The sequence below is a fragment of the Stegostoma tigrinum genome, chromosome 13 (genome assembly GCF_030684315.1).
Source record: "Stegostoma tigrinum isolate sSteTig4 chromosome 13, sSteTig4.hap1, whole genome shotgun sequence".
Lineage (NCBI taxonomy): Eukaryota > Metazoa > Chordata > Chondrichthyes > Orectolobiformes > Stegostomatidae > Stegostoma > Stegostoma tigrinum.
This window is the reverse complement of record NC_081366.1, coordinates 37,274,603-37,418,781: the sequence shown is the minus strand read 5'-3', so window position 1 is coordinate 37,418,781 and position 144,179 is coordinate 37,274,603. Positions and strand designations below refer to the sequence as shown.

The following is a 144,179-nucleotide window of genomic DNA, read 5'->3' as shown; positions in this document are numbered from 1 at the left end:
TATAAATATGCCCCTCTTCATCATAATTGAACTCCCTTAAGTTAAAAGCCAATACTTCATTATTAGTTTTTGCTACTACTCGTATCTGGACACTCACTTTTAACGATTTCTGTAAATGTAATCAACAATTTCTAAACCACGTTTATCAAAATGAAACACTACAAAAAATGTACTTCAAGAAAAGACAAAACTGAGATGTTACCAATATCACTGATCAAATTATATATAATGATTTTGTCATCTTACATTCCAAGCTTTTTATCTCAGGTACTTTTTGGTAGTGTTTCCATGAACAGCAATGCAACAATTTCACAAAGCACAGACTGAAACACATTTGGAAAGTACAGATAACTGTGGCGTAAACTGGTTTGGGTTTGATAAAAAAAAGGTGTTAAAAGATAAAATGACAATGAGAAATTTGTTATAATTAAAGATAAAATAGTGGGCAATGTTTGATTAGTATCTCAGAGGACTTCTAACCACCTGTAAGATTAAAGTAGTCCTGTATACTGAAGCAGTAACCTCTTCTGATATAACATTTAGGCTAAAGACGAAATTGTAAGTTGAACAAACCATATCCGTTCCTTTTGGTCTAGTCATTCAAACCACTAAAATTCTGAGTAGTTTATATGTTTGTGAATTGACATTTCTAAAGTAATTTTAAAATTGGTACCGTATCCCAGATCTTCCTGTTAAAGTAATGCTGAAGCTAGTGACACTTGCTATTATTCACACCTAAATATGATAGCAATTTCAGCTTAGATACAGATTCACAAATAAACTCCAGTATTCAAAGTTTGCTGCCCAAGTTGTGCCAGTCTGCAAAAATGACATCTCGCAATTAAAATGCATTGAATGGTATAAAATGTGAACTAAGCGTGCCATGAAAGAAAATGTCTTGCCCTCTCCTATCCCTGTGCCCTTTTAACAACATGATAGGGATAATGTACTGAAAGAAACCTCTTTTGCACTGAACATTACCTTTACTTTCTTTCAAGGTTTCACTATAGGAGATTTAAAAAATATTAAATTGGTTCATATACATAAGGGTGCAACCACCAATACAATTAAAAGGATTCTTTCAATTTGCAGGTTAGTCACTTAATAGCATCCTTCTGATTCTTGAGGAGCTTATAGGGGTATTTAGTTGTTGAAAGATTCTGAAAATTTGATTAAGTCAATAAGGAGAAATGGTGCTAATGGGAAAGGTACTGTTTGCGAGTAGAAGGCCTCTGAGCAACCAGAGAGGCTATAAATACAGGTCTCACTCTTCTGCATGCACCGAACAGAGACTTCATTTACCTCAGTCTAAGCTTCCATTGCAGCATTCAGACTTCTGTTGCACCTGAAGTTTACTCAATGGCCGGCAGACACAGTATCATGGTCGGTTTACAAATGTTATTGTGGAGTTGACCACCACTTCTTAAATGGGAGGAATGGAAGAAAGTTGGAGCCGTTACATAGTGACATCAGGCTTTCTGGAAGGCCTAAAAATGCAGTAAATATATCTGTGCTCCTGCCCATCAGCTATTTTCTGTACCGTGCCCTATCAAAATCATCATCTGTCTTCTCTGCAGCTGAACTTGTTTGAAACCTCACCCTTCAAGGACTTGGTATGGATACCATCCTTTCTCCCAAACCTGACTCTGGCCCATTTGGTGAATCACCACATGCAGACCCTGCATCTCAATGTCACTCTAAAGTGTGTGTAGTGCCAATATCTAAGTTGGTGGCTGTGAATAAAAGATCAAATGGCATTGTTTCTCCCGCTACACTGTCTCTCTTAACCTTCAGCATTAGCAAGCGCTGGTCTGTGGAACTGAAAGCGTATACACAGAAGGGGAGAGTTGGGGTGAGAAATGAAGTGGAAAGCAAGAAGACAAATACAAGGATCCCCATGTGTAGTAAATAGTTCAGGCAAGTGTATTACAAGAGATTCAGTTGTGCTTGGCTTTGACTTTTCCAGCTCAACCCGCTAAAAAAAGTCAGCAGTAAAAAGTTAAGACTCTCCATCTGAAGTAAGTAAGTTAACTACCAATCTAGTGGTGAAAATAGTGGGGAGTAGCGACTCAGGGATGATAAGGACCAGAAGTCACTTGAAAGAGTGAGTATGGATCCCACTAATAGCAACCACATTGTAGAATGGTATAAAAAGGGAGAAATATTGAAGGTTGTCAGCGAGGCACATTGTTGGGCCTTCCAGAAAGCATGATGTCACTGTGCAGCATCTGACTCTAACTTTCTTCCATTCCTTCCATTTAAGAATTGGACTTTTATCCAAATACAGGCTGAAAAATGAAATGGCCGAGGCAACCGATATGAAGAGCTCATAGAATGGTTTCAGGCCAATTGCGATGCAGTAGAAATCATTTAAGTGGCTATTTCAGAATATACTTAATGCATGCATTCCAACAAGAGAAAAAGATGCCAAGAAGAGACCCATTCTCTGTAGTAAACTAAAACAGTAAAAGATAATATTAATTTAAAGAACAATCATATAACTATACAAAAATGGGTTGTGGATCAGAAGATTGGGCAGAACGTTAAAAAGTGGCAAAGATTGACTAAAAGATTTATAGAAGAGAAATTACGATTTAAGAGGAAGCTAACTGGAAATATAAACAAAAGGCAATTAGAATTTCACTAATTATTTAAACAGGAAAAGAGTTAACAAAGCAAACAGTGGCCCTATCGAAATGAATCTGGGTAATTAATATTAGAAAATAAGGAGACAGTAGATGAATTGAACAGATATGTTGCATCAGCTTTTATTGTAGAGTATACAAGCAAAATCCCAAAAATAGCAGTAAATCAGGAAATGGAAGGGAGGGATGAACTCAAGAAAATTACAATCACCAGAGAAGTGATATTGAACGAATTATTGGAGCTGTAAACTTCCACATCCCTGGCTCCTAATTGATTTCATCTTCGGGTCTAAAACAAAATGGCTAGTGAGATGGTTGATGCATTGGTTTCAACTTTCCAAAATTCCTGAGAGTCAATTCCAAAGGGAAGTTTCCATTAAAATGGAAAATATCAAACGCAATTCCTTTATTTGAGAAAACAGGAACATAGAATGCAGGGAACTACAGACCAATTAGTTTAACATGAATTGCAGGGAAGTTGTTAGAAGTTATTAGTAAAGATATTATAATTGCGTTACTGACAAAAGTTCAAGGTAATCAGGCAGAGTTAACTTGAATTTATAAAAGAGAAATCATGTTTAATTAATTTATTGAAGATCTTTGAGGAAATAATGTGTGCAGATAAAGGGAAACTGACAGATGTATTCTACTTAGAATTCCAGGAGCAATTTGTTAATGTGCCAAATTAAAAGTTATTATGGAAAGTAAACATTCATGGCATAGGAATTAACATATTGCCATAAATGGAATATTACTAGCTAACAGTTTAGAGACAATACTCATAAATTGGATCAATTTCTATTTAACAAAATGCATTCAATGGTGTACCTAAGGGATCAGTGCTGGGGTCTTAATTTTTTACGATATATTTAAATGATTTGGAAGAAGATATAAAGGCATGGTTACTCAATTTGCTGATATTACAAAGATAGGTAGAAAATTTTGTTTGAGGAGGAAAGGAAGGGAAATTATAACATATTACAAGGACTAATTAGAGATAGTCAGAATGGCTTAGTGGGACTGTCCAGTGCATAACAGCTTGGTATGGCAACTGCTCTGCCCAGGACCGTAAGAAACTATAAAAGATGGCGTGCACAGCCCAGACCATCACGGAAGCCAATCTCCCATCCATGAACTCCGTTTACATAGCTCGCAGCTGCAAAAAGGCTGCCAACGTCATCAAAGACCCATCACACCGCAGTAATGATCTTTTACAACCTCTTCCATTAGGCAGAAGATACAGAAGCCTGAACACACACACCAGCTGGTTCAGAAACAGCTTCTTCGCAGCTGTTATTGGACTGTTGAATGGACTGTCTAGCCTCAAGGAATGCTGATCTTGCTAATACTGATCACGCTTAGTGCGCGCCCTGTGCAAAGTAACCTGTATGCCTCTGTCTAAGTCTTTTCACAAACTCTGACCTGTACATCCTTGCTTACTATGATCTGCCTGTACTGCTCGTAAAAAAAGGCTTTTCACTGTATTCAGACGCACATGCCAATAAATCAATCAACCAATCAATCGGTCAATCTGACAACCTCCTTTGTCAGGCAGAAGATACAGAAGCTTGAACATTCGCACCAAGAAGATCACGAACAGCTTCTCCCATGCTGATCTTGTTAATGTTGATCATGCTTCAGGCACCTCCTGTGTAGTGTAGCCTGTGAGGCTAACTCTGTTTTAGCATCCTATGATAAATATGCCTTTGCTTGCTATGACCTGCCTGTACCGCTTGCAAACAAAGCTTTTCACTGTATTTTGGTCCATATGACTACAATAAATCAAATCAAATCAAATCAAGTGTGTGTGGGAAATCGCCTCACAAATTTTGAAGACGTGACCAAGAGGATAGATGAAGGCAGAGCAGTAGGCATTGTCTACATTGACTTTAGCAAACTCTTCAACAAGGTTCTGCTTGGTTGACTGGTTAGTAAGATTAGAAAACATGGGATTCAATGAGAGATAGCTAATTGGATACCAAATTGGCTTGACAGTAGGAGGCAGAGGGTGATGGTAGAGGGTTGTTGTTTGGATTGGAGGCCTGTAACTGAAGTGTTCCACAAGTGTCACTGCTGGGTCTAGTGTTGTTTGTCATTTACATAAACGATTTGGATGATTATGTAGGAGACATGATTAGTAAGTTTGTGAATGACACCAAAATGGTGGTGTGGTGGACAGTGTAGAAGGTTATCTTGATGAAATTATGAGGTCTTGATCAGCAGGGCCAACGGGCCAAGGAGTGGCAGATGGAATTTCATTTAGATAAATGCAAGGTGTTGCATTTTGGTAAGGCAAAACAGGGCAACACTTAGACAGTTAATGGTGGGGCACTGGGAATTATTGTCAAACGGAGAATCAAAGGGTACAGGTACATAGTTCCTTGAAAGTGGTGTCACAGGTAGACAGGATGATGAAGGAGGCATTAGGCACACCTGTCTTCATTGATCAGAGCATTGAGTATAGGGGTTGGGATGTCATGTTGAGTCTATACAAGACATTGTTGAGGCCATTTTTGGATTACTGAGTTCAGATCTGGTCACCGTGCCATAGGAAGGATGTTATTAAACTTCAAAGGGTACAGAAAGATTTACAAGGATGTTACCAAGACTAGAGAGTTTGAATTGTAAAGGGAGGCTGGTTATGCTGGGACATTTTTCTCTGGAGGGTAGGAAGCTGAAGGGTCATCTTATAGAGGTTTATAAAATCATGAGGGGCATGGAGAGGGTGAATAGCCAAGATCTTGTCCCCAGGATAGGGGAGTCCAAAAATAGAGGGTATAGGTTTAAGGTGAGCGGGCAAAGATTTAAAAGGGACATGAGGGGCAACATTTTCACAAGAGGGTGATGTGTATATGGAATGAACTGTCAGAGGAAGTGATATAGGTGGGTACAATTACAACATTTAAAAGACGTTTGGACAGGCACATGTATAGGAAAGGTTTAGAGGGATATGAGTCAAATGCAAGCAAATAGAAATAGCTCAGTTTAGGAAACCTGGCTGGCATGGACGAGTTGGACCAAAGGGCCTGTTTCTGTGTTGTAGATTCTATGCCTGTAACACTATATACAAAGGTAGGATTAGTGAGTCAGCAAAAATCTGACAAATGGCACACAATGTGAAAAATGTGAAATTGTCCATTTCAGGAGGAAGAATACTAAATAAGAACATTTTCTAAACAATGAGGGATTGTACAGTTCTGAAACGCAGGGAGATTTTAGGGGTCCTAGTACATGAATTGCAAATATTAGTATGCAAGTTTAACAAGAAATTAGAAAAGCCAATATAATGTTATTGTCAATTCAGAGGCAAACTGAATAGAAAAGTGCAGAGATTATACAGGGCATTATTGAGATCACATCTGCATACAGTATTGGCCATCTTATTTAAGCAAGGCTGTAAATCCACTCAAAGCAACTCAGAGAATTTTACCAAATTAATTCCTGAGATGAGCATTCTGCCTTATGAGGAAAGGCTAGGCTTGAATCTGCTGGAGAAGTGTAAAATATGACTGAATCGAAACATGCAAGACCCTCAGGGCCCTTGATAGGGTGCATGTGCAAAAGATGCTTCTTCTTCTGGGAGAATCTAGAAGTAACATAAGGGTTTGCCAATTAAGACAGAAATTAGAAGAATTATTTTCTAACAGTCGTAGGTCTTTGGAATTTTTTTCCCGTAACCATGGTGGAAGCAGAGTTCCTGAATACTTTTAAGATAGATAGATTAATAATAATGTCATGAGGGGTAATCAGGAATATGGACTAACTAAATCGGCAATGATTGGCAGTGCAGGATTGAGGAACCAAATAGTCTACTCCTGCTCCTAACTTACATGCTTATATGGGTTGTGTGCATCACTTTGATGGGGATAGGGTGATCATGCATCACATGCTGGATTGCAACTGCTTTGTAATACAACCCCAAATAACTCTGGAAGAACATTGAGAGTTTCTGTGTTCTACCAAGCAACCTCCGTCATATTAAGTTGGAAGAAGGTATAGCTCAATTTTAAAAAATACAAAGCGTGGTTGGAATACTCAGAAACAATGCCTTCCCCCAACCCTACTCATGCCACTGGGTGGTGGGGTACAGGGCTTTGAAAATCTGCTGGCACCATGAACCATTTTGGAGTGTTCAAGAACAAGCACAAGTCAGACAGTCATAGTGGAGGACAGCATGGAAACAGAACATTCTGTCCAACTCGCCCATACTAACCAGATATCCAAAATCAACCTAGTCTCATTTGGCCCCCATTCCTGTAAACCCTTGCTATTCATGTACCCATCCAGATGTTTTTGAAATGTTGTAATTGTACCAGTTCCTACCACTTCCTCAGGCAGTGTTTGGAAGACAATTCAAACAGCTTCTCTAATATTCAGAACATTTCTGAAGAAGTCACTTTGGACTTGAATCATTAACTCTGTTTCTTAGTATCAATTCTTGCTTTGAAATTTGGCATTAATGTATCTGTTCAGACAAGTAAAAGGCGAAAAGCTTTAGGGATTACATGTATGTAAGAAGCCCTGACGGTCTTTTTTGAAACATACATTAAAACTGCACAACTAAACTTAGAGATTTTCAGAGACTTTTTTGAGGGCAGAGAATTATGCCACGGTTGCTGCAGTAGAGTAGTGTGCAAAAGCCCTGTCGATCAGGATGTTTGTGGTACCTGGCCAGTAAACATTTTTGTGGCGCTTGTTACGCAGAATTGTTTTCTCTATTTTCTCTAAAGCAGCCAACTACATACTTTTAGAACACTCTTTAAGTTTTACTTTTTAAAAATAATACCACCACTGTAAGTGCACTAGTAAAGTCACAGACGAACAATATTACGTGTCAAGCAAGCACCTTTATATCTAACAATAAGTCGCAGTTTCTGAATTCTAACAGTTGAGGAAGGTTGGATAGATTCCAATTTTATTCTAAAATACATTTGAGAAAGAGGAATGAAAACAAAATGGAAACATAGTTCTGAATAAATTTGTATTGCTTTACACATTACAGTAATGCATTTCATTTAAAATAGACAAGTTTTTTTATTTATCACCATTGAACTGATCTTAAAAAGGCTGTGCTGACATTAGCACAGGAACTGATACCAGAGATATTTTTCACACCTTTTTTTGCAGATGGCAACCAGAAAGGAAATGCTCAGACAGCAATTGCATGATCTGTTCCATGCTTTAAAATTAACAGTCTTGATATAATTATCTCAAATATTTTCCACTTGTCTATCTTTGATGAGTATAGTTTTTAATAGAAGGATTGTCACAAAAATATAAGGTATGTTGCTGTATTTCTGATTTCTATGAAAAGTCAAATTTTAACCCATAGAACCTTCCTTCATGTCTTATCACTACCTTTAAAGTTTTTACCCATACGTAGAACCAAACACTCATTTCACTCTCTTGTTGCCAAGATGTATGTCAATTCACCAGAAAAACCATACATTTCAGCATTGTCTGTGAAATAACCATACACATTCTTCTCTAGTTAAAAAGCACACATACTAATTTTAACGGATTCATACTTTGTTGTCAAAAAGGTTATAGCTAGACTAGTGCATTTATGTTTTGTTATGCTATGTTTTGTGCTTTCATTCTCATGAACGATGTGGATATTATGTTGAGGACGATAACTGTTGCCCTTCACTGGTTGCCCTTGAGAAGGTAGACTTTGAGTCATGGCTGATTCTTCTGTCCTGGATTTCAACCTTCTTGAGTGTTGTACACAGTGGATATTCCACAGATTTTTGATTTGAGCCTTGTAGATTTTATTGAGACTTTGAGCGATCAAGATGTGTTTTACAAAACAAACAGATGTGAAGTGAGAAAAAACCCCACAAGTAAGTAGGTAGGGTCTGAAGTGCACTGTTTAGCAGTGTAATGGAGGCAGGTTCGGCTGAAGTACCCAAGTGGACATTGGGTGGTTGTTTGGGTGTAACTGATGTGAAATGATATGGAAGAAAAAGCAGGAGCTTAACAGGAGATATTAATGTTCATTTGAATTTCTTGTGCAGACATAACAGGAAAAATGACCTCTTTCTGTATTATAACACTTCCCTGATTCTGTGATGTAAACTCCTCATCAGACTACCCAGACAATGTGTTGCTCTTGTGGTTGCATTGTTAATTTCGCTTTAGTGGTGAAGTAAAAAATATTGATTGAGTGTGCCTTGACAATGAAGGTCAGCTGAAAGTCAGGGTGAATGTAGTTGGGCATTTTCTTGGGGGGATAGTTTTCTCTAATATTTATATGGCATGTATGCTATCAATTTTTTTGTAAACTTCAGCCAAGACATGTCAGAGTAGGAGACAACGTTTTGAAAGCATTTGGGAAAGGGCAGAATGCATTTCAACTCATTTTGCTATGGCTGAAGGGAAGAGGAAGAAAATGTGAAAGACAACTGCCTGTTTCGATAACTGCTTCAGAAATCATTAATCCTTAATCATCTGCTAGAAACAGGGCAGAAATGTGCATGCAGAGAAAATACCCTTAATAATTCTTTATTGTTCTAAAACATGCCTTTTACACTTCTTTGCTACAATGCCAGGAGTAAATATCTGATGTAGAGTTCACGCATATTCACTAAATGATGCAGTTTCGAACGCTGGGAAACTCCCTTAAATACTTAGTCAATTTGCTGCGTCTCAGTAATCATGGTGCCTCCAGAACAGGACTATCATTCCTCGGAGTTAGTGGCTTTTGGCTCATGACCTCCAGACCCACAACTCTGGAAGCCTGCTTTAGTTGTACAGAGATTAGCCTTGTACAAACTAAAGATTATCTTTTAAGTAATTCATTCAGCATTTGTATCCAAAATATTTTGACAAAGGACTGAATGAGAGCCAAAGTTGTGCAAGGGATGACAAGGTATAATCGTGGAAACAAGCCATTTGTCCCATCAAATACACACTATCCCTCCCAAAAGCATCGCACCCAGACCCACTGCACCCATCTACCCACTGCACCCATCTACCTTATGCCAGTAATCTTGCATTTCCTGTAGTTAATCCACCTAGTCTGTAGATACCTGGGCACTGACGGCAATTTAGCATGGCCAATCCACCTAACCCACATTTCCTTGGAGTGTGGAAGGAAACCAGAACACCCAGAGTTAACCCATACAGACAGCTGCCCAAGGTATCTGGCTCAGGGAGGCAGCAGTGTTAACCACTGAGCCACCATGCCACCCTTGGAAATTTCATCCTGGACTAAATTTCTCACCAGAGGCCCTAATAGGTCTTTTATTTTTTGTGGTTCAGGATAAGTATGCCTGCAAAATGCTGGGATACGCAAAAGAATGATCTAAATGGGAAATAAATAAAACTTCTTTCAGCATGATTGGGTGAATGTTGCTGATAAACCCTCAGTTATTTTACAAAATTTACTGTGTCTTTCGGCTGATCATTAGGCCCACATCACCAACAGCATGGCAAAGTGCGAAATCTGAATTCTCCTTTCTCAGCACATGATGGAAATAATGCAGGCACCCGTCCTTTTGTATTGGTGATCCAATCTCTGAGAATTTGTGGAAAGCACAGTAGATGCAGTCAGATTGCCAAAATCCACTCCAACAATATCTCCAACAATAGGATGAGACTCCATGAACTCAAGGGCCATTGAACAATGTCTTGGCAACATCTACCACTTTCAATTTTCTTTATAGTAACGCAGTTCCCAACTTGTTCCCCACTGTAACCTTATTTTTTGTGCTTGGCACTACCTGTGACCCCAGAGGTAGCGAGGGAATCTGTTTCATTCACTGAGTTAAGAAGGAACCTACTGTTTTTCCTAACTTACTGCATCACTGGCTAGGTCAGCATTTCTTACCCAATGGGTAATTGAGAGTCAACAATACTACTGTTGGTCTGGAGTCACATGTAGAGCCAGACAAGGTAAGCGTGGCAGATTTCATTCCCTAGAGGACATTAATGGGCCAGATGGATTCTTCCTGATGATAAACATCAGTTCATGGCCATCATTACATGCTTAACCCCAGATTTTTAATTGAATTCAAATTCTATCATCTGCCATGGCACGATTCACACCTGAGTCCCCGTGATATTATCAGGTCTTCTGGATTAATAGTCTGACTGTAACACCTTGAGACCATTGCCATCCCATAATATCTTGATAGCCTCAAGATTTGGCTGCTGAGGTCATGTCCATTTTTTTTAGAAAGCTCTGCTAATTTAAATGCACCAGGTAACTTTTGGTGATTGTTCAGAGTTTCATCCATGGAGTTTGTGAACCTAATTTTTTGGCTCATGACATCCAGAACCACAACTTGGGAAGACCTGCTTTAAAATTGTCACTATGGCATCTTCATACTATTACTCTAATAAAAAAAACACTGATTTCTTGAAAAGGATCTTGAAAAATGCATTTTTAAGAAAATAATGTTGAGTATTCACAGAACACAAAACAGTACAGCACAGGAGCAGGCTGTTTGGCCCAGCATGTCTGTGCTGACTATGATGCCACTCTAAACAAATCCCATTTGCTTACACAAGGCCCATACACCTCCATTCCCTGCCTGTTCATGTGTCTGTCTAAATGCCTCTTAAATATTAATATCATCTCTGATTCTACCACCTCCCCTAGCAGTGTTTCCCAAGCACCCTACACTCTGTGTAAAATACTTTCCTTGCACATTACCTTTAAATGTTTCCCCTCTCACCTCAAACCTAATATTTGACATTTTCACCCTGGGAAAAAAGACTGAATATCCATCGTATCTATGGCTCTCATAATTTAATATATTTCTATCAGGCTGTCATTCAGCCTCTGACACTCTGGTGAAGACACTCCAAGTTTGTCCAACCTCTCCTTCTAGCTAATATACTCCAATTCAGGCAACATCCTGGTAAACCTTTTCTGCACCATCTCCAAAGCCTCCACAAACTTCCTGTCGTGCGGTGACCAGAACTGCACACTATACTCCAAATTGGCCTGATTAAAGTTGCAACATGACTTTCAACTTTTAAACTCAATACCCTGACTAATACGATATGCCTTCTTTATCACATTATCCATTTGCGTTGCTACTCTCAGGGAGCTAAGGGACTTGTATCTCAAGATCCCTCCGTATACCAATGTTCCTAAGGATCCTGCCATTTACTGTATACTTGCCTCTTGCATTTGCCTCCTGAACTTTATACAAGACAGAGGGAAGCCTCCCTGCAGTCACTCAATGCCTTACTGATATGCAGCAACGTGCCTTCCAGGTATCTGACGACAGGGACATCAGCATGGCCATAAGGGAAAGAACAGAGAGCAGGAACAGGAATCTGGGACTTCCATGATTTCATATAAATTGACCCCTTGGCCTCCCATAAAGCAGCTCACTACCTCCAAAAATTACCACCACTATCATTACCCTCAATTATTTCACAACATTCAAGGTCTCTCAAATTATTCTCAATATATACTATAAATCAAAAAATATATCAAGAAATTAAATGCTATGCCTCCAATTTACTACCAAAACCATTATCCCTGATTATTTCACAATATTTTGTGTTCAAAGCCATCTTATTATCAATCCTTGAAATTTCCTATGTATAATGATTTGACAAGTTAATTTTTTGGTAGTGAAGTAATTTTGTTTAAAATTTCTATGTTATGACAAAGTAGTTGGTTGTTACATTTACACCTCCCTTTTAATTGCAAGGAACAATTTAACCCTGTGCAACTGAGTCAGTTTGAATAAGTTAAAATCTCACTCACAATGGAATTTGGAACATTTTCCAATCATCAGTCTTGTGGTGTCTGCTAGTTAAGAAATGTTTTCCTATGACATAATAATCTTAGCCCATGTGGGTCACTTGATGTCACTATGACCCATAAGCAATATAAAAAGCCTTTCACTTCTTGCTTCTGCACATAAGAAGTATCTCAGACCAGAGGGGAAGTAAGAGTGACTTAAGTGAAAGATGGTCGGCAAAAACTCAGTCACTGTTTTGACAGTCATTGCTCTGTGTCTGGTATTTGCAGATGGTAAGATGTTTGTTGGAATATTTACCTGTTTGATATTTTTTATTTTAAAACTAACAATAAAAATGGTATTTTATGGATCACAAGGCTGATATATTTTAACATAACTGAGTTTGAATCACAAATTTGGAAATGAAACTTTAAGAATTCTTTCTTTTGTATTGCAGCTCTACCTCGCTTACCTAGACAGAGACGTTGCAGATGCATTAACCAAGCAGAACAACTGCAGTCGTCAATGAAAATCAGCAACATTAAAATTTTCTTTAAACAGGGTCTGTGTGAAAACATTGAGATCATGTAAGTCACCATTTTTCATATATGTCGTTATACTTGCTCAAGAAATTTTAAGATATCGAAGTTACATTTAATTAACTGTGGTTTAATTTTAACCAAGTGTCAACTTGCAAGATAATAGAAGGATTTGCTTGAACCCTGAATCAGAAGTTGGGAGGAAAATGATTGCTTTTATGAGAAAGTAAGTATGCACAAATTTTAACATTTATGAGTAATGTTGTAAACTGGACTGATTTATTCTGGTAGATTATCTACATGATTGAAGTCAATGCAATACAAGCACAACTGGTGACAGTGGCAAAATGATTGTGGGAGTTTTAAATGTGAGTTGTTACCTTCAAGTTTTCTATCTTTTTTATAATGATTGTAGGTTCAATTCACCTGAATCAGGCCTTTCACATAAACTTAAGCTGACTCCCACGAAGAAATATCTGATTTTGCTGAGTCTTAAGCTCAAAAACCCTAACAGACATCATTTAAACGCCTTTTCATTTGAAAATATATTGAGTTTGTGAATGAACGAACTGTGCACACCAGTGAATCCATTTCAAACTATTTTCAATGATTTCTAAATTGGTTTACTGATAAGAGGATGACTGAAAACTCTTTTCATAAATCCATGATAGAGCTGTGAGTGTCTCTGGAAATGATGGCCAACCTCTTGTTACCCTTGAGAACATAGTGATGAACCTCCTTCTTAAACAGTTGCAGCCTATATGGTATCTGTCTATGCACAATGATTTTACAAAGACAGTTCCAGGATTTTAACCCAATGGTAGTAAAGGCATATTGATTTAGTCCCAATTTAGGATGGATTCGACTTGGAGTGGCACATCCAGTTGGTGGTGTTTCCATACATCCTGCTGCCCTTGTTCTTCCGGGTGGTAGAGGTTAATGATTTGGAAGACTCTGTGAATGGAGGTTTAACACTAGTAAATGCATTTATTTTTGCTGATCAACTAATTTTAACAAAATTGTACTAGAAAATATCTCTGAAAAGTTAACAGTATTCAATCTTTGAAATTTTTCTCTTATTCAATAAACTAATCCAACAGATACTGATCAAAATATTTCTTCACAGGAAAGCGAACTACTGAATGATTGGCAAAGCAGAATAATGGAAAATCTTGTATTGCTGACCAGTTGCTCCAAGATTTCATCATCAATTGAAATGTTCATTCACTATTAGATTCTTGAAAAATCTTTTATTTATTATGTGCTTCACATTCTTATTTTTATGTTTTATAAATTGACCTGTCTGCAGCAGTAATCATGCCTGCTGACAACTCAGTAATAGTTAAGCAACTGAGAGTAAGACAAATTGGAGTGCTCTAAAGCTACATACATTTTTTATAAATTTGTTGCAGTTATCAACATTGCACTTTTATTCTTATAATTCTGCTGACACTGAGTTTGATACAAATAAGCTACTTTAGTTCGCTAGGCTCAACAAAATTATTTGTTAAATTTTATTCCTCTTATTAATCTACATTATTCAAGCTGTTCCTGTAGGTTCAGTGGCAAAAAGTTTTCAAGTTCTGAATGTTTTGCTTTTGTATGTCAACTTTATATGCATCGTTTCACTTTTAGAATCAATGTCATGTCATGTAAGAAAACACATTGTGTAACTTTTGGAATAATTATAGTATTTACATTGCATTAAATGGACCATTTATAACAGTAATTACTGGAAATGTGTTCTTGTATTTAATTCATAATCATAACATTTTGAAACCAATTTTTGTAAATGTGTTTTGTCAATTTAAGTTAAATTATATGAGATATACCTTTGTTTTTACTTTTAATCAGGCATATTGTGTATTATGAAAAAGAACAAAAAAAGGGGTGCCTGCTAGTTCGCACAAACCTGCAATACTGAGAATAGATTTGGGTCATTTACCTAAGGAAAGGTATACTGGCATTGGAAGCAATCCAGAAAAGATTTAATAGGTTAATCTGGAACAGGGAGGGATTTTCTTAAGAGGAGATTTTCAGTAGCTTGTGTTATACTCCTTGGAATTTAGAAGAATGAGAAGCAACCCTATTCATAGAATCACAGTGTGGAAGCAGGCCATTCAGCCCATCAGGTCCAGACCGGCCCTCCAAAGTGCATCCCACCCAGACCCACCCGCTACTCTATTCCTGTAATCCTGCATTTCCCATTGCTAATTCATCTAGCCTACACATCCCTGGACTCTATGGGAAATTTTGCATGGGCGATCCATCTAATCTGCAAATCTTTGGACTGTGCGAGGAAACCAGAGCACCTGGAGAAAACCCGCACAGTCATCCAAGGGTGGAATCGAACACAGGTCCTTGGCTCTGTAAGGCAGTAATTGAGCCATCATGCCATATTTGAATAATGAAGCAGACCCGTTGGCTGGAATGGACTACTCTGCTCCTTAGTTTTATGGTTTTACAACCTAACAGATGACTGGCAGAAAACCGTTTTTGGTAGATTTACCATTTATTGTCTATAAGTAGAAATCAACTCCAAGTCTACAGGTAAATTGCCAATGGGCAAATTAATAAAATAATCGATAAAATAACCTGCTAATAGAAAGACAGAATGAGAATTCAGCTGCGATAATTGTTACCAAATAATTTACAAAAGAGAGTCACCTCAGTTATGAAAAGGGAGAGTGTCATTTGTGTCCCATGTGGTCAATTGTTGCACTCTCACAACTATTCACAAACTGTGGGCATGAGCAAATAATTGAAACTAATCCAATGCATGAGATTAACCATAAGTAGAAATATCAATTTTAGACGTCACTTCCAGTGGTTTCAATACTGTTTAGTAGAAATCTCCGGTAATACTTATCAAAGGATACATCTCACCACTACATAAAAAAGTAGTCTCAGAGAAGAGTTCCTTGGGGTTGGGCAGATCGAGAAACGGTGATTACAGGAGATGGAGGTGATGGTTATGCTGAGGCTGAATGTCAGGTTTTTACTGTACGGTTTCTTTAAATCTTTACATTACATGGCCATCCCTTTTATAATCTCTCTTCCCTTACTCCATCAGAGAGCTTTCCTCTCACCTCCATTCACCCCTTTCCCCGGATGGAACTTACGTAAAACTTGTTTCTGTCAACTTTTTTGAGGTTACTGAAGAAAACTATTGACCTAAATCTTTAAGCAGATTTCAAATCATCAGACACAAAGGCCTTGTGTCAAGAGGTAAGGCACGTGGCCACATGACTGAGCAATTTTCAGGTCCTGCTCCAGAATTTTATAGGTTAAGAGGCTGTGGCAATCAGAGGATCAGTGGTCATTTGAAATGATGCCCACTGATGAGGCATGTTATAAAGATTTTGTTATTTTTAGCAGGCAGTAAATAAGATAACATTTTAATAAACTTTGCTGAAGGGGAAACTGCCCTGAAGACATCTTTTGGGATTTGGCCTTCCCTGTTCCTGGCCTTCTATCTTCTTTAAAAGTCTTTCCTTTCCTCCAAGCTGCTAATGGGAGATCAGTTCAATTTAACTGATGACCTCCTTATGTGCCAATTGATCTATAATCAGCAAAATGCAGATGGCACAGTAATATTACTGAGGGGCTACACACATGCAAATTATCTGTCCACTTCATTGATCATTGTTCTATTCCCTGGTGGTATGACATGGTAAGGAGTAATACATTTAGAAAAGCTGTGTACCTAATTAACTAAGACCTAATATGGTTCAAACCCTTAAATTTTTAGAATAGTGAGAATTTAGTTTACAGAGAACCAGGGTGGAAAATATTTAGTAGACTTTTTGTTAGTGGAATACTGCCTGTGTGGAGTTTATTAAGAAATTAGCTCAGGTGGCTGCCTAATTAACTAAAACTAAATCAGCTAAGGGTATTTACATATCTACTTTTCTTAGTTAAACAGTAACTAGAAGGTGAAAAGGTGGTTAGGGGGCATCAGGTGTCAACCCTGGGAGAGGCCAGTTGTCCCGGGTGCCTTTATTTGCAGTAAGTACGTTGAGCTGCAGCTCTTAAGCAGATCGCTTAGATCAAGTGGAGCAGTAGGTGGCCAAAAGGGTTATAGAAGGAGTTTCAGTGAGGCAGCCATACCCACGGCCGAGGCAGAGAGATGAGTGATGGACACAAGGAGCAAGCAGGCAGTCAGTGCAGGAACTCCCTGTGACTGTCCCCTTCTCAAACTGATTTTACGTACTGTTTGCAGGGACAGCCTATTAGGGGATAACAATAGCAATAGCAAGAACAGTGAACCACAACTGGCTGTGCTGTTCAGCAGGGCAGGTTGAAGTGCAGGCAAAGTAGTTGAGGATTCAATAGTTAGAGGTACAGATGGGCATTTCTGGGACCACAAAACAGACTCCAGGATAGTGTGCTGCCTCCCTAGTGCCAGGGTTAAGGATGTCTCTGAGCAGTTACAGAACTTTCTGAAGGGGGAGGGTGAACATCCGGAGGTCTTTGTGCACGTTGGCTCAAATGACATAGGTAGATAAAGGGATAGGAACCTGCAAAGAAGTATGGGTAAGTTAGGTAAGACTTTAAAAAGCAGGACCTGAAGGATTGTGATCTCCAGATTACTCCCAGTGCCACGTGCCAATTAGGACAGAAATAGAAAGATAGGCCAGATGAATGTGTGGCTGAGGAGCTGGTGTAGGGGGCAGGGTTTTCATTCTTGCATCATTGGGTTGTCTTCTGGGTTAGAGGTGAGCTGTACAAGAGAGATGAGTTGCACGAGGCCTGATTGGTAAGGCAGGTGAGCTCAGAGCATGGATTGGCTTTGGAGACAGAGCTATTATAGCCATAACAGAAATGTAGCTGAGAGAAGGACAGGATTGGCACATCCATGTTCCAGGATACAGAAGCTACAAGTGTGACAGAAGTACAAATAAGCAAGAAAGGGAAATTGCCCTTTTGAGAAGGGAGGACATAACAACAGTGCTTAGAGACGATAACCTGATGGCATCATTAAATCAGGCCATACGGTTGGAAGGGGATGGTAACTCTGTTGGGACTGTATTATTAACTCGAAGTAGTCAGAGGGTGCTAAAGGAGCAGATGTGTAGAGAGATTACAGATACCTGTCCGAGTGGTATTGGGTGGAGATTTTAATTTCCCCTGTATTGACCTGGTTGCCCAAAGTGTAAAAGACCTGGACGGTTGAAATTTGTCAAATGTGCCCGAGGAATTTTCCTAAATCAATATGTAGAGGGTCCTACTCGGGAGGATGCAGCACTGAATCTCCTCTTAGGAAATGAGGTTGGTAAAGTGACTGAAGTGTCAGTCGGAGAGCACTTTGGGTCCAGTGACCATAACACATTTAGCTTTAACATAGTTATGGAAAAAGATAGGGCAGGTCGACAGGTTAAGGTACTAAATGGGGGAAGGGTCTATTTTGGGGTCATTGGGCAGGATCTACCAGCGGTCGATTGAGTGAGCCTGTTTGTAGGGCAAGGAATGGCAGATGGGAGGCTTTTAAAAGTGTGATATCAAGAATCCAGGGACAGTATGTCCCTGTTATGGTGAAGGGCAAAGCTGGCAGGTTTAGGGATCCCTGGCTGACGAAAGATATTGAGGGTCTGGTCACGATAAAAGAAGAAGGTATATATTGGGTTTAACTATTGGGCTCAAGTGAATCCTAAGATAACTATAAGTGTAGGAGCACACTTAAGAGGTAAATCAGAAGAGCAAAACAAGGGTATGAGAAGGATCTGACAGAGAAGGTTAAAGATAATCCCAATAGGTTTTATAGCTGTATTAAGAGTCGAAGGGTGGCTAGGGAAAGAATAGGTCCCCTTGAGAATCTGGATACAGGCACAAGATGGCTGCTGGTGCAAGTTAGCACAACAAAATGGCTTCTAGCCTGGGAACTGTAAATTCTGCCAGAGCTGCTCTTTTAGCCTGGTAACTTTGAGTTCTGCTAGAGCTGCATAAATTACACAGTAATGATAAGATAATACAGTACTAACCTTTCTAGCTGACCTTCAGTTGCAAATGTTGTGACAAAAGGTAACCCAAGCATTTTGACATACGTTGTTTACCAGTTAATACTATTGGATTATGTAACTGTCAATGAAGCAATATCACGTATTGATTGGTAATTGTTTGAATACACAATGTGATCACGCCATGCACCCTGCTTTAACAAAAGTATAAAAATGTCTTTGTATTAACCTGTGGTGAGCAGCTCCTCCGAGAAACACGGAAGTGCTTAACTTCTGTGATTCTGGATGACCTGTACCCAGCTGCATGAAGAAATAAACAGTAAAGCCTTAAACAGCCAGAGTGCTCATTGACCGATCACGGAATCGAGAGACCCCGCTGGGGGTTGAGATTTTCACCCTTAAAGATCAGCATGGCTGTCTATGTGTGGAGCCACAGGAAACAGCGCAAGCTTTAAATGAGTATTTTTCCTCAATGTTTACTGAAGAGAGAATCATGGATGCTAAAGAAATAAGGGAAACAAGTAGGGATGTTTTGGACTGCATACATATTACCAGAGAAGAGATGTTTGCATCCTTAGATCGCATTAAGGTGGCTAAATCCCCCGCTCCTGATCATGTTCACCCTTGGTCATTGTGGGAGCCTAGGGCAGAAATTGCAGGAGATTTTTGCTTCATCTTTAGCCACTGGTGAAGTTCCACAGACTGGAGGATGGCTAACGTCATTCCATTGTCTAAAAAAAGTAGCAAAGACAAGCCAGGAAACTGCAGGCCAGGGAGCTTGACATCAGTGGTGGCAAGTTAGAGAGAGAGGATCAATCAATATTTAGATAGTCAAGGTCTGATTAGGGATGGTCAGCATGGACTTATATGCAGGAAGTCATGTCTGACAAATCTTTTAGAGTTTTTCAAAGAGGTAACCAAGAGGATAGATGAGAGTAGGTAGTAACTGTTGTTCATATGGACTTTAGTAAGGCCTTTGACAAGGTCCCGCATGGCAGGCTAGTCATGAAGGTTAGGTTGCATGGAATCCAGGGAGAGCTAGCTAATTGGATTCAAAATTGGCTCAATGGTAGGATGAAGAGGGTGATGGATGAAGGTTGTTTCTGGGACTGGAGGCTTGTGACTAGTGATGTGCCACAGGGATCAATGCTGGGACCTTTATTTTTTGACACTTACACAAATGATCTGGTGTGAATATACAAGTTTGCAGACGATACAAAATTAGGAGATATTGTTAATAGCAAAGGAAGTTATCAAAAATTACAGGGGATCTACATCAGATGGGAAAGTGGGCTGAGGATTGGCAAAAACAATTCAATTCAGATAAATGTGAGGTATTGCATTTTGTAAAGTCAACCCAAGGTAGGACTCATACAGTAAATGGTAAGGTCCTAAGGAGTGTTGTGGAACAGATGGACCTAAGAGTGCAAGTACATAGTTCATTGAAAGCGGCCACACAGGCCGACAGGGTGATGAACAAGGCATTTAGCATGCTGGCCTTCATTGGTCGAAGCATTGAGTATAGGAGTTGGGATGTTATGTTACAGTTGTATAAGTCATTGGTGAGGCCGCACTTGGAGTATTGTGTGCAGTTTTGGTCATCCTGATGTAGGAAAGACACAATTAAACTCACTCTCTTTTTCTTCTGCCAGATTGATTCTTCAAACCCCAGCGCCCCTTCAGGAATATTAAGAGTCACTTCCCCACTTTTGATTTAACCAACAAGCAAGCAAAATTAGACCGTTTCCCCCTTTCTACATAAATTTTATTTATAGGTCTAGGACATTAGTTTTTAATCTGCTGGGACCTTTTATACTCTAAATCTGTTCAACTCTGTTCAGATTCATCCAAATCTGTTCAGATATTGGATACAAGCCCCCTAACTGTTATAAAAGGAAAGTTGATCCCCCATCTTAGAAACAACCAAAAGGAAGCGCCTTGCCCTGTCATCTGTAAAAGTAATATGATGTAAACCTCTTTTCACCAACTTCTAGTGGCTAAATAAAATAAATCCCTGACACTCACCTTACAATCAATAAGTAACAATTTAATTATCTAACTCTAACATTGAACAAATTAACTACACAATTAACAAACCAAATAAACCCTTTCCAACTACTAAATATTCCTGAATAAAACAAGATTCTAATGGTATACTGTTCCAATAAATACAAGTCCCATAGATATAAAATGAAGAATTTAGTGTCTCGAAATTACAGCCAGGTTACAAGTCTTCGGTAATGCTCCATGCCTTTTTTGTCAGTTCATCTGTCAGAAAAGCCTTCTTGGTTGATTCTTCTGTCAGGAATATTCACTAGCTGTGCTGTAGATGCCTTGTTCTTTAGACTTAGAGAAAACTGTGAGAGTCAGCAATCTCCCATTGAAAGCTAAAGGCTGTTAACTCTCGCAGATGGCAGTTAGCTCTCTTGCCTTTATCCAAACACCCTTTTCCTTTAGACCCTTGATGATCTATCAATTTCTTTCACTAGGATTGGTCATAAGTTGTTAAAAGCATCAGATTTAAATTTAATTGGATTTTGGTATCAAAGTGCCTGGTTCAAATCGATTGGCTAAATTCAAAGCTTGCTGTCTTGGTGCAAACTGTTGCTTGGCCTACTAACTGTATGACTTTTTGACATAAATGTTTAAATTTGGCTGCTCTCTGTGTACTTGTAAACTTTCAAGCTGCTGTTTACAGACATCTATTTTAAATCTCTAAGAATAGAAAAAGCACATCATCTTTTAAAGGGACCACACAATGCACCCCCCCCCCCCCGCTAGCATTTTACAAATATCAAATTCTAACTTCCTACCTCCCAATCCACAAGTACTCCATCCAACTTCACAACAAAGGGCTATTATATAAGTAAAGGTTGAATAGCCTGGGCTTGTATTCACTGGAGTTCAGAAGAATGAGGGGTGATCTGATTGAGGTATATAAAACACTGAAGGGGATTGATAAGTGGATGTTGAACAATGATTCCCCTTATTGGACAATTCGAACAAGAAGTTATATTCATAAAGTGACAGGAGATAAGTTCAAAACTGAGATGAAGAGAAACTACTTCTCTCAGATGGTTGTGAATCTGTGGAACTCAGTCCCCCAGAGTGCAGTGGAGGCAGAATTAATCAACAGATTCAAGAAAGAAATAGATAATTTTCTGATCAATAGTGGAATAAAGGGCCCTGGAGAACAGGCAGAAAAGTGGAGTTAAGACTAGAATGATGTCAGCCATGATTGTATTAAGTTTGAAGGGCTAAATACTCTGACATGGCCCCACCACACCACCACCCATCCCCAATCGTAGAATCTCAACAGTACTGAAACAGGCCATTCAGCCTATCAGGTCCACATCAACCCTCTGAAGAGAATCCCACCAGACCCACCTCATCCTTGTAACCCTGCATTTCCCATGGCTAATTCACCTAACACTCACATCCCTGGGCATATGGGCAATTTAGCATGGCCAATCTACCTCACCTGCTCAACCTGAACTGTAGGAGGAAACTGAAGCACCCTGAGGAAACCGGTGCAAACAAGAAAGAATGTACAAACTCCATACAAATAGTTGCTCAAGGCTAGAATTGAACCCAGGTCCCTGGTGCAGTTAGGCAGCAGTGTTAACCATTGAGCCACTGTGCCAACCCAACGAATTTACTATCTGCCTCCTGGAGGTCAGTAAACACCAGGATATTTACAATAAACATTGTACTGTCCATACTCCTTTAACTGAAATTCTCCAGTAACTTAAATTTCTGATATTCTAAAATTACAAGTCATCACTTTACCTAGAAGCCATTTGGACGTTATCCAGAACCCAATGATTTCCCAGGTTATCTGGCTATGAATATATAACCTCCAGCAGAGGTGATCCTCTCCAGGACTGTAGCTACTTTTGTAAGTTTCAATTTTTGCCATGCACCGTTAAAATACACCATTGTGTTAACCAATAACCAAAGGTAACACCAAGGTGTGAAAGACAAAAAGGTTTGTTTCATTCTGAAACGGCAGAAGGTAAGTCATCAAACTGACCTTAGGGGCTTATTTGAAAATGCACCTAGGATTTTCACTAGGCTGTAATCTCTCGCACCTATTACGTTTTCAATGAAAGCTGGGAGAGATGTTGAGTACTTGTTACTTTTGAATACTTGTATATAGTATTCTTTCTTATTCAGCTTTGGGATGTGGTGTTACTGTGGGGATCAGTAGTTATCGCAAAACCCTAATTGCCCCAGTGAGAAGGTGGTGGTGAGCTGCCTTCTTAAATTACGGCAGTCCATCTGGTGTAGAGCCCACAATGATTTTAGAGAGTGAGTTAGAGGGTTTACACCCAGTGACACTAAAGGAAAGGCAATATCATGGAGAGTAAAACCTGAACTGGCCATACATATCCTCCATTTTAAAGAGATAATTCACACAAGGTGTGTGTCATTTGCAAGTTTTACTCGGTTTTCTTTCTAGTCTATTTCTTTCAAGTACATATTTCAGTGGGTGGCTTGGAAGGGATCCTGCAGGTGGCAGGGTTCACATATAGCTGCTACCCTTGTCCTTCTAGACAGTACTGGTTATGGGTTTTAAAGCTGCTGTTAAAGGACCCTTGGTGAAGAAATGTAGTTCATCTTAAAGATGATACAAACTGAGTGTCAGTGGTGAATGGAATGAATGTCTGTGGACGAGGTGCTAATCAAGCAGACTGTTTTATCTTGGATGGTGTCAAACATATTCACTTGCAGACCTCCAGGCAGCTGGTGAGTTATCCATTGTCATCCTGACTAATGCCTTGTAGATAGTGGACAGGCTTTAGGGAATCAACAGGTGAGGATACTCCCTGCAGGGTTCCAAGCCTCTGACCTGTTCATGTAGCCATTGTGTTTATATCACTTCTTGAGTTCAATTTCTGATAAACAGTAAAAAGATACTGTAATAATCATGGGTGATTTTAACTTTCATCTAGATTGCACGAAAGAAGCTGACAGAAGTTGCTAGGAGAATGAGTTCATTGTAAGAATTTGGGACAGTCCCTTATACTTTACCCGTCTATATTTGGGTAATTGAAGTCCTCTGTCATAACCACTGTCTAACATTAGCAGGTCTCTGTAATTTCCCTGCAGATTTGTTCCATTACATCCTTTTCAGTAGTTGCTGGTCTGTAGGCTACACCTAGCAATGTAATTGCACCATTTTATTCTGCAGCTTGAGTCAAATTGACTCTATCCTTGAACCTTTTGAGATAACTTGCTTTTCCAGCACTGCAGTGACCTCCTTAACCTTCATTTTTACCCTCCTCTCATTCTTAGGAATGGCATGGTTGCTCAGTGGATAGCACTACAGCCTCACAGCACCAGGGACCCAGGTTCAATTCCAGCCTCAGGCAACTGTCTGTGTGGAGTTTGCACATTCTCCCCATGTATGTGTGGGTTTCCTCCCACAGTCCAAAGATGCGCAGGCTAGGTGGATCGGCCATGCTAAATTGCCCATAGTGTACGGGGTGTGTGGATGATAGGGGGCTGGGTCTGTGTGGGATGCTCCAAGGGGCAGTGTGGACTTGTTGGGCCAAAGGGCTTGTTTCCACACCTTAGGGAATCTAGTCTAGTCTTCCTTTTATATCTTTCCTGAACAACTTACACATGTAATATTTAACACCTAATCCTTTCCTTAAGCCAGACCTCTGTCACTGTCACGACATAATTACACATTGCAATCTGGATCTGTAACTCCCCAATCTTATTTACTATAATCCGTGCATTTAGATATAACCACATTAACTCTGTTCTCTTTCTTTCTTGCTCCCCTACACTGACTTCACCTATTATCTTACAATTTTCTATACTAGTGCCAGCTGCATTCTTAAGTATTTTGTGGGCCGTTATTCACCCATACTATTCTCCCTTGGTTCCCACAGCCCTGCCAAGTGAATTGAAAGCCCTTGTAATGACATTAGAAAATTGGCTTGCCAGGACTTCAGTCTCAGCTGTTTAGGTGCAACCCATCCACCTTGTACAGGTGCCATCTTCCATAGGCCCAGTGTCCCAGAAATCTAAAGCTCTCCCTCCTTTACCATCTTTCAAGCCACACATTGATCTGCTTTATTCTGCTTCCTTTGTATTTAGGTTCAGTAAAACCTGCTAGTGTTCACTCAGTTGATTATACACCTCATCTTACTACCTGCTGGCAATGATGACCTGTTTTCCATAGCCTCAAGCACACGGCCATAAGAGCCTAAAATGAAACCAGTGAAGTGATACATTGCTACAGCAAGCAACCAGGAGGCCAGCCCAGCCTAGCAGTCTGATCCGAGATCTGGATGAAATACCTAAAGTGCATCTCAGTGGTGATAGGTATCAGTGAGCAACAGGCTTCGAGGTTTATTTAGACACCAAGCTGCAGAAGAAGAAAGGCCACACAGAAACCGAAGGAGCTGGAAGAGGCCCGTGGAGGAGTAAACAGCAGGAAAGAATCAATTGTTTTTGTAAATTAACAGTTTGAAGGGGAGAACAAATATACAAGAGAGCACACCCACATTGCTCTTAAGATAGGAATGGTTTGATCACCATAGGCCGCACTGAAAATTCCTCAATGATGGAAAAAGCCTTACTTCTCCAGAAAACATGGAAAATCAGGACCAGAAAGCATTGGATAAACCAATGGTGAAGATTCATCAGACAGTACTACAATAAAAAAATTCATACAAACACCAGGTCAGCATCTTGTTGTATGTGAATGGCAGATATAATGACACCATCCTCGCCAGACATAGTACAGAAAAAAAACTGCAACATATTAACGTGTAAACAAAGCATTGGACTCACATTTCAATTCAAGAAGAAATTCCATTACAGACTATGTAAACTTTAATTAATGTGAGCAAGGTACAGAGGAACCCATTGATTCAACATTCATAAAAACCGAAAGAACCACAGATGATGTAAATCAGGAACAAAAACAAAGTTGGTGGAAAAGCTCAGCAGATCTCGCAACATCTGTGAAAAAAAACAGAGTTAACGTTTCATGTCCAGTGAACTTTACTCAGAACATCCTCTGTTCTGAGGAAGGATCATCGGACCTGAAACGTTAACTCTGTCACTCGTTAATGCTGCCAGGCCTACTGAGCTTTTCCACTAACTTTGTTTTTGATTCAACATACATAAATTATTCTGCCTCACAGGCAATTTTCTCTATGAATGAAGTTGTTTATTTTGGAAGGGAGAACAAAGGAAGAGGATATTATTTAAATAGAGAAAAACTGCAGAAAGTTGGAACTAAAAGGGACTTGGAGATATTTGTGTATGAAACACAGAAAACTAACACACAGGTGTAGTAGGTACTTAGGAAGGCTAATGGAATGTTGGCCTTTATTTCAACGGGGTTGAAGTATAAGAGTAGGAAATTCTTACTGCAACTGTACAAAGTACTGGTGAGACAGCATCTGGGGTACTGCGAGCAGTTTTGAACCCTTTACTGGCAGTTCAGAGAAGGTACACTAGGAGGATCCCCTTTATCAAGGAACTGTCTAATGACCAAAGGCTAAACAGATTGGGACTGTACCTAGTCCAAGTTCCAAAAGTAAAAGTTAATCTCATTGAAACAGAAGGATTTTTGAGGGGTTTGACAGGGTAAATGATGAGAGGATGTTTGCCCACTTGGGAGAGTCCAGGACCACAGGGTACATCTCCGAATTAAGGGGTGTCAATTTCAGAATGAGAAGCGGAGGAATTTCTTGAGAGTCTTAGGAATTCCTGGCCACAAAAAGACATTGTTTGGGGAAGGGGTGTACAGAATCATTGTGCATATTTAAGGCTTAGATGGTTAGATTTTTGTTCAGTTGGGAATCAAAGGTTTATGAAGAAAGGACAGGATAGTGGGTATCAGGAGTATCAGATCATATTGAGCCTTTTAAAATGGCAGAGTGGGCTTGAGGGGCTGAATGGCCTACTCTTCTTCCCATTTCTCATGGTCTTGTAGTTTGTTTTCACCTATTAAATAAATCCATAGATCAGAAAGTGTGGACAGCAAGAAATGTGGCCTCAGAAGATACAGAGAAGCTCAACAGGCCTGGCAGCATCTGTGGAGACAGAAATAGAGTTAATGTTTCCAGCCTAGTATGACTCTTTCCGTAAGCCAGAAGGAATTTCAGTCTCTAGACTTGCCTTTCAAGAAGCTGCAATCTTTTACATCCTGGAGTTTTACCTTTTTCTTATGGTTTTCGGTGAATGTAATATTCCATATATTACATAAATATTCCATTCATGCAAGGAATGTGAGAAACAGTCCGTAGGCTGAACTGGAAGAAAACTGACAATAAGGATGCACAAACACTAACTAGCTATCAAGAGACATGACCAATTCTAATTGGTCTCAATACACATGGACAAAGAAGGACATGGATCTGACCAGGAGAACACATCCATAGTAGCATGAGTCAAACAGAGACATGCTAGGGAATCCCTGGATGCCTGCCATTCCAACTGGAACTCAATCGACAAACAGATTGAACTGGGACTGATAATGCAGACCATTGAGAAACAGAACCTGAGTGATGCCAACCAGCCCAGCAAACCGAGGCATATAGTAACAAATGGGACAGAACACCAGTATCTCACCGAAGGAACACGGATGATGTTACCTAGCAGGGTGACAAAGCGTCTGCATCAAACACACTGGCTCGGCGAGCAAGTCTACAACCTGATTAAACATTATTATATAGAAGTCTTCAAAAGCATTGCAACCCAGGAACCTGCTGTCATTCCATTCCAATACCATATTCCCCTTACACGGAAATCAGGACCTGAAACGTTAACTCTGTCACTCGTTAATGCTGCCAGGCCTACTGAGCTTTTCCACTAACTGACCACACATGTCCTATACATCCTCCAGGAAAGCTGAGAAGGCTGTTAGGGATTAGTCTGTCAAACATGAGACATTTATGGTGGAGTTGGGGAGTGATGTGAAATAACTCCACAGGGACCGTTCTTGCATCACCTTTTATTTCCACATGAACAGTCCTTCACTTTAGGTCTGCCTCATTCAGAGTCAGGTACCAGAGTGTCAGTATCTCTGACACTCACCCTTTTTATCCGTCAGCTAGGGCTCCCTGATTGGACCAGCTTAACGGCCCCAATCAAGGAACTCAAATTCTATGAGGTCCCGTTCGCTGACCTCATTACAATCACTGCATTACAGTGTTAGGCCAGAGAAGTAAAAGAAGTTAGAAAAACATGGCATATAAAGGATGTAGAGCGAAAGGTAAAGATATAGCGTAAATACCTGGACTCTAAGAATAGCTACTGAGCATGTGTAAAAGATGTTATGGTATAATGACATCAGATCACATGGAACTGAAGCCTGAGTCTCTAGGTCTCCAGAACTGAGGGCCCTATTTCCTCTTTGACCATCAGTTTAAAACATAATTATGAAGTCCAACATTCATAATATCACAGGAAATAATCCAGTTTGTAAAAATGATCATAATTTGGAAGAACATCACATGTAGCTTGAGAAGTGCTGGAGTGAAACAAATTGCCTGGTCTTGAAAGCCTGATTCCAGTGGTTAGGAACACCATTACATTCCAACCTCCATTAATGAAGTCCAGTATAGGAAGGATTGTGGATAGCTTTTCTGTCTCGATGCTAGTTGTGACCCATACTGTCACTGCTGGTACAAATCCAGTGATTCAGTGATCCTGGATCTCTGTAAGTGCCTTTTCAACAGATGCCAACCCCTCCTGGTGCCTTCACATGGAGAGCTTCAAGCTTCTAACTGGCTAGGAGCTCGTAGGTCTAAATCTCAAGAAAAGCTCAACACTGACCAGTTAAATCCTTAACAGTGATTGTCATTGACTCTTTCATCAACAGGCAAGATGATGTTAGCTAAATTAAGGTCCACTTAGAGAATTGGGATAAATGGATCATTTTCAGATTGGCAAGCCATAAAAAATGGAGTGCCACAGCAATCATTGCTGTGACCTCAAATATTTATGATCTATATTAATAACTTGGGTTAAGTAATTGCTAAAAGGTGACATCAAATGGAAACTTTGTCATGCACTCAACGGGACTAAGATGCAAGGAACATAACTTGGAAAAGGAACATCAATTTATACAGCATTATAAGAGGGTGGTGATTGCTTGGGTCATTGTTGACAGCAGATACAGTTAATTGTCAATTTTAGTTCTCAGCTCATAGGTCATGCCATGCAAATACAGTAGGAGACTGTGAGCATGGTAGAATCAGTAACATTTTTGCCCCACCTCCTCCTCCCACCCATACAATACTCAAGAAAGACAGATAGGCATATAAGACCATAATGTACTTACCATTCAAGGTGTGAGGAAAGCAGTTCCAGGCTTTTGCAGCCTATGAGACCTGGAAATGTGTTTACAAATTGAAGACCCGGGTGGTACTTTATAAGGCACCTGTGATTATTATGTTTCACAGAAATGACTAGGATTTATTTGTAACGATCAATATCATGGTCCTGATTGACAGTGCTCGGGATTTGAAATCAGCAAAATTGGTCACCGCACGAGGTACACATTCAGGGCTTTTGTTGCACAATGCTAATGCTGTTGCCTCAAGGCCAGAATGTCCATTCAAGATCCACGTGCTCCAGTTTGTTATAATATGTTGATTAAATATCCATTAATAAATATCCACGGTATGCAGGCAAAATTTTGTAATTACAGACTTCTTGAACTTGCAATGTGTGAGTGCATAATTAATGCAATTGTCACTTGAAGGGCCACAGTGGAGCCACTCCTGTAGTCAAATCAAACCGCGGTATTACACCCATTCTGATTACACATTTTTCATTAATGTGTATCATAAATTGCTGAGGTCACAGCATTAACTCCTCTGAAAATGGAAAGCAACACAGCTAGTGTTTCACAAAGTGAGTTGCAAGGTCAGCCAATTAATCTGGCTGCTCCACTCCCATTACCTTAATAAGAACATAGGAACACAGGAATTGGCTATTCAGTCCTTCAAGCCCACTCCACCATTTAACACAATCATGGCTGATCTTATTCTCGTCTCAGCTCCACTGTTTTGCCTGCTCTTCATAGCCCTTAATCGCACTTTTTATTGGAAAGTTAGCTATTTCTTTCTTAAAGCTGTTGATCGATTCTGCCTCCGCTGTACTTTGGGGCACTGACTTCCACAGATTCACAACCTTCTGAGAAAAGTAGTCTCTCCTTATCTTGGTTTTGAACATGCCTCCTCTTACTCTATATCTATGACCTGTTATTTGAGGCTGTCCCACAAGGGGGAACATCTATTCAAAATCCCCTTTAGCATTTTATATAATTGGAGCAATCAGATGCCCCCCACCATTCTTCTGAACTTGAGTAAATACACGCCCAAGCTATTCAATTGAACCTCATGTGACTGAACTTTCATCCCTGGAATCAATCTGGTGAACCTTCTCTGACCTGTGCTTGTGCCACCACATACTTCCTCAAGGAAGGAGACCAAAACTGGACATAATATTCCAGGCGTGGTCTCACAAACCCCTTATATAGTTGTAACACCACTTTAATAATCCAGGCATTTTGCAATAACTACCAGGATTCCATTTGCCTTTTTTATTATATGCTGCACCTGCATACCTACTTACTCCGATTCATGCAAAAAAGATGCCCAATTCCCTCTGTACTCATGCTCTTTGAAAGTGCTTCCTGACCTCGCACCTAACAACATTAAACTCCTTCTGCCAGATTCTGCCCCATTCTCCTAGCCTATCAAAATCCACCTGTAAGCTCTTTATCTCCTCATCAGAGCCTACTTTTCCACCTATTTTAGTATTATGCTCCCTCCAGTTTTGTTCTTCTTGTCAATGACATCAGGTTTGAGTCTCCCAACATTCTGAAGAGATAGGAGAGGCACTAATTGAATATTTTTCATCAGTATTCACACAGGAAAAAGACAATGTTGTTGAGGAGAATACTGAGATACAGGCTCTTAGACTAGATGGGATTAAAGTTCATAAGGAGGAGCTGTCAGCAATTCTGGAAAATGTGAAAATTGATAAGCTCCCTGGGCCAGATGGGATTTATCCTGGGACACTAGGGAGAAGATTACAGAGCCTTTGGCTTTGATCTTTATGTGGTCATTGTCTACAGGAATAGTGCCAGAAGACTGGAGGATAGCAAATGTTGTCCCCTTGACCAAAAAAGGGAGTAGAGACAACCCTGGTAATTATAGACCAGTGAGCCTTACTTCGGTTGTGGGTAAAGTGTTGGAAAGGATTTTAAGAGATAGGATTTATAATCATCTAGACAGGAATAATTTGATTAGGAATAGTCAACACGGTTTTGTGAAGGGTAACTCGTGCCTCACAAACCTTATTGAGTTCTTTGAGAAGGTGACCAAACAGGTGGATGAGGGTAAAGTGGTTGATGTGGTGTATATGGATTTCAGTAAAGCGTTTGATGAGGTTGCCCATGGTAGGCTATTGCAGAAAATATGGAGGCAAGGGATTGAGGATAATATAGCGGTTTGGATCAGAAATTGGCTAACTGTAAGAAGGCAGAGGGTGGTGCTTGATGGGAAATGTTCATCCTGGAGTTCAGTTAACAGTGGTGTACTGCAAGGATCTGTTTTGGGGCCAATGCTGTTTGTCATTTTTATAAATGACCTGGATGAGGGCGTAGAAGGATGGGTTAGTAAATTTGCAGATGATACTAAAGTCAGTGGAGTTATAGATAGTGTGGAAGAATGTAGCAGGTTACAGAGGGACATAGATAAGCTGCAGAGCTGGGTTGAGAGGTGACAAATGGAGTTTAATGCAGAAAAGTGTGAGGTGATTCACTTTGGAAGCAGCAACAAGAATACAGAGTACTGGGCTAATGGTAAGATTCTTGGTAGTGTGGACGAGCAGACGGATCTCGGTGTCCATGTGCATGGATCCCTGAAAGTTGCCACCCAGGTTCATAGGGATGTTAAAAAGGCATACGGTGTGTTAAGTTTTATTGGTAGAGGGATTGACTTTTGGAGCCATGAGGTCATGTTGCAGCTGTACAAATCTATGGTGTGGCTGCACTTGGAGTATTGCTTACAGTTCTGGTCACCACATTATAGGAAGGATGTGGAAACATTAGAAACGGTGCAGAGGAGATTTGCCAGGATGTTGCCTGGTCTGGAGGGAAGGTATTATGAGTAAAGGCTGAGGGACTTGTGGCTGTTTTCGTTACAGAGAAGATGGTTAAGAGGTGACTTAATAGGGACATACGAGATGATCAGAGGATTAGATCAGGTGGACAGTGAGAGCCTTTTTCCTTGGATGGTGATGGCTAGCACGAGGGGACATAGGTTTAAATTGAGGGGTGATAGATATCGGACAGATGTCAGCAGTAGATTCTTTACTCAGAGAATAGTAAGGGCATGGAATGCCCTGCCTGCAACAGTAGTAGACTTGACAAATTTAAGGGCATATAAATGGTCATTGGATAAACATATGAATAATAACGGAATAGTGTAGGTTAGATGGGCTTCAGATTGGTTTCACAGGTCGGCGCAACATCGAGGGCCAAAAGGCCTGTAATTCACTGTAATGTTCTATGTTCTATGTTCTATGTTCTATTCCTATCCAACTTTTCAGCTCCTTGTTTTACCACCTGAGCTCCTGGTCTACAGTTTAGTAATATCCAATATAATGATACACTGTTCCACCCATCAAAGCCAGAGTGATGTTGACTATGAATGACCTTACCTCTCACAGTACCCAATGCTGCATTGACTCCCACCTTAATTTGACAAATTCCCCTCCTTCTCAACCATTGTGCCTTTTGCATCCCAGTATGCAGCTTCCATTATCCACAACTGACTCCCCCAACTTCTTGATCCACAGCAAAGTGAGAAAAGTGGAATCAAGGGTTATGGGGATAAGGCAGGAACAGGATACTTATTGTGGATGATCAGCCATGATCATAATGAATGGTGGTGCTGGCTCAAAGGGCCGAATGGCCTACTCCAGCACCTATTGTCTATTGTCTATAAAATTTGGACTTCCTTGGTGATTTCATTACCTCAATGATGACCTAATTGATTTTTATTGAAAGGTAAATGTGCTTCCAAAACACTGCCCTGTTCACTGCCTGCACATTTGCATATGGGTATCATTATGTCAGGACTGGACCTGATATTGAAATCCTGATTTAAAGAAGTTCAGCTGATTGGTGAGTCTAAAATTCCATCCAGTGTGTGTAGCTATTATGGGTGGCAGTTAAATTAACTGTTTATAAAGCTAATGTTAGTTTTCCATTTTGATACAAAAATGAATGGTATCACCTATTGCTTGAGAAGATCAGATGGCAAGTTTGAGTAATAAGCACATCTACAGTATCTATTTAGTTGCCGTATTGTCATTACTTGTACGAACACATGTTTTAATACTTCATGTAACATTGCAGAGGTCACATAACATCTGAACAAATGTGACAAAATGTGGCTTTTCACTTTCTTCCAAGCGCTGGTCCTTCTGAACAACTTGACAATAGTTTCTAAGCAAAAAATGAACTGATGAATTTTTGGCTTCCTATAATAAATTCTTTTCATCTGCTTCTTGTCCTTTGCATTATTCCATTCCTCACTAATATTTCAGACTTCACAGTTGAGTGATCACAGTTTGGTATTTGAAAAGCATTAGAAGGTTATTTCTGCAGGGCTAAGTACCTATTTTTTGAATCTACTAATGAGTGTGAATTTTCAGGAATTCCTAATTTCTGAAACTATCTTGGCAGTTGGAATTTTTGTTGATAGAAATCAAAGAAATGTACACTTTCTCAACTAAATATTACCCTAACCATTAATTAATTTCCAAGAAAATACTAACATTCAACGTATGTTTTCAATACAATATTTATAAATGACAAATAAAGATATCCAGTGGAAGTAGGGAAAATTCAATGACTGGAAGTATAGTTACTGAAATGAGAGGACAGAAATATATTTACAGGGGGTATTGAATGTTAACAGGACAATACTTTTCCATTTTAATTTTTATTAAGAGATATTTATTTATGCTTTGAATGATAATACTTTGATTCATCCTTTATCAAAGGCAAACATAACTTTTTATCAATATTAATCGAACATGTTACTATAATTTAGTAGATTGAAAAGCACATTAAATGTAGTTTCAGTAAACCTTAAAAACATTCTGAATATCTTCCTCTTCTGCTGCATGGTTTCAAGTTTTTGTTGAAGCTGATCTTTATTGCCCCCTGGCGTACAGGGCCAGATTGTCAAGCGTAAACCTTCCGCAAACATGCTCAGCATTTCTCAAGATCTTGAAAATTCTGAACTTGGATTACATTATGTACAACCCCTTAAATTAAAAGCATAATTTAACCAAGATTTAAGGGATATCTCCGTAAATGAACAAGGCACATTATAAATTCCAAAAATGTCTCTAGTTCTGTTTTATTAATTGTTTCTTTTTGTTAAAAGCTTACATTTAATTTCATTTTTGTTTTTGAAATACTTATTTTCAAAGGACATATAAGTAGTAGATGTAAAAATTAGTAACTAACAAATTTTGTTAAAAGTCATTTCGGTCTAATTTCAAACCTCTCAGGTTGAGCTTATGAAACAGCTAATTGAAATTCTCTCTTGTAGTAACCATACTATTGTGTGGGATTACAGGCAGTATAATCATTGAGGTAAATATTCAACACTATGCTATTTTTAAAATTTCATAAAATTTAAATAAGCATGCATTAATGGCATATATTTATCTTAAAATAATTTGGAATGCATTATCCACTTGATGGCATCACTTCAAGAACAGATTTTCAAAAACTATTTGAGTGGTATATCCTCTAATCAAATAATGGATTTAAAATTATGCTCATACAAGTATCCATTTCATCATTCAGTTTGCTGTTGAATTTGAATGTGTACATTGCATTTAAAACTAAACAAAATTAATAATTAAACTTATAATATTAGCTTACTTAATTAACTTCCTTTAAAAAACAATGCATTAAATAATTACTGCATCAGCATTAACTTCTCTGGTCATAGAGGTAATTTGATTTTATTGTAGAATTTCCATCGCAGACTCTAAATTTTCCCCATTGAATATTTCCAATTACGTACTTATTTGCTGTTATTCAATTGCCTTGGCAAATATAACCACACAGCCTATATAAAGAGGTTACTCTACTGTGTTTCAACACATTACCAAAAACATTAAGAGCTCAAGAGGAAGTAGGAGGGAAATTTTAAAAAATGATCAGCAAGGTATTACTCAAAGTGTTGTCAGTCATTGTTCTCTGTCTGGCATTTGCACAGGGTAAGAAATCTGCAATGGATTTAATTGATGTATTCTGCAATTTCTTTTAGAATTTGAATACAACTCTGATAAACAAGAAACTAGATTTTAACTTCAGATGGAAGAAATAGTATTAAAAGGATGAATTAAGTTGATTTACAATTATTACTCAGTGGTGGATTTATGATGTCTGTTTTATTTGTTTATGCAGCTCAACATCGCCTGCCTAGCCACAGTCGTTGTCACTGCATCCAGACAATAAACCAGTTACACCCTTCGATGAAAATCAGTAATGTTAAAATCTTATTGAAACAGAGTTTCTGTGAGAATGTGGAAATCATGTAAGTTATCCCAAAATTATTTTTCCATAAAACCTACTTGTGATGAAAAAGGTTTATTAATTATGCTTTTTCCTTACTTTACAGCGTCACCTTGCAGAGTGGTAGAAGAATATGTTTGAACTCGGAATCTGAAATTGGAAAGAATATTATTAATTTTATGGAAAGGTATATACTATACATAATATCTCATATAATTTTTTTAACGCTTCTCACATAATTTTCTTATGAAATATTGCTTTATGTAAGCACTTTTTAAAAAAGTTTTCATAGACTGACTATTGGAGGAGCACATTTATTTTTCGGAAAGGCTATAAAAGTTTATCATCTTTCTGACTTTCCCATAAGAACAGAGTTTAATGAAAGTTATATATTCTACATTTGTGCCAAGAACAAAAGTGGCAATCAATTCACTACCATTTATTTGTTCAGCTTAAAAACAAAATCAGAACAGACATTCTAAAACATACTTGTAGATGAGCCAATATTTTGTCCATAAACATCTCTGAAGCCTTTTTTTCCAAGGGACTGGTGTTAATAAGTTGTCCATTAAATACTTTTGGGTTCAAAGGTTAAAATTAAAATAACAAAATGTGCCTTTAAATAGCTAGAAGTTAAATCCATGCTACAACTTTTCTGTGTTGCTCGCATATTTACAATAAAGTATTTTCTCCGCAGCATGAAGAAAACTACAAAAAAGAACTGATTTTATGAAGCAAACAAGGTTGAATGTGCAACAAAACAGCATCTCAAAAAATTAACTGGATGAACCTCTATTTCTATTGTGTAAAGATTACAAATGTTGGTGATATTTTATAAGGATTTACAGTTTTTAATCTAATGAAATACAATCTACAATTTTGATCTTGGGATTGTAAATTTCAGAATTCATAAAGAAAGCTATCCGCAATATCTTATCTAGGAATAGATTGTCCTAAATAAGTTTATTAATTAGACAACAAATTAATTCTGCTGATATTTTCTGATGAAATAAGCTATCTTGGTTGTTAATGGAATTATCAGTTGTTAAAGCAAGCTAGCATCAATTCGTTGTCAAAATTCCTACACTGTTAATTACTTGTTTGTCACAAGGGGGCCTTTATGATTATTTCTGATATAGATGTTTTCAACTTGCCATTAATTAAATCATTATGTTTAGTTATATCATTATATTAAACTAAATGATACTCATGGAAAATAAAAGAAAATATATTTGTTGTAACTTTTGAAAAAAAATATGCTAAATGCTATGTAACTGCAGATATGTGTTTTAAAATTCAGTAACTGCATTGCTTGCATGAATGAAATTAACTTGCAATCAGTGATCAAAGTTTGTATTGAATGATGAGTACAATACTGAAATTATATTTTTATATTGGAAATGTGGTATTGCTAATGTTTTCACCGATCAAATGTTTATCACAAAGAGACATATTTTAATTTTAGTCATTTTTAGAGTTAAACAAATTACAACAAATGGAATGCCCAATTCAAATGAAGGTGAAAATTCCTAAATAAATAAAAAGGGCTAGAAATTTGAAAGTCACGATCTCGTGTTTTTAAATCATGAGTTAGTATAGACAGTTGGTGCCTAGTTGAGTCCTCTTCAAAAATGACAGGGATCTTAGTAGAGATATTGTTGCTAGACTATTAATCCAGATATCCAGGTAATGTTCTGGGCACCTTGCTTTGAAACCCATCATAGTGGGATTTGATAGTGGAGTTTGAATTCGAAAAAAAATCTGCAATTACGGATAATAATGGCTCCTGGGGAGAAAACAAAATTGGTTCATTAATATCTCTGAGGGCATCCTTACCTGTTCTGGCCTTAATGTGACTCCAGACCCACAGCAATGTGGTTGACTCTTAGCTGCCCTCTGAAATGATGTAGCAAGCCAGTCAGTTGTAACAATCAACCAGATTGATGTGGATCAGTCCAGTATGTCATACATGTGATTCCATCACCCAGTCCAGCTCCAAGATCTTGAGAAAAAAAAATTAAACAGAACCACCTTGCATGACCCTAGACATTGGAAACAGCAATGCCACGAGGGCCTGTTGACCCTGTAAAGTCTTCCTTACTAACATCGAAAATTGCCAAAATTGGGGTAGTTTTCTCAGATGAGTCAAACAACAGGCATTTAGCGTGCTTTCCTACATTGCTCAGACCTTTGAGAATAGGAGTTGGGGTGTTATGTTTTGGTTGTACTAGAGTGTAGTGTGCAGTTCTGGTCTCCTTGTTACAGGAAGGATATTATTAAGCTAGAGAAGGTTCAAAGGAGATTTATCAGGATGTTCCCAAAAATGGAGGGTTTGAGTTATATTGTGAGGCTAGATAGGCTGGGACTATTTTCACTGGAGTGTAGGAGGTTGAGAGATCACCTAATAGAATTTGATCAAATCATGAGGGGCAGACATAAGGTGGGAGGTTTCAAGACAAGGAGGCATATTTTTAAGGTGAGAAGAGAAAGATTTAAGACATGAGAAATTTTTTTTAATACAGAGAGTGGTTCATGTGTAGAATGAACTTGCAGAGGAAGTGGTGGATGTATGCAGTGACAATGTTTATAAGACATTTGGATAAGTACATAAATAAGAAATGTTTGGAGAGATATGGGCCAAGTGCGGGCAGGTGACACTAGTTTCATTTGAGAATATGGTCAGCATGGACTGGTTGAACTGAACGGTTTGTTTCCATGTTGTTTGACTCTATGACTGTAACAACCTGACACAGTCACACAATCATACCTCACAGACAGTGTCCCAGATACCACTGTCAACATCCCTGGCTGTGTCCTGTCCCAGGAATCCTCAACATTGACTCTGAACCCCATGATGACACACAGCATCATGTCAAGGAAATCTCCTGCTGATTACCACATACCATGTATCAGTGCTCCTCCATGCTGAATAACATTTAGGCAAGGGCACATAACATACTCTGGATGGGACATTTCAATATCCACCACTAAGTATGGCTCAGCATATAGCAGTACTGATCCAGCTAGCTGAGTCTTAAAGGACATAGTTGCTAGGCTGGGTCTGCACCAGGTGGACAGGGAACCAACATGAGGGAAAAATCTGCTTGACCTCATTCTTGTCAGTCTGGCTGCAACCATTGCAACTGTCCATGACAATAACAGAAAGAGTAAGTGCCACATAATTTTTTTGGGACATGAAGTCTTACCTGCACATTGATAATGACTTGCATCATGTTGTGGCACTATCGCTCTATTAAATGGGACAGAATTAAAACACATTAGCAATTTCAGGCATCCAATTCTGGGCATCATGAGGTGCTGTGAACCGTCACACAGCAGCAGACTCACACTTCAGTACAATCTGCAACTAGCATATCCCTGGCTACACAATTACCATTAAGTCAGGGGTTCCACCCAGGTTCAGTGAAGAATACAGGAGGGTAGGCCAGGAGCAGCACCAGGCATACCTAAAAATGAAGTGTCAACCTGTTGAAGCTACTAACCATATACTATGTATTGCCCGGCTGCAAATGCTATAAATGCAACTTCTAGGTGATGGAAAAGGCACGCAAATGGGAAGAAGACCTCCACATAATTATGAAGCAATGCAAAGCAGCAGCCAATCTCCACAGTAGCGTCGCTGGAAGTCTACTAGAAATTTATGTCATAAGTGTGACTTAGGACTTGGAGTGGCGGAGGCTGAGACTGGGGCTATGAAACAGGACCTTTCCTGGTCGCAAACGCTTTTGGCCACGTTCTTCCACATTCCAAATTAATCCGACTAATAGATGTGAGGCACAAGCAATGTTTTGAGGGCTGTAAATATTTACTCCAGCTGCCTTTGTAGCAACTTTCAAGGTCCCACAGACTGGCCAACGTCCTGAAACCACTCACTTCACACCTTCAACCATTAAACATTCAGACCGTAGCCTTATATGCAACACTGCCTCTCGCGTACCACGGGAATTGGTCATGGAGGGAAGAAGTCTTTGATATTGCTGCCACAGGTACAATTTGCTACTGCACATGTACCAAAAGACTCAAGCAACAGATGTCTGAATTAAGGTGATGATGTGCAATGTCCATGTAGAGGCATCCCTCTGGCCTCCTTGTCAGGGATCGCCATCTTCTCACCTTAAAAATATACCTCCTTGTCTTGAAACCTCCCACCTTATCTTGGGGTATGCTGTTCAAATGTTATTTTGTGTTTGTTGCAGCTGCTGAACAATCATATGACTGAGCAGCTGCTTTGTTTCTGAAAATGCCCAAGTGGATTATTTGTCCCCAGTGGTCCCAGACACAGAAGTTATTGTCTTTTCTGTGGTTGCTGCACTAAGGTGTTGCTATGTGAATGGGTGAGGACACATCCAACTGCAAGTTTGGGACCAGTATAAACCTTAATCTGTCTCCTACTGTACAGCTTCCCACTAAAATGTGCCCTTAAGATGCAGTGAATATGCAGGACAGCCACAGTCATTTGTTCATGGAATATGGTACAGATGAGAGAGGAGCAGTGCTCTATACACTGTATAAAAGGTGACAGGCAGATCATCATGCCCAGCATATCTGCACTACAACACCTTCTTCCACTGGGGTCAACGTGGGCCATGGGATGGCCTTTCCACATCAGGTTTCCATACAGGTCAGGTCTGGAGGTTAGTACTGGTACTGTGCAAATCACATACTTCTTGATCCTAGGAATCTCCAATCCAGACAACTGGAAGATGCACTGAGGCTAAGGGATAGATGATGATCTGTAAGCGCTGTTGCATTGTGTCAAGTCGACAGCATGCTCTTCAGAAAGTACAGCATCCTACAGCGCAGCTCTGTTGGCCACAGGAAGATCACTTTAGATCTGAGCAATCAGTGATTGCCCTTTCTGTAAGGGGATAGAGGTTTTCCCTATCCACTCTAGTCAAAACCCTCGTTATTTTGCACACCCGATTTAGTTATTAAACATTGGCATAAATATTGACATATTCATAATCAAGACACCTTTGAATAGGACAAATACTTCTGCCAATCCTCACTGTTGGTACATAGGAAGCGTTGAAGTTAATTTGCTAGCCCCCATAAATGTTGATGTGATAAATGACCATATTTGGTTACGTTGATTGAGAGATAAGTATTGGCTAGGACAGCTTAATACCTGTTATGGAAGATACTAACAAAAGTAGAGATGGGTAATAAATGCTGACCCAGTCAGTAAAGCAGATTTCACATGACAGAATTCAAAAAGATAATAATGGTATGCATATCTGATGTGTGATACGAATGAGAGGGAGGAAAACACTGATCATTAGGTCCTACCTGAGTTGCACCATTAGTTAAAAGTGCTTTGATTTAATACCTGAAATGGTCAAGTGTTGAACTTTCAGTACTGCTATCCGGAATGAAAGAGACTTTCAGTAGACCTCTTAAATGAACTTAAAATTTAATCCATTCACTATAAAACAAACCCATTTCTAAGAACAGCAGCAAAACTGGTTAACAACTAATCTATAATCTGAAAATAGATCTATATCCCTTTTTATCCTGATTCAAACACACTCACATAATATGAAAGACAGCACTGCTTTCCCAAGGTGATATTTAAAAATTTCAGAAGAAAACACATCTTTGTTGGTCTCACAGTCCACTGGGTTTCTCGCTAATGAAGTTGAATTGTTGACACCTGTAGACTCATGAAAAATATTTCAGATAAATTCTCTTGAAGAGTCACTGAACTTGAAACATTAAGTTTGCTTTCTCCCCAAGGATGCTGCTAGACTTGCTGAGTTTCACCCAGCAATTTCTGCTTTTATTTCAGACAAGATGGAAGTCAGGCTGGTTGCAAGTGTCTGGAAAGCAATCAAAGTTCAGTTTCTTTTACGACTTACAAGACAGTCATGATGCTGAAACTCCAGTAGGTTTGCTAAATCTTTAACAACTAAGACAGAATTTTAGAAAAGAGACAGCCTTGCCTTTACTGCACACTTTCTTCTGATTCCCCAGGTTTTTGAAATAGAAAACGTGGTCAGAAAGGATACTAGAAATTACCTGCAGAGGGCCCCATAGTTTGTTCCAATCAGGGTTCTTCAGCTATTAAACAAAATAACCCCCATCACTCATCTGCTGAGGTTTTGCCTACTGGCTTACGCTGTGTATATTTCCCTCTGCAGACTCTTTTATGTCATCCACACCACTTGGCTTCCCACAAATCTTTATGTCATCTGCAAATGTCACTGAAGAGCATTCACTTACCTTATCCAAATAATTAATATGTATTTTGTATGTACACAGATACACACAATAAATATATTATAAATTGTATATACACTTAAGAATGTAAAAATCAGTTTAATAGTTTAGAGCAAAGCATATTTGGAGAAACTAAGAAGGACAGTACAGAAAAGTACTTGGGATCCTATTTGCCATATTTCTTTTGTTACCAATAGATGAACTACAAAATTAAGTTATCAAGGAACATAAAACAATATCATAAGATATTTTCTGGATTCAACAAAATATCAAATGGAAGTTTGCATTGGGAATTAAAGCACTCAAACAATTGTACCAGGTAACATACAGTCTATGGCATCCTGCATCTGGAGAAATCTAGTGATATTGGCAAAGCCTACTGCCCAGAGTGTAACACTGATCTTATCATAAGGAAATGGGATGAAATAGTGCGACTTGGCACAAATTGCAATAGTAACAGGTGGGTTGAGGATTGAAAGAACACCCACGAGTCCACAGTGAATCTGCTGGAGCACTCAAATGCATACAACTGCAGAATAAAGGCAAAATCCTGTGGATGTTTGAGATCAAAACAAACACAAAGAATGCTGGAGAAACTCAGAAGGCCTGGAAATATCATGGAGACAGAAATCAAGTTAACCTGATTCTTCACACCAGACCCAAAACATTAATTCTGTTTCTCTGTCCACAAATGCTGCCAGGTCTGTTGAGATTTTCCAGTATTCTGTGTTTGTTATGTAAAAAGATGTGGTGTGGCTGTAACCTTGATGACCAGCCACTCCTCAGAGGTCACAAGTCCTGCTCTAGCAGATGACAGTTCTATGCTGATGCCCCAGAACATCCACAATCTGTGTTGATATGCCCCTTGTTCATTTGGAGGGAATAACATTAAGCATCCTAGACTCTGGGTCTCCTCTGCCTTTTGCGCAAAGTTAGTGGATCTTCCACTGATGAAGGGTCTAGGCCCGAAACGTCAGCTTTTGTGCTCCTGAGAAGCTGCTTGACCTGCTGTGTTCATCCAGCTCCACACTTTGTTATCTTGGATTCTCCAGCATCTGCAGTTCCCATTATCTCGGATCTTCCACTGCAATGTTTTCATGTGAAGGCTCTTTCGTAGCCACTGGAGGTCGCTGGTGGCCCTGAGTTTGCTGACACACTTGACTCACCTCGATTTCTCTATGTCCTCATCACACGGCCACAGTGAAAGTATCCCCAGATCTGCCTGGGCCCATTGGTCACGTATGGTGAATATCAGAAATACAATAACTCCTCAGTAGTAAAAACAGAAAATGTCGGAGAAATTCAGCAGTTCCAACAGCATCTTAAAGATAGATAAACAGTTAACTTCTAACTAGGAAGCTAGAAGAATACGATTTTTTGTCAGAACCAAGGTTTGAGTGAAGATATGTAGTTCGGTGACCTAGCATGGTGATGAAATGTCTGAACGAACCAAGCCAGCTTGGCAAACAAGTCAACAACTTCTTCACAGCTACTAAAGACTGGAAAATAGCATATTTATACTGTTGAGGAAGTGGGAGGAATAAGTAGAATGGATGATGAGGGTGCACACAACAAAAGAGAAAAATGAGTTCTCATTGTAGTAAGAGAGATAGAAATGTAATTTAGGTGTAATTGATAAAGTGATAAGGAGAAAATGTACCTGTTGTGCTGAAATCAAAGCCAACAAGATGCAGCCAGGGTGGGGTGGTGGTAGGGGAGGAGGTAGTAATCAAAATGGATTTGTAAACAGCCAGCATTTGTATTATACAAAAATAGCAACATAACACAGACCTCAATGCAGTGAGATATAGAGCAGCCTAAAAGGCATGGAAGAGCATGTCGGCAAATGCTTACAGTTCAAGGTGCAAGGAGATCAGTATTGTGCCCTTGAGTAGCCTATGAGGTCTTGGATTGTCATTGTGAATTGTGGCCTACAGGTAACGCTTTTCAGGTCTCCTGTGATTGCTTCTACTTCACAGAGATCACTTTGATCAATCTGCAATGACCAATGACATGGTCAAGATTGCTGCTGGCTAGGATTTACACCCCCAGTTAGACACCACATGCATTTAACATTTCCAGATGTTTTTAACCTGAAATGTGTTAAGAATTTGAAGGCCCTGACATCATTCACAAAGAGAGTCCACACATTCAGACAGATACAACCACTTACTCCATCCACTCCTGGTGTATTGGCTGCCATTTTCCATTTCCTTTGCATGTTTGTGATTCAGATGAAGACCTTTACACAGATTACTTAACATTCTCAACATTTTGCAAAAAGAGTTGTAGGCTCAGCAAAATCATGAGATTCCTTTATTCCTTGAGCTGCCCATTGGTCCCATCAGTTCAGAACTTACAATGCTTCCACCAACTCTTGCATTTAAGTCTATCTCTCAACATTACTCCCTAATGAAAGGACTTGCCTCCAGTGACTGGGCAGGAGCTGAGTACGTGGGCCGTTTCTTGCGGCAGCAGCGGGGGTGAGAGTGGGCCAGAGTAATGTTAGCAGATTGGACATGGGTTGCAGCAAGTCCCAGAGGGGCCGAGTCCCCAGAGCGACGGAGGAGCTGCATCCTAGAGCAGTGGAAGAGCCGTGTGCACAGGGCATTATGGGGGCTGAGTCCTAGAGCAATGGGTGGCTGAGAAAGCTCTTTGGCAGGAGGCGGCTGAGTCTGTCGATCTACCTGTGAGGCCTGGAGCAGAGCTCTTGTTTTCCGTGTGGTGTCAGCCACCAACAGTGGCGTGGCACAGACTGTTTTGGCCCAGAGCAGGAAGCTCTCAGAGACACAGTGTGTGATGGAAAGCCCAGAGAGCATGGCTCTGGCATTGGTATAGCAACAAAGGAAAGTTGGACTCTGTTTAAATTATCTTTCTTTAGTTTGTTCTCTGAATGGCATTTATGTGCAAGCGACAGTGCACACTTTTCACTACATTTTATTTTGAATGTATGTGACAATAAAGGATACTCAATATTCAAAAGTACTAGGTCTACAGCTTAGTTATGCCAACCATCAGGATGTACTGTACCCTTGTTAAATTTAAACTGGTGGTAGCGCCCTATTCCCCTTGTAATCTATGTCCTCCAAGGAACTATTGTCTCTCAACCTTATATGTTGAGTTGTCACCTATCACTATTATACCCTTTTGATCCCAATGTGCTGCCTCTAATCCTCACAACTGACTTTCCCAACTTCCAGACCACAGCAACAGCCACTAACAACCACCATTGATTTTGAGTGAACAAATCACACCCCACCCCTCCCTGACTGACCATAGCTTATCCCTGACCAACTTGAAGAGACACTCCAGTTGAGCAGTGACCAGACCCATAAAGTCCAGACCCTGACTTACCAATAATCTCTACTGGCTACCTGGACCTGCTCACTTCCCAGTCTGAACTGATGTGGAAACCCTGGACCCTAACCACTTTAGGCATCTAACTGACCAGACAAGGCCCTACTCCCTAAATAATGACAGTCTCCCTTGACTTGACTGAGGATGGCTACTTTTAGACTTGGTGACATTATCATTTAGTTGAAGCTTACTTGCTGCAGAAACTGATGGCACATTGTATGGAGCAACAAGGTAGCACGGCGCCATACAGCAACATGTCCACTCCTCGACTGGTCGTTGCTGGCAACTATAACAAGCTGTTTTGGCTGTGCCTGCACAAAAATGCAAGGTAAAACAGAATTACTGAGGACCTCTAACCTCTAAGAGGTGACAAAATGCAACATAGCAAGAAAAGGCAGAGATGCTGCGAGCATTCAAGTAGCAAGCAAAGAGCCTGAGGTGCACTATGATTCAACGTATGAGCTGGGTTCCTGCTTCTATGTGCAATGTATGCTGTCACAGCATTACAATGAATGCTGTCAGTGTGCTTACAAGTGCAGGATTATTGTGGATAACTGTATTCTAAGTAAGTCAGAGATCTGTGATGTTGATGAGAAAGAACCTGGATGTGTAATCAACGCCTGTTGCTGCAGGTGGTTTCTGTCCCGGAGCATATTCTGGGGTGCTCGGAACTGCTAGCTAAGATCAAAGCTCACAGAAACATGTAGCAAACTGGAGACAACAGGTATTCATTACGGATGCCACGTCAGGAATTGTTCATGTTATCTTCTGTTCGGGATGTGGGAGAAAACTGCATATAATTAGGCAATAAAATGCAAGTTCATGTAAATTGGCCTCACTGCTCACTTGAGAGATATTTGGCCCAGTGTACAGTGTGGAAAATCAAATGTTTTCTTTGACACCAAGAATCTCATTTTTCTGATCCCATCATACAGTTCCAACAGACTCACTATTGCCCTCATTGTTCAGGGACTGGGGGGAGAAAAAAAAAATCAGCCCTTAGAATTCTATGGTTCTGATCTCATCATACTAGATTTACCAAAAAGAATTGCTCATACGGTTAGACTTCCATTGCTGCATTCATGACTCCAGATCAGAAATAACCCGATTCCTTATTGCTTATTTTTTTTTTAGGAAGTAGCAGAGGGAGTAGATAATGATGATGCAGTCAACGTCGTCAATCTTGACTTTCAAAAGGTCTTCAATAACATGCTACGTTATAGACAAATGATTAAGATCAGAGAATGTAGCGTCTGAAGACAAGTAGCAGAGCGGATTACAAACTAACTTCAAGACAGAAAGCAACTGAGAGTAAAATGTAGTTATCCACAGTGGCACAAGGTGGGAAGTAATCTTCTAATGTTGTGGGACCGCCGTCAATCAAATTTACATTAATTAGCGATTTGTGCTTTGGAATCCAAAACAGAATTTAGAAATTTTTTTGGGTGACACCAAATTAGAGGTGAGTTGTTGGTGGTGAATATATCTCTCAAGTGAGCAGTGAGGCCAATTTACATGAACTTGCATTTTATTACCTATTGCCTAATTATATGCAGTTTTCTCCCACATCCTGAACAGAAAATAACATGAACAATTCCTGGTGGTGGAGGGTGTGGGAATTAGTTGAAACACTAATTATACTGCAGAGTATCACAACAAATTACAGGAGGATATTAATAAAACTGCAACATGGTTAAATAATTGACAAGTTCAACAGATAAAAATGATATTGCCACAAAAATGTGCTTATAGGGAGACCAGTTATTACCTGGAATGTAAGTCTTGGATAGCGGAACAATGGAGTACATTACACTGACCATGAAAGTTCTGTTGCACATTAGCAAGGCATATAACCAAGGGAATGAATTTTAAAATAAGTAAAGAAATTGTGCTAAATTTGTCCTGAATTTTGGCTAGACCACATTTAATTCTTATTGAACACACTTCTAATCACCATAAAGTTCTAAACAGAAGACACACAAATGTAATATCAAATATGCGTGTGTTTACAAATCAAAAGGATGGACAGTCTGTTCTCAAATAAAGACAGATGGGTAACCTGCAAAGGAGGCACTTAAAACTGAGAAAGATTTTGATAAGAGTGGATACAGAAAATTTCCTCCTGTGGGGAAAAACATAAATAGAGGCCATCAATACACAACTGTCATCAAGAAATCCAATACAGATTTATTTTTTAAATTATTTACACAGGAGTGGCAAGAATAAATCTTGCTGCTGTAGGGAGTAGTTGATGCAAACATATTTAAAGGAGAAGCTGGACAAGTGCATAAGGGAGAATGAATCATTGATTGTAGGTTTAGATCAAGAAAGATGTGAGGCTCACATGGTCTTTGAGGGCTGAAAGACCATTTGTGCTAGGGTGTCCATTGTAAATCTGCTCTGAAAATTATCCAGTCTCCACATTGAACTTACAGATAATCTTGCCGCCATACGTAATATCAAGGGAATCAGCTATCTAACCTGATTAAAAGTCTAAATGTTGAAGATACAGGAAATCTGAAAAAGTGCTGGAAATATACAGCATGTATAGTGGTTTCTGTGAAGTTAACATTTTGGATTGAGTTCCTTTCCTCAAAACTTCTTGCAGTGTCAGCATTGCTCAAAGTACGAGCAATTTGCAGAATTTTCCCAGACATACCCAGCTGTCTTCATTGCCCCTTATGCTGCTAAATTCTTGACTCCTGCACTCTAACAATCAATCATTAAAATTCTCAAACTTCTAGCTCTAAAGGTTCTCCTCCAATTTTGATGTGACTTTGTGTTAGCCCTCTCATTCAAATCTACTTGGATCCTTCCTTTAAAAAATTGCTGCTTCTCAAGCCAACTGCTGTTTCGGATCGCGATGTTTCATAATAGACTTTTTCCTCTTGAGGTCCTTGAATTGATTACCTCCCTGTTTTTGCGCACCTCCCCCCCCTCTTTGAACTGCCCATAATCAGACTTGTACTCTATAGGACTACGCCTACTCATCTAATACCTCTATCATCTGAAGCTAGATAACAGATTACATCTTATCTTCCCTACATGGTCATCTCTGGACTCACCCATCCCATTAACCAAGGGCCTACCCCCAGCTCCCTTTTCCACCGAACATGTATTTTGCTCCACTAGCATTATCTTTGCAGAAAGAGTTGTGACATTCTTCATTCATATGACACCTTTGGCATTCTACTCTCACTTTTTCCTTGTTAGAGGCAGTTAGTTCTGTTCAGAAAATTAGCCAAATTTGGATCTTCACTGGATTTTACTTCCTTGCCAGCAACTTTTCCAGGACAAAATTATGCCAAACATTAGTGCAATCAACCTTGAGCATCTTTTAACACCTAGTGCCTATCCATGACCAAAAAAATCCAACTTACGTTACTGCATTACTTGCCTCTGCTCCTACTGCTGCTCAAGTACTCGCACATGCATATTTTTCAAAATTTTTTCTATGATCAAGCTTAGCTAACTTCTTGGTTCAGACTCACTGCTATGTTACCAATTTCATTCCCCAGTACGTTAAAAATCTTTATCCTGGTCTGTAAACATTGCCCATCTTATCCCATGGCTTCTCTAGAAAGCATTTGCTCTTCACCACAGTAATTGAAGTACAATGCTTCTCTGCTCTACATTAATTCAAATAACATTGTTTCACATTTAATGAGTGGTGATTGTGAGTGCATATTACTTGAAAGTCGCTGTGTTTTATAACGCAATTTGCTTGAAGGCAATGATGATCACCTGATTTTAGCATTCCATTAAAAAGGCAAGAAATGAAATTATGGGATGGAGCAGGAAAGGGGAAAATGCACACCTTAATCCACAGAAGACCACATTCTCTACAAAAGTTATTCTTTATTTTAAAACAGCATTGTAAGGTTTGTTTCAACAGATTATCTTGGGAGGAATGTCATTTTATTTCACTATTAGGCAGTATGTTGAAGGGCTTGGCATGTAGTGACTCACTTCCTAAATAAAGCAGCGAAAATGTTAAGATTGTTAAGATTAGAGCGGCACGGTGGTTCAGTGGTTAGCTCTGCAGCCTCACAGTTCCAGGGACCCAGGCTCAATTCCCACCTTGGGCAACTGTGTGGAGTTTGCACATTCTCCCCGTGTCTGTGTGGGTTTCCTCCAGGTGCTCCGGTTTCCTCCCACAGTCCAAAGATGTGCAGGCTAGGTGGATTGGCCATGCTAAATTGCCCGTAGCGTTCAGGGGTGCGTGGGTTATAGGGGGATGATTCAAGGGGCGGTGTGGACTTGTTGGGCCGAAGGGCCTGTTTCCACACTGTAGGGAATCTAATCTAATTGTTCTGCCACTAAAATGCAGAGACATGTATATTTTATGCCACTAGTTCATTTGGCAAAGTACTCTAAACCAAAAAAAAATCCTCTGGCATTAAATTAGACTTATTCCAAATGTTTCATGTTTATTAATTTACAGTACTTCAGTACAGATTATTTCAGCTGTACAGCATCTGTAAGTTATAGCATTTCAATTGTACATTGGTCATTTAGATGTTTCACACTCAAAAAATTGAACTCCAGTTTTAACTTACTCCTTGACGAACACAGAATTGCTTCAAGTCATTTCACTCAAGGCAATGACTTCAGAGATTGTAACTATCCTAGTTACAATGAGGTATTAATGTTTCAATTACATTGGAAATCTTCCTGCAGATGCTCTTGGTACATTTCATCTCTAAACATGCTCCAAAATTCATGCTTTCTTTAAGCTTTCAAACATATCTCCTAATCTCTCCTGCTGCATTAGCCTTCATTCCTAATGTCTCCATAAACTATCTGGGAACATCTGTACAGATTCTATAGAAACTCAGTTTGTGGATGTCAACACAGTCATACAGTATGGATACAGACCCTTTGGCCTAATTAGACCATGCTGACCACGTTCCCAAATTAATCTAGTCCAATCTGCCTGCGTTTGGCCCATGTCTCTCCAAACCTTTTCTATTTGTGTACTTATGTCTTTTCAACAGTTACTGCACCTGCACCTACCACTTACTGTTTATTCCACGCACTAACCACTATGTCCTTTCTAAATCTTGCTCCAGTCACCTTAAAAATACACCCCCTTTTTTTGAACTCCTCCACCTTAAATAAAGGTGAATAGCAGAAGGCATTTTCCCTGTGCCCCTCGATTTTATAAAGCTCTATAAAAAGGTCACCCCTCAACCTTTTACAATCCAGTGAAAAAAAAGTCAGACTATTTTTGTAAATCAATCCCCACTCCCCAAATTCCCAGCAACATACTGGTAAATCTTTTCTAAACCCTCTCCAATTTCACAATATTGTTCCTATAACAGAGTGACCAGAACTTTATTCAGTACTCGAGAGAAGGCTTCACCAATATCCTGTACAACCTCAACATGACTTCCCAGCTCCTGTCCTCAAAAGTTTGAGTAATGAAGGCAAGCATGCCAAATGCCTACTTAACCATCTGCTACCTGTGACGTAAATTTCAAAGAATTATGTATCCCTAGGTCTCTCTGTCCTACAACATTACCCAATCAATCATTTGTATAAGTCGATATAATTTAGTAAAGACTTGGGCTCACACTATTAAATTTCTGACGTGAATAAATACAGCAAACAAAAGTTTGAAATAGATATACAATTTATTGTCCAAGCTGTGAGTAGGAAAAATACACCTGTGCACAGGAACAAGCAGACCCTGTTTATGGAAAACATCGTGCTATCAACTGCTATTCAAGCCAAAAAGTTCACATAACATTTAAAAAGCCCTCGTTTACCACTTCATCTCAAATCTGACTTTTAGAGCTGCCTAGGTAGCTGTAATTTTTTTTCATTACTTAGTGCAGATGTAATTGCTGGTTTGATCAGTGCACCCATGAAAAATGGTAAACAAGAGTTGCTGCAGTGCATTATATAGTGAAATCTGTAGAAATAGGTTTAGCACAGAACTAAAGACGTCCTTCTATCCTGAGTAGTGATCATCACTAGAGAAAATGGGGAGAAAGTTCAGATTTATGTAGCCTACAAAGTTACCATCAAGGACTCACTGGAAACACATTATTTGGATGTGGTAATGAATGTGACTGTACACAAAAAGTAACCTGGTCTGTTACTTTGCTGAATATGTAAAAGGGGTGTCATAACCTTACATAAAATGCACCGATGAATTTTTTTTGCATTCTGTAAATCCAAATTTCTACATTTGTAGGACTATGCAAAAAAACTGCATATAAAAATTCCCACAAATACCCTACCAAAGAGATAAAATTTAATTTCAGTACAGTATTTAAATAAGACGTCACATTTTAAACAGTCACAGAAATTAAGCATACAATAGCATTTGAATTTGGTCTGTGAATTAACAGCCCCGTTGAACTGTGAACTGTATATATCCATTCTAAGTGACCACGAAGCTGAAACAATGAAATCAATACTGATTGGCCATTTTGCCTGATTTACTTGTTTGGGGTTTCATGATGTACATTAATAAAATGGTAAAGCAAGGAAAACATGAGTAAACACCTTTTATTCACACTTTACAAAAAGCTACTCATTAAATCTACTACAAACAATACTACCAGTAATTAGTTTACTGATTATAAATTGGACGTTTGCTAATTGTACAAACAAAGACGACTGCAGGTCCCAGACAAGGGTTCATTATAAATTTCTTATGGGTATTTACTACATCTTTAAACTTAGTGAGCTTTCCAAAATTTTTTATTCCATCCTGGTTTTGTCTGCACCAACTTTATTTAAGTGCTTGGTCTTTTTAATTAAATGTTTTAAAAGTTAAAATTTGTCACAATCCATTTAACGGCATTCCACATCAACTGTAAACTGGAATGAAGACTGGTCCAATTTTTTTTAGTGTCACGTTGTGTTCTTTTGTCTCTCTGCCTGCAGTCGAAACTATAAAGCTAGATCAAACTATACCTCTGGCTCATTCAATGCATAATATAGTACAAGCTAATTCCAAAAGGCTCGCCTTCTTCCCCGTAGCACCTTAAACGAAAGCACAGCAAAAGCTAACCTACTAAAGCTTGCACACTTGGCTTTAATATGCTACCAATGGCACAATGAACAGAGAGTAGAGATATAGCTCTGGTCCAGCTGAAAAACACAAAATCATGACTTTTTAAAAAATAATGGATTTGAAACTTTGTCTGGAAGACCTGCATGCAAAATATAGCTCAGTTCTAGTTTACACTGCTTCAGAACATTAAAATACCTACCAAGGAATGCTACTTCTCTACAAGATCAAAGCACACGACAATGGTGGTGGTATGGTCTCACATGATGCAGCTTTCCTTGGTGAAAAGTAGCACTGTGCAAAGGGACAGAAGCAGTGCTAGGGCACAATGGGCTAAAGTTATACTCTGTACCCTACTGTACCCAACCTGATCAACAATGTGGTGTTCATTGCTCCACAAGAAAAAAAAATGCCACAGAGCTTATACAAAAGTGTCTTCATAAAATCTCACAAATCTTAACAGTTTTTATTTTTCTTAAAAAAATCTCAAAAGAAGATGCTCAGGATTTCTCCGCGTGCACAGGCAGTGCTGGTTCCAAAAAACCCCTCAAAAAAATAGAAAAAATGCTGATGAGGCACATCATGTAAAAAAAATTAAATCAGAGGAACTTGGGTAAATTCAAAGACTATAAAGGTTCAAATGCTGATACCAAATCCTGAGGAGTGAAATACTTGAATTTAAATCAACTATGTCCTCAACTGTAAAAGTAGTACACAAGTTACAAACTTAGAACAGTGCAAATATTAGCAGAGGAAACCTGTTGCAACTTCTTTTCTTCTTTACAAATGGTTTTTTAAAGCATGAAACAGATAAAAATTTAGCCTTAGTTTACAATACAATCATTTTTCCAAATCTGTTTTAAATCTTTTTAGTACAAAATGCCTTAAATCAGGTCTTCTATGGTTCATATACAATCATTAAAGGCTAAATTCAAATTCAAATTTATACAAACACTTCTCAAAATTGTGGGAGTGAAGTATGGAAAGAAAGGTCCTCATTGGCTATTACTGGCCTGAAAAGGTAGTGCTAGACAGATTTTTTTGTGCAATACACAGTTGATTCCTCTTTAGTAAAATAGCAAATTATTTGTCAAGTAGGCAATTTTAAAAATCAAACTCTCGGACCTTTTTACGCCTGTATAATTAGCTTTAAATAAACATGTAAATGAAACACTAGAGTTAAGACCCTAACAGCAGTTTTTAGCAGTGTTTACAAGGACGTTACAGAAACATTTTAGCTTCTTCTCATTTTAACTTTGGCTTGAGACACTCCCAAGTTTCTACTGAGAGAAAAGAAGTGTGCTTGAGGGTGACTGTGCATTGAGGAGAGTGTTGTTTTTCCCCTAAAAGAGAAATGGGAGGAGATGGGGGGGAAAAAAATCCACATTTCCAAACAGAGATATGGGAAAAAGACTTATCCTGATCAGAGCATAAAAACCCTATCATGCAGTAGTCTTCAGGGATGGGTAAACTAAATTCAGGTGAGCAAAAATGGAAAGAAAAATATATTTCACTGCGGAACATTTACAGATCAAGGTCTTTGAATGCAAGTTTCTTTATTCTTGAACTTCCTTTAAGCGATAAAATATTGTTAGATTACAATTCTTTCACCCCCATCTCCATCCCAACAGCACTCTACACCTCATGGAGCTATTTATTAGACTTTAGGCCATTTTACAAAAGTTCAGAGAAAAGGGGACAATTTAAAATGCTTCATTCACTTATTTGGATTTCAAAAGTGCACAATTGCATTTCAAAAAGAGTCTGTTCTGTGAACATTCCTACGTAAATAAAGCATTGCAGCGAATTGCCTCCCTTGCCCCAATCTAATAGGAATCAACTGTATAACTTAAGTAGAGAGACTGGAAATTTTGCTTCATTTCACACCAAAAACGCAGAAGCAAAACGCAGAAGTTTTGTAAAGAAACCCATTTTCAGCATTTGTCGACAGTATACAATGTAGGAAACAGGGCTCAGAATTTCATTATCTGTAAATAGCACCGGACTACTATCGTTTATTATTTAGACAATCTATCCAAGAAACAAATTTAAAAATTGATTAAGAACATAATTTAGACAACAATCCTACTGGCCATACTTCACTCCTCAGTACTTTGATTTTACAATTTTACAAGATTGTTTAAGAGGCTTCCCTCCAAAAAGTACACAACTACCTTCTGCCTGGCAGATGGATACCGTTTACTGGTGACACAAAGGGCAGTAAAAGCTCCAGTTGTGCAAAAAGTGAGAAATGGTCAGATGGGACGTGTGGATGTGGGCAGCCGCTGATGCTGTTTTCAATCAGCCAATTTGGATCCAAAGGTCCAAGAACACCCAGTATGTTAATATGAGGCTTTGAGTAGAAGATGTAGTCAATAATACCCTGCGGTCAAGAGAAATAAAAAGTTACCTTTTCTTAAAAATACAATATTGAAAGTACAAATGTGTTCTAAAGTTTATTGATACCATGTACAAGCTGAATTATCCAGGCAATATCAAACAGTAAACAGCTCCACAAAGCACCACATTGTACCATTTGACAAACACTTCGGGTTACAGTAATCAAAACAAAACACTGCTGCTGAAGTTTCTGTATTTGTGGTTAAATGTGCTCTCTGACCATCCTAAGATCACCACTAATCAAAATAACCCACCTAAACGTTTAAGTAACGATTTTCTTTAGCCAACCCTTGTGGTCCACCCTGACTCTCTAAACTTCGAACTGATGTTTACTGATCATCCCAACTTGATAAATCTGTCCCTGCTTTTCCCTATATCTTTTGACCCATTTAGCTATATCCAATTTGTTCTCGAAATCAAACCATGTTTTTCTCTCAACTGCTCAATGTGGTAGCAAATTCCACATGCTCACCACTCTCTGGGTGAAGAAATTTCTCCTTACTGCAGTTCCAACTAGTTTACCCTGCATCCTAAGACTGACCTACGGTTCTGGATTCCCTAACCATCAAGAACATCCGTTGTGCATTTAACCTGTCTGGTCTTGTTAGACTTTTATAGGTTTCTACAAGATCACTCCCTCATTCTTCTGACCTTGAATGCATATAATCCTAACCCATTCAACCTCGTCTCATACGTCAATCCCACCATCCCAAACTCAGACTGGCAAACCTTTGCCGCATTCCCTCTATGAAGGGCAGAGCATTCTTCCGCAGATAGGGAGACCAAATCTACACACCATATTCCAATAATACAAGGCCTTCAGTTCACATTAGCAACAAAACAATCAGGTACTTAGTCTAAAAGAGTTATGTTTTTAATAGATTTTTTGTTTTATTAATTACAGTCCTGAATTGACATAGTCTGGATCATGATTTCCCACTGCTCCTTTAAATTATACTGAGTATTTTCAAGCTGTAGCTTTTATTTAAGGGAAGGAAGGACAACAGCAAAGGCCTAAGTCTGAAACCCAACACAAATGCTAAGATATGTGTTACCGTTAAAGGATGTAGGACAACACAAATTTTCATAACTGGTGGAAAAAAAAATGCTTCAATCAAAAGATCTTATTAGAATTTTGACAAACTGAGCAGCTTGGATTTTGAGAAAAGCTTGACTTTTAAAAAAGATGCCCAAATGTTAAGATTAACCAGATATAAAACATTTAATTTTAATAGGTGACTACAAGTCTTCCCTGGCTTAATAGATAATCAACGGATGCTCGGGTACTTACTTTGAAGTCAAAGGTATAATTTGTATAAGGCATTAGGCCATTCTCATAGGCACTCTTTAACTTAAAGCCATGAGTGATCCTTGCACTTGGAGTTCCATTTTTTCCAATGTTACTGAATTTCATTAGACAGTCACTATATCTCAGTTCTTTAAAATCCTTGTGGTTTGTATCAACTCCTCCAGTGGCCAAGTATTCTACAACACCTGAAAGTCAGAAAAATAAGCATTTTAGCATCAAAATAAAATAAAACAAATACTATTTAGATTACAACTCTGGCATAGAAATTGTTATAAATTGCTCCACTGGAATAAGCATCAGGTGGCAGGTAAACATGAGGTGCCAGAGGAGTAAGTAGGCAAACACGGAGAGGGAGGTGGTACACTTTGTTCCAGAGCTAACCATGTTCATTGAGGGTTATGGTATACTAAACATATTCTGAGCTAGCTTTTTAATTCTTTAACTGGAATAGGCAGTAAACATACTCACCCAAGACTAACAGTAAAGTAATATAACATTTTAAAATATTGACAGTTTGTGAACATAGCAGCACTAAAGTAAAGTCATGACGCTAAGTTCAAAGTCCCCAAGCAGTTTTAGGTACTTGTCGTACTACAGGATTTTAATAATTGCTATACTAAGTCCACAAAAATAATGAAAGATAGAGGTGATATGGCATCTAGCCTTTTCTGAATGCCACTGACTCCGAGCAAGACAATTAACAGTGTGTCATTTAGGTATTACAATCTGTGTTATTGTACACAGAGTTGTTAAAAGTGCAGGAAGCCATTCAGCCTGTAATGCCTGCACCAATTTTCTAGGATGTTCAAATTTCTCTCCTTAGCCCAGCTCTTGAACACACTTTGCTGGACATGGTTTTGGACTCGGTGCTTACAATCAGGCTCCTCAGTGACAGCCATACTTGGGGTTGAGATGGTAGCTGATGGCAGAAACTGACAACCGAACGTAGTTGACCTACAAAATTGAGTGTCCACAAATGGTCAATTTCTAGCAAGCAACATAGAAATAAAAAAATTTGAAAAAAATAAATACTCAAAGGGAGTGGAATAAAGGTGGTTCAGGAATCTTATCCTATTTCTCACCAATAGAACACCATCAAATGTGATCTGCTGCTACACCAGTTAGTGGCTAACACAGATCAAGAGGCATTGGCACTGGGTGGGTGAACGGCTGTGTAAAAGAGACATGTCAACAAAGGAACAAAACCTGGACATTTGGTCCCTCAAAACCACCATGGGCAGGCATAGTTGAGGAAAGGCATCAGCTATGATACTGCCAAAGGTTGGAGTGGGTTCTTTGGGCCAAATGGCCTATTCCAATCCTGTTGCTTGTTGTGTTCACCAATGTTCCATATTCCTTTATGCTTTCAGTTCACAAAAACCTAGCAACTGCCTAACAAGTGTTTATCATTTTACTAATTTAAGACCTTTTAGATGAAACCTGACATGTTAAACAGAGACAAGATCCATGACTGAATAAAAAGTAATATAATTAAAAGATTATATTCCCTAAAGTGTGGAAGCAGGCCATTCAGCCCAACAGGTCCACACTGCCGCTCGAAGCATCCCACCCAGACCCCTTCACCTATAATCCACGCACCCCTGAACACTATGGGCAATTTAGCATGACCAATCCACCAAGCCTGCACATCTTTGGCCTGTGGGAGGAAACTGGAGCCCCCGGAGGAAACCCACACAGGGGAGAATATGCAAACTCCACACAGACAGTCGCCTGAGGCTGGAATCAAACCAGGTCCCTGGAGCTGTGAGGCTGCAGTGCTAATCACTGAGCTGCCAAATGACATCTGATCAATGTCTTCTGAAGACTGGAAACTCAACCCAAGCAATTGTGATGAGAGCTATGCAAGTCAAAAAAAAACCCCAGCTATGGTCATCCCCTACCCAACTCTAGCTCTAGATGCAATCTCTCAGAAATAGTGTAGTGTAGTGAGATGGATCTATTTCCTTGCAGCACCATCCAGTAATAAGAACATAATGTAGCTCAATGATCATCCAATAACAAGGAATCAGTTAATGAAGCATTGACATAATCTGTGTGATTTCCCCATTCCAGCAAAGTGACAAAAATTGAAAATTTCCCCAATCCACCCCTAGTCTTCAACTTGAAACTTCACATTACTAGTTATTAGAAATGTAAACAGGTAATGATGCAAGGTCCCCATGGGAATTTAAGATATTGGTGAAAAATATCAATAATACTTATAGAATCCCCAGAGTGTGGAAACAGGCTATTAAGCAAAGAAGACCATACTGACCCTCTAAACAGCATCCCAACCAGATGCACCCCCTACTCTATCCTTGTCACCCTGCATTTCTCATGGCTAATGCACCTAAGCTACACATCCCTGAACACTATGGGTAATTTAGCATGGCCAATCCACCTAACTTGCTGTCCTTAACTACTGAAATTTAAGGATTTGAATGGTTCATAAATCTGTGCAGTGCCATTTGGATGCCTAACTATTTAAACAAGCTTTATTTTACACATGGAAGTATACTTTATCTTTTCTAATGCATGGGCAAAAACTTGCCTCATTACCCACTGCCATTTATTTCCAAGACAGCCTGCCCCCTAGTTGGCTCCATGACATACTGCTTTGGGAAACTATCCCTGATGCACACTAAACTTGTTGTCATAGCTAATCTTTCCAATTTGATTAATGTAAATCAACAGGATTAAAAGGTCATCCATAATGATTACAAAGTCACACAGCTTGGAAATACCGTTCTATTCTTTTTAGATGCTCCTACCAGTTGTTGATTTATAGTCTTTCGTGTGGAGTGGTCACTTTTGAGAATCTGTACACCAAATAGTCATCAGTCCCTTGCTATTTTTCACCTCTGCCCAAATGGACTCTAAATCATCCTAGCCTATATTATCCCTCAACTGCCCTCATTTCATCTCCTATTAACTGTGCTCCCCGGTACCTTTCCAAAACGTCCAATATATCTGAACGGTAAGTTCCCAGTTTTGATCACCTTGTTTCAATAATGGTTACGAGATCAGATTCATTTACATCAGTTTGTGCTATCAGTTCACCTACCTTATTGCAAATTCTTTGTGCATCAAGATATCAGCCTTCGAGATTGTTCTATTATCAAACTTCCTTTGGGACATTATACTCACGCATGCTGTCCCTTCCTTTTCTTTTCTGTTAACCATCAGCCCATTTATTGGCCTGAAACCCTACTAGCTTTAATTTTCCAATTTCCACGCAATTAACTTGCACGTCTGCCCTCCAACTATTTAGTTTAAAGCCCTAGGCTGGTTAGCTGGATCGTGATGCAGAGTTGTGCCAAGTGACACCAACAGTACGGGTTCACTTCCCACACTGGCAGAGGTAACAATGAAGAACTCTCCTTCTCAATTTCTATCCTTGCCTGAGGCATGGTGACCCTCAGGTTAAATCATCTTTAGTCATCTCACTCTCTCTAATTAGAGAGCAGTCCTATGGTCATCTGGGACTACAGCAACTATATCTTTACTGCTAGCCAGAATAACATCTCTGAAGAGGTTGATTATACAGGGAAAAAAAAACACCATTTTTTGATAAACACAGGAAGGCTTACAGTGCGGTCACTCAACAAGCTGCAACACACAATTTCTCTTCCTTACCACAAAAAAGCACCACACTGCGATCATTTTAACTTGCAACTGTATTGCCCGGTCTATGTTTGGTTACATTACAGATTGGTTATTTCTGGAAAATTTTCGTGACCTCACTGCCCAGACATATTATAACACTCATCTACAGAAGGTGGGGCATGAACCATGCTATCTGGTCTTGACTATCAATACGTCACAATAAACCATTTATTTTCTCAGTTGCTTACATTAATTACTTCTCTGCCATCTGACTGTTCTTCAGATTTTTCATTTATTATTCCATTAATTGTTCATCTGTTTAAGGCACTTTGAAAATGCAGATAGGGTCTAGGGAAGAATTAGAAAGAATAGCCAAACCGGCTAAACAATAAGCTGTTAATTGCACAAATTAACACTGTTAGGTAAGGGACCGAGTTGTAGCATAGTTTATTTATTTCTGTGTCAAAGTTTTATAAAACCAAAAAATGAAATACAAGGGACTGCCTGATGCTTCATGATATTATCAGTGCTTTGAAATTCCATGTCCTTTGTCCCAGTCATTTTTTTTAATCCATGGCCAATGGATGTAATTGACAAGCAATGTCAAACAGAAAAGTCTCACTATAAACTAAGTGCCTTGAAATACCCAATTCAATTGCTCCCAAAGAATGTTAGAAAAACTGACAAAAGCAGTCCCTGTAAGTGATTTTGATTGGCATAACCTGTTCTTTTAGAACCTAACTCACCATGAACAAGACACAGAAATCAGCTAAAAACCTGAAAGAATTGTGAATACTGTAAACCAAAAAAAAACAGAAGGTGCTGGAAAAGCTCAGCAGGTCCGGCAGCATCTGTGAAAAAAAAAAATCAGTTTACGTGTCGGGCCTGGTGACCCTTCCTCAGAACTCGGGAAGAGTCTGACTGTTTACAACCTCTAATTTTATAAACAAGAGTTGATTTGGTGTTTACTACATAACTACATTTTGTAGCCTTAAAAGGCACTCCTGCTCTTTAGAAAAAGAATTTATGGCATTTTATATGGTATAATGAACCTGTCCTTACATAGCAGCTTACTTTATAAAATAATGCACAACACTAACTTACTAACAAGTGGCACGGTCAATTACTAGAAATTTTAAAAACTACCTAACTATAAATCAAGTTTTTCTTAACTTCTCCAATTATGCAACAGACAGATAGCAAACAGGAGAACATATGCTAAGTGCCAAAGGGATAGTTATTTAAACATTTTTACTTTTGCCAAAGATTTAAGTTGAGTATCTTTTGAAAAATAAATTTGTTCAAGAGCTAAAAGTAAATGGATATTGACATAAACAATTTGGACATTAACATATTGTGACGCAAGCATAATGTGCAGACTCAAAGAAACATTCCTTTGGAGACGAAGCACTACATGACACTATTCAAATGTGATACTTAAGCTAGATGTTTTCAGTTAGATAAAAAGGAGCCAAAAATCTAATAGGTAACTTTGGTATTTGGTAATAACAATACCACAGAACATTTGTAAAGATTCCAGTGGCAATTCAATGGAGGAGTTCGAATGCTGTGCCAGCAATCATAGATAAGAAATGAATAATTGATAACTAAAAGCATCAAAACACAGAATTATCCAAGTTCCAAGCAATCCAACATCAGAGTATTCCACGGGAAGCAAAAATTTTGAATATAGAAATGACATTAACTATGACTTCACTGTTACTAGGGATGAAAGAAGCCACCCACTACCTAAAAACATCTCTTCAAATAATAGATAACTCTTGTAACACATCCTAGAAGACTGCCACAAGAACTTCAGAGAATGAAACTGAGCAATAAAGAACCACATGGCAACTAAAGTAACAAAATTATTATCTATTATGTTAGTACTTAGTTCAGTCCATCAACTTGTTAAAAGATACCACTGGAGAAATAAGAATTGAATCTATATCCGACGTACTTTAGATTATTCTAGAATCAGTTAGCTGTAAATTAGATTCCCAAGTGCAATGGTTTATTCTGGAAAATTCAACATCATTTTATTCATACAACACTCAGTATACCACTGCAACTAAGAAGTAAGTTTACAACTAATGAAGTCACAGAAAAGACAAATTAAATTTTAGGATGATCGCAAAGCACCTTTTATGCACACAATGGGATCACAAGCTATTAGGCAAGACTTGTAACATTCCAAACTGAAGGACAGTTTGAAAACATTTTTCATATAACTTCAATTAACCGAATTTAAGTATTGCCATGACCACATACAAGTAGTTCCTCAGAGTGGTCACTAAACAAAATATTCGTACGAGTTCATAGCACCTTTAAATTTCTGACTGTTTCAATTTAAAAGCAAAAAGGAAGCACAAGATTGGTTTAAACAAGTGGATTTTTTCCAGAACTGTAGTTTTTAAACCAGCCTCACATGCTGATGGAAAGCATCAGCCAAAACTTGTGAAGAACTAAAAAGCAACTAGAACATGTTTTGTGTGATTGGTACTAGATATTCAATACTAAACAATTGCAGAGCACAATTGCAAGATTTCAAATTTGCATTGTGACCATCTAAAATTAATTTGTCTTTTGCTCATTTTCTCCACAGAAATTTTTTTAAATAGTTCTCAATTTGTCAATCTGGAGCTTCAAAGTTAAACACAATAATCAACAACTCGTATTAACATAGAACCCCTAGACGTAACAAAATACCCTGAAGGGCTTCAAAGGAGAACATGGAGACAGTGAAAGATGATGTAAAACAAGGAGGAAAATTTGTTACAGAGATAGTAGAAACCCCCGATACTGGAGAATTTGAGATAACAAGGTGCAGAGCTGTTTAACACAACAGGCCAAACAGTATCAAAGGAGCAGGAAAGCTGACATTTCGGGCCTAGACCCTCCTTCAAAAATGGGGGAGGGGAAGGGGGTTCTGAAATAAACGGCATCATTGTGGCACTGTAGGAAGCTCAGGATGGACAAATGCACCTCCCAGTCACGAACCATTTCAACTCCCACTCCCACTCATGGGACGACATGTCCACCCTGGGCCTCCTGCAGTGCCACAACGATGCCACCCAAAGACTGCAGTAACAGCAACTCATTCAGCTTGGGAACCCTGCAGCCCAATGGTATCAATGTGGACTTCACAATCTCCCCTCCCCCAACTGCATCCCAAAACCAGTTCAGCTCGTCCCTGCCTCCCTAACCTGTCCTTCCGCACCACCCCCGCCCACCATTCCACTCCTCCCACCTCAAGCCCCACCCCCATCTCCGACGTACTTGCCTCATCCCGCCTCCTTGGCCGGCCTATCCCCTCCCTAACTCCCCATCTACACTTACCTTTACTGGCTCCAATGCCGCCTCTGACTTGACTGTCTCCTCATCACCTAACTTCTCCTTTACCCATCTTCCATCCGCCTCCTGCTGTCTCCCTATTTATTTCAGAATCCCTTTCCTCGCCCCCATTTCTGAAGGGTCTAGACCCGAAACGTCAGCTTTCCTGCTCCTCTGATGCTGCTTGGCCTGCGTCCGTCCAGCTCTTCATCTTATTATCGAGGAAAATTTGTGACTGCTGGGAAAAATGCAAGTGAAAACAAAAGGATTTAGAAAGAACTTTGGAGCATGGCGTCTATAACTGGGAGATGGCTACTAACTGTTAACCATGGTAGACTGCAGGAAAGGTGAAATGCGTTTTGCAAAATAGCCTTTGAAGAATGTATCACATGCATGGATACAGAACTGGAGGAATGTGCAAGGTGTAGCAGGATGGAATGGTAAACACTTGACTTTGAAGCAAGTCAGTAAATATACAGAGGAAGTTTGAACCAAATAGGTTAGTTAGCCTGGAGGTGCCAGAATGAGCAATGGCTTTTCAGTCATTTCTGCTTCTAAACTAAAATCTTTTATACTTTTAGCAAATGACATACTGGAGGGTCACCTTTGCTACAGCTCATCACTACGGATCTCATCAGTTTTAGCAACTTATTTTCATTCATAATTCACAATATTTCTGGCTAAACATTGTTTTAACATTCTAGGCAGAAATGACTAAATGTAGTGATGCATAAAAGTACTGATGCCACCATAACACAAAGTACATTAGCAATGCTTACCTGAATCTGGCAGTGAATTGAGATCTGCACACAATACAAGAGGAATGACATTAAGGTCTCCTGTGACTGCACCAGGTCTGAGTGTACGAGATGCCTTTTCAATTATATTCTTCACTTCAGACAGGAACATCATGGTTTGTATCAATTTCACATCTGAATACTCAGGATCCCAATGCATATGTGCATTTGCAATAAGAATGAGCTGTTTCTCCACACCATGAAATGACTTCCCAGCTAAGGTTGAAAAAAATTGTCAAACTTAAAAACAATTCTAAGTATTCAAGTAAAATATTTTAAGGTTAGGCCAGCAAAATGGATTGTGCCCAAAACATGTTCTTAGGTGTACAAATCCATACTAAAAATGCTGATATTTTCTCATATCTTTGCCCAACTTCGTCAGTTTTATCACAATATCAATTCACTAAGATCTTAGCGAGTTTTGAGAAGATTTGTAGCTCAGCTTGAGGTTCTGGATGTGAGATTGCTCGCTGAGCTGGAAGGTTAGTTTTCAGACGTTTCGTCACCATTCTAGGTAACATCTTCAGTGAGCCTCCGACGAAGCGCTGATGTTATATCCCGCTTTCTATCTATCTGTTCCTTGGGTTGGTGATGTCATTTCCTGTTCTTTTTCTCAGAGGATGGTAGATTGGCTCCAAATCAATGTGTTTGCTGATGGAGTTCCAGTTGGAATGCCATGCTTCTAGGAATTCTCGTGCGTGTCTCTGGTTGGCTTGTCCTAGGATGGATGTGTTGTCCTTTCTCATATGTAAGGATACGAGCGATAGTGGGTCATGTCGTTTTGTGGCTAGATGATGTTCATGTATCCTGGTGGCTAGCTTTCTGCCAGTTTGTCCAATGTACTGTTTGTCACAGTTCTTGCAAGGTATTTTGTAGATGACGTTCATTTTGCTTGTCGTCTGTATAGGGTCTTTTAAGTTCATTAGCTGCTGTTTTAGTGTGTTGGTGGGTTTGTGGGCTACCCTAATGCCAAGAGGTCTGAGTAGTCTGGCAACCTACCAGCTCAGTGAGTAATCTCACATCATTAAGATCTGCTAACCAAACTCCAATTTTTGTCGTACTGTAATGCCTTCGCCTTAAATCTCCCCCCATTGCACAGTCCACACCTTTAATAGGCCTGTAATGGAATGTGAATACTGTTCCAAAAGCAGCAATTGTTGCCCATTCCCGATTTCCCTTGAGAAGGCAACTGTGAGTTGCCTTCATTCGGTGCTGCAATTAAGGTGGCGTAGATACACCCACAGTACACTTACTCCTTATTAGATGCAGATTCAGTTCCACATAGTTGAGAAGTCAGCCCCAAACAAGACTTTCTTTTCCTTTTGAGAGAGACCAATAAATTGTGCACCCTGTGGTAGATAGGGGATTTCAATTATGATAAAATTGGTGTTTTTTGTGTTATCCGTAGGGGGAGTTTTATGCCTAAGTATCCCACAGATAGCAAGGATTTATGAACTGTTAGGAAAGACAGAAAAACCCCCAATGCTCCAAGTAGCTGTACAGTGTAAAATCGAAATGATAATTAATTTTACTAATATAGCTTCTGTAATTAGATTTTATTGGTTGAAATGTACAGCTTTAAGATAAAGATACATTTCTGATGCAAAGTCAAAATCTTGCTTGTACGGTCATCCTGCATGATCCTGATATTTACCACACGTAAACTTCATTCTCCTGAATGCAACACCACAGAAGTTGCTCTTGAACAATAAATTAAAAGTATATCCAAAAATCTGTCAAATTTTAACTTAAAAAGCAAATGCAGCTTTGCCATTAAGAAGAATGGTTTTATACTTGAACTGTTACAGAAAACTTCATCCAGGGACATGGATTTGTTATCACGCAAGACATCAGTGCTCATGCCAGGGGCTGCAGTATGGAGCTCCCTCCACGTTAGCTAATGTGACTTGCACAGATAATTAGACATAAAGCAACAGGCATTTCCCAATTTTGTGGGGCTCAAACAGGGTTCTTAGTTGGCCATCTTCGCAGCACTCCCATATTTAGTTGGATTTCTATCTGCAATACTTTATAAAATGATACGATGGGATGCTGGGTGATACAAAGAAAAGCAACACCATGTTCCAGGTGGAAGCCCTGAAGCCAGCAGTTACAGTTCCTAAGGTAAAGTGCTATAGGATGCACTAGCTTAGTGCATTTTCCCTAACCTGGCCTCCCTAGCAAGATGTACGTTATTGTCAACAACAGCCAAACTACTTACATATCAGGAGAAGACTTGAAATTTTTCTTGAACATAATATTTATGGTGTCATATCTAACGGTTCCAAAAGTGACTGAGAACAATGAACTTTTTCCTTGCAATGGTTTCATATTATTTAGCTTTACCTACAAAACCAGTTTTTCAGTTAATGCCTACTCCAATACTGCAGTGCATCAAAACTGGCAGCATAGGAGCTCTCACATCAACGCTGTACTGACTTCTAGAGCCAGGGCAGGAAGAACTGAAGAAGTGATGTTAATTAAGCCATAACCATTTCGGCATCATTCAGGCTGACACTCACAGAACGAAGGTCATTTCTCTGCAAATCAGGTCTGTACAAAGATTGTAATTCCTTATTGTTTACATTATCTTCTTCCTCTTGACTTCATAACTTTCAATCACACTTTTGAAATTGCCTTGATACATTTTCCCTATATACACACAGTGATACAGGAGATAATCTTTTCACTCACCTGGACTTTGAAAGAGCTGTACAATTAGCCCCAATCATTCCCCATCACCCCATAATTTTTGCCCTTGAAACATTTATCCAATTCCCTTTTAAAATATTATTGAATCTATCATGTTTTCAGGCAGCAAATTCCAGGTTGTGACTCTCTGCAATTTCTTTCCCCTTTTTTCTCTCTCAACGTTCTTTTTGCCAGTCACCTTAAATCTAAATCCTCTGGTTACTAGCATGTTAGTCACAGGAAACTGTTTCTCCTTAACTCTATCAAAACCTTTCATGATGTGAAACATCACTGTCAAATTTCTTTTAACCATCTCTACCCTAAGGAAAGCTCCAATTCCTAATATTTCCACTTGACTTCTCTTATTATTCTGGTAAATCTCTCTATTGCCTCTTTAAGGCTTTGACAATCCTCTTAAAAAGTGGACAAAGTACAATTGACTGCAATACTCCAGCTGAGGGCTAGCAAAAAACTTTAACACAATGTAGTTGCCTACATTCATTAAACCAAGAATCCAGTATACCTTTTAAACAGCCTTCTCAACTTGTCCTACCACTTTCAAAGATGAGTATTTACACCTCAGGTCTTTCTGTCCTGTACCATCTTTAAAATTGAATGACTCAAGGATGAGAGGTGAATTGATAGAGGTGTACAAAGATGACAAGAGGCACAGATAGAGTGGATAGCCAAAGACTTTTTTCCCCCAGGGAGGAAATGACTATTATGAGGGGGCATAATTTTAAGGGTGACTGGAGGAAGGTATAGGGGAGATGTCAGATATAGGTTCTATACACAGAGTGGTGGGTGTGTGGAATGCGCTGCTGGCAGTGGTAGTAAGAGTAAGGTATATCAAGGTTATTCAAGTGACTCTTGGATAAAGCCATGGATGATAGCAAAACGTAGAGTAGGCAGGGTAGTTTGATCTTAGAGTAGGATAATCGGTCGGCACAACATAGTGGGCCAAAGGGCCTGTACTGTGCTGCACTGTTCTATGTTCATTTTGCCTCGTCTCATTCCTCCTGCCAAAACGAAATCATCGATTCAAAATGATTCACTGTTAAAAAAGGTGCTATATAAAAGTATAACTTCTGCAATCGAACAATTACCTCTACAGTTACCAAGTAAAATCGAATATACACACATCTAATCCTAATTAATTGAACTGTCAAAATACGGACAGAAGTCCATTGACATCAACAACAGAAAACACCAGGTATCTTTGACAAAAGAAGTGAACCAAGAGAGCAGAGTAAAAGGCATTAGCAAAGATAGGCAGAGAATGCAACACCTTAGAAGTACCAACTACTTAACCCAATGGAGAAACAGGAATTAACTTTAAAACGCATGTTTGAAAGATGAACAATTCTTCAATATTTTCCAATAATTTTTACTAACAATATATTGTGTCCAGATTTTGCTGCAATATACTTACGGGGTAGTTCAAAAGAATCCTTCTGCAATTCCAAGAGCACAGCAACTCCAATATTATCTTTTGTCATTACTCTGTTCAACATAGCTTCTGAACCATCAGAGTTTGCCATGGCCAACTGGTTGAATTCAACAGTGTGATTCTGAATCAGACAAAATCTATAACAGAAAAATTTTAAAAAGGTCTTGTTACTTATTATGTGAACATGCAACTCTACCAAGTTCATGCAAAAAATAAGTTTCATTAGCATTGTTAGAACTCCTGGATTCAATTAGAGTTGAATGAAGTACAGAACAAGGAGGAAGCAAATACTGGATACCTGAAAATAAACAGCAAAATGCTAGAAATATCCAGAAGCCAGATTACCTCTACAAACGTTTAAAAACAAGTTAATGTTGTCTATGCCTACATGAAATGCTAACCTAACACTTTTCTTTCACCTGCTGACAGATTTGTCGTGCATTTTTAAGATATCAAAATTTAATATAGTTGGAATAAATTAACTATTTCTACCCTTATGAAAATTGTCTTAAATCGACATTCAGCCACAAATGCTAGATCAAGCATATTTAAAATGTCTTATGTCTACTGTAAAATGCCCATCTACAGCTGCTGTTGATATAATATTCTTGCTTTGCAGCCCATGCCATTTTGCTAGAAATACGCAGCAGTAAATTATCGGCAACTGCACTGCACTTAATGACTCATCCAAAAAGCTGTAAGGTCCCAGCTATAAACTTGTCATGGCTGTCATCATACATAATGTGAAATAGGGGATACATTCAGATGCAGGCTCGCAATCTTGCCTGTCCCATGTACCCTATCATTAAAAGTGCACCATTTTAAATCCCGGACGTAAACTGGAATTTATCCATGGGTGGAGGAAATCAGCAACCAAGTGATTATTTGAAACAAAAACAAATACAAATACGCTAGAATGTGTATGATGTAATAATGCATCTTTAGGAATGTAGCAGAAACTTAACCAACTTTAACAAAAATAAAAGTGCAAAAGGTTACTCAAATTTGTACAAGTTACACATGCTTAAAAGGACAAAATCACTTGAGAAGCTGAATCAGATATTTTAATAAGCCAAATGAAGTGAATGTGTCACATGGGAATAATTCATACCTTATTTTCCTCAAATTTCATAAGAATGCCTTGTCAAACAAAATCTTATTGCTTACTTGTAGCCTTGTACCATTAATGTTATAAAGTTTAGATTTTGTAGAGTGACCTCTAGAGTTGAGCCAAAGCTTTTAAATCAGACACCTAGGTTAGAGATAAATAATCAGATGATCCTCTCAACAAGTACTTGAGAAGTTAATTGCTTTTTAGTGAATTCTGAGAAAGCTAAAGCTAAAGCCACTGACATCAATTCCAGTACAACTTCTGTTTTCCTACCTACTGATTCTATTCCTCTCCCTGGCAACAATCTGATGACCAGATAGATTGATCCCAAATTCAATGGCAGGTTTCCAGCCTTATATGACAAATTTATTTCAGTGTAATGGTTAATACAGTGAAAAAGCCAGGAAAACATTTTCATAAATTGATAAATGTACATCAGTGGGGACAAATGAATTTGCGCCATTTGTAATTATCTTTTAGTTCTGAAGGATGACAGGTAACAGATTGTCCCAAGAAATTTACTTCAGCAGCAACATTATGTAAGTGCACATATATTACTTGCCACTGTTACAGTACTTGTTTGTAATGTATCTCAACTCCTTCAGTGTAATAACTAAATTACATAACTTTTCCAGTTGCATCATATAGAAACCACAATATAATCGATCTATTTGGTAACATATAGAAGTGGTCTGCCGATGACTAACAGCTACTGAATGGGGTAAAACAGAAGTTCGCGCCCCACCTCAATTCTGGCATCTCAACGGTGTAAAAAGATCCTAGTTGTTAAGTCATCCCTTCTAAAAATATCTGGTTTTCCAGCAAATCATTTTTTCCAATTTCAATGACATTGAACAGTCAATTTTGATTGGGCAACTGTTTCCAATTTGGGCACAACCAGCTGTTTGGATGCAAATGGTTCTAGTTAAGCATTTGTTTGTTTCAAGTTACTTCTCATTCTCACCTGCATTTTGAATCTAAAATCTTTTGCGAATCAACGCAATCTAGCAGTGTTCTAGTGCTTTTTTTACTTAAAAAAGAGTTGCTAAAAACATTATCATGGAACTTTATTAAAACAGGTTAAAAAAATCTCAAATAAAGTTTTTAATAATCATTTAGTTAATCATATTCAATCAACACAATTATTAATAGAAAATAGCTTTAAAACCTACACAAAGTAATTTCCTAGGTGTACAATATTCAGTTTTTACATAGATGTTATTTAAAAGCATTTAAAATGTGATCATTAGTGACCTCATACATTATAACTTTACTTAAATATCTTCTTGAAGAAACAGTGGAGGGCAATAAGCAGAAATTCCTAAAGGTGATTAAACATATCTGAAAATGTGACCCATGTCGGGACTGGCACTGCAGTGTAATGTAGCACTTTGTTTCACGTTTGCACAAAAGGTTGCAGAAATTTGATTAGAACATGACACAATTACATTTTTAAAAAATCTGCAATCTTTTTCACAGGATCAATTGAGCAGCATTAAAAAAATTAGAGCAACCTAGGAGAAATTCCGGGCCCTTTGTAGTCACGAGACACGCAAAAGACTGAAGATTGAAGAGAAAACAAGTATGAGTAAGAGATTGTAGTCATGAAAAAAACCATACAAAAATATCCCTCCATTTCCCATTAGTACAGAAAAAAAATGAAATGTTATGTTTTCAGACTAATGAAAGGTTTGTGTATAGAATGACAGGAAGAAAAAAAATTAAGCTGGTTAGTAGAGTGCAAAAAAAAGGAAATAAATTCAATTATAAACTAGATAATTGAAAGAAAACATTAGCAAATATCTTTCAACCCAGACAATAACAACCAAATGTCAATGCAAGAATGCATTTGAAAAGACTGCAATATTATTTCAGAAAGAAATACTATATATATATATATATATATATGGTAAGAAAATAGAACATCAAATAACTTTAGGAGCACAGGAATAGGGTCAAGAACTTCAGTTGGAGAGCATTAAAACTAATGGCTCTATGAATTAACTTCATAGACTAATTCCCCCTCCTAAAAAAGTATAACAGTCCTCTAATAGTTAATCGAAACTAGGCTGCTTTAAAACAAAAGACAACAGGCTACCATATCAATTTTCTGTCTGTTACAAACGTACTTGTCAGTCTTATAGAATATTGCACAGCCATCTACATGCTTCCGATCGGATTCAGACATTGTCCTGGCTCTGGACTTGGGGCTGAAGAAACCATCATATCCATGTTCTTTAAGTTCAACCAGGAAAAAAGCGAAGTACTGTTCAGTTTCAACTTCCTGCACCAAAAAGGAAAACTATAACTGAGCAGGCAAAGCGACTAGAATTGTTTGTAATCTTAGCATCACTGGTCAGCATAGGATGGGAACCATACATTATAGATACAACTCCACAATAAACATCCTCGGATATGGTACAATTGCAAACATTTATTTCTTGCTGGCACTCTGTTTCAATATATTTGAAAATTTAGCACATCTGCAACATGAATGGTAAAAATCCAAAAAATGAGAATCAGTGTATTTTTGTTTTAAAAGGCAAGCATGAAATCACATTAGCTAGTCACTGGTTATGAATTAAAAGTATCCGCAAAGTGGTCCTTTAGCAAAAAGAATCTGAATGACAGAAAAACTCTACCTGAAGACTTATGATATCCGCATTGCAGTTCAAGATTTCTTGCATAATAGATTTTTTCCTATATTCCCAGTTCAGTGCCCATGATGGACAGTACCCATACAGCTGTCGTGTAGCATATTTGTCACATAGTACGTTGTAGCACATGACCGAGAACAATGCTGTAAAACAATACTTTGGTTTTTAAAAAGGATTTTTTTTTAAAAAGCCAGGAATAGATCAGTAACTAATAAATGAATACTCAAAATTTAGACTAAATGCTCAAAGTACACACATAAATCTGAGCATTTGTAGGGAGATGCTGCTTGTCAGCTCATACTAACCTAGAACAAAGAGCTACTTCCAATACAAGATCAGCTACTCACACTCCTAATCAAAGTATAAGCACTAAAAAAATCATATTTTCATTCCATTACAATACAAACTGAACTATAGATATAAAAAAACTCCCATTCTATGACCCAAGTTGTCCTGTTTTGATGAGAAAGTTTGCAAATATTCTTATAACAAATATTTTACATTTGTTCAAATCAATTCCAGGAGGATTAGATTGCTTGACCAGCAAGAATAAAGCAAATGGAATGGGCTGTATTACCCTTTGCACTTGCTCCAGAAGACTGTGTCTGACCTCATCCTCAATTCAATTTTTCTGCCCAGTTCCCACATACTTGGTCCCAAGTCCAAAAATCTATTCATCTTAACTTTGCATATATGCAACGATTGACCATCCAAACTCCTAAGTAGAGGATGCCAGTAATTCTCAATTATTGTTTTCATGCGTGAAGAAACCTATCATCTCAGACTTGTTAAATGATTATTCCCATATCCCAAGAATGTTACATAGTACCAATGAAGCTCCAATCAGAAGAAATAGCCTTTCAGCATTTACCCCATCAGAATCTTCGTGTTTCAACAAAATCACTTCTCTCATTCTTTATTACCACCTCAGGGCAACATTCTCATTACAAGAATCTCTTATGAGCCTTTCTCATAATCCTTCTTTGTCGAGGGATGAATAAACTTGGAGACCAAAATTGTATGGAAGTGTAGTCTCACCAAACTCCTATTCAATTGCAGAAAAATCTTCCTCTCTTGTATTCCTATGCAATTTACATTCCTAATTGTGGGATTGTACCCACATGTTAATTTTACACATTTCTTGTACAATGGCAATCAAATCCCTTAGAACTACAACATTTAATAGCTTCTCACCAGCTTTAAAAATATACTTTCTTCCTTCCCACTTTTCCTACAGTGAATTCATTCAGTTTCCCACATTACATAATCTAACATCATCTTGCCCATTTAAACTATCAAGATCCTTTTGTAGGCACCTCACAGTTAACCAATGGATTAGATCTAAGCTCCACAGTCCTGCCACATCCAGTTGTGAATGGTGGCAGACAATTAAACAACTCACTGGGGGAGAAGGTGCCTCAAAATATCCCCAATCTCAAATGATAGAAGAGCCCAGCACATTAGTGTAAAAGATAAGGCTGAAGCAATCACAGCAACCATCAACCAGAAATACCAAGGGGTGAGAGATAATGGGAACTGCAGATGCTGGAGATTCCAAGATAATCTAGGCCCGAAACGTCAGCTTTTGTGCTCCTGAGATGCTGCTTGGCCTGCTGTGTTCATCCAGCCTCACATTTTATTATCTATACCAAGGGGTGATCTATCTCCACCTCCTCCAGTGGTCCCCAGCATTGCAGTTTTCAGCCAATTTGGTTCACTCCATGCGATAGAGGTACAGTTTGAGGCACTGACTCGTGCTAAGGCTTTGGGCCTTGACAATGCTCCTATAATAGTACAGTAGACTCGTGCTCCAGAACTAGCCAAGTTCTTCTAGTACAGTTACAACACAGGCATCTATTTGACAATGTAGAAAATTGCCCATGCCCTGTACACAAGCAACACAACAAATCCAACTTGGCCATTCATTGCCCCAGTCTACTTTCATTATCAGCAAAGAGATGGAAGGTGTCATCAACAGTCCTAACAAGCAGCACCTGTTCAATGACATTCAGTTTGGTTCTGCTAGGGCCACTCAGCACCTGACCTCATTACAAACTTGATTCAAATATGGACAAAACAATTGAGTTCCAGAGATAAGCATACAGTGGCTACCCTTGACATCAAGGGCACATTTGAACAAGTGCTGCATCGAGCAAAACTGGCATCAATGGGGTATTATCAGTAAACTCTCCAGTGGATGGAGGCATATGGGACACAGGAGGACGGTGTGGTTGCTGCAGGGTGGCCATCTCAGCTCTAGGACATTTCTGATGGAGTTCCTCAGGGTAGCATCCTGGGCCCAACTACCTTCAGATGTTTCAATGAACTTCCCTCTATGTTCAGTAACATTTGCAACTGCTCAGATTCTTAAGCAGTCCATATTCAAATGCAATAAAACCTGGACGATGTCCAGGCCTGCACTGACAACAGGCAAGTAACATCTACACCACACAATGCCAGGCTATGACCTTCACCAAGAGGCAAACAACTGTACCTTAACATTCAATGGGGTCACCATCACCGAATCCCCAGCTATCAACATCCTTGGGGTTATCATTGATCAGAAAATCAACTGAACTCACCACGAACCATGGCTACAAGAGCAGGTCAAAGACTAGAAATACCAAGATGTGTAACTCACATCCTGACTCCCCAAAGCCTGTGTAAGTCAGGTTAGATGGAATACACTCCACTTGCCAGGATGGATGCAGCTCAAGTAACACTTCAGCAGCTTGACATCATCTTCGACAAAGCAGCCTGCTTGGTTGGCACCACATCCTCAAGTGTCCACTCCCTCTACCACTGATGCTCAGTTACATCATCCAAGATGAACTGCAGAAATTCTTACAGAACATCTTGCAAACCTATGACCACTTCTAGATGGAAAGAACGATAGCAGATAAACAGATGCACCACCACTTGCAGGTTCCCCTCCAAGCCACTCACCATCTTGGAAATGTATCGGTACTCCATTATTGAAGAGTCAAAATCCTGGATTTCCCTCCCTCAGGGCTTTGTCGGTCAACCTACAGCCATGTACACTGCAGCAAGTCAAGGCAGCTGCTCACTGCTACCTTCTCAGGGGCAACCAGGGAGAGGAAATTAATGCCAGCGAGTCAGTGCCATGACATCCCAGAAGTGAATCTTTTAAAAAAACTCTCACCTAGCTTGGCATGTCTAAATAGATATATAGTGTCCTCATCCAAGTCATAAATATAGAATAAATAGCTGAAACCCCAGCACTCCTGCAGTAAAAACCTGTCAGGCTACAAGGTTGAGTTTATTCTTGTTCAAAACTAATCCTTCAACCATGCTTGTATTACCTCCCAAGTTCGTGACTGCTTGCCTATGCAACAACTCTTATGGTATTTCAATTGAATGCCTTTCAAAAATAAAAATCAAATTAAAGATATACTACATTCACTGATTTCCATCCATCTTGCTTGGCAAATATACTTGCAAAAGCTCTAAAACATAAGTCATGTTTCACAAATCTATTAAAGTATGTTGACTCTCTGAAATCACACTATCCTCTAAATACCCTACTCCCATTTCCTGAATATTGGATTTCAGCACTTTCCTAAGATGTTTTGGCAGGCTAACAGATCTGTAGGCCCCCATTTCCTTTTATCCCTTTTCACAAATAATGTTATGTTTGTCTACCAATCCAATGGGACAGTGGGAAAAATTGAGGAATCACAACCATTGCATCCACCATTGCTGCAGTGACCATTTTACAAGTGTAACATAACAGCTATCAGGTCTAGGTGTTTGATTTTTCAGTCCTATTAACCTTTTAATAAATGAATTACTTTAGCTTCTACTCTCTGATTAGCCCCTTGGTTCACCATTATTTCACACGTGTTTTATGTCTTCTATATGCTCCCCAATTTTGTTTCTCTTGTTGCAACCTCCAAAAAGAATCCAAGTTTGCTTTCACAATTTTTTTTTCCTAAAAAGGTCTAGCAAGTCTTCTTACAATTTGCTTGTGTTGTTCTGGTAATTTTGCCTCCACACACATTATTAAAAATCAATTAACCATTACTCTCCAATGTCTCAGCTATCCATACATTTACTGCTCTTTGACCCACAAAGTTCAAGTTTAGTAAAATGCTGTGAAGTTTTAAAGGCATACAGGTGTTTCAGCTTTTATTAATAGAGGGATAGAGTTCCAGAACCAAGAGGTTATGATGCAGGTGTACAAAACTCTGGTGCAGCCGCACTTGGAGTATTGCATACAGTTCTGGTCACCGCATTATAAGAAGTATGTGGAAGCTTTGGAAAGGGTGCAGAGGAGATTTACTACGATGTTGCCTGGTATGGAGGGAAGGTCTTACGAGGAAAGGCTAAGGGACTTGAGGCTGTTTTCATTAGAGAGAAGAAGGTTGAGAGGTGACTTAACTGAGACATTTAAAATAATCATAGGGTTAGATAGGGTGGGTAGCGAGAGCCTTTTTCCTAGGATGATGACGACGAGCACGAGGGGGCATAGCTTTAAATTGAGGGGTGAAAGATATAGGACAGATGTCAGAGGTGGTTTCTTTACTCAGAGTAGTAAGGGAATGGAATGCTTTGCCTGCAACAGTAGTAGATTCGCCAATTTTAGGTACATTTAGGTAGTCATTGGATAAGCATATGGACGTACATGGAATAGTGTAGGTTACTTGGGCTTCAGATTGGTATGACAGGTCGGCACAACAGAGGGCCAAAGGGCCTGTACTGTGCTGTAATGTTCTACGTAAAATTCTATGTAACACACACACAGCCTATTACACTGAACAGGATAGACAATTTTTATCAAGCGGGTACTTTCCAATGAGCTCCTCAAAACAAAGAGAGAGAGGGGTAGATGAAGGAGATATGATTGCCAATAGATGAGATCAAAGCTTTTGGGGTGTGCGCACACGTTTCATGCGCACACAAGAGATGTAGGAACACTGGCATCGCCAAGACTTAAGGCAAGGGGAGATTATAGGGGTATGGTTGTGGAAGAGCAAGGCCAAGAAAGCATTCAAGAACTAGGTTGAGAATTTCAAGATTAAGGCACTGCGTAAATGTGACGAGTGCAATGAATTGAAGGGAGATACACTAATGTCACTTGATGGATTGTAGATCTTACTTTACCATAGTGTCTCTTTTCCAGTTTCATTAGCTTCTGAGGAGCTGAAACTCTCGTTCAACTTCCTTTACGTCTCATAAGAACGCATTTAGTGTGTATCAGGTACCCTCCCCTGTGAGGCCTATCATTGTTCACGCCTCCTTTTCCAGTCCACAAATTTTTGTTTCTTATCAATCAGGGCCAGATTCTTTTCAATCTCGCTGGAAGTAATCCCTTCTCAATTTTCAAATTTGCTTGTTCCTTTTGGATAATAACTCTTAATGATATGATGCTGATAACTATTTGCAACATTCTCCCACTGAAACATGTTCCACTTAGCCTACCTCATTTTCCAGAATTACACCCAATACCACTGTCTTCACTGCACTGAAAACAATAATTGAGAAAGCTCGGCTGCATCCAATGCAGAAATTCCTCTTTTTGCTTTTACACTTTTTTTCCAGCTTGTCACATAACTGAAACCCCTCCCATTATGGAACTTTTGTTTCCACAATATGTTTAAAAAAATGTGTTTGTAGATTTGCTCCTTCACCTTATTCCCCCTATTTGTGGTCAATAATGGTAAGCTTGTTGTGAACAGCTTCACACAAAGCAATATGTTCCTGTTTATATGATAACAATGTACATACACTAATCATCCCTATTGTTTTGATGCCAGCTGATGTTATGGAGGAAGTCAGATCCCAAACTGAAATCTGGCTTGATGGATCATAGGTTATTTTTCCCCATTTTTAACAAGGTGGTTTACACTGAAACAAGCATACAAGACTGCAGATTTGGGTTTAACTAAAAAAAAACCCACGAGACAATGTATAATGCAAAAGAAGTGAGATAAAATAGAATAAACCAAACTACTTACATATAACACCAATTTTTAAAAACTTTGAAACACATAATATAATACAATTTCATTCATTCCAAAAGCTCTCCCTTACAGTACTCACAACAGAAAGAGTTCCCTCCTCTTTCACATCCGTCGGGCTTAATTCAATAGTACCTTCAATTCCCTGTGAGAATATGCTAGCCTCTTCCAAGAACCTTCATATAAAAAGGAGCTTAAATTTTCTCACCTCAAGAGAACCTCTTCAGGGTTTTAGCCAAAAAACATGACGACTCGAAACTTTTAAACTGAACTCCTCACACAAATAGCTTTCTTAACAGTCCTAAAAATTCCTCTTGCCAAGAATTTGGTAATTGCTAAACTAAAACTAAAAAGCTTCCCCTCCATTCCTGCCCCCTGCAGCCATGGTATTTCCCCTTATCGAAAAAAGGAGAAAAAATCCTGCTTACTAAATTGAAAAGCTAATGCAAAACAATTTAAGCAGCACGCTAATGAAACCTCCCAAAGTCAACAAATTCTCATTAGTTTCCTGAACTCTCTCACTTGGACTTTTTTTTTTAAAATAAAGACCATTATACATAGAGATATTTACAAGTTGATAAAGAAACCATTTCAACATGGAAAAACCATGCAACTAATAAAAACCACAGTACAATGCAAAAGCTTTGACAAAATGTTGCAAATGATTCACCTAACTAAATTAAACCAGTAAAATCAGGCGAGACACTAAGATGGTGCACACCACAAAATTCATGTCTGTACATATTCGTAGTTCAGACCATTCACTCAACATCTGAAAGTTTGAATTACTGGTTAATCTCAATGTAAAAACCTTAACACAGCTTCACAAAAATAAAATTAACTTCACCTGAGGGATGTGTCCGTTCTGGTTCTTGTAAAACAATCCATGACCTTGGTGGAGGCTGTTCTGGCGGAACTATTGAAGATCAAATTAGATATTAATTTAATAAAACTCGTATCTAAAAATTAAATAGAAACAAAGTGGTTTTATTTACTTACTTCTTTTTGAAGTACCTGCCAAATTATCAAGCAAGTAATTCAGTAGCCTACGAGTCCCATCAGGTTCCTGATAAAGGCTAAGGATTTCTTGCGCCAAAGGATTTCCTACAAATTATATGGAAGCTTATCAGCCAAAGTGGTCTACAAATCTATTCTACTGAAAACAACATTGCTATCTATCGATGGAACCAATATTAAGCTATTTAAGTAGCTTCTAAAAAAAAAGCTTTTTATTAATTTGAGATAGTAGGAACTGCTGATGCTGGAGAATCTAAGATAACACTGTGTGAAGCTGGATGAACACAGCAGGCCAAGCAGCAGAGGAGCAGGAAAGCTTGACATTTTGGGTCGGGAAGAAGGGTCCCAAGCCAAAACGTCAAACTTTCCTGCCCCTCTGATACTGCTTGGCCTGCTGAGTTCATCCAACTTCACACATTTTTTTTTAATTAATTTATTTATTTTCTTCCTTTAATCAAATGCAGACTTTACTACCAGAAGACAATTAAATAATAATGCTCAAGTCAAAATTCTTGATTTGACTTCAGGAGACCACAACTGGTTTCGTTTCAAGAATTACATCCATGTCGCTTGGGCCTGGGAAGTATCCTTGAATTATTTTTACTTTCAGGAAGGCACTCTACCATCAGTGGATTAATTCTGCAATTTAAAGCTGAAGTTACTGGAGCGGTCTTTTATTTTAATCGAGATAGCACAGCTCAAACCAACAATTTTCATTTAGAATTACAAGTGGCACGGAAAGGCCAAAAACATCAGCTAACTATCAGGTTTATGATGTGGGTGTCTGAGTATCTTGGCCAAAAAGTACATCAGGTGAAAGGCTGAATCCACAGCGTGAAACATCACTGGAAAATGTAATGCATTAAAAGGGGTTCTCCACCAGTTTCTTGAGAAGGCTTCAAAAAAAAAAGAGTCCACCATAAAACTCAAGGGACGTTTAAAAAAAAATACACCGTTGTGGTAGATGGAATCAAGCTGTTATTTTGTGGTCTTTTGTTTCAGTTTCTAATTATTTCTTATCTCTTTCGTGGGCTATGGCTATCAATTTTGGCATGTTTCCTACAAAACAGTCCTGTATCTCAAATTGTTTTTCATATAGGTCTGGTGTAACTTCACCCTTTAACAAACTTGCCTCGAGTGTTTCATCCACTGAAATCATCCTTATCTAATAGAAACAGTACTGAGGCAGTGCTTAACAATGAAGCTGATTGATTCTCAGCTAACTGAGCAGGTTGGAGCAAGAAACAGGTGAAAGAGACACAGTGGGCGAAAGACAGTACAGTTGTTCACCCAGAGAGTGGTACACCTGCAGAATTCAGTTGAGGTCAAAATATTTTATGATTTCATAAAGTTGGAGATAGCACTTGAAGCTAAAGGGATCAACAGGATTTAAGGGAAAGCAGGAAGCTGGGGAGACAGATGGATGGACGGAGGACGGACAAATGAACGAATGACAGAACAGGCTTGACGGGCCAAATGGCCAAGTCTTATTTTCTATGTTTCTATCAACCAAAGCCAAGTAAATTGAGGTACTGTGTACATCCTGGTATGATTCTGTTAAAAGCAGTGTGCAGTGTGCTACCCTGCGGAAGGCAATGGCTACTGGTACATTCACTAGGATATTCATCTAGAGAGCCAGGGGGTCTTCTGGAGACCTATGTTTAAATCCTACCATGGCTAATTGTGGAACAGAAATTGAATAAAAACCAGGATCTGATCATGAAACCATTTCCAATTGTCAGACAAATCGATCTGGCTCATTAAATGCCCTTTAGGGAAGAAAACAGTTGTCCTTTGGGAAGGTAGGAGAAGGAGACAAGTGGACGGCAACAGTGGGAGGCACGTGTAAGGAAGGTGAGGGAAGTGGGGAAAGAATAAAGTGTGAGCAGGTGAGTGGCAGGGGGTAACAGAGCCACATGCAACATGTGGGAGGGAGAACAGGTGCATAAGTGAATCGGGAGAAGGGGGAAGCACACATGCAAGTGAGGGAGGGAAACAGACAAGTTGGATGCATTAGGTGAGATGTTGAGGGCACTACAAAGGCAAAATGCAAAGGCAGTCAAAAGGAATACATTAGCAGAAAACAAACTGAAGATTGGAGGTTGATAACTTATCTATTTACAGCAAAAATAAGCAGAAAATAGTAGATATGATAACAAAAGTCAGGAGGAAATAGCTGGAATTTTGTGAACGTGAAAACTTGCGATAACAAGAAAACTCTAGCCAGAAATAAGAAAACAAAAGCTCTGAAGATTCCATGTGATCTACCTTAAGTATACATCAGAACTGTGGACAATATAGAGAAAGATCAGGGCAAGAATATAAAGGCCTTTGAATTGTGGATACCAAAATGTGTGATTGTATATTAATCCATTAAATTGGAGAGCTTTCAGACAAGATTTATCACAATGTTACAGAGACTGGAGGGTTTAAGATTTAGGGAGAGGCTGCAACTTTTTCCACTGGAGCATGGGAGCTTAAGCAGTAACCGTCCAGTGTTTATAAAATCATGAGGGGTATAGATAAGGTGAACAGCAAAAGGTCTTTTACCTCGGGTGGGGGAGTTCAAAACTAGGGGGTACATCTTTAAGGTGACAGGAGTAAGATTAGTGGCAACTTATTCAAACAGAGGGTGGCTCATACCTAGAATGAACTACCAAAGGAAGTGATAGGCATACAACATTTAAGAGACATTCGGACAGATACGTGAATAGGAAAGGTTTAGAGGGTAATGAGCTAAATGCATGCAATGGAACTATGTAGTTTTGGAAACTTGGTTGGCATGGATGAGTTAGACCAAGAGAGTCCATTTTTGTGCTATATGACTATTTACTATAGAAGTGAGAGGGGCTCAAAATCAGCAGAAAACAGAAAAGAACGATGGCATCTAGTAGAGTAGAAAAATCAATATTTTAGCCATAGAAGGTAGCAAAAAGAGGGGCAGTGCTTGAGAAGTAGGAGGAGCTCTTCATAGGTTGCAGTGATACCTAACACAAAGAATGCTGCAGATGCTAGAGGCCTCTCACCACAATATTAGGTCATTGCTAGAAGGTGGTGTTCTAGGCATAACTATCTTCTGCAATTTAATTAAATGAACCTCCCACCACTAATTTAAAATTAGGGCATTCATTGTCCAGCACCACACTCGATTTCTCAAACACTGAATACTTTGCCAAACTTTGCATGTCTATTAATTGGCAAACATCATTAGTTTCACATGAGCACCAGAATGACCAAATCTAACAAAAAGAAAACACACAAATCTCCTTCTTTCCATTTTACTACGTCATTTCTTCAATGTCACAATATCCCTCCCTAAAAAAAACCTTTGGATGTACCTACAACACATGGCCTTTGCATCATTACCAGATTTTCAAGGGCAATGAAAATGTTGGTCTTGACATAATGCTTACATTCGCTACATAAGAATTTTGGTTTTTAAGAAAACCTCATCAACATTATTTGACCTTCCTTGGATTCCATGCAGAGCTCATGAGCAAGTTGGCAATATAACAACAAATTTTATAAAACTTATTAGCTGTTGACTGATTCAACACAACAATTTCATTGAAATGCAAGTGACCACATGGCAACTGCACAAAAGATCCAGAGTGGTAGAAGATGAAATGAGGTAAAATCAGGGGCAAGTATTTTCTACATCCATCAACGGAATTATAAAACAGTTTTAAGTTAGAATTTTAAAAAGAACCAAATACACGGACTAAATATTTCTACTTACCTTTTAAACCCAGGGTCTGTAATTGAAACAATTTTCCAAGCTCAAATGGTAGAACCCGTAACAGGTTATTGTTCAAAAGCAGTTCCCTTAAAAGATAAGGAAATCTTTTTAAAAGTGTATCACCCAAAGCTCAAGGGGTTCCAATATTATTTTTATTCTTTACAATATTAAAAAAAAAAGAGATTCAGAATTGGTTTAGAAAATGTCTTTTCTTTCACAACATAATGTAAAGTCAAGAAAAATAACTTGTGCTTCTGTTAGTGCGTGGAATTATGCAGAACAAGTACAAAACATTACATATATGCTGAACACAAAATGGTAGCGAGAGTGGTGAACATATACAGCTACAAGTACACAAAACACAGTTAGCAAGTTTCAAGAACTTGCTAAATCTGTGGTCTGCTCATTACTCCACATAACAGCAACTGAGTTTACACTATTTTTAAATAACTTTGTTAGGTTATCACAATAATTATCCGTGAAACTCAAGCAGAGAGTTAGGGCTGGTAATCAAAAGAACATTTGTGCCTTTAATATGCTAATCGTGAATGTATTGCCAAATCAAACTCACTTGCCCAGAAAGGCAACCAAAACACCATTCTGGTCTCATTTCTGAATATACTTACAAATATTTAGATTTAAAGAAAAACAAACATGCCTTTCGAGATCAACCATTCTTTTTCTGCACCTACTTTGGCTAATTCATCCCCTCTCAGATGCTCTTCTCTCAATCCTTAAAATTAGCATCCTTAAAATTGAATAATTAAGAAAATAGGCTACTGACCATCAATCTCCACATAATGCTTTCGGCTGGCAAGCTGGAGATGTGACAGTAAGAAATGTCAAATATCACTAAGATTTTGCCTCTTGTCCCAGCATACACAATCAGTATTCATGGGAAACAGACAGACAACAGCTGAACATAACTGTAATTCACCAAAATTAGTTCACCAATTAAAGCATCAGCCCACACACAAGGCAAACAAGTCTGAACAGCTAAGTGACTAATATGAAAAGTAAATTCCACATCAAAATCTATTAACTTTTAAAAATGGAGTAGTTTTGTGAAGTTCTTTCAAAAAAGAGCTCAGATTTTGATCTATTTTCTCACTAAAGTGACATCTTAAAAGAAAATGTGCTGGCATTTCATTGCTTCGTTACAATTTTAGATGTCATATAGTGAGTTTAAAATACTTCACACAGTACCATTATTAAGGATATACCACCAGTTATGGTCAAACATATTCCCTCTGTCAGCATGCAATCCCCATAAACCATACTATGAATACCATAGAACCATACTGTTCACAGCACAGAAATCAACTATTTACTTTGAAAGTCAAATTTCATTATTAAACATCGCCATTGGTTATTTGACAGGATGGTTTGGATTCCAGTGGATCTTAGCTTCCATCATTTGATCAAGCATCATTAAATCTTAAAATCATTCAATCAGATGTAGAAGCAGAAGCAAGTCATTCAGCCCATCAAGTCTACTTCGCCATTTACTGAGTCCAATGAATGATCTGCTTATCTTCAATTCCACTTTCCTGCCTTACTCCCCATAATCATCAACTCCCTTTAGTAAAAATCCGTATCTCAGCCCAGAACATACTTAAACAACAGCCTCTACAGTCAAGAGTGCCACAGATTCACTATCTTTAATGAAGAAATTACCCGTCATCTCAGTTTTAAATGGTTGAGGCCTATTTTTCAGATTATGCCCTCTGGTTCTAGAACTGACGGAAACAAATTTCTCAGTATCTACCTTGTCATGTTCCTAAAAATCTTGTATATTTTAATAAGGCCACCTCTCATTCTCCTTGCAACTGCATTTATTTCAATGCAAGAGACCAGACAAGTAAGGCAGATGAGCTTAGGTCTGGAACATGGGACTGGGACATCATAGCTATTACAGAAAAGTGGATCAGGAATGGCAGCTTAATGTTCTGGGGTATAGATACTATCGGAAGGATAGAAAGGGATGCAAGAGAGGAGCAGGCAGTGATATTTTTGGTTAAGGATAACATTACGGCTGCCTTAGGGATGCCCTTCCTGGTAGATCATACTATGAAGTTACGTGGGTGTTACTGTGAATAAGAAAGGGATGATCACTTTGTTGGGACTGCATCATAGACACACCCTCAATAGCCAGCAAAAAATTAAGAAGCAAATATGTAAGGAGATCTCAGATATATCTATGAATAATAGGGCGGTAATGGCAAGAGATTTTAACTTTCCGAATATTGGCTGGGACTGTCATAGTATTAAGAGCTTAGATCGGGAGGAATTTGTTAAGTGTGTACAAGAGAGCTCCCATTCAAAATGTGGATGTACCTACTGGAGAAGGAGCAAAACTTTACTTACTCTTGAGAAATATAAAGCAGGGCAAGTAACTGAGGTGTCAGTGGGAGAACACTTTTGGGGCAAGTGATCATAATGCATTAGCATTAAAGTAGTTATGGAAAAGAAGAGAATTTTGTGATCAGTTCTAAATTGGAGGAAGGCTATTTTGATAGTATTAGACGGGAACCTTCAAAAGTTAATTAGGGAAGGCAATTCTCAGGTTTAAAAAAAGTTAGTTGAGAAGTCCACAGCCTTTAAAAATGAGGTAACAAGAATTCATAGACAGTACGCTCCTGTTAGTGTGAAGGTCAAGGTTGACAGATGTAAGGAACGCTCAATGACTAGAGAAATTGAGAATCTGGTTAAGAAACAGGAGGGATTTATCAAGTCTTGTCAGCTGGAATTAAGGGAATTCTTAGAGGAGAGTAAGGGCAGTATACTCAAGAGGGAAATCTGGGAAGCAAAAAAATGGCAACATCAGATAACTTTGGCAAATAGGGTTAAAGGAAAATCCAAAGATATTCTATAAATATGTTAAGAGCGAAAGGGTGACTAGGGAAAGAATGCAGCCCTTAGAGATCAACAAGTCCATCTACACGTGGAACCACAGGAGTTGGGTGAGATATCAAAAGTATTTTGCATTAGTACTGACTGTGGAGAAGGATATAGAAGCTAAGGTACTTGGGGAAATAAATAGTGATATCTTGAACAGTTCATTACAGAAAGGGTGATATTGGAGGTCTTAAAAAAACAAAGGTAGATAAATCCCTTAAGACCTGATCAGATGATTCCCAGAATTTTGTGGGAATCTAGCGAAGTGGCTGTTGTGCCCCTTTTGAGATATTTGTATCATCAACAGCGTAGGAGGTTGAGAGAGGTGCCAGAAGTCTGGAGAATGGCTAATGTAGTGCCATTAGTGTAAGGAAAAGCCAGGGAAACAGAGACCAGTGAGCCTGATATCAGTGGTGGGTAAGTTGTTAGAGGGGGTTCTGAGGGACAGAATTTATATGCATTTGGAAAGGCAAGGGCTAAGAAAGTCAACATGACTGTGCTTGGGAAATCATGTCATGCTAACTTAACTGATTTTTTGGAAGAAGTGGCAGAGAGGATTGAAGGCAGAGCAGATGTTGTATGGGCTTCAGCAAAGCGTTCAACAAAGTTCCACAAAGTACACTGGTTAGTAGGGTTAGATCACAGAATACAGGGATAACTAGTCATGTGGATAAGAAATTGGCTCAAAAGGTAGGAGACAAGACAGTGGTGGTAGAGGGTTGCTTTTCAGACTTGAGGCCTGTGACCAGCCGTGTGCCACAAGAATCAGTGCTGGGTCTTATGTTTTTTGTCATTTATATAAGTGACTTGGACATGAATATAGGAGATATGTTTCTTAAGATTGCAGATGAAACCAAAAAGTTGGTATAGTGAATAGTGAACAAGGTTATCTCCGAGTACAAACAGATGGACCAATAGGCCAAGAAGTGGTAGCTGGAGTTTATTTTAGATCAAATATGACATGTTGCATTTTCGTAAAGCAAACCGGAGCAGGACTTAAGCAGTTAATGTTAGGACCCTGGGAAGAGTTGCCAAACAAAGAAACCTGGGTGTGCAGGTGCATAGTTCCTCGCAAGTGAAGTTGTAGGTAGATACAATTCACCTTCAATGGTCATAACAACCGTGTATAGGAGTTGGGAAGACACGTTGCGACCACACAGTACATTGGTGAAGCTACTTTTAGAATACTGTGTACAATTCTGGTTGCCCTTGTCTAGGAAGGATGTTGTTCAACTTGATTATTTTGTACAATGCAGATGAGATGTAACACCATGCATGACAGGGACCAAATAGCTGTCAAATGAAACATACTATTATTCTGAAGCACAATGGTGGACCATAAAAGCAATAACAGTCAAGCATAATTTCATGAAGACCGATTAACAGCATGCTGTTCAATAAATAATAAACAAGTTCATAGAAGAACTTCTTGCATGCATACAATGAAATGGCCAATCAGAAAACATTCAACTATCCAAGAGTTGGCAGTATTACCCCAGATATTTACGAACATCAAACTGTGCTGTTTGAAAACAAAGTTGATGCACTAAAATAACAAAACTCATTTGGCCAAATAAATCTGTAGTATCTCCTTTTAGCACTGCTTCAATTTTCTTCGGAATTCAAATTTGACTGCTAGTGTCGTCAGTACTCAGAGCATTCTTTGAATAAATGAGTTTGTATTTATATTGAGCCTTTAACAATCTATAACATAATGGTGCTTTACTAAGCGTGAACAAAATTTGGCACCAAGTCATAAGGATATGTTAAGACAGATTACCAAAAAAGTGTAGATGAGTAATTAAATATTAAGCAGGCCTGTAAATGAGGAAGGAGGGATAAAGAGATGCAAAGTTTTATAAAGGAACTAAACAGGGCAAGCAATAGTGAAGCAATTTAAAAAGAAATCCAAGAATGTGCAAGGAACCACACTGACGGGACTTATTCTCAACTCTAAAACCATGATGTTGCTGGAACAACAAGCAGAGGGATCAAGTATAACAGCTTGAGCTTGAATAGGGGCAGATGTGTTTTGGATGAAGCAAGGTTCCTGACTAATGATCGGTCCTGAATTTTCTTTTTAATCGTTTTATACACTTCTTGGTTGTGTTTCACTGCATGTGGAATCCATCTGTCTACAGGCATGTCTAACAATGGGGCTTATGGTCCCGTTTAAAAGAATGGGATGGCAACTTAACAGATTTCGCAAATTCAACAAGTTCCAGAGTTTGCTTCAATCACCTCTATTTGTAAGTCAATGTAATTTGAGATTTCACTACACATGCTACATCTCAAATAGAACAGTTGTGAAGAATGCTCAACACCAAGAAATATCCACCTTTATTACAATGCTAATCACAACATTCATTGGGTTAGAACTTAGATAGAAAAACAAGCAGCAAAATATTGAAAACATGAAAATTTAACCAATGATAGCCTAATTTTCAACAGGAGATAACACAGTGAATTACAGGAAGATTCTTGGACACTGATTTGACTCAGATTCAATTCCACACTTGGGCCACTGTCTTAATGTCTGTGTGGGTTTCCTCCAGGTGCTCCGTTTTCCTCCCACAGGCCAAAGATGAGGAGGTTAGGTGGACTGGCCACGCTAAATTGCCTGTAGTGTCTGGAGTGAGACAGTTCGGTGGACTAGCCATGGAAAAAACAGAATGGCAGGGAGGGTGGGAGGATGTGACTGGCTGGGTGCTCTTTGGAGGGGCAGTGTGGACATGTTGGGCTGAATGGCCTGTTCCTGCACTCTAGGGATTCTATGATCTATGATGTATCACGGTGGACAGTGAATTTCTCTACAATTAAGTTATGGAATATTGACTTAATTCTGGAGCTTAATGTAGCACACTATAAAATGAAACTAGGAACTCATATCTATGCCTAGCAGAGATTACGATGCAGCTTTGAATCGCCAACCAAGCAGAACTGCTGGGATTATTTAAAAAGAATTTGGTCTTCACTTTTGCAATTCAAAAGGCTGAAAACACTCAAGTCAGGAAGTATTAATGGACTGAACAAATAGTACATTGTATTTCTGGATTTCTCCAATTCTTGGCAAGATATTCTAAGCAGGTATACAAAACAAAAATTAAAAAATGAAAGAGGAGGGGGGAAAAAGCACAAATACGTTAGAATACAGTTCTAAATATAAATACGATAAAGTGAAACTTCCGTAAAGCAAAAGGAACCACAGTCCACAAATGGACGTAGATAATTGGAAGAACAACATGAACAACTGCTAATATTTTGGTTCAACAAGTGGGCTTCCCACCCTAAGTCTGCATAATGAGGCAGTTAATACAGTGAAATCACTTTAAATATTTATCTAACAGGCAACATACACAAACCAACAAATGAAAAACAAAGATTTTAAGTGAATTGTGCAATGTTTCCTTGTATACTTGTACCTTCCAATCTTACAATATGCTGCCTCAAGATAAATATTGTGGTAACATTTTCAGTAAAAACTAGGAAAATAAAAATAAATAAGCAAGAGTTTCCAAACTGAAAGCCACTACTGAAAACAGTTCCAATGAGATTAGTATTAAACTTACAAAGCTCAATTCTAAACTACATAGTATAAAAATTACAAAGCTTTATTTTACCCTCTGACAAAACAATTGAAACTCATAGTAGATACATGTGCCAAAATTAGCTGGACAAATGTCATTAAGAGTTTAAAAGGTAAAAATATCAATTTCTACAGATGCGAATAGATTAATTTTCAGATCATTCGTGTATCTAATTCAATTCTATTTCCCAAATCAATGCTTCAGCCCATTCACTTTCAATTAAAACGTAAATCCTCTAGGAAATTGGAAACAAATGGAAAATTGACGCTTGAAGTCTGGTCTAAAAATCTACAGCAACTCGCAACAATTGTACAAGTCTGAACATATTCTGCAAGTTGTTATAGGAATATTTGGCAAGTCATTAACTTTACCTCTAGTTTGCACAAGACTGAATCCTGATCTATAGCTGAAGTTATAAATTTCCTTCAGTGCCAAACTAGACAGTTGTTTAACACACAAAGTCAAAAAGGTTCTTGAACTGATTTATAGCTCGGGTTATGGATGCTGCGGTTGGTTTGCTCACCAAGCTGGATTGTTAGTTCGCAGACGTTTCATGACTCTTCTGGGTAACATCAGTGTAGCCTCTGAAGAAGTGCTGTTGTGTGCCGACCTGTCATTTAAACTGGAGTCCGTTGGAATTGACTACCTCATTTCTATTTTTTCTTCACAGTGGTGTATATGTAGGGTCCAATTCTACATGTTTATTGATGGCCTTCTTGGAAGAGAACCAGGCCTATAGAAATTGCCATGCTTAACTTGGTTTAGCTTGTCCTAGGATCCTGATATTGTCCCAATCGAACTAGTGGTGCTCCTTATCCTTGTGAATGGAGATGAGTGCTGGTCATGTCTTTTTGTCATTAGTTGGTGTTCATGTATTCTTGTGGCCAGTTTCTTCCAGTTTGTCCAATGTAATGTTTGTCGCACTCCTTGCGTGGGATTTTGCACATCATTCTGGTTCAAGTTAGCAGTTATCATAGGGCTGACGTAGGTTTGTGTGCCACTGAGGCCCAATGGTTGTAGGAGTCCTGTGGTCAGTTTGGATATATTCATGTATGGTAATGTGACGAGTGTCAGGGGGTACTATATCTTCCGTTTGCATGATAGGCATCATTGGGCCCAGCTGTTTGGGTATCCGTTGTCCTTCAATACTTGGTAGAGGTATTCTTCTTCATTTTGGTACAGTTCCGGGTTGCTGCTCATTTAAGTTGTGTTTTTACGCAACTCAGTTTATGGATGTTGGGTCAGTTGCTATTGAAATTCAGGATTTGATCTGTGCGTGTGGCTTTTGTGTACCTTTGTTAGAAAATACCCATTGGCCCTACATTCTACCATGACGTCCTTGAATGGGAGCTGTACTTCCCTGGTGAAATTGATGCCAGCGAGAATCCTGTTTCTTCGGTTGGCATGTCGCCTCTAGTCTGTTTGTTGACGACAGAAAAGTGCTTTCCATGAATTGAATCCATAGTTTAGGGTGATCTGCAGAAAGGGCATGCTTTCAAGTCTCTGCATCACCGCTTCTGTTATTAGACCAGACCTAGATAAGCCCACAGGTGTCCTGTTGAATTGTTCATAGATTTGACCATTAAAAAAGGTGAAGTGAGTGACGAGCCATGGGTCCAGTGAACTCAGCATGTCGTCTGTGGGGATAGTGTCAGTCAGGTCTCATTGTTTTAATAGTGTCGTTTGTGTTTTTCTTGCCAGTCTTATGCCAATTGATGTGAATAGGACGGTAATGTCAAAGGTCACCACGGTCTCATCATCTATTCACATGCCTTTGAGGGATCTGAGGAACTCCTGGGCTGAATGGACTGCGTGGGGTGACTTGCTGACGAGGTGCTTTGGTCTTCGTTGTAATTCCTTGGCTAACTTGTATGTTCGTGTGCCTAGGAGGGAGACTATGGGTCTGAGGGGTGCTTCCAGTGCAGAGGGGGGGGAACGATTTGTCCCTCAGGTTTCATTTTTAGGTAGTCTGCTTTGATGATGAGTCTGGTCTATTTGAGTCTTTTAAGTGAGTTGATTATTTTATTACCCAGCTGCACTGACGTGTCCATTTGCCCTTGCTGGGATGTATTTGTGTCAGCTAGTAGTGTCTGTGCTTTAGTGAGATCGTCCTGTTGTTTAGTATTACTGTCACATGCTCTTTGTCCACAGATAGGACAAAAACAATCCTTTTTTCAGTCCTGGTAGGGTCTTTTTTCCTATATGTCCAGAGTGTGTTAAATTCATTCCTTCTGGTCAGCGTCTGGACCACTGCCTGTCTAATGGCTGGTTGTGCTTCCTCATTGATCTTAAGTGTGGCTAGGAACTCTGTCCTGTTGCCAATTCTGCGGTTGTAGTTGAGTCCAAGTATTAGAACAGCTGTGTGTGTCTAGTAGTTAGTTAAACATTAGAGCAAACCAACCACAGCACACAAAGTCAAATGCAGCTTTTAGGCATCTTAACATCTTTGATCAGTCAAACCAAAGCTAAACACCACTTAAATCCCTTTCTTATAGAAGGTGCAAATAGCAAGTATAAATCAAGTCTTTTACAATTTTAGGATGTCCTAAAAAGAACTTCACAGTGACCACACTAAGAATTGGCTGTAATGTAGCAAACTGCAGCCAATCTGCACACAAACTTCCACTGTGGTTATGTAACATTGATCAGACAATGCTTATGATAATGCTAAAGGTTAAATACTGACCATGGCACAGGAGGGAAAAATTGCGCTGTTCTTCAGAATACTTCCATGTGATCTTTGATTTCCATTTCTTAAGAAGGACAGGCCTCAGTTTAGCAGCTCACTCAAAACAGCATAATTGATTTAGTACTGCGCTGAAGTATTAGCTTTGATTCTTGAGTTTGAACCTAGCTTCAGCACGTAATCCTTCTGTCTGTGGCAGAACATCCTTTCTCCTACTTTTTCAGATTCCTTGCACTTCATTTTAGCTTTTATATTCCAAATTATATTAGAGGTTACAAAACAGACCTTGTGTAAACAACGTTCAAATGTTAAAAAGGTGGAGAAATGGCTACCATAAAGAAATCATAACAAATTTACCTATATCCCATGCCAGAACCAAGAACAGAAATTTAAGTCACTCACCCTATCAAAGACTTTTTTGAAAAATAAATCCTACTTTACTGAAATATCTACTCAGTGGCTAGTATTTTACTAGTAGGCAGTACCACTGGCTGCGGCCAGCCAGTTTGGAATCAGTCACCTGAACTGAGGAGATCCTAATCTCCTAGATGTATCAGTCAGCCTGAGTTTTCCTGATTGATTGGGATTGTTAACTACAAGGTTTTGGTCCGGGATAACAAGGTCAACCTTGTTCCAGTCACTACATACAATTCCAACACCCCCCCAGCCACCCCAACAGTAGGTGTAAGGGTGCCAAGATGACTCAAAGAAAGACCTAAGCTCCAGTAGAGACATGGTGAGCTGGGGCTCCTTTGATCACCCTCACTTTCTCTTCCAATGAGTGTACATCAGTTAAGCCAAATCTGTGACTGACGTTGGTCACTAAGGGTGCCTGAAATATGCACTTTTCCCTTCTAAAGCATACATCGTCTGGGAGAAATGTTTAACTACATGTGCAAGTTCTCTAAGTGCTCTTTCCTGGCATTCCCTGCTGTTCGTACTTCATCCAGATAAATGGCAACCTGGGGTAACTCTTGCAAAATGTTCTCCCTCGTCAGTTGGAAAAGGACACAGGCTGATGATATCCCAAATGGCAGTCTAGCATACGGATATAAACCCTAATGGGTATTAATTGTAGCATACTTCTGGGACTCCTCATCCAGTCACAATTGCAGGTAAGCATGGCTCATGTCCAGCTATGTAAAGAACAGCGACTCTACCCCATTACACGTACAAGTCCTCTATGCAAGAGGCTGGGTAGTTATCCAGCTATGAGAAGCAGTTTACCATTTGCTTAAAATCCTCAAAACGTGAACTGAACTGACAGGCTTCACAAATGGTATGACTTGAGCTGCCTAAACAGCACCGGCGAGGCCTTGCAAAATCTCGGAATCGCTTCGTCAACATATAAAGAGTGGTTTTTTGTCCACTTGATAGTCCCAAGCCCGACTTGAAGTACTCGTGGGCATTTCACCAGGACTTCACTGATGCAGACCGTTTCTAAATCAAAAAATGTTGAACCATTCTAGGTGAATCTTTCTCAACCAATTACGCCCCCAACAGTATTGGGCACAAACTTTTTACTGCCATCAGTGGTAGCTGGACCAACTGCTTCTCATAGGAGAGCAGAAACAAAGTCATACTCAATCTGCAATGGTTCACCAGTGTATGTTCTCAATCTGGCCGAGACCCTGTGCAAACTTGAGTGTTGGAGTCTCCAGCAAATCTTGTTAAAGAAGGATTTTGCAACAACAGGCACAGCTGTGCTAGTGTTGGCCTCCGTAAGAACCGGCTGACCATTTAACTAAACACTAAATTTATTCTGATTTTGATGTCACTAAACAATTTAATTGTTCCAATCCATATGCAAAAGGCTTCTCAACGTGAGCACTCTCCCAGGTATCAGCCTACAAGTTTTCTTACTCAAGTCTGAACTTGTACGACTCCTTTGCTAGAGTCCACAGCAACTACAATGCTTACTGACCCAGATCCTGAAGAACATTTAAGCCACTTGGCCGAGGCTCAGCTCTGTTGTGGGCTAGCTTGGGTCCCTCTGCTCAGGATATGCCCTCAAACAGTGTTCCCCAAGCTTAGTCAGATAGGTGAGGGAGACCACTTCCATTGGCAAACCCTGCAGCTCCCATATTTGACCTACAACATTTCCTAATGATAACACCAATTGTACTGCCTGTTTGAAGTCAGTTGGGCTTCCGCTAGCAGGCACTTCTGCATGGCTACATGATTTATCCCACATATCAAAACAGTCTCTCAGGATCTTATTCACTGTTAACCCAAAATCTCTCTCCTCTGCCAGTCATTTCAACCTCACCACAAATCCTGACAAGAATTCACCCAGTTCTCTGACAGCTGAGTAAAAGTGGTGTTGTATCAAAATTAGATGTTTAGCATCGTAATATTTCTTAGCCAAATCAGTCAACTCTTGGAAACTTTGTCTCTGTGAAAGTAAGCCCCTTATAAAGGAGAAAGCTGCGGGTCCACAAGCAGTCAGAAGGACTACTTGTTGCTTTTCACCTGTCCGGAAAAAATATTACATCTTTTCCACATGCTGAGCCCAGCCTCCAGCAGCAGGGTCAAGTGAGCGAAGCCTCCCAAAAGGCACAATGCCAGAAATACTTACCTCAACTCCAAGATAACTGTAGCAATTGAACACTCAGGCACATCCTATCCTACTTTCGTCACCACTAAGATAACTGCAGAGGCCAGTATCCTGTCAACAAGTCACCCTTTATTTGTGCACAACACACTAACTGTGACCAGCCAGCTCAGAATCAGTGACTCAACCAAGGAGATTCTAATCTCCTAGTTTATTTCTCCCAACATTCCGCTCACACCAACCCCAACCATTTCCCCTGTCATGCATCTTTAAACTTCTTCCTCTTGCGAAATCATAAGTCTTTTCACAAAATACAAGGACTTGTGACGTTATTGACATTGCATCACGAGTTGAACGAAGTTTACTTTCACTCCCTGCATAGGAAGTTCAGCCCTGGGCCGACACGCTGAGCTTTTGCTGAAACAACGGCACAGAGGCCAGGCCGCATCACCAAGTCACCTTTCACGTACTTGTGCACATACACTAACTATGGCCTGCCAGCTTGCAGTCAGTCACTTGAACTGATGAGATTCTAATCACCTGGTTATATTGGTCAGCCAGGGCCTTCCCGATTGGAACCAGGTTGACCACACTGATTGAGGTTGTTGATTGGTCCAGGTTAACAACCCAATCACTACATTTACCTCCACAAGTACCACAATCTCAGAAAAGACTCAGTCACATGAGCCTGAGAAACAATTTTTCTATGTCTGAGATTTAAAATCAGCTTAATCATATAATACAGAAGAGGCCAATTGTGGGTATTTAAACAACATATTTAATCCCACATCTTGCTCCTTACCCATTGCTCTGTATGTTTTCCAAGTATTTGTGTTTTGTTTTCTGTCGAAAGTCTATTGAATCTGTTTCCATCACCCTTTCAAACACTGCATTCCACATCATATGCATTTTCTGTGTAAACATTTCCTTCTGTTGCCTCTGGTTCTTCAGCTAAGGACTTTAAATAGTTGTCCTCAGGTTACCAAAAATTTTCAGTTACTTGGAATTAAAAATTTCTACTTACAGACTATAAGTCTTGCCTTGTGCTTCTCAACTCATACAGCAAACCACCTCACCCCCTCTACTCCTGTTACATAATGGAATTTAGCAATTCTGGTACCAAGTGCTAATAAGTCTTTTCTTGGTCTACTCGAAAGCTTTCAAAGTGTGCTGCCCAAAATTAATAATAATCCAAGTGAAGGCCAAGCAATGTTTTTATGAAAAGAAACAAAGAAACCTACAGCACAGGAACAGGCCCTTCGGCCCTCCAAGCATGCGCCGATCAAGATCCTCTGTCTAACCTGTCATCTATTTTCTAACGGTCTGTGTCCATTTGCTCCCTGCCCATCCATGTACCTGTCCAAATATATCTTAAGACGCTAACGTGTCTGCGTCTACCACCTCCGCTGGCAACACTTTCCAGGCACCCACCACCCTCTGTGTAAAGAGCTTTCCATGCATATCTCCCTTAAGCTTTCCTCCTCTCACTTTGAACTCATGACCCCTAGCAATTGAGTCCCCCACTCTGGGAAAAAGCTTTTTGCGATCCACCCTGTCTATACCCCTCATGATTTTGTAGACCTCAATCAGGTCCCCCCCTCAATCTGTCTTTCTAATGAAAATAATCCTAATCTATTCAACCTGTCTTCATAGCTAGCACCCTCCATACCAGACAACATCCTGGTGAACCTCCTCTGCACCCTCTCCAAAGCATCCACATCCTTTTGGCTGAACCAAAGTCCTATACAACTGCAACATGACCTGCCAACTCTTGTACTCAATACCCCGCCCAATGAAGGAAAGCATGCCATATGCCTTTTTGACCACCCTATTGACCTGCGTTGTCACCTTCAGGGAACAATGGACCTGAACACCCAGATCTCTGTTCAATTTTCCCTAGGACTTTTCCATTTACTATATAGTTCGCCCTTGAAAAGGTTTAGCACTCCATCACTACTTACAGAGCCAAGAGTCAAACCTACAGACACCCTTCTCAATTTGCACTGCCAGTTTGTACTACCACCACCTTCAGTTCTCACATAGTGCATCACCATGAAAATTGACCAATTTTCTTACATTAGTAGAAAGATGACGGGTAAAATACACAACTTCATTCTTATTGGCAATAATTGTTTTCCTAATTCACTAGATTGCCCATAACTGACCATTGTTCAGTACCACTGCTTACTTCCCATCAGTCTGGAAGAAAAGTCTTTATTTTGTCCTGTAGCCAATAATGAACAAATACTTTGAATAAAGAGAATTCCCTTTACTTTTATAAATATGGTGCAAGCAGTACAAAAATAATAAAAGTTCTGAAAATGAGATAGCAAGAGCTGCTGATGCTGGAGTCAGAGCTAACAAAGTGTGGAGCTGGAGGAACACAGCAGGCCAGGCAGCAGAGGAGCAGGAAAGCTGTTGTTTCAGGTCAGGACCCTTCCTGTCCCAACCCAAAATGTCAGTTTTCCTTTTCCTGATGCTGCCTGTCTTGCTGTGTTCCTCCAGTTCCACACTTTGATAACAAAGTTCTGAAAATGTTACTTTACTGCCAGAATTTAATAACCTTATTTTTTTTTCTGTACTCTTGATGCTTTAGATGCTCTTTCTAATCCAGAGTTTAAAAGAATCATTTCTTTTTAACATTTCAGCATTTTCACCATCCATACCAAGGCTGAAACCAACAGCCTCCAATTAGCTGAAAAAGGCATACTTTCAGCCAATTGGATGCCAGAGCACTTAAATTTAATCCATTGCACAGGAATGGCGAGGTCAAAACTTTCACATTTCAAAAATCGAATATTAAGCATCTTAAGCGCTACAAATGAATTATTACTGGGCCAACAAATTACTTAAACAAAACAGCTAGACAGCAGTGCTCAACAACAGGCAACAGTTACCCTCAAAATAAAGGAACAGGAGTGCTGAAATTCATTATACAGCATAGTAAAAAATTCACATTTCTGTAGAAACAATTCATTCAATATATTGCAAAGTGTTTATAAACAATCCTTGAAATAAAATACATCATAAATATAAACAGTTCCCTTCGGTTAACGAATTTACCTGAGTGACACCATGTTTCCAAGCTCAGATGGTAAACTCCGTATCTTGTTGCACGATAGGTCCAAATAAACCAGATTATGCAGTTTGGCAATATCAGGAGGAATACGTGAAAGGGAGTTGTCACCAAGATGCAATGCAGTCAAGTGTGTCAATGACCACAATGACGAACTCAAACTTCTAACTCTCCCTACACAACAGATAAATGAACAAGTTACAAATTCCTCCCATTTTGTCCCAATTCTCTTCAGATAAACAGGCAATGAGTGGACTCTAGTTATAAATATACACTAACATTCATAACTTACCCAGTTACCATGCTGCCGTTGCACGTAAAAGATAATAAAACATGCATAAAAATAAATCACCTTGTCTAAGTGACACAAATTTAAGGTTATGGACAAGAGATGCAGGGGATGGAGGGTGAAAAACTTGTGTTTTTAAATTATGCTGTCCACCAGGGTGGTGGAAACTGACATTTCAGAAGTAAATGAGGCAGTTCCAGGGATAGGAAGGGAAAATGGGACTAAACTGGACTGTTCCATGGGCAGCTGGCATAGACTTAAATGGTCCATTCGGCAACTTTGTCTTGATATAAACACTAGCTTGAAAAAGAACAGAGCTCACCTGAGACAAAAGTTAGGCAATCCATACTTAGCTGTGTAAGTTAACTTTTTGTAAAACTAGAGCCACAGGTGAGCAGGCAAATGCATTGCAAAGCACAATTAAGTAACGTCCACTAGTGGGTAGTAGAAATGCCTAACTATTTGTGAAACAACAAAATGTCGGTGACCCTGCCATCAAGCTACACTTCCTAGCAGGAGCTTGTTCTTTCAGGATCAGTTTCAGTTCTGTCAAAGGCAGTCAGCTCCAGATCTCATTACAGCCTTGGCCCAAATATGATCTTAAAAAAAAGGCTGAATGCCAGAGATGAAGAAAGAATAACTGCCTTAGAGATCAAGCAGCATATGGTACACTATGGCATCAAGAAGCCAAGCAAAACAGAAATCAACGACAATCAGGGGAATTAATTCCACGGGTTGGGAGTCAAATCGTATCCCAGAAAGGAAGATGGTTGCTGTTGGAGATCATTCCAAGGACATCAATAAAGTAGTTCTTTAGGGTGGAGTCCTAGACCCAAGCATCTTCAGCCGCTTCAATGACCTCTCTATCGTAAGGTTAGAACTAGGAATGTTTGCTGATGATTGCTAGGTGATCTATACTATTCAAGGCGCCTCAGATTTTGAATTAGTCTGTGCCTGGATGACCATGTGGACAACATTCAAGGTTTAGAAGTAAAAAGTGGCAACTAACATTTATGTCACAAGTAACAGGCAACAGCCTCCACCAACAAGACAGAATCTAAACCATTGATTTTTTTGAATAGCCAGGGCAATGTCACTGAATTCAGTGAGATTGTGTTTGATGGTAACCCACCAGGATGTCAAAGTTCTCAACCTGTCATATAAATGGAGCAAAACAACAGGAAGAAATTAATCGTTGTGTAACGAGTTTCCACACTCTCTGAAGCCATGACATCATGTAAAGGCATGAGTAAGAAGCACGATAGAAGGGAATGATTCAGATTGTCACCAGCATCTAAAGGAGGAGAGTTTGTGGACAGTAGATAAAACAGTACAGACAGAGGTGGGAGAAAAAAATAGAGTCTAACATGACATCACAGGGAAGTCGGGTGTTTACTGGTTGTTGAGTAGTTGATAGGGACAGTATTTTAACTCCAGTAATATTGAAAAAATGTAAAGTTTCTAACCTAGCCCACAAAATGATAGGCATTGCAGAGATGACAGATTTGTAAGTCAAGTTGAATAATTTCTTCTTTCTAATGACCTCCAGCTTTTAGGTAATAGTACAAAAGTAATTAAACGCATTGTATTTAAATAAGTTATTTCAGCTACAAACTAAGATATACTTGGGTATCTCAGTTCAGCCAAAAGAAAGCCCATTCTGTAGAAAGTACAGAGTTGCAGACACTTCCTGTGACATGGATGAGCTCACCTAAAGGAAGTATCATTGGCCACATAAGCTTAGCTCCAGGTTTCAGGGCTCAAATAGCAGCTGGAGTCACTGAGAGGCATCCACGAAGCAGAGGACTATGTGGTAGCACGTTGAGAGATGTGGTCAAAGTACAAAGTTAGGAGCAACCGGGTAGATATGGAATCAGGGAATATCAGATAGTCTAAGAAAAACATGACTGGTAGTACTGCAGTCTGGAGGTTAACCAGTTCTTTAATGGATACTGGTGCAGCTAATGGATCTTTGGATGAGTACCTTAATGATCCATGGTACCAAAGGTAATCTAGCTGTAAAGCAGGGGAAGAGGAGGAATGGAAGGATATTAGTGATACAAGGATTATTTAATTCAGGAAACAGATAGGCAATTCTGCAGCAGTCAATGTTGCTCCAAGATGCTTGTCGCCTTCCTGGTGCCAGGCTCCAAGATGTTAGAGAATGGCTGCAGGACATTCTTCTAATGAAGGTGAAGAGCCAGAGGTCATGGTCCACATTGGGACTTATAACAAGTAGCAAGGAGGTTGCAGTCCTGCAGCTGGAATTTAGTGAGTCAGACAGACATTTATTAAGCAGGGCTTCTAAAGTAATTCCAAGTTAGGCCTTGTGCCACATGCAAGTGCATCCAAGAATATGGAGATCATGCAGATGAATGAGTAGCTGGGAAGATAATGCAGAAGGGAGGCCTTTAGATTCTTGGAAAATTTGGACTGGTTCATGAGGAGATGAAACCTGTCCAAGCTGGATGGTCTGCATTTGAATAAAGATGGGGCTGAATTCCCTGTAGCCAGTTTTACTGGCGTTGTTGGAGAGGGTTTAAACTAAATTAGCAGGGATGAGGAAACCAGGAAAGATTAGAAAATAATATATCACGCAAAGTGCTGGGAGAAGCACATAGCACTAGAATAGAGAACAGTACGTTAATATGGGGAGGCAGAATAAGGGAGCAAGTAAGAAAAAGTCTAAGCAGGAGTTGTACTGCATGCATATGAACTCACTGTGTGTGCTCACAAAGGTTAGGGAATTAAAAGGCACCAGTTACCAACTGGGATGTTGTCACACTATCACAAACCTGGCACAAAGAGGGCAGCTGTGGGAGTCGGTAGGCTATTGAAACTGATATCTATTTCAAGCCCACCAACTCCCACAGCTACCTAGACTACACCACCTCTCACCCACCTTCCTGCAAGAAAGCGATCCCCTACTCCCAATTCCTCCGATGCATCTGCTCCCAAGGTGAGGTATTCCTCTCCCAAACATCCCAGATGTCCTTGTATTTCCAGGACCGCAACTTCCCTCCTTTAGGTGGTCAAAAACACTCACGACTGCATCTCCCCATCCCTATCTGCCTTCCAAAGGGATCGCTCTCTCCGCGACTCCCTTGTCTGCTCGACACTCTCCACTAGTCCCACCACCCCTAGCACCTTTCCCTGCAACCGCAAGACCTGCTACACCTGCCCCCTCAGCTCTAAACCAAACCCTCAAAAAAACTTCTACATCAGACGGATGTTCACCTGCACATCCGCTAATGTGGTCTATTGCATCTGCTGCTCCCGATGCGGCCTCCTCTACATCTGACAGACCAAGCAGAGGCTCAGAGACCTCTTTGTAGAGCGCCTGCGCTCAGTTTGTGACTAACGACAACACCTTCCAGTCGCGAACCACTTCACCTCCCATTCCCTGGGAAACATATCTGTCCTGGACCTCATCCAGTGCCACAACAACTCCACCTGGAAACTGGAGGAGCAACCCCTCATATTCCACCTTGGGAGACAACAACCCAAAGGTCTCAATGTGGACTTTACCAGCTTCAAAATCTCCCCACCCCTGACCTCATCTCATGATCAACCCTCCCTCTCATCCCTGCCTCCTTGACCTGTCCGTCCTGTCTCCAACCTAGCCGCTCCTCCCACCTTTACTTACCTGCACTCACCATCACCACCCACTTACCTTCCCAGCCCCATCCCCTTCTCTGCCTTTATTTCAGAGCCCCCTACCCCTTTACCCATTTCTGAACAAGGGACGAGGCCCGAAACGTCAGCTTTCTGGTTCCTGATACTAACTATTCTAATCCCACTTCCCAGCACTTGGCCCATAGCCTTGTATGTCTTGTTGTAATGTAGGAAACAGCAGCCAATCTGTCTACAAGACTCTCCAATCCAAAATGACACAGCATAGGAGAACAATCAACATATTTGTACCTGAGCTGCCTCATTAGAGGATGTTTATTTTAATAAAGTTACAAGATTGATATGCATTTTGTAAGGCATACAAAGCTTGTGATAAGCTTCAAGGCAACAGATCAATTTCTGACTGCTTTGCAGAGCACCCATGTTCCGTCTGCAAAAAAAAAAAAGACCCCGAGTTTCCAGTTGCCTGGCACTTTAACATACCACTGTTTCCTGGCTAACATCTGTCTCTGATATAACAAGGTGTGGAGCTGGATCAACACAACAGGCCAGGCAGCATCAGAAGAGCAGGAAAGCTGATCTTTCAGGTCTAGACCCTTCTTCAGAAATCTGTCTTTGGTTTGTTGGAGCGCAGCTCAGCACAAGCTGGAAGAACAGCATCTTCAGCATGATCTTGACAGGTTGGGTGAGTGGGCAACTCAACGGCAGATGCAGTATACTTTGGATAAATGTGAGGTTATTCACTTCGGAAGCAAAAATAAGAAAGCAGGTTAATACCTGTATGGCTGTAAGTTGGGAGAAGGGAGTGTGCAGCAAGACCTGGGGTGTCCTTGCACACCCCAGTCACTGAAGAGAGGCATGCAGGTGCAGCAGGTGGTAAAGTGGCAAATGGCATGCTGACCTTCATTGCAAGAAATTTCAATACATGAACAGGGATCTGTTGTTGTGTTTGTACCGGGCCTTGACACCACACACAGAATATTGTATACAATTTTGGTCTCCTTTCCTGAGGAAGGACGCTCTACCTACCAGGCGAGTACAGCGATGGTTTACCAGGTGATTCTGGTGGGTCAGACAAAAGAGGGAAGATTGACTAAATTGGGATTACTTTCGCTAGAGTTCAGGCAGAATTTGGGGGGGGGGGGGGGGGGGGGGGAGAAGAGAGGAGGAAGAGAGACCTCAGAGGCTTATAAAATTCGATCAGGACTGGACAGGGTAGATGCAGGGAGGATGTTCTTGATGGGTCTGTCCAGAACCAAGGGTCACAGTATAAGGATTCGGGGTAGGCGATTTAGGACGGAGATGAGGAGACAACGTCTTCACCCAAAAAGTGGTGAGCCTGTGAAATTCGTTACTACAGGAAGTAGTTAATGCCAAAACACTGAATGCATTCAAGAGGCGACTAGGTTGATCACATTCGCTAGAAGTGCTCTAAGCTTATGGACAGAAAGTTGGATTAGGTTAGAAAGTTGGATTAGGTTATCAAGTTGGACGATCAGCCATGATCATGGAGAATGGCACAGCAGGCTCAAAAAGGACCAAATGGCTTCCTCCTACTCCCTCCTCTGTCTTACCTCATTTTCCACTTGGGAACTCTGCAGCCTTCTGGACCTAGAGTTCAACAATTTTAGGGCTTGAGGCTATGTCCTTACCCAAGCCCCACAGCCCAGACCCTGTCATCTCATGGACTGGTACCACACACAACCCATTAGAATCACAGAATCCCAACAGTGTGGAAACAGGCCTTTTGGCCCAACAAGTCCACACCACCCCATACATGCCACCCAGACCCAACCCCCTACAAACCCACCTAATCTACACATCCCTGAACACTATGGGCAATTTAGCACAGCTAATTCACCTAGCCTGCACATCTCTGGACTGTGGGAGGAACCCCAAGCACCCAGAGGAAGCCCACGCAGACATAGGGAAAATGTGCAAACTCCACACAGACAGTCGCCCGAGGGTGAAATCAAACCAAGGTCCCTAGTGTTGTGAGGCAGCAATGCTAACTGCTGAGCGACTATGCTGCCCCTTTGTAAAAACCCCCAGTAGCAGCTATTCAGTTTCCCCAGACTGACCTTTATCCACTCCTTTGTCTAACTTTTTTCTCCCAGAACTCCATTTCCACCTGTTGTTTACTCTTCCCACTCCCTTTAGCTCATCTACTGGATTAATATCAGCACTCTTCCTAACTACCACCAGTTCTGAAGAAGGCACGTCAGACCCAAAACTTTAACTCCGATTTCTCTCCACAGATTTTTCAGCAATTTCTGTGTTTTTGTTTGAGACCAACTTCTGACTAGTGTTCTCTTGAGTTTGGAACTGAAGTCATGAATACAACAGACCAGGAAGAAATTGAAGGGCTCCCTTCCCTGCAGAATATTAATGAACCTCTGGTTTTTAAACTTACGGTCTGGTAGCTTGCCCTGTTTTGTTTTAGCAGTTGCCTACAAATGACTAGATTCAATTTCACAAAATGCAATGGTGAAATTTGAATACTGAACCCTGTTGATGCACTTCACAGATTGCATGCAAATCTAGTCCAACATAATATGATGGAAGTACCCAAATGATTTTTGTATTGGATTCCTGCAGTCAAGATTACAGCACAAAATTGCTTATTGTGCAGTTTAAGAATAAGAATAAACAATGCCACTGCTTCAGTTACTGAAACAAAAACCAAACATTACATTTCATGTGACTGCAGGATTTTAATGGCATTCCAAATCTGCAATATCATTGTAAACAAATCAGAATCACTGGCTTACAGTAACAAGACACCTCAAATGAGCTGGTATGGGACTTCTGCCATTTCCCCGCAGAGTACGACAGCGCACAAATAACAGCCCTGTTGTATGTGTAACTAGTAATTGAAAAGAGGAAAATTCATCAGATAACTTTAATGTCTGATCATCAGATGGTGGAACACAGTATTGGGGGAATTTATATACATCTTGATGTCCTGCACAGCAAACAGTGACTAAAACAGAGAAACTACATTCCATTGTGCAGAACTCACAGCCTTGAATCAAGGCAAGTAAAACCTTTCTACAAATGTCAAACCATGATATGTCTCAGGAGAGTAAACATACATACTGGTCTGAAGCATGCAAAGGCTTTTAAATTTAAATTTACGAAAATTGCATAAAGTACGTAGATGAATTTATGTACCGTACTCACCACTGATTTCCAACTCTGCCCAGTATGATTTTTTCCCATTTGCTGCTTCTTCTGAAGACATAATTGTATACATTCTCCGGGGATCAGGTGGATCATATTTTTCTTTGGGCATTCCGGTTACACTGAAATGGCGACACAAATTAAATTTAATATGTTCACATTTGCAGACATGAAAATCAACGTTATTATGAATATACTGCATACTTCAGAAGATTGTTATCAAAGAAATTTAGTCTCAAATGAAATTTTAGGGTGACAGAAGCCATCCAAAACTACACTTTGTCATCCACTCAAACTTTCATTCAATGCACGAAGACTGAACCAGACCATTCAAAACATTGCTGTTTCAAGCCACACATCCTTCTTGCCAGAACTAGTCACCTTAATTTCAACCACTGAAATTACATTGCACTGTTGAAATCCTGTTTCATGCTTCAACAATGTCAGGTGAATAACTTTAAAATTTCCTTTGTGCTAGCCCTATAGCCTCCATGCTCCAACTATATATTTATAAATACAAAGTTCCACACTCAACCAAGTTTAGCCATCTTTGTCAACCCACTATCCCAAACTTCCATCTTATTCTTCCTGATGCATTAGGTCCTAGTCTTTCAACTAATTTACATTTGAGTTGTCACTTCCAGTTCAGCACTGCAGTCTTCCAACTCTCATCTTTCACTATTTACTCAAGGTTCCTTAGACCGTTGCCACTAGTAGAATTAGACTCTCCCTAAACATTGAAGCATCTCTTTTCTGCTGATTAATCTTCCAAAAAGGTATCTTTTCAACCATTAAATCAACCCTCAGTCTCTTCACTCCATAGCGTTCACTTATTGGTTATCTATTCTAACGGGTCTCCTATGCACCAAATACTGCTGTGCAATTTCTATTATCAAATTAACTTAAAAGATTTTGGAGAAGTAGAGCAAAAAATAGATTTGGATTATGGTTTTTAAAGAAGTCCCATTACACTGTAAAGATTTTTTTTTTAAACTCTAGATTTAACTTGAATCCACCCATTACTTGTATGTCTCCTTTCTACAGGAAAGTTTCATTCAGTAGCCACATTTGTTTCTAAAACACTTTGCAGATGTGTGTTTATACATTTTAAAAAATAAAAATTAACACAAAAACCCCTCATTAACATCTCCAATGACGTGGAAGATTGCAACAGAATTGAAATTTCACTGTTTCATATACCAAAAACCTTTATTCTCTATGGCTTTTGCCATTTCTTTAATATGCTTCCCCTACAAAGAAAAGTGACAGCTTATGCAATAACTTCCTTTCTCTCAAAATAAGAGCTAGTATTCAACGTGATTGATGCAGTTCATTTATTGGAGGTTAAATCAGCCTCCATTTCTTGGCAGTTCACCTCCTCAAATAATTCTAATAATTTATAATGAACAGTTTTAAACAGCCTCAAATAGGAACTGATTTTAGACCAAAGTGACATATGATGCCAAATCAGGATCAGTTGATACTTCATTCATTTTCAATTTTTTTTGTGGTGTCTATTTCTTCAATCAGTAGCAATTTAGGATAAATGTTAAGTGTAATTAATTCTACCTTCAACTATCACAGTGATTTACCAAACTGTATCTATCAGAAGGGACACAACTGACAGTAGTGACTTATGACCGCATTCAGGATTTACAGTAGTCACTTACAGTATTATGTGCTATTTCTAAAGTAGTTACATTACAAAGGCATGTTACAAATGAAATCAAAAAGGAAACTCAGAAAACTGAAAATAACAGACAGCAGAAGATACTGAAATAACAAAGTATGGGGCTGGATGACCACACTTTGTTATCTTGGATTTTCCAGCATCTGCAGTTCCCATTATCTCAGATGATACTGAAATAATCAGTTTAGCTATTGCAACAGTTTTCCATCGAGGTAAAACATCAAAATTACAAGTCACTATCAATGTGTACAAGTTACATCAAATCAAAGGCCCACACCCACACAAATACAAAATTGTCACCTAATGTGATTTGATGCAAATAAAATCTGCATAGAATTTTCAAGTTCATGTTTAAACATTCTTCTACTTCTGGGCAAACAGCAATTCTTCAGCTGTGAGGAAAAATGGAACTAGTAATTTAGAGAGTTCAATTTTAAGCCACAAACCAGCAGCTTGAGAATTTTTTTAAAAAAGCTCTTAAAAATTCTGGAGAGAAAAAAAAAATATGATCAGAGAACTGGAGTGTCCTAAAAATCTGAGATAACAAGGTGTAGAGCTGGATGAACTAAGCAGGTCAAGCTGCATCAGAGGAGCAGCAAGGCTGACGTTTCGGGCTTAGACCCTTCTTCAGAAATGGGCGAAGGCAAGGGGGATCTGAAATAAATAAGGAGAGAAGGGGTGGCAGACAGAAGATGGATAGAGGAGAAGATAGGTGGAAAGGAGACAGACAGGTCAAAGTGGCGGGTAAAGCCAGTAAAACGTGAGTGTAAGTGGGGAGGTAGGGAGGAGATAGGTCAGTCCAGGGAGTAGGATGAGGTTCGTAGATAGGAGATGGGGATGGGGCTTGAGGTGGGAGGAGGGAGGACAGGGATGAGCTGGGCTGGTTTTGGGATGCAGTAGGGGGAGGGAAGATTTTGAAGCTTGTGAAGTCCACATTGATACCATTGGGCTGCAGGGTTCCCAAGCGGAACACAAGTTGCTGTTTTTGCAACCTTCGGGTAGCACCGTTGTGGCACTGCAGGAGGCCCAGGATGGACATATCGTCTGCAGAATGGGAGGGGGTGTTGAAATGGTTTGCGACTGGAAGGTGTAATTGTTTAGTGCAAACCAAGCGTAGGTGTTCTGCAAAGCAATCCCCAAGCCTCCGCTTGGTTTCCCTGACGTAGAGGAGGCCACAACAGGAACAGCAGACGTGGTATAACACATTTGCTAATGTGCAGGTGAACAGCTGTTTCATGTGGAAAGTCTTCTTGGGGCCTGGGATAGGTTGAGGGTGGAGGTGTAGCAATTCATGCAGTTGCAGGGAAAAGTGCTGGGTGTGGTGGGGCTGGAGGGGCGTGTGGAGCGGACAAGGGAGTCATGGAGGGAGTTAATTTCTCACCCACCCCCAGAAAGCAGGCAAGGGTGGGGAGGGAAAAATGTTTTTGGTGGTGGAGTCGGATTGTAGATGGTGGAAGTGTTGGAGGATTATGCGTTGGATCTAGAGGTTGGTGGGGTGGTACGTGAGGACAAGAGAGATTCTGATTTGGTTGTTATTGCGGGGAGGGGGTGACATTTTTCCAGGAAGGGGTGGGAGGCGGCGTGTTCTAGATAGCTGTGGGAGTCGGTGGGCTTCAAATACATGTCAGTTTCTTGGTTGCCAGAGATGGAGACAGAAGTCCAGTAAGGAGAGGTATTAGAAGTGGTCCAGGTGAACTTGAGGTTGGGGTAGGTGGTGTTGGATTCCCAGAATCTCTTATAGAAAGGACACTTGCCATATTTAGAACCATAAGAATGTGGTTGACTGTTAATTGCAAGCCACTTAGTCTATCAAACCATTAGTGCGTCATTTAAAACAATCTCATTTGTTTGTTATCTATTCTAATTTGTTTCCGATGCCTCAACATGCCATTGTGCAATTTCTCAGAGCAACAAATGCCAGCCTTGCCAGTGACACCAAATCCAAAGGATGTTTTTGCTTAAAGGCTGAAGCAGGTAACCTGCTTTTTAAGAAACTACCGCCCTGGCTTTTATCATAACTATTGGTGCAAGCAGTAAGAGGATAGAGACTATCTAGAAAACAGTTTTTTTTAAAGCCTTCATGAATATATTTCTAATGCACAAAGTGATTCATATTACAGAACACCAGTTGATTTTCATGGTATTAGATTAATACTTGAGAAAAAAATGTGAGGTGCCAAAAGACCTTTCAAGCCTTCAAATAAACCATATGAACAAATGTTCAATGAGTAGCACACTTTAAAAGTAAAATGCAAATAATTTTCAAAACTCAAATTACTAATAACCTGTATTTCCCCCATACTACTCAGACTCTCATTTTTCAGCACCCCTCCAGCATAAATATAACAGTTTGTCATTTGAATTCTTCAGTGTAAAAAAAACCTTTGTTTTTTTCTTTTAACATAGAATACAGCGCAGAACAAGCCCGTCGGCCCTCGATGTTGCGCCGACCTGCTAACTAATCTAAGCCCCACCCCCTACACCATCCCATCATTATCCATATGCTTATCCAAGGACTGTTTAAATGCCCCTAATGTGGCTAAGTTAACTACATTGGCCAGCAGGGCATTCCACCCCCTTACCACTCCGAGTAAAGAACCTGCCTCTGACATCTGTCTTAAATCTATCACCCCTCAATTTGTAGCTATGCCCCCTTGTACAAGCTGAAGTCATCATCCTCGGAAAAAGACTCTCACTGTCCACCGTATCTAATCCTCTGATCATCTTGTATCATCTTACATGTTTTCTATTAATTAGTCAATTAATTAATATTAACTATTAATCAGTTTTTGAGTTAGCCACTAGTGAGTTTTCAGTGTGCCATAAGTTGTTACATGAGAATTCCAGATGCTTGGGATCTAGATATTGGGGATTTTGCTGGTATTAGCAACTGGAAGGCAAGAAAATGGATCAGATGCTTCAAAGTTAATTCAAGATTTACTTTACCAGCAAAGACAGAATGACCTACCGCAGCCAGGTATACATTGATTTCTTCTACAACACATTTTGGAGACTGCCTTTAGAATTATGGGTTTGTGTACATTGGTTGAGTTTTAGAATTGAAAAAGATAAACAAGTTCTAGTTTTGTTTTAACTTCATTCACCGGCGTTGCTGGCTAGGCCAGCATATATGGTTCAGGGGGCAGTAAGAGTCAAACACATTGCTGTGGATCTGGAGTCACATGTAAATCAGAGCAGGGTCAATAAATGTGGAGCTGGAAAACACAGCAGGTCTGACAGTAGAGAAGCAGGGAAGTCAACATTTCAGGCTGAAAATCTTCGTCAGGACTGGGGATGGCAGCCTAGAAATAAACTGGGCTGGAGGGGGAGGGGAGGTAGTTGGAATGGAGAAAGGTGGATGCAGGTAGGGGCTCATTGTGGTTGGTCAGTGGGAAGGGTAGAGTGGATAGGTGAGTCAGAAGATAAACAAGTTGGGGTTGGAGAAATTTTGAAGTTGGTGAAGTCAATATTCAGACCATTGGGTTGGAAGCTCCCAAAATATGAGGTGTTGTTCTTCCAGTTTAAGTTTAGCCTCACTGACCGCATTGGAAGCCAAGGGTGGACATGTCACCAGAGGAGGGGGCGGGATTAAAACAGATGGCAACCGAGGGGTCTGGTTGATTGGTGCGTGCAGAGTACATGTGCTTGTGAACTGGTCCAAGTCTGCATTTGGTCTGCTTGCTACCTGCAATCAGACCCCAAAAAGATATTTCCCTCCCCACCCCTGTCTGCTTTCCACAGGGACCATTCACTCCCTCATCAGGTCCGCACTCCCAACCAACCTCCCCACCACACCGAGCACCTTTCCTTGCAAATGCAGGTGGTGCTAAACCTGCCACGAAACCTCCCATCATGTCTCCGTCCAAGACCCCAAACAAACAATCTTTCCAAATCTGGCTGCGATTCACCTGCACTTCATTTAAACTGATACATTGTATTTGATGCTCCTGATAGAATCTCCTCTATATTGGGCATACCAAACGCAGACTTGGGGACCGGTAAACGAGACACCTGCACTCACCAAGCAGCCAAACTTCCAGTTGCTGTCCAATTTAACTACCCCTCCAACTTCCCTGGTGATATGTCCATCCTTGGCCTCCTCCACTGTCAGAGTGAGGCCAAACGTGAACTAGAGGAACAACACCTGATATTTCACTTTGGGAGTTTACAGCCCAATGGCCTCAACATTGACTTCACCACCTTCAAAATCTCTTCCGACTCACCTACCCACGCCATCCTTCCCACTGACCAACCATACTAATCCCCTACCTGCATCCAACCATCTCCATCCCACCCACCCTCCCCCTGCCCCAGCCTGACTCCCCTCTATTTATTTCTGGGCTCCCCTCCCCAGTTCTGACGGAGGGTTTCGGAACAAACGTTGACTTTCCTGCTTCTCCCGTGCTGTCCGACCTGCTGTGCTTTTCCAGCTCCACGTTTATTGACTCTAGCTTCCAGTGTCTGCAGTCCTTACTATCTCTAAGGCAGACCAGTTTGGATGGCAATTTCTTTCTCTAAAAGGTTAGTGAACTAGATGGGTTTTTTCCAAACAATCAACCAACAACAGATTCATGGGTGTTCATTAGAGTCTTAATCCCAATTGCCATGGCAGGATTCAAACCCGAAATCACCATGGGGCACATTGCCCAGGTCACTGGATTAACAGTCCAGGGATAATGCATTTGGCCACTCCCTCCGATAGTTTAGAAGGTCAGCAGAGGTTTGTTAATATTAAAAGAAATACCCACAGATTAGAGAGAGGTTTGTTGAAAAGTTAAGAATTTTGGAGCAGTCCTGTGAAGTCTCTGAAATAGGACAGTTACAGAAAGCAATGCTCCTGCAAAACGAAGGATACATAATGAGTTAGGCTACTTTAGACTGAAGAGCTACTGTTAGCCCCTGACCAGAAGTTCTGGGATTAAAGCAGATGTATAATAGCTTCTTTCTGGAGCTATCTGCAGTTGCAGTCTTGAAGTTACAAGTAACAAACCTACTGAAGTGGTAGCCACAGGGATCCTGTTGTGAATATTGTACAAGTAGTGTTTCTGGGTGCTATAAAAAAGCTATTTAGTTTCTTTTTGACAAAAAAACTTTTGGGATTAATGGGAGTACACTCTACGGTATATTTTTAAAAATCTGAATTTGTATTACAAGTGAATGATTTGGTTTATTCTATTTTATAACAATTTGCTTCACATGTTTCATTGTCCATGAAAAGTCCACAGCATCACACATTTATATTTTAGCAGAGAACACTTTGTTAAAATTATGATCTGTCAAGCTAGGTTTCCGAGATCTGACATAGCCAGTAACTCCTATTCAAGGTGGCTTTGTGTTTAAAAACATTTGTTCAATTGCAGCACTAAACAAAATGCACATTAAAACAAAAGTAAATTCAATGTTTTAGAAAAATGTAATTAAAATGTACTTTTAACTAAGTGGACTGAAAAAAACTTGGAGAAACTTAAAAAGGTGAAGAAACATAGCAAGTCTGACAGCATCTGTGGGTGGAGTGTTAAAACATTTCAACTCAAAATTACTCTCCTTTGGAAGACCTGCTGAGTTTCATTGCCATTTCCTATTTTTAGCTCAGATTTCCAGTATCTGTAGTATTTTGATTCAATTGTAAACTTTCTGGTAACTTTGTACTGCCCAGTACAATCTCCAATTTGGTCAGAAGCGGTTAAAATAGCTCACTCCCTAAAACAGCTTGAGATAATTGATACAACATTGAAGTACTTGAGGGAACAGATTTTGGCAATGACCTCAAATCTCCTTCTTCCGCTTTTCTTTTGGTCCAAAGGCAGAAATGTCACCTTTGCCAGCTCCTCAAAATGTTAAAAGTTGCTTTGATAAGAATATTTCTTCAGTTCCAACAAGCTCTACACAAATGGGTGAAACTAGCAATAGTGGAAATTGAAATGGGAAGATATGCAGTAACATCAGTGATCCCTGGAAACAAAGTCTGATATTTATGCTAGCGATTTAAAAAAGGCAATAAGTCACTTAAAGTAAAGGGAGCAAGGTGCTAAAAGTGGCGAATAATAGTTAAGCATTGGTTTTAATTTTCAAAAGCTTACTAGATTCAGGAACGGTCCCACAGGATTGGAGGATAGCAACCACAACTCACTTGTTCAAGAAGGATAGGAGACAAATTTAAGTTTCTCAAGTACAAAACAACTCACATCTAGATCACACCTTTATTATATAAAATGTGCAAAGGATTGAAATCATACGAATGCTTATACCAAGCAAAAGGCAGGAAATTGAAGCCATTGCCAAAGCTTAGTCAAAGAGGTAATGTTTTAAAAGGAGCATCTTGAAACAAGATGAGTTAGAGAACTTTCAGGAGGGAATTGCAGAGCTTTGGACCTATGGTGGGGCAAAGGAAGCAGTGATGCACGAAAAGCCAAGTTTGGAAGTATGCAGAATTTGAGGGTTGTCGGACTGGAGGCTGAGTCACAAAATGGATTTGAACGAGTGAATGGGCATTTTAAAACTGAAGTGCTAGTGGATCAGAAACCAATGCAAGTCTGAGATCACCGGAACGACGCTCACTTTCATACTTGTAAGTACATAGAATATTCACACTCCTAGGCAGAAACATTTCAAAATACAAAAACACCTTCATTTGTAAAAACTTATGGTACCCAAGTCCTTGACCCACAAGAATACACAAGTGAATAAACAAATATGCAAAACACAGACTTTTTAGTGTAAAATAATTTAGTGACAGTTACACTTCAAATATCTTATGCAACTGATTTTCAACAGTACTGATGTAATCAGGCTGTTCAGAAGAGTGGCAAGGTTGATTCCAGGATCTGCATATTAATTATCATGGGCAAAGTCCAATCTCATCGATTAACAATCTTCACACATTACATTTTCCAATATTAAAAGTCTCAGCTGAAGGAGAGCAAATGAACTTCAATTTGTCTAGACAATTATTCACTCTTGCTTTGTTTGCTGGGGCAAGGGTAAGAAGAAAGAAAGTAAAAGAATATCAATACAGAGCAAAATGAGTTAAATGAAGTACAGTACTGAAAAGTTCCAGACATTTAAGATCTGCATTATATGCTACAAACTGCAATAATTATGTACAGATCATGGAATCAAAGAGCAATATGCTGCAGTTTCAAGTTTTTTGACAAGGACATTTCTAACAAAGTTGGTTCAGACTGAAAGCATTTACTTTGCTTTTTGGAGTCAGGCCTGCTGAGTATTTCCATTATTCTTCTGCTTTTATTACGGTCATGATATTTTATTCTTTATTTTTCCATAATTTCCCTGGGACTGTTACTTAATCAACTGCAATCCAGTAGTATTTGTTCAAATTGTTTTTAAAATGGTGAGAATAAATTGCAACCTTTCTAATTACTGCTAAAAGAAGCCTGATCTGTTCTAAAGTGAAAATGCCCATAGAGGATAAAGAGGTAGAAGACATTCAGTTTTAAAGTACAGCAAGTTAGGACAAGAGACAGTGCAACAAGTTTCAATTTCAACCAACTGGATTTCTATAACCCTTTAATGTTTCACACATCACACTGCTCTTCACAGAAATATGAGAAGTCAAACTCAGCAATGACCACAGGTCAGAGAATATTACTGCCGAGGAGGCAATTAATCATTTGGATCACTGTTGCTTTGCTGTTTCTTTAGTGGCACAATCCAAAATTACCCACTTCACAAAATGTTTTACCTACTTTGACTTTCTTTTTTAAAAAGAGATTTTTCTCTAAAAGATGCAATAACCCCCAGCCTCTGATGAAGAATTCCATGCTGCTGCTACTCTCCATTTCAGGAAATTTTTGCTTGCCTCTCTAAGTCTCCTCAGTTTTTACTGCTTCAGTATAATCATTAGGATTTGTTTCCCCTTCTAATGTCTCCACCCTGGACCATCCTTGTGAATGAGAATCATGCTTTGCTATGGCTTTAATGAGGTTCCATTCTTACAATAAAGCAAATAAAATTTGAAATAAAAAAACTGCAGATGCTGAAAATCAGAAATAGCAAAAGAAACTGCTGGAAAAGCTCAGTGGGCCTGGCAGCATCCGTGGAGAAAAAACAGATTTAACATTTCTGGTCCAGAGACCCTTTCCCTGAATGTTCTGGCCTGAAACATCTCTGGATCCAAAACATTAACTCTGATTTCTCTCCACAGATGCTGCAGAACTTTTCCAACTAAAATCTATACTTTAGCATTGTGGTTTACTAGTTTGGTAAATCATTCTCTCAATAACATTTATAAAATCTTAAATACTGGTGTTCTTATAAAGATTTTAATCAACAATTGGCCTCTGAACTATGTTTTATAATAAAGGTTCTCTATACATCCACCATCTCAAATTCTTTCCATTGACCTATTCCACAGCCCTATTTTTCTCCCAAGACGTACTACAATAATCCACAGTAAGTCAGAGTAAGGTGCACGGTCAGAGTGAACAGCTGAGAATTTGTGTCAAAGTGGGAACGTGCGCATGTGAGTGGAAGAAGTGCTTTAATTAAGGTCAACAGCAAGAAAAAAAAAAATCTCCAGAGCAATAGGTGAGCATGAAAGGAAATAAGGTGCAAATCAAGAAGCCCTCCTGTGCAGAAACCAACAGCAGCATGATGTCATGAGTGGAGGGAAAGCAACTGATGGGTGAACATCTTTTAAATTTGTATTGTTTGTGTTTAGGTCTATAGGTCTTATTCCCTCCAAGCAAAAAGCGTGCTGTGTTATGTTTTCACAGTAAGTTCATAATTATTCCAGTAGAAATAAATAATTTAACAGAGCTATGAGATAGCAGGTCGGAAGAACTGGGGTGAAGTGTACACCTGTGGTACATGTAAAGTCACAGTCATGCTTCATGTATCAGACAAACATCTGCACAAGTTGAGCTCCAGGTTTTGGAACTCGAGCAGTGACCAGAGTCATGTTGAACATCCACAAGACAGAGGACTTCTTGATCAACATGGTCGCACTGCCAGTGAAAACATATTGGCAGAGGGAATGGGTGACTACCACTCTTAAGAAAATTAGGTGGGTAGTACAGAGGTCTACTGACTCTTTCTTGGCAAATAGTATTCAATTTTGGACACTGGGAAGGCTATAGTTCCTCAGGAGTACAACCAGACAAAAACCTATGGGACAACAGGTGACTCAGCTTTACAGGGGAGGGAAGGAGGAAAGAAAATGGAACAGCAATAGTGACAGGCAATTCTCGGATGGTGTGCGGCCTGCCTGGAGTCAGAACCAAGGAATACAGAGCAGCTGTATAACATTCTTTTGTGGGAGCAGATCAGCCAGCAGTAGTAATCTACCATGCTACCAATGATACAGGTAGAAAAGAGGATGAGTTCCTGAAGGCATCATTCTACCACTGTAATTGATCGAAAGGCTTAAAAATATCTGGGTATAACCTAACTGCTGTTACAGAAGCATGATGATCAGGACTGGCAATTCAATATTCAAAGATATTTGTCATTTTAGGGCAGACAAGGACAGGAAGCTGCAGTTGTGCTGATAAGGGATGTGATCAGCACATTAGTAGGGAAAGATCTTGGATGAGAAGAATGCTATATGGAATCTGTTTGGGTACAGCTAAGAAACAGCAATGGACAGCAGAGTTATTTATAGGCCACCAAATAGTGGCAGCATGGGGCACAGTATTAAATCGGGAAATTAATGAAGCATAGGCAGAGTTATTATGGGTCACTTCAATCTGCATACAGACTGGGCAAACCAAATGAGCACTAAAACTACGGAGGGCAATTTTCTGGAATGTGTTAGAAATGGTTTTCAAACAGTATTTTGAGGAGCCAACTAGTAGAGTGCTATTTTAAAATCTAGTATTACACAATGAAAGAAGGGTATTCTTGTTGAAAAATTATCTTTAGGGTTGACTGACTACCCTATGTTAGAATTTTACATTATGATTTAAAGTGAGGTAGTTCAATCTAAAGCAAGGGTGTTTAGTTGGAAGGGAAATGATTACTGTAAATAGTCTTTAAAGAATTATTAAATGACTTACAGCAAGTATGCCCCTTCAAAGTGCAAAAACTCAGTCAACTCCAACTAACAAAAGGAAGTTCAATCTTCTAGAATATTGAAAAAGGCTCAAAATCAGCCAGTAATAGCAATAAAACTGAGGATTTTTTTGAAATACAATAAGAGGGAGAACCAAGAAACTCCCCTTATGAGAAGGGAGAATAGAATGTGAATGTAATCTAACAGGAAAAACAAACAAAAATAGACTCAAACTTTCTATAGATATGTAAAAAGGAAGCACTCAGCTAAAACCTATGAAGTCTCATTACAGGCAGTCATAATTCAGATAAAAGCATTAAATTGTTACTTTCTGTCTGTTTTCAAAGATGATAGAAGCAATCTCAAACAATTGGAGATGTAAATGGAAAGAATTAGCATCAGTTAAGATGATTTTGATGGAGAAATCAGTGGACCTGAAAGTTCACAAATCCTCAGGGCAGGCTCATCTCCATCCCAAAGTATTGCAGGAGTTGGCTTTAAAGATAGTTGAAGCATTGGGGATTATATTCCAAAATTCTACTGGTTCTGGAATGATTCCAGTGGATCGGAAGGTACCAAATGTATCCCATTATTTCAGAAGGGAGCAAGAGAGATTGGAGAGAACCACAGCTCTTTTAGCCTTACATCAATGATAGGGTGTAATCTAATATAAAAGGATGGAACAAACAGAAACTTAGAGTCAGAGGTATACAACAGGAGATAGGCCCTTCAGCCCAACTCATCCATGCCAACCAGGTTTCCTAAACTGAACTAGTTCTGTTTGTGCGCGTTTGGCCCATATCCCTCAATTTTTCATATCCATGTAGCTGTCCAAATTTATTTTAAATATTGTAACTGTACCTGCCTCTAAAACTACCTCTGACTTGCATGACAATTATCTGATTGGGCATAGTCAACATGGATTTGCAAATGGGAAATTATGTTTGATGAACCTGCAGTTTTTTTTTTGCAAATGTTACTAACAAAATTGGCAAAGGAAAGTGGACAGATATCGCAATCTTTATCAGAAGACTTGTGATAAAAGACCCTCACTGGAGATTGGTTATAAAAATGGAAACACATGGGATAAAAGGTAATGTACTGGCATGGATAAATGATGGGCTAACAGACTGAAATCAGGAAGTAGGAATAAATTGGTCATTCTGATATTGTCAAGCTGTGTCTAGGATGTACTGCATAGATCAGTACTTAGGACCCAATGTTCACATTATATATCAACGATTTTGAGGTGGAGACCAAATATAACATGTCCAGATTTGCAAATGAAACAAAATTAAATGGAAATGTATTGTGAGGGAGATATAAAGCAGCTTCAGGAGGAACTGAACATGCTCACCAAATGGGCAAGAACATGGTACATGAATATAATTTGGGAAAAAATGTGATGTTATCTATTTTGAAATGAGAAACAGATGTGCAGAGTAATTCTTATTAAAGGGGAGTTTGGAAAGTGTTAACATACAAAAAGGACCTCACTACCTTGTTGATAAGGCACTGAGGATTAGCAACGATAAACTTATTACTGGAGTAGTGTGTGGGGTTTTGTTTTCCTTATCTCAGGGATGATATTACCACCACGTAGGAAGTGCAACAAAGGTTTACCTGGCTTGCTCTCGGAATGGCAGGACTGTCCTATGAAGAGTTATTGGACAAAACGGACATCGTCTCTCCACAGTGTGAAAAACGACAAGCAATCTCATTAAAAAGTTAAGAAGCACTCGGAAGAGATAGACAAGGCAGATGTGGTAAGATATCCCCCATTGCTGGGCATCTAGTACCAGGGGACACAAGTTAAAAATGAGGATGCCACATGGATCTAAGGGTAGAAACATGGTGAAACTTTAGCATTCCCTGCCAAAAGACCAATGGAAGCCGAGTCATCAATGGTGCTTAAGGTAGAGATTGATAGATTGATAGATTTCTAATTATCGAGGTGTCCATGGTCAGAGGGATAAGGTGGGTAAAGAGACTGAACGTTATGGATTAGTCATGATTGCACTGAATTGCAGGGCAGGCTCATTGGGACCTTCTGTATTCCTGTTCTTAAAATTCAATTGTCAAAATCCAGTCTCTTCCACAAGTGACGTCAGAAAACAATTACAGCAAAAGGTGGTTTCAGGGAGTAGAGCTAAAAATCACATCAGAAAGCACAAAGTTGATTTTTGCTAAGTGATTTAGTGAGGGAGTAAATGCAGAATTGAATTTTGACACTTCTAAAGTGGTAGCAATGAGAAAATATGAAAATTAGAATTAACAAGCATAGAATACATGCTAATTATCTGCAGTGTTAAAACCAAGTCTTTACATAAAGAAAATCACATTTTATTCAACAGTTTACTCAGTAAGAAGTTTGTTAAACGCCTAACTGGAATGCTCAAGTTACAAACAAGTAACAAGCCCAATGCTTGAAACACAAGTTAATTCCAAAATGAGGCTCAAAAGAATTTGTGCCAATACCTAAAACTTTCAAACCCTTGACTACTTTACATCATACTCAAGTCAATCAATTACATGGCAGCTTGTTGTAACTAGTTAAACTTAACTATCAAAACCAATTTTGGTTCCTAGACACCTGAAAAATCTACTTGGGAGAAGCAAGATTGTACGTGGACCTTACATTGGAGAACATTTCAAAGTCAGAAATGAATAACTATATTTTCAATTTAAAAAAGCAACATGAATCGTTGTGGTTAGGAGGTCATGGGTGCAAGTTCATAAAAGATCACCACACCAAACAAGTTATTTCCTGGATCTTAGATAACAAAGTGTGAAGCTGGATGAACACAGCAGGCCAAGCAGCATCTCAGGAGCACAAAAGCTGACGTTTCGGGCCTAGACCCTTCATCAGAGGGGTCTTGGCCAGTATTGCAAATTAGGTGTCTCAGCAATATTTCGAATCGGTGAAACAATCTTGTACTGACTGTGCATAACATTGTTAAGTTATTTTAGAAAAGATTAGTTTTTGGCAAAGAATAAGATCAAGGTCCTTACAGGCAGCCCTAAACAACATAAATCAAAGGGAGCCGCACTCAGTAAAGTTAAATTTGTAAACGGTTAATAGTGGGAAATCAAAGATGTGGTATTCCAACAGTTGGTTGGCTATTAGAATAATGAAGGAACTATACCTCAAAAGGCCAAGGCTATTGCTTGAAAGACCACGGAGAGAAATCAGGATATCACATGCATGAAGTTGAGCATAGCAAGGTTGTGTTATTTGAAAAAGGCTGATGAAATACACAGTAGTTTCAATCACCAACAGGATTACATAGGAGACAACACAAAGAATTAGAAGAATGGAAAATATCATTTCCCAGGAAGTTGTTATATAAATCAGTAAAGAAAGTCAAAGGAAGATACAGAAACTAGTGACAACAAAGCAATTAGAGAGATTTTCCATAAAATGCAATTGTCAAAACATTAAACTTTAGTCTCATACCAGCACCCATTATAAAGAGTGAGCCATATCAAAACCTTGAAGGCAGATGTGTGCATGCAGTATAAAAATGTACCATTTTGAATCTTTTGCACTGAAGAAGTGATCTAGTTTTCTGTAACATAAATGACCAAACATGATGATACACAAAATGATTAATGCCATTGCATATATCAATACCATGCCTTTACTAGCAGGTAAGAGTTTGTAAGAGTTTGTACTGCAAAACGATGCAATAAGAATTTCCTTTCATTGGCAAACTAAAATCAAGATATTGCAATTTGAAATGTTTTGACTAACAAGGGTCTTTAAATTGTAATACTGGGCACTGGCATATTTAGGTTGTACAATCATGCTGAAAAGATGCCAATATTAGAGAACAGATGGTGCTGGATGTCTTAAAACACAAAAAAGGTGGATAAATCCCCAGGACCCAATCAGGTGTACCTTCTGTGGGAAGTTAGGGAGATGACTGCGGAGGTATTTGTATCTTCAATAGCCATAAAAGTGAGGTGCCAGAAGACTGGAGATTGGATAATGGATAACAGGGTGCCTATTTAAAGATGGTAAGGAAGTGTCAACTACAGACCAGTGAGCCTAATAATCAGTGGTGGGAGAGTTGTTGGAGGGAATCCTGGGGGACCGGATTTAGATCTATTTGGAAAGGCAAGGACTGACTAGGGATAGTCAACATGGGTGTGTGGGGAAGAAATCATGTCTCACTAACGTGATTGAGTTTTTTTAAAAACAAGTAACAAAAAAGATTGATTAGGGCAGAGCAGTGCACATGATCTGTTTGGACTCCAGTAAGGTGTTTTACAAGATTCTTCATGGTATGCTGGTTAGCGAGGTTAGATCACAGAATACAGGGAGAACTAACCATATGAAGCCAGGAGGTGGTGGAGGGTTGCTTTTCAGACTGGAGGCCTGGGGTGAGCTGTGTGCCACAAGGATCGACATTAGTTTCACTGCTTTTTATCATTTATATAAATGATTTGGATGTGAACATAGGAGCTATGGTTAGTAAGATTGAGGATGACACCAAAATTGGTGTTACAGTTGACAGCAAAGGTTACCTCACAATACAATGAGGGACCTTGATCAGATGAGGCAAGGAGTGGCAGAAGGCGTTTAATTGAGCTAGATGTGAGGTGCTGCAGGTTGGAAAAGCAAATCACAGCAGGGCTTGTACATGTAATGGGAAGTGCTGCTGAACAAAGTGACCTTGGAGTGTAGGTGCAGTGTTCTTTGACTGTGGAGTCAGGAATAGACAGGATAATGATGGTGGCATTTGGTAGGCTTGCCTTTATTAAATCAGTGTGTTGAGTAGAGGAGTTGGGAGATCAGTTAGGCTACATTCAATTCTGGTCTCCCTGCGATAGGGAAGATGTTGTGAAACTTGAAAGGGTTCAGAAGAGATTTACAAGCATGGCGCCAGGGTAGGTGGGTCTGCACTGTAGGACAAATAGGCTGGGGCTATTTTCCTTTCAGTGCCAGAGGCCAAGGAGTAACCTTAGAGGTTTATAAAACGAAGACAGGAATGGATAGTGCAAATAGCTAAGTTTTTTTTAAAACCCCACCAGGATAGGCAAGTCCTAAACTATAAGGCATAGGTTTATGGCAAGAGATATAAAAGGGGCCAAAGGGATAACTTTTTCCACAGGGGGTGGTGCAGGTATGGGAGGAACGGCCAGTAGAAGTGGTGGAGGTTGGTACACTTGAGATTTGAAAGGCAGCTGGATGGGTTGTAGATTAGGATAACAGTCTTGCAAGTTTACCAGGAGCAGAAGGGGTCTTCTGAAATCCCAGAAAGATGTAACGTGAGGTTATAAACAGCTATTCTAGAGGTTATTTAGGCTTAAAAAGCTGAAAGGGAGCAGGGGTCAAGAATAGTTGCCACTTGGAAAGAGGGCTGAAGGAGCCACTTTTGAGATCAAGGTATAACTTACCCACAAATCAAATAATATCACAGATCATCCTAGGTACTCAGAATGAAAAGGCTATTTAACTTTAAAAAGTGTCCACAGTCAAACACAGACTAGGGATCTAGGAAAATATGCCTTAGGATGGCTGACTAAGGAAAATGTACTGGAACCTTGCTGCTGGTGGTGGATTTAAGAAATCCTTAAAACTGAAGAAAGCATTTGAGAGTGTCACAGGCACTTAAAATAGCTAGCCAGTGAAACAGGATAAGGAAATCCATGAGAAGCTGACAGCAACTGAAGACTAAAATTCCACGGCAATTGCTATGGGTTAAGGATTTTAAAAAGGGGAAGTGTCACTTTCTAGACTGGAGTATATTTTTGTCTACCAAAGTAGTGTTGAGTCAAGTGGTTGAGTTATTTTTATTGGCTTGAAGTGTTAACATTCCACTAACATGCAAAAGCTCGAATCTTCCCCCTGCTCATATTAGTCTCTTCAGAAATCAAAATGCCACATGCCTCCTTATCCTCATTCAAAACACAAGTTACATGCAGCTATGTAGCAAAGGCAAGAACAATTACAATATTATTAAAACACTGAAAAAGCTTTCAGTAGCTTAGTCTATACTGAAGAAAAATGCCTGGTCAAAAGGAATTGCTTCTTTTTTTAAAGGCCCTAAACTAAAACTGCTTACAGCTAAAATTTGAACAGCTTACTTAAATGTCCCTATCTGGCTTCATCCATCTTCATTGTTATTAAATCCTCTAAAAATACAAAACTAAGCAAGTTGCAAATAACATTTGTACAGTTTTAGCCTTTACCAGGTCAGGTCTGTCACAAACAGATTTGTTAGATTCCCAGGGAAGTTTGGCAGAAGGCATCAGATTCTTGCTTGGGAGTAATGTACAATTGAAGGAATCTTCCATAGCATGTTGTTGTGGTGTAAAGTCATTTAATTCCAGCAGATATACAGATGGCAGAGTAAACTTTACAGGTCAAGTGGCCATTTTTCGTCTCAACATAGGTTAATAATATGGAGAGAACAGATAATGCAGTCTGATGATTTTTGGCTGTCACCAAATAAAGGGAGCTGTGCTGTTAATGTCACTTAATCCAGAAATCCAGGCTAATTCTCCAGTGCTACACAAATTTACCATATTATTGATAAAACAATTCCATTCTAGATTTTATTAATATAATAACCAAGAATCACTTATCAATTGTCACAAACACATCTTAGTATATTAATATTCTTTAGGAAATGATGTGCCATTTTTAGTGGTGTGGCCTATGCATGTGGCTACAAACCATTGCAAACTGGTTTATTTATAATTGCCATCTGAAATTGAGTAAGCCACTGAATTCAAGAGCAATTTAGGCATGGGACAACAAATGCTGCCCTTGTCATCAATGCCAATATTCCATTAAAAGTAAAAAACACAGCATTTTGAATACTGTCTTAGACGTTATTCCTAAGCTACAGCCATTGGAAGAAAGATATTGACAATATGAAAGCAGATTTAGCCATGAAACAAAATGGAAATTATTCTGGAACAGAAAATTATAGGATAGTTTAAAAACAAACTCGAGGCACCCTGGCCAAAAGTAAAAAGTTAATATCACTGAATTGATGGGAAAGTGTCTACTAGTTCGAGTCACATCTTGCACAAAAGCAAGATGGTAAGGCATGCTGGATGTCAATCATCTCAGTTCCAGTAAGCTGCTGTAAGAGTTCCTCCAGGCCTAATTAACTGCAGCAACTTCGATGCTTCCATTAGAAGGTTAGAACTGGACATGATTGGTGAGTCCAATACTCACCATTTCAAACTCATTCAACACTGAATACATCTGTGTAAATATGTAGCACAATCTGAACAACATTCAGGTTTGTGTTTAAGCAGCAACTAACATTCACTCTACTCAAGTATCAAACAATGACTATGTCTTGTCTATGAATGGTATCACTATTGCTGAATCCTCACTAACATCCTCCTAGTGGTGATCTGTGTCCAGAAACTGAAGTGGACAACCAATCTTAAAATTATGGCTACAAGAGGAAATCCAAGGCTGGGAATTCAAGTTTGTCTACCATCTGTAAAGGCACCAGACAGGATGTTGACAGAACTCTCGATTGCCTGAATGGATAGCACCATTCATGATGCTCAACAGCATTGAGAAGTTATATTTAAAACAATTGTCCATTTAAGCAAGACCTCTTCACAACAAATGTAAAGTGACAGCATCATGTTGTAGAGAATAGGCAACAGCAACTCAAGCCTCCAACAGTACCTTCCCAATCCACTACCCCTAACACCTGGAAGGGCAAGGGCAAGGGCAATGGGTGCATGGGAATGCTGCCGGCTGGAAGTTCCTCTAAGTCAAACAGACATCTGACTTACGACCACAATCACAGCTCCTTCACAAGCATGGAACTAAGTCCTGGAACTCCTTTCCTACGAAAAGTTGTGTGTACTGGCAATAGTCATTTCAGCAGATGGTCAAAAGCACCTTCATGCCACCAACATGCAGAGATGGGTGACAAATGTTGGCCTTACTGGTGATACCCACATGAAAAATGCACAATATTTGTATTCAAAAAAGGATTTAGTCAAACCTAACACTTATTTCCTATACATATGCAGTTGGATTTTTTTCCCCCCCAAGCAATTGCTGCACTGTATTTTCAACCATCAGCTTTCTGTTCAAAGTTGAACAGGACTGTGGAATTAGGTACGTAAAACCAGTCTTAATAAAAGTAGATGAACATTAACTAAAAGAATGAAGATTCTTAAAATACAGGACGCAAGCAGTCAGATCAGACAAACCGATGGCAAGAAATTCCTAATCATTAGGCACAATGAAGGCCGTCAGAAAGACATAGCAAAAAGTGTTTAAGGGTGCATATACAAGAGGGATTTGGAATATGAGAGCTGGCACAAGCGCCATGTCTGTACAGCCAACTTGCTGTTAAATCCTATGATTCCAGTTATAACTTGAAAGCATTTTACCTAAATGCTAAGGCAACACAGAAGAATTAGAAAATAAGTAGTGACGGAAGAGCAGTCCCTACATTTTACATTTCTTCAGGGAAAATACTTCCTATATCCTTAATGCCGAAGTTGTTTTCACCTGTTTCTTTCTCACCGCACCCCCACCCCCAACTCTACAGGGTGCCTTAAAAAGGACATTCAATCGCAGCAGCATCACGTGGAAAAGTTACTGGGGTTTTTGCAATCGACGTTATCGCTAGAATTGCAATTAAAAGCATAATAGTGTTTTGTCCTCGTCATCCACTTTAGCAACGAATTTTATTCCAAGTTCATGTCTATGATCTAAACACGTAGTTTCAAAAACTTCAGCGATTGTTCAGGCCACCCGAAAATAGGTAACGGCAAAAAAGTGGCGGTGAAGTGGATATACCTGAATTGTGATTTCAAAACTAGTACATTTAGGGGAAGTAGTAGTTCAATACTTTGTTTTCCAGATGCTGTACCTATATTCACTTACCAACCGAACTGGTGAAACGTTATAGTATACAAAATGAGTGCGTGTACCCTGTAGTAATTTGTACACTAATTAAGCGCCCCCAAATCACACATCACTAGTATTTACCATTATCATACTGGGGCGCAAAGAACTACGTTCTAAAAATCAACCTACCTTCATCACGGATGTCCCGCCCCTACACTGCATCCATTGGTCGATAAAAACCCGCCGTGCGCCACATTGGTGAACGGTTTGTGTTTGAGTGGCGCGTTCAGTTGTCAATCAAACCACACACGCACACTTCCGCCACAAAGCTAGGTCGCTCCGTCGTTCAAATAAAAGCTCCCCCTACTACTAACGTGTAGGCCTCGCATTGACTACATAAAAGAAGCGACTTAGTTTTCCGTTCAACCGAGACTCAAATGACTTTTAGGGCAAAGAGGTGACTCAAATAAAACGAACGAAGCCGACAAAGTCAAACAAATTAGCTAAGTCTTTTTTTAAAAAAACTTGAGCTGGAAGTTCTAAATTTAAATACTAAAAAACCTCGCAAGGTTCAGAACGTTACAAATAAATACCTTTAATTCCCTGCTTTGCTCAGGTAAAGTGAAACCTTAAACCGTGAGGTTTGAAGTGAGAAAACATTTTTATACCTGCGAACACATAACAAAAGTTCTAGACCTTTCTTCCCTTCGCCTACAAACCCAGCGAACCCGTTCTAAAAGCAAACAATCATCATGGCGCCCGCTTTCCATTATTTCCCGGAGAGTTTTCCCCTCCTTTGCGGCTCGCTGATTGGCTACAGCGTGGACCGTACCACTCGGCCTCGCGTGAAGCAAAACAAACAGAGTCGGAACGAGCGGCTCGCGCCGGAAGGGGTGCGTGTTGCGGCTGTTGAGGACAGCGCGAGCCTTCTGGCCGGAATGTCCCGCTGCGCGCCGATTCCCGTTCAAACTACAGAGACTGCAACGGTGAGGACGGCCGAAGGCCCTAATCATCTCTTTTGACCGAGCAAAATCGATTTGTCCATATTAAGGCGTGCATGTCCGCTGGATAGCTATACGCACTCGGCAGGTCATGTTCTTAAATTTTACAAACTACCTCTGCTTCTCCCCCTCCTTGTGTGGAACTTATTTGTTTTGAAAGCGCCGTCTTGGGCGGGGTGGGGAAATACCCGTAAATTTGATTGGCTTAATTATATCGAGCGTAGGTTTGTCGTTTACCTTGTTTCTTGAGTTTCGTCAAAGGAAGCAATTAGGAGCCGCATGGCAAGTTACTAGCCCAATGGAAGTTCAACAACGGATGAGGGTTAACATGTAATTTTCACTCCGCTTAAAACTATCAATGAGTGCCGACTTTAAAGGAATATTTGATCCGTTTTTATTGCTTGTAACTTGTTAGAGCTAATTTAACATCTTGTAACTCGAATTAGGTCGCACTTCCAGGCATTGCGCTAGATCCCCACCAGCTAACTGGACGTGGAATGATATTGACGGTTCAGTCGTTTCCCTTCAATAGGTTTTCAATTTTACTAATACCTGAACTTCAGCCAAGCATCCACCACCTTCCTAATCCCATGTTTACCCTTTCCATCTTTCACTTTACACGCTGCTTTGTTTATTCTTAATAAGTCCCAGCTTTTCTTATTTGTTACATGCTGCCCCACTCAATTAACACCTTGCCCTCCTTACAACCTGTGCGAGAAATCCTGCTGCCTCTTTCATCAAGTTTATCATTTTCTAACTTCACCATTGACTGTGATCACTACTCCAGCACCATCCTATCTATGTCATTTGTGGACTCCTGTTGCACCTCAACTCTCACTTCCCAGGGACAACAAGGTGTAGAGCTGGATGAACGCAGCATCATCAGATCAGGAAGGTTGACGTTTTGGGCCTAGACCCTTCTTCAGAAATGGAGGAGGGGAAGGGGTTCTGAGATAAATAGGGAGGGCTAGGCAGACAGAAGATGGATAGAGGACAAGATAGGTGGAGAGGAGACAGACAGGTCAAAGAGGCAGCGATGGAGCCAGTAAAGGTGGGTGTAAGTGGGAAGTTAGGGAGGAGATAGATCAGTCCAGGGAGGACGGACAGGTCAAGGGGGCGGGATGAGGTTACTAGGTAGGAAATGGGTGTGTGGCTTGAGGTGGGAGGAGGAGATAGGTGAGAGGAAGAACAGGTTAGGGAGGCGGGGACAAGCTGGGCTGGTTTTGGGATGTGGTAGGGGGAGTGGAGATTGATACCATTGGGCTTCAGGGTTCCCAAGTGGAATATGAGTTGCTGTTCCTGCAACCATTGGGTGGCATCGTTGTGGCACTGCAAGAGGCCCAGGATGGACATGTTGTCTGAGGAATAGGAGGGGGAGTTGAAATGGTTCACAACTGGGAGGTGCAGTTGTTTATTGCGAACCAAGTGTAGTTGTTCTGCAAAGCAGTCCCCAAGCTTGGTTTCCCCATAAAGAGGAGGCCACAATGGGTACAGCGGATGCAGTGTACCACATTAGCAGATGTGCATCTCCTTGATGTGGAAAGTCTTCTTGGGGCCTAGATGGGGGTGAGGGGGGAGGTGTAGGGCAGGTGTAGCACTTCCTGCAGTTTCAGGGAAAAGTGCCAGGTGTGGTGGGGCTGGAGGGGAGTGTGGAGCAGACAGGGGAGTCACAGAGAGAGTGGTCCCTCCGGAAAGCAGCCAAGGGTGGGGAGGGGAAAATATCTTTGGTGGCTGGGTCAGATTGCAGATGGCAGAGGTGTCGGAGGATGCGATAGGGTTAGGGAGGATGATGTTTGGGAACCCTGCAGCCCAATGGTATCAATGTGGATTTCACAAGCTTCAAAATCTCCCCTCCCACTACTGCATCCCAAAACCAGCCCAGCTCATCCCCGCCTCCCTGAACTGTTCTTCCTCTCACTTATCCCCTCCTCCCACCTCAAGCCACAGCACCATTTCCTACCTACTAACTTCATCCTGCTCCCTTGACCTGTCCGTCCTCCCTGGATTGACCTATCTCCTCCTTACCTCCCCACTTACACTCACTTTTACTGGCTCCATCTTTGACTTGTCTCGTCTCCATTTCATCTATCTTCTCCTCTACCCATCTTATATCTGCCTCCCCCTCTCTCCCTATTTATTTCAGAACCCTCTTCCCCTCCCCCATTTCTGATGAAGGGTCTAGGCCTGAAACGTCAGCCTTCCTGATCCTATGATGCTGCTTGGCCTGCAGTGTTCATCCAGCTCTACACCTTGTTATCTCGGATTCTCCAGCATCTGCAGTTCCTATTATCTCTCACTTCCCAGGGACATCCTTTTAGAATGTAAATCCTATTCTCACCGCTTTTAAAATCATAGAGAATTTACTGAAAATGCTCAACTGGTCAAGTGAAACCGATTGAGAGAGAAACCACTAACACTTCAGGTCAACAATATTACTGAATTCCCACTCCATTAGACTGCCTTGAGCAAAGTTGCCCACAAGTTTGTGAAATCTGTGGCCAATCTTCATTGTGTCCTGGAAAATGTTTTGCTCACTTGCAAATTATTCTGCAGTAAAGTTTCTGACATACTGAGCAAAACTGGCATCAGTGGAATCAGGAGAAAACTATCCACTGTTTGGGGTCATCATGGCTGATCTAATTTGGTCTTAACTCAATTTTTCAGCCTGATCCCCACCACCATCCTTAACTTTTACCTCCTTTGATAATAAACAAACTGTGTAACTGAGATTTGAATCTATTCAATTACCTAGCCTCCACTGCTATTTGGGGAAGTTTTCCACTCAGGCCAGGGGTTGAGTGTCCCTGCTAGAACCCAAACTCAATACAGCTTTAGTCTGATCTTGTACAGAACTTATAAAAAGAAGGTGTAAGGTGAAAGTATTTGCTGTTAGTATCAAAACAGCATTTGACCATGCCTGGAATCAAGGGCCTTTAGGAAAACTAATGTCAATGGGAATCAATGGGCGGAACTCCATTGGTTGGAGACATATCAAACACAAACTAAGATGTCATTGTTAAAGGTCAATCAAATAAATCACAGATCAGTCTGTTCTAACCAGTCTGTTCAGAGCTGTTACTACACATCTCTGGAGCAGGTGCGACTTGAACTTGCCTTCTGTCTCAGAGATAGAAACACTACCACTGCATTACAACAGCCATAATTTGTTATTGTTTTAGGCCCAAACACCTTCAGCTTCTTGTATCAATGACCGTCCCATCAACATTAGGTCAGAAGTGACCATAAGATGTAAGAGCAGAATTAGGCCATTCGAACATTGAGTTTGCTCCACCGTTCAATCATGGTTGAAATGATTCTGAAGCCCATCCACCTGCCTTCTCCCCTAATCCTTGACCCCCTTGTGCATCAAGAATCTATCCATCTCTCTCTGTAAGCCATTCAATGATTTGAACTCCACCGCTTTCTGTGGTAAAGAGTTCCACAGATTCACCCACTGGCTGATGAAACTTCTCCTCATATCTATTCTAAAGGGTTGTCCCTTCACTCTGGTGCTGGACCCTCAGATCCTGTTCCCTGCTACTAGTGGAATAATCTCCACATCCACTCTATCCAGGCTTCTCAGTATTTAATGAGATCCTTCTTCATTCCTCAGAGTCCTCAACCACTTTGCACATGACAAGCTTTTCATTCCTGGGATCATCTTGTGGACCTCCTCCCAATGCCAGCAGATCCATCCCGAGCTACGGGTCTGAAAACTGTAAAGTAAAAAGTAAAGAAAAGTAAAGAAATAGCTAAAAGTTCAACAATCTTAAGTGCTTAGCCATGCTGAGCTCGCACTCCATACAAGGGCTCAATCTCCTCCACTTTGGCCATCTCTCCGGGAGATCTTGGGCTGCCTCCTCTCGCCACTACTGCAGATGCCAGGGGACATCTCTTATTGCTGCATTGGACTCATTTTCCTGCTTCAGGCTCAATTTCCAACCGTCAAAACCCTCATCTAGGCTTCCAGCTGCTGCTATGTTCCAAACCTCATGAGCTACGAAGACACTGACTGCTAAAGTCCCTGCTCCGATATCCCAGCCACTGCCATGCTCCAGGCCCAGCAAAGCGACAATTCCATTGCCACCACTGCCTTGACTGAGCTCCCTCCAGAAGTTAAGTTCGATCTTCCCCATGCTCACTGCCACCGCAGATGCCAGGCGACCTGGAATCCCTGCATTCAGGGTCACCACAAATGTTAAAGGACTTCTCTCACCGCCTTGTCGGGCTTGCTGTCCCCGCTATGGCTCAATTTCCCATGCACTAGGCTTGCTTCCCTCCATGCTGCACAAACTTGCTCTCCACAGAAGATAAGTTTGATCAAAGTAAGGAAAGAAACCTGTGGAAGTGGAAAAAATAGTAAAAGCAAGTGGAGCAGATGAGCTTTGGGCAGGAATCCTTACGCTGTGCTGCTACACTGCTGTCATCTTGGTTTTCCTAATTGCCAACTGAATCAGCGGGTTAACCTTAAAAGAGTCCTGTACGAGCACTCCTAGGTCTCTTTGTGCTTCAGATTTCTGAAGTCTTCACCCATTTGGAAAATAGTCTACGCTTCTATTATTCTTATCAAAGTGTGCAACCTCATGCTTTCCCATATTGTATTCTATCCCCCACTTCTTTGCCCACTCTCTCAGTCTGTTCAAGTCCTTCTACAACCTACCTCTCTGTCCACCTATCTTTGTGTCATCTGAAAATATGGCAGCAAATGCGCAGTTTCATCCAGATCGTGAAAATATAACACAAGTGATTGTGGTCCCAACATGGACCCCTGTGGAACTCCGCTAGTCACCTTGCTGACATCCTGTGAAAGAGCCTTTATCCCCAATTCTGACCTTCTGCCAGTTAGCCAATCTTCTAACCATGCCAGTTCCTTGCCCACAACACCATGGGCTGTTATTTAGCAGCCTCCTGTGCAGCACCTTGTCAAGACCTTCTGGAAATCCAAATAGATTATGTCCACTTGCTGTCCTTTGTCTAACTTGTTCATTACCTTCTCAAAGAATTCTAACAGATTCATTAGACACGACCTCTCCTTGACAAAGCTGTGCTGAGTCAATCCTATTTTACCAAGTACTCCCAAGTACACTGCAGTCTCATCCTTAAAAATGAGCTTTGAATTATTACCAACAACCGAGGTCAGGCTAACCGGCTTATAGTTTCCTGTCTTCTGTCTCCCTCCCTTCTTAATGTGTTACATTAGCCATTTTGCAGTTCTGTGGGACCCCTCCTGACTCCAGTGATGCCTGAAAGATCACCATTAATGCCTCCACAATCTCCTCAGCTACCTCCATCAGAAACCTAGTTCTGGGTGAACCATCCCATCTGGCTATTTTATCCCCTCTTCAGCCCTTTCAACTTGCCCAGTACCATCTCCTTAGTAATGGCCACTACTGTCACCTGTTGAAGTTCTTGAATGCCACTAGGGTCTTCCACTGTAAAGACTGATGCAAAGTACATATTCAGTTCTTCTATCACATCTTTGTTCCCCATTACTATGTCTCTAGCCTCATTTTCCAGTAGTCCAATGTCCACTCTTGCCTTTCTTCCCTTACCTATACCTCAAAAAAATTCTTGTCATCTTCTTTTATATAATTAGCTAGGTTACCTTTATATTTCATCTACTCCCCACCCCCCTTGATTTTTAGTTGTTCTTTGCTGGTTTTTAAAGACTTCCCACTAATCTTCACCACTTAATATGCCTTTTCTTTTGCTTTTATGTTGTTCCTGACTTCCTTGTCCTGGTTGCCCTGTTGTCCCCTCAGTGGATTTCTTTGTCCTGGGATGAATTTCTGCTGTGCCTCTCAAATCATCCCCCGAAACTCTTGCCATTGCTTCTCCACTGTCCTCCTTGCTAAGCTCCCCTTCCAAACAACTCTGGCCAGCTCCTCCCTCATATTTTTGTAGTTATCTTTACTCAACTGTAATACTGTTATCTGATTCCAACTTCTCCCTCTCAGACTGCGGTGTGAAATCTATAATTTGGTCACTGCCCCCTAGGGATTAAGCTCGCTAACCAATTCTGCATCAGTAAACATCACCACATCCAGAATTGCCTGTTCCCTAATGGACTCTACCGTGAGCTGCTCCAAAAATTACGGAGACATTTCACAAATTCCTTTCCTCGGTATCCACTACCAAACTAATTTCCTCAGTCCACCTGCTCATTAAAGACCCCCACGATATTGTAATTTTACCTTTGTTGCATGCCTTTTCTGCCCCACATCCTGACTACTGCTAGGGGGCCTGTACATATCTCCCATAAAGGTCTATATTTCCTTTGCACTTCCTTAACACCACCTGCACAGATTCTACATCTTCCAACACTATATTGCTTCTTGCTATTAATTTAATTTCTTAATCAGAAGGCAACTTCACCCTGCTGCCCATCTGCCTGTCCTTTCTATAGGACACATATCCTTGGACATAATATGCCTACAATTTTGTACTTACTGATTTCAATCTGCATTACAAGCTCATCTACCTTGTTTTGTATACAGTGCACATTTAACTAAAACACCGACAACCCTGTATTGACCGTCTCCTTTCTCATAGTTGTTCCCTTATCTCCTGTACCTGAAGTTAGAGTTTGGAAAGGGAAAGGGATCTATGTCCTATAATATATTCTAGAAACTTTAATAACTTTCTTGAGCCCTCCCCCACTTTAACTCATTTAAGTCTTGTGACCACCTTAGTTAACTTTTCTGCTGGTCCCAGTAGTACAATTCCTTCCTGTCCCATAACTGATCATGCAGGAAGGATTTTTGTCAATGATAGAATAACTGTCAGTACTATTCATGATTCCTAAGATACATTTTTATATTCATTGATTAGACATGAGCATTGCCGGTTGGGCCAGCATTTATTGCTCACCTCAAATTGACACATCCATCTGACGTTATTCACAAATTAGTATCATTTTTGACCAAAGGATGCGTTACTGACCACACATCCATGCCATTGCTCAGAGTACATAATTCCACCTCGTTATCTTTTCCTGACTCTTCCAGTGTATCAGTTCACCTGCTCAAACCTTTGGTCATGACTGTTTCAAAACACTTATGGGTGAGACCAAACATTCCCTTTGAACTGTAATGCACAACCAATTAATTTAAATATGTTAGCCCCTTAAATTTTTTGGCCCAGCTGAAGCACTCATCTCGCAGCTGTTATGTGTAAGTCCTTCAACGCTGAAGTGACCACTTAAGGAATAGGATATCCATCTTCATTGTCTAAATGGGAGACTCTATTTGAGTAAACAGTTTGAAGCTTATTGAATTGGTGCAGTCATTTACAGGTTACATGAACATGATCTAAATTACTACGGAGACTATTGGGAGCACTGCAGCCCCTGATTTGTCTTGTAAAACTCCTGCTTTACTTCGACATACCAACATTCGATGGTGCTTCCTGCATGTAGTCAAGTACTAATGCTTTCAGATCAATAAATAACAATAGCCTACAGAGATCATTTTGTCCTTGGTCTGCATGTTTAATCACAGATTGCTGCATGGTCCTATATTGCAGCCTCCCATTTTATACTTAAAAAAAATTGAGCTTGTTAAAAAAACTGCTGCATGTATCCTAACTTGCACAAATTCCTATTCTACCATTACCTTTGTCGTCACTGATCTACATTGGTTCCTTGTTGTAAGCAAGGTTTTACCTTGAACATTTAAAAAACCTAAAGAACTGCGGATGCTGCAAATCAGAAACAAAAACAGAAGTTGTTGGAAAAGCTCAGCAGGTGTTGCAGCATCTGTGGAGAGAAATTAGAGTTAACACTTTGGGTTGAGTGACCTTTCCTCAGAGTTGTTGGGAGCTAAGAAAACCAGAACAGAATTTGTTGGGAAAGCTTAGCAGGTCTGGCAGCATTTTTGAAGAGAAATCTGAGTTAATGTTTCAATTCCAGTGATCCTTCCTCAGAACACTGAGGTGTTAGCTCGGAAAATGTCAGTTTATACACAGAAGGTAGGGTAGGGGAGGGAGTAAGGAGTAATCGATAGGTGGGGATGGGGCCCAAAGGGAGAGAAGAACAGTTGGATAGACAAAGGAGTGGATAACTTTAGGGTGGCACAGTGGCTCAGTGGTTAGCGCTGCTGCCTCACAACAGCAGGAACCCAGGTTCAATTTCACCCTCAGGTGACGGTCTGTGTGTAGTTTGCATGTCCTCCCCGTGTTTGCATGGGTTTTCTCAGGGTGCTCCAGTTTCCTCCTACTGTCCAAAGATGTGCTGCCTCGGTGGATTGGCCATGCTAAATTGCCCATAGTGGTTAGGGACGTGTGGGTTAAAGGGGGATGGGTCTGAGATGCTGTGAACGTGGGTGTGGACTTGTTGGGACAAAGGCCCTGTTTCCACACTGTAGGGATTTTATGAATCATGATTCTATGATAACAAACTGGCTAAGAAGGTGAATAGCTATTAATTGTGTCTGTTAGTGGCTAACAATGGATTATGTGTAATAGCAACAAGGCCTGGTGTGTGGGGATTGGGGTAAGGACATGGGATAGTTCCAGCCCTAAAGTTGTTGAACTCAATATCGAGTCCAGAAGCCTGCAGGGTACCACCTTCAAATAAAGCAGCGCTTTACAAGCACTTCACACATTCTAGTCTCTTGCATTCACTGCTCACATTGTGGTCTCCTCTACACTGGGGAAACAAAGTGTAGACTGGGTGACCACTTTACAGAACACCTATGTTCTGTTTGCAGAAAAGACCTTGAGCTTCGAATTGCCTGCCACTTCAACACCACCCTGTTCCCTGGCTAACACCTGTCTCAGTCTTGCTGAAGTGCTCCTGTGAAGCTCAGTGTAAGCTGGAAGAACCTAATTTTCCTCTTGGGAACCCTCCAGCCTTCTGAACTCAATCTCAAGTTCGACTGCTTTAGACCTGAACTCTCCCATGTCGTTATCCAACCCCACACACCAGGTCTTGTTATCACGTAATCAGCTATTACACACAACCCATTGTTAGCCACTAACAGTCACCATTAAAAGCTATTCAACCTTCTAGCCAGATTATTATCCACTCATTCGTCCAACTGTTCTTCTGTCTAGGCTTCATCCCCATCTAGCTATTACTCCTTACCCCCTCCCCACACTGTATCTTCTGCACATAAACCAACATTTTCGTGACGATCATCAGGTCTGAGGAAGGGTCATTCAACCCGAAACATTAACTACAATTTGTCTCCACAGATGCTGCCAGATCTGCTGAGTTTTTCCAGCAACATCAGTTTTATTTCACTTTTAGTATTCACACTTTTGCCTTCAAATTCTTCTATGACCTGGCCCCTCCCACTGTCTCCAGTCTCCTGTAGTCCTACATCTCTGAGATATCTTTGCTGCACTAATTTCCACCACTTGTGTTTTTATTGTCTGTCCATGTTCTTCCTGCAAAAATGAAACACTACATGTTTCACCACATTGAATTTACCTCCACATGTCCTCCCATTCCAGCAATTTTTCGATGTCCCTTTGATATTCTACATTACCCTCCTCACAGTTTGCGATGCTTCTAAGTTTTGTATTGCACACAAATTTTGAAATTATGCCCTTTACACCAACTTTTAGGTAATTGATGTCTAGCAGGAAGAGTGTGGGTCTCAACAACACCAACTCCCGCGTAACTCCTTCCTCCAGCCTGAAAAATACCTGTCAACTATTACACTCAGTTTCTTGCCTCTTGGCCAGTTCGGTACACATATCTCTATTGTTTCTTTTATTCTGAGTGCCATGTTCAAAAGCTTGTATTACACAGCAACTGCTTTGCTCATCAGTTGTGTCTGTTAACTCTTCAATAACACAGAAAGTTGGTTAGACACAATCTCCCTTTAGGAATTCAGCGCTGGCTTTCTTTAATTAACACGTTTGTCAAAATTGTGCTTCCTTTGCCAACACCACAGATTCCATATAAAAATATTAAAATATGGATTGTATTCTAATAGGAGAGGAGTCCCTTGTGTTTTGATGCACCCTCCGGCAATTTTATAACTCTGGTTTGAAGTGGCAAGAAGAACAGAGTGACTATCTTGGGTCTGAGTCCTGGATAATGTGTAACATATTGCCAAAATTATTTCCTCAGAACTTCAGTAATGTCATCCTTAAGGCAGGCTGCTACTTAAAATTGCTGAAGAATGACATAACATTCCTCTGTGCCACTAAGTGATGGTGTTTGCAGCATAAAAAGCCTACAAATAAACAGTCAATTTGACAAACTGGCCAGTTGAGTAAGTCAATCTGTGATAGTCAATTGGTTAATCAATGAATTATGTCAATGTATCTCATTGGTGTCCATATTTAGGTGTTAATAAACTTGCAGATACCTGTCTCAGTAAAAACCAAGTCTGTTACTAGGCTAATATATAGAAAACAGTCACTTCATGATGGCAGCAAGTAGACCCTAGAAGCTAGTCACAGCAATTTAATATAGAAGTCCAAAATGGAGATAGCAACAGCTGTTATGAAATGTTCCTTCCTTAACAATCACCCGTCATTCATTTGTGTTCAAAGTTGAAAGTCACATTTAACAACCAAGACTAAAGGTTATGATTTCTACTAAAGCACAACAGCTACAACCAAGGAACTCTCTGTCAAGAAATAAACAGATCATGTATCTGACTTAAAAAAAGGCAGCTTACACAAGGCCCAGGACAGCTCTAATTTGGCAAAATGATTCTAGAATGAAGGACACTCCAAATCGCTGGAAAAAAATTCTATATATTGTTGGCCATGTGCACAGCTGTCAGTTGATTCTGCCATTTTGCTATCTTTGTAAATCAGACAAAAACAGAAAAAGGAGTGCATGGCATATTTCTAATACACTTTTGGCATGAATGCCCCACACTTTGTTATACACTGCTGTGCTATTTCTTTAAAAGCAAAAAGTATATATTTTTTAAAAAGCAGCAGTCTTCTCAAGGAACACCAAAGAGAAACAACATCAAAAAAAGAAAGGCACAAATCTCAATATGGATTCTTTGCATACTGACAATTTTAAGGAGTATAAAGCTACAAAGTAAAGGTAGAAAGCAAACATCTGAGTATAGATTGGCTCCAAGAACATTCTGTCAGAATTTCAATTATTCAGGAAACAATGAACATTCACTAAGCAGATCAGAATTTATGAAAAAAAATGAACAAAGTAAAATCCTCCAGTACTTCCAGTGATAACCACAATGAACCTGATAAGAGTTTCCAATTATTGAGTTCATCTCATACCATCAACAGCCAGCTGAAAAAAAAATTCAATTCATAGGCAGATGTTGAAACCAAGTTTTGGAAAGTGTTTCCACCAAAGGTAACCAAGCTGAAAGGCTTGAGGTTACTGATCACTACATCTACATCTATCAAAACTTTCTAAAAAGGACTTCTGGACAAACGTAAAGATTCTACCATGATACACTGCTGGAAGTACGCAAAACTAAAGCCATAGTAGCAGGGCTGCAGTATCTACAGCTGCTTAAGTCTGTAACAAGTATTGCAATTATGAACAGGGTTGGTAAAACAGCACGATCTTGAATGGGAAGTGAATTGTTTTGTCCACAAAAACATCTGGTCATATTAAAGCTATGTTCTATAACAGGATATTGGCTAAAATATTCAGGAAGTCCAAGCACTGAAAGAAATCGAAACTGCAGTGCTCCACAGTGGCACAAGACGAAGGGCTATCCAAGAAATAAAGTCAAAGATATTTCCAAATGTTCAGGCATGTCATGTTCAGGTTTTGTCATCTTGTGTCTTTAATTCAATGCCAAGAGAAAGGCACTTCTATGATTTCACTGAGAGCTGAGTTAACATTTTAGGCCCAGTGTAGAATGGTCACTGGACCCAAAACATTAACTCTGTTTTCTCTCCACAGATGCTGCCAGACCTGCTGAGGTTTTCCAGCAGTTTCTGTTTTTGCTTCTGATTTCCAGCATTTTGCAGTTCTTTAATGTTTTTGCTACAGTCACCACTGCTTATTTGGTGTAAATGCCATCTAGTGGTGAAAACCTGCTCTAACAGAGCTTTATTTCTTAAATACAATAAACATTTTGTTAGGAGTGTACCAGTTGATCAAATAGTCACGTTGATCAAGAGGTCCACATATAATGTAAAAACACACGTGAATAATTACATATAATGCAGGATGTGTACACATCAGTGTTAATCTTTATTTACAAAATAAATCACTTATAATACAACTTTGCCTTAAATAAAACTTCCTGGCAGAGAGCCTTCTGACTCAAATTCTCCACTGACCACACATACATCGCGAAGATCACCATAATACAGTAAATTTCTATTTATCTGTTTAGGTTTCCTTGGGTTGGTGATGTCATTCCCTGCGTTGGTGACATCATCTCCCGTTCTTTTTCTCAGAGGATGGTAGATCGGCTCCAAATCAATGTGTTTGTTGATGGAGTTCCGGTTGGAATGCCATGCTTCTAGGAATTCTCGTGCGTGTCCCTGGTTGGCTTGCCCTAGGATGGATGCATTGTCCCAATCAAAGTGGTGTCCTTCCTCATCTGTATGTAAGGATACTAGTGATAGTGGGTCATGTCTTTTTGTGGCTAGTTGATGTTCATGTATCCTGGTGGCTAGCTTTCTGTCTGTTTGTCCAATGTAGTGTTTGTCACAGTTCTAAATAGAAAGCAGGACATAACACCAGCGCTTCATCGGAGGCTCACTGATGATGTTACCTAGAATAGTGTCGAAACATCTGGAAACAAACCTTCCAGCTCAGCGAGCAAACTTACATCCAGAACCTCAACCTGAGCTACAAATCTTCTCAAAACTCACTAATACAGTCAACGCCCGGTATTTCAGGTACATCATTTTTGCCGGTCTATCGAGAGTGCCACTTCATAAGGTGCCAGTTAAAACAAGTTTGCTGTAGCCCCAAAGGCATCAACATGCTGAAAAAAAGTAATATAGAAACAAAAGAAGGAAAAATAAAAAGGACAGGACTGCAACTAAGTAAAAGCAAAGAAACAAGATCTGCACTCGACTTCAATAAAAAGATACTTGACAAGAAAGTAAAGGTAAACATTTAAGTATGGATTGTGCAGCAAATGGCAGAAACGTATGCACCTTCATTTTGCAGATTAAGCAATGAATAATCCCAAGAAGAGACATCTGAAAATTTTAGTTGCTATTTGCAAGGAAGAGTTTTGCAGCATCAATACATATGGACTCTGAGAATGATAGAAATTATCCACAGCAGAATCTGTACAGCCCTGGAAGACCAGCTCACATACAAGTTAGCTTCCAGCCAAGCATACAGAAGAATGTTACTGATTACTGTTGCCAAATGCTGCAACGATAGGGATGAGTGTAAATTCTCCAAAGAAGCCTCAAAGAGGTTAATCAAATTGATAATTGCTTCTACTCCGATAACACTTTGAGGAAATATCCTCTGAGCAAAAAAATTACAGTTGTGGTTCAACATCAAAAATATGCTAGGTATAGCCAACGCCAACACTATGTTACTGTGTCACCAAGGTGAACCAGATCAAAAGATCTGACATGAATCCAGTTTATTGCACCTATCCAAAGGTTGTCCAGCTTTTCTTCACATCTGCAAACCATGTGGCACCAAAGGGCATTGAGCACAAATGTGCAGAAAATTTGGTTTCAAAAGCTAACCAGAACAAGACACAGGTCACCAACAAGTTGGTACAACAGTGTAATCACAATTGATTAGATTCAAACATCACCCACAGTGGTTGAATATTAAAAGGCATGATGTGATCAAAACAATTTCAAACAGCTGTATCCAGATTGGCAATGTTAGGGGTCATGCAATGTGGCATCTCAGGGATAGTGCAACCGCATACATCAATCTTCCAAGAAGGTACAGAATACATATTCATGAGAAGAACAAAATGGAGACATAACCACTGTTTCAAGCATAACCTATGCTCATAAGGCATATGCTCGTGATCCTTCCTACCATCCAAATATCCAATCATTCTGAGAGACAGGATATTTTTCTTCAGTTGCAGAGAAGATTGAATAATGAACAGGTAGAAAACTATCACAATCATGCACAGGACAGAGTGTGACTCCAACATCTAGTCATAAATACATAAAAACAGTAAAAGATTTCTACCAGCCCAGATGTATAAAGTCATTACTAATCATGGTGCTTTATTTTGAGGAAAGAGAAGTCAGTTCTGACCAATATTCAACACAACAATCACACACATGGAGAATGAGGAAGAAAATGATGATGATGAAATAACTCTGAATGATGGCAACTATGCAAGATGACTAAGTGATCAAACAAAAACAGACAAGAATAATATATACCTCTCCAGATAGGTGTACAATAACCAAATCAAGGAAAGTTGATAAGTCTCCAATAATACTGAAGTTTGAATTATTAACCTTGTTAACACTGTATAATCATCAAATTGATAACATGTGCCTGTTGCTATGATCCCAGTTGATGTTAAGACAGGATGAGTCACATTCCAGGCTGATATCTGGTTTGTTAGATTATGTTTTACTTTTTTAAAATTAATTTAACAATGTGGTCATTCACCAAAACATAAGCATGCTAGGGTACAGATTTATTTTGAACATTAAACAGAACTGACAAATGCATTGACGACTGAATTCTGTGCATGTCCAGCCACTTTGAGTGGTCATCCACAATGACTAAGAACGTTGAGCCCATGAAAAGACCTGCATTGTCAGTGTGTAATTGAGTCCATGTTTCATGCAGCCATTCCCATGAATGAAGGAGAGCTGTTGGTGGCCACCAGACATAGCTTCTCACCACCATCTTCACTTTGGATGACCCTGGTGGAGTTCAGCCAGTATCTGGTGGCGACCTTTGTTTGGGATAATCACTCTTGCTCCCCATAATAATACGCCATCCTCTACTATGACCTGGCCTCTTGAGGTCCAAAATGGGTTCAATTCCAGTTGTGTTTGCCCTTTGGTTTCCCCCATCAACATCAGCTGTTTCAGTTTTGCCAGGACCAGATCTTTCTGCATCCAAAGTCTGATATTGTCAGCTATGACTGGAAATATGTCCAGAAAATTTAAAGCCATTACGGACTCTTTCAGCGGTGGTTCAACCAGCGGTGTATCTGCTTTTGCTACTTGGCCTCCCAGACGGTGTTCCAACTTGTTATTAAACACACTTAGAACCCATTGCTGAATTTGGTCTGAAGCATTGGATGGCACTGCCTTGTCCTCTTTAAGAAGACATATCAGGGGTTTGTGGTCTGTTATTATTACAAATTTAAATCCATAAAGGTATTGGTGGAACTTCCTGAATTCAAATATGACCGCAAAACCTTCTTTCTCTTTCTGGGCATATTTATACTCTGCATTAGTCTTCAATGCAAACGCTTTTGTGCGTTTCTCTCCATTTGGTCACCAATGATACTACCCCAGTGCCGTATGGGGAAGCATGATATGTTAATACCCGATCTTGCTTGGAATTGTTTCTTCACTTCCCTGAAAGTTATGGCTTGGCTATGCAACCATTTGCAAGGTTGAACCCTTTTTAAGAGTTGATGCGAACTGCCAGTGGGGCTCGGTTACATATAAATTTTCCACAATAACTCACCAAGTGAAGGAAAGACCTAAGTTGCAATACAGATATGGGAGTGGGGCACCTTTGATTGCCCTCACTTTATCTTCTGATGGATTTACCCTGTAATCCAAGTAGGTCAGTTGGGGTGCCTGGAACACACTATTTTTCCCTTTTGATGTATTCACCCAATTAAGCACTATGTTCAAGTTCTCTATATACTCTTTAATAGTTTTCCTAGTTATTAGCACATCATCCAGATAAATGGTAACCTGGGGTAGACCACTAGAATAGCACAGACTGATGATACCCCAAAAGGCAAACTCATATATTCTTACAAACCATTATGCGTATTAATTGTAGCATTCTTGGGAATCCTCATCAAATCACAATTGCAAATGTGCTGAAAGACAGCCCCCGTCCTGCCTGCTTTGCATACATGTCCTCTGTGAGGGTTTGGGTATTTATCCAGCTGTGAAAAATGGTTTACTGTTTGTTTAAAATCCCCTCAAAGGGAAACTGAGCAGTCAGGCTTCACAATCAGTACGACTGGTCTACCCATTCTGCAAACTTCACTGGTCTGATGATTCCTTCAATTTCCACCCTTCAGATTTCTGCCTCTATTTTTGCCTTTAAGGCAAAAGACATTAGACAGGCCTTGTATAGAAGTAGAATTGCTTCTTGGTCAACATGCAAGGTGGCATTGGCTCCTTTGATAGTCCCCAGACCTTCCTGAAAACCTTCCAGGTATTTAATTAGGACTTCTCTCAGACATCCATCTTCTAACTGATAAAATTTGGAACCAAATTAGGTGAATCTTTGTCAATCATTTTTGCCCCATCAGGCTTGGGCTTGAGCCTCTTACTACAATTGGTGGTAACTGAACCAGCTCTTCAGCGACCAGAACCAAACTTAAACTGTAAAAGTTATCCAGTGTAGGTTCACAGTCTAGCCGAGGTCTTGCGGAAACTTAAGAGTTAGGGTCCAGAGAAAATTTTGTTTTAGTCTGGTTCTGCAGTCACTGAAATTGCAGCGCCAGTATCAACCTCCATTACAATTGGGTGACCATTTAACCAGATGTTTATTTTGATTGGTTTTGATTTTTCTGTTGCTAGACAATTTCTTTGTTCCAAACGAAATGTACTTGGACTTTTCAGGGTGTGCATTCTCCTGCATACCAGCCTATGAGTTCTCTTCCTCAGTTTAGGTCTAGTGGGACTCTTTTGCTGTCTCAAGTCCACAGACCAGCACCAACAATGGTGGCTGGCCGACCTAGATTCTGAAGAAAATGTTAACTGTTTAGCCAAAACTTACCTTTGTTTTGGGGTTTTGTTGTGGGCTGACCTAGGGTCCTCTGTTCAGGATATGCCCTGAGTGAGGCTATGCAATTGCCTTCACTCAATTGGTGTTCCCCAAGCTCAGTCAGACTGGAAAGGGTATCCATTTCAATCAGTACACCCTGTAATTCATATGCTCCACTTGCTGCATTTATTCATGCCAAAGCCAGTTGTGGTGCCTGTTTGAAGTCCACTTGGACTTCAACTAGCAGGTGCTTTTGCATGGTTATGCCATTAATCTCACATACCAAATGGTCTCTCAGCATCTCGTTAGGATTTAAGTCAAAGTGCCTCTGCCAATCATTTTAACCTAGTCAAAAATCCTGATACGGATTCCCCGATCCTCCAATTGCTGAGTAAAGCCAAGCATCTCAGAATTAGAGGAGGCATTTGGAGTTAACATTCCTTCACTCAAGCTATCAACTCTTGAAAGATTTTAGTATGTGGTGCATCTGGAAAAGTTAGACTCCCAATAACAAGCTGTCAGGAGAATTACTTGTTCTTTTTCATCTTCCCCAATGTCATTTGCCTGGAAAAAATAACACAGTCTTTCCATGTACTGTGCTCAGGCTGCGATGGCAGGATCGAATGAGTCAATCTTCCCAAATAATGGCATGATGCCAGAAATGCTCACCCATCTCAAGGATGACTCATGCAAGTGAATTTCTTCAGGAGCAAGGTTTTCCCTCGTCACCACTGAAATAGTTCCACAGAGGTCAGTTTCCCAGCACCAAGTCACCCCGTATTTATACATGGAGAGTCCTTGGCACAGATACAGATGCCTCAAAGCCAGCTTTCAGAGTGAACAGGATATCTGACACTCCTTATCTTTCTGCCAGGGCTCCCTGATTGCACCAGATTAACAGCTGTAATCAGGGAACTCATTATCGGCCAGGGTTACCTGATTGATTTTGTTGCAATCACTGCAGTAACATAACAGAAAATGTTCTGCTTTAGTTTTGGTTTGAGCCAATTGTGTTCCTTAATTCTGGATTGGCTTTCTGAGCTTCAATCAGAGACAACGTATTGAACATTATTGCAGATTATCCAATCTTCAAAGAAAGTTTCACAGAACCAAGTATCTGCCTCTGTTGCCAATTCTGCCTCCAACAAGAGAACTTAAGGCATTGCTCAGATCACTAAAAGTGATGGAAGAATTACTGGAATACTTCCCTCTAGCTGCTCTATTTCCTTGGTCTTTGGTGACTAAAACTACTACTTTCATTCTAGCAAAATTATTTCCAAGGAAATGGTTGACTCCATCCACAGGTCAATTATTGGCAAGCCCTGCAGTTACTGTTCCAAACACTAGTTCATACTTCAGGTTCACCTGATATAAATGAGGGTACATGCACCCCAACACAATTCTCGAAAATCTTTGCACTGAATGTGCTAATGTGATGAAATCATTATGCCTTTCTGTAGAAAAAAAAATTGAGTTGTTCCTGTATCCCTATATGTATAACTATAGATTTACCTGCTCATTTATGGGATAATAAATTTGACAATAAATAATTTTGACAATAAATCCTTGTCATTCTCAAGTATCTCGCTCACCAACTTTTTGCTCACAGCAGTATTTCTACGTTGACTGACAGCTATAGACATAGCTACAACTTGGCATGCAATTATTGCGGTAGGGCCCCTTTCTCTGTTTTGATCTGGTGTACCCAATAAATCCAATGGGCTCACTCCACAACTT

At 39.8% G+C, this 144,179-nt stretch overlaps 3 protein-coding genes across 6 annotated transcripts; 2 read left to right on the top strand and 1 right to left on the bottom strand.

Moving 5' to 3' along the window:
* The first annotated feature begins 12,540 nt into the window (after window positions 1-12,540).
* Window positions 12,541-14,597, top strand: LOC125458552 (interleukin-8-like). The gene is made up of 4 exons (XM_048543938.2): window positions 12,541-12,645; window positions 12,810-12,939; window positions 13,037-13,117; window positions 14,018-14,597. Exons 1-4 carry the CDS (start codon window positions 12,582-12,584, stop codon window positions 14,031-14,033), a joined length of 291 nt encoding a protein of 96 aa, XP_048399895.1. The 5' UTR covers window positions 12,541-12,581; the 3' UTR covers window positions 14,034-14,597.
* Window positions 14,598-35,026: 20,429 nt separating this feature from the next.
* LOC125458565 (interleukin-8-like) lies at window positions 35,027-36,879 on the top strand. Its single transcript, XM_048543966.2, has 4 exons — window positions 35,027-35,141; window positions 35,332-35,461; window positions 35,546-35,626; window positions 36,137-36,879. The coding sequence occupies exons 1-4, from the start codon at window positions 35,078-35,080 to the stop codon at window positions 36,162-36,164; spliced, it is 303 nt and encodes a 100-aa protein (XP_048399923.1). The 5' UTR covers window positions 35,027-35,077; the 3' UTR covers window positions 36,165-36,879.
* A 13,774-nt stretch (window positions 36,880-50,653) lies between these two features.
* On the bottom strand, window positions 50,654-125,716 carry LOC125458173 (CCR4-NOT transcription complex subunit 6). Of its 4 annotated transcripts, none has more exons than XM_048543141.2 (12): window positions 125,204-125,714; window positions 104,061-104,182; window positions 96,943-97,129; window positions 82,155-82,240; window positions 78,398-78,502; window positions 78,246-78,314; window positions 71,403-71,560; window positions 70,890-71,044; window positions 67,632-67,786; window positions 63,491-63,724; window positions 55,755-55,957; window positions 50,654-54,446 (listed from the first exon to the last, which is right to left on the bottom strand). In XM_048543141.2, exons 2-12 carry the CDS (start codon window positions 104,170-104,172, stop codon window positions 54,234-54,236), a joined length of 1,677 nt encoding a protein of 558 aa, XP_048399098.1. In that variant the 5' UTR covers window positions 104,173-104,182; window positions 125,204-125,714; the 3' UTR covers window positions 50,654-54,233. The 4 variants fall into 4 exon arrangements, with proteins under 4 accessions (XP_048399098.1, XP_048399097.1, XP_048399099.1 ...); XM_048543140.2 differs by having other exon boundaries at window positions 125,279-125,712; XM_048543142.2 differs by lacking the exon at window positions 125,204-125,714 and adding an exon at window positions 124,800-125,193.
* Window positions 125,717-144,179: the final 18,463 nt, after the last annotated feature.

Coding starts and splice junctions, on each gene's coding strand:
- LOC125458552 (XM_048543938.2), top strand. CDS start 12,582: ATGGTCGGCAAAAACTCAGTCACTGTTTTGACAGTCATTGCTCTGTGT. Junction 12,646..12,809: donor GTGTCTGGTATTTGCAGATG/GTAAGATGTTTG, acceptor TTTGTATTGCAG/CTCTACCTCGCTTACCTAGA. Junction 12,940..13,036: donor TGTGAAAACATTGAGATCAT/GTAAGTCACCAT, acceptor ATTTTAACCAAG/TGTCAACTTGCAAGATAATA.
- LOC125458565 (XM_048543966.2), top strand. CDS start 35,078: ATGATCAGCAAGGTATTACTCAAAGTGTTGTCAGTCATTGTTCTCTGT. Junction 35,462..35,545: donor TGTGAGAATGTGGAAATCAT/GTAAGTTATCCC, acceptor CTTACTTTACAG/CGTCACCTTGCAGAGTGGTA. Junction 35,627..36,136: donor ATTATTAATTTTATGGAAAG/GTATATACTATA, acceptor TTTTCTCCGCAG/CATGAAGAAAACTACAAAAA.
- LOC125458173 (XM_048543141.2), bottom strand. CDS start 104,172: ATGCCCAAAGAAAAATATGATCCACCTGATCCCCGGAGAATGTATACA. Junction 55,958..63,490: donor CAATTCACTGCCAGATTCAG/GTAAGCATTGCT, acceptor TCTGACTTTCAG/GTGTTGTAGAATACTTGGCC. Junction 54,447..55,754: donor ATTATACCTTTGACTTCAAA/GTAAGTACCCGA, acceptor TCTTGACCGCAG/GGTATTATTGACTACATCTT.